The 144,179-nt window shown below is 41.0% G+C and overlaps 2 protein-coding genes across 6 annotated transcripts; both read left to right on the top strand.

Moving 5' to 3' along the window:
• Positions 1-25,276: 25,276 nt before the first annotated feature.
• DDX59 (DEAD-box helicase 59) lies at positions 25,277-47,312 on the top strand. 4 transcript variants are annotated; one of them, XM_048860006.2, is made up of 9 exons: positions 25,277-25,434; positions 31,098-31,939; positions 36,117-36,284; positions 39,877-39,966; positions 40,635-40,886; positions 41,551-41,703; positions 43,045-43,173; positions 44,754-44,961; positions 46,537-47,312. In XM_048860006.2, the coding sequence occupies exons 2-9, from the start codon at positions 31,109-31,111 to the stop codon at positions 46,773-46,775; spliced, it is 2,070 nt and encodes a 689-aa protein (XP_048715963.2). In that variant the 5' UTR covers positions 25,277-25,434; positions 31,098-31,108; the 3' UTR covers positions 46,776-47,312. The 4 variants fall into 4 exon arrangements, with proteins under 4 accessions (XP_048715963.2, XP_048715960.2, XP_048715961.2 ...); XM_048860003.2 differs by having other exon boundaries at positions 46,534-47,312; XM_048860004.2 differs by having other exon boundaries at positions 25,283-25,428; positions 46,534-47,312.
• Positions 47,313-52,171: 4,859 nt separating this feature from the next.
• Positions 52,172-123,791, top strand: KIF14 (kinesin family member 14). 2 transcript variants are annotated; one of them, XR_012669679.1, is made up of 31 exons: positions 52,172-52,241; positions 55,899-57,185; positions 57,892-58,146; positions 61,079-61,166; positions 67,448-67,546; positions 68,760-68,812; positions 69,266-69,296; positions 69,896-70,003; positions 71,155-71,271; positions 71,724-71,842; positions 73,576-73,748; positions 75,780-75,927; positions 76,035-76,098; positions 77,875-78,059; positions 79,965-80,067; positions 80,273-80,433; positions 82,454-82,601; positions 83,150-83,302; positions 84,137-84,263; positions 84,986-85,079; positions 86,106-86,244; positions 92,996-93,093; positions 100,346-100,440; positions 101,310-101,531; positions 101,667-101,851; positions 102,495-102,653; positions 103,690-103,812; positions 107,469-107,543; positions 108,995-109,133; positions 118,665-118,798; positions 120,400-120,489. XR_012669679.1 is itself a non-coding variant. In XM_048860000.2 (30 exons), the coding sequence occupies exons 2-30, from the start codon at positions 56,029-56,031 to the stop codon at positions 120,780-120,782; spliced, it is 5,001 nt and encodes a 1,666-aa protein (XP_048715957.1). In that variant the 5' UTR covers positions 52,172-52,241; positions 55,899-56,028; the 3' UTR covers positions 120,783-123,791. The 2 variants fall into 2 exon arrangements, 1 of the variants encoding a protein (XP_048715957.1); XM_048860000.2 differs by lacking the exon at positions 118,665-118,798 and having other exon boundaries at positions 120,400-123,791.
• Positions 123,792-144,179: the final 20,388 nt, after the last annotated feature.

Below are 144,179 nucleotides of genomic sequence, written 5' to 3'. Positions count from 1 at the left end.
AAGCTACATATAATTCTGGTATATAGACATTTGCATCCTATGATTTTTTAAAACTGGATTTATATCTTTGGAGGATGCCTCCAAATGCATGACTGCCCATGGCTACTGTCTTCTACTATCAGGGTGCCCATGATTACAAGATACTTAGTCTAACATTACAGTAACTGCATCGTTTAAGTGCTTGTTTTTAACATATGCACACAAAAATACAATCTAAGACCTAAACCTATAAATGAAATGTCTAAGAATAGCTTACTCAAGTTAGCCATTTTGATGTAAAAACCCTTAAAAAAAATAGTTGAGACAAAGGATTTGGGGCCATTGATTCCACACAGATGTGGCTCTACTAGGACTCTTTACCATAGCTTTCCCTCAATGGCATCCTCCATAGTTGCCTACTTAAAAGTGATAAGGCATGGGCCATCATGGAGTGTTGGGGTTTTTTGGTAGAGGGAACTATAGACATTTACATAGAGGAGAACAGAAATGTGTGATGGAATTTACCTTCTAAGGCCTCAACTTATATTTTGAAAAATAGCACCATACGATTTCCTAATGCGTGTAAGAAAAATCCTACTCACAGTGTAAGTTCTGACCTATGTGCCATTCTGTACTTAAAGCCATTCTGTACTTAAAATTGGCCGATATGCAAATCCATGAATGTCTGTGGGAGTGGTTTGTGAACATTGCTGGAGGAACTAGCAGTCAGGAGAGAGATGATTCCTCTGCATGTGGAGCTTATTGCAATGATCAGCTGCTCCAGATTTTGGAATGATAGTAAGGACCAGTGAGTAGTTGTTTTATTTTATAGTTTAGTAACTTGGGGGAAGGGAGTAGTTTGCTTTGTTTATTAGTTTAATGATTATTAAGCTCTACCAATATTTTTTATTGTTTGTTGCTAGCTAATTATAAACATTATTAAAAGTAACATGAGTCTAGAGGAATGAATACAGGGGTGAGAATTAACCCCCCCGCCCCCTCCCGAGGTCTAACTTTGCCACTGGGCAGTTGCCCAGTCAGGTTGCCTCAGTATTCCCTATGTAAAATAGGGGTAATAATAACTTACCTATCTGACAGTGGTGTTGTGAAGATGAATTAGTAAAGCTGGACAAATAATAAAAAAATCTGGAACATTTATTTGGCCCTTTTTGTGTTTGCTTTCTGCCAACATCACAGCAATTGAGTTTGCCTAGTATGAATTAGCATGAAAGGTACATTCTAAACTTGCAAGGTTGAATACTCACAGTAAACAAATATTAAATTCACTTTCCAGGAGTGAAAACCTGTCTATATGAATTATATTTATCAAATCCAGGAAGAGGAAAGATATCAGATAAGGCCAGGTTAAACTGAAATTTACACAACTAAGGCCAACTATTTCCCTTGCTGTAGGGGTGTGCTAGAGGGAAGTGAAAAGGATGTAAGAGCCTCTTCTTCTAGTGCAGTTGTGTAGTCTCTCTTAGCAAGCAACATTGTTTGTATATTCTTTATCCTATTTGTGGACTGTCTTGTATGGAGTGGGGACGATTGTCTTGTGTTCCAAAATAGAAATGGGACAAAATTGCATTCAGTTTATCTGAAACTGAGTACGGACCATGTTGTGCCACAAACTCACAGTTCGCCTATTCATGCGCCTAGAGAGCAGTTATGGTACAGGAAAATATCGCTGATAATAAAAACATAAAAGTTCTGACACAAAAATCCTCTGCACTGACCATGTGGTCAAGGTTTCTGTTCCCTGCTCCCTGGCATATTTAAGCATGCCAGAAATGAAATTAATTGGCGAATTGAGATCAGTGATATAATATGTATATTTACCTACCAGTTATTGGCCAACAGCAGATTTTATTAGCAATGTCTGTATTGTGCTGTGTCAGTGACTGAATGACTGTTGCAAGCATATCCAGCTCTGAGATCTTATTCTAAGCCCTGGTCTACACTAGGACTTTAGGTCGAATTTAGCAGCGTTAAATTGATTTAAACCTGCACCCGTCCACACAATGAAGCCCTTTATTTCGACTTAAAGGGCTCTTAAAATCGATTTCCTTACTCCACCCCTGACAAGTGGATTAGCGCTTAAATCGACGTTGCCGGCTCGAATTTGGGGTACTGTGGACACAATTCGATGGTATTGGCCTCCGGGAGCTATCCCAGAGTGCTCCATTCTGACCGCTCTGGACAGCGCTCTCAACTCAGATGCACTGGCCAGGTAGACAGGAAAAGAACCGCGAACTTTTGAATCTCATTTCCTGTTTGGCCAGCGTGGCAAGCTGCAGGTGACCATGCAGAGCTCATCAGCACAGGTGACCATGATGGAGTCCCAGAATCGCAAAAGAGCTCCAGCATGGACCGAACGGGAGGTACGGGATCTGATCGCTGTTTGGGGAGAGGAATCCGTGCTATCAGAACTCCGTTCCAGTTTTCGAAATGCCAAAACCTTTCTGAAAATCTCCCAGGGCATGAAGGACAGAGGCCATAACAGGGACCCGAAGCAGTGCCGCGTGAAACTGAAGGAGCTGAGGCAAGCCTACCAGAAAACCAGAGAGGCGAACAGCCGCTCTGGGTCAGAGCCCCAAACATGCCGCTTCTATGATGAGCTGCATGCCATTTTAGGGGGTTCAGCCACCACTACCCCAGCCGTGTTGTTTGACTCCTTCAATGGAGATGGAGGGAATACGGAAGTAGGTTTTGGGGACGAAGAAGATGATGATGAGGAGGAGGTTGTAGATAGCTCACAGCAAGCAAGTGGAGAAACCGGTTTTCCCGACAGCCAGGAACTGTTTCTCACCCTAGACCTGGAGCCAGTACCCCCCGAACCCACCCAAGGCTGCCTCCTGGACCCAGCAGGCGGAGAAGGGACCTCTGGTGAGTGTACCTTTTAAAATGCTATACATGGTTTAAAAGCAAGCATGTGAAAGGATTACTTTGCCCTGGCATTTGCGGTTCTCCTAGATGTAGTCCTAAAGCCTTTGCAAAAGGTTTCTGGGGAGGGCAGCCTTATTTCGTCCTTCATGGTAGGACACTTTACCACTCCAGGCCAGTAACACGTACTCGGGAATCACTGTAGAACAAAGCATTGCAGTGTATGTTTGCTGGCATTCAACCAAAATCCGTTCTTTATCTCTCTGTGTTATCCTCAGGAGAGTGAGATATAATTCATGGTCACCTGGTATAAGCATGAGTGCTTTTCTTCAGGGGACACTCAGAGGAGCCCATTCCTGCTGGGCTGTTTGCCTGTGGCTAAACAGAAATGTTCCCCGCTGTTAGCCACAGGGAGGGGAGAAGGTTGAGGGGGTAGTCACGCGGTGGGAGGAGGCATAATGCGACCTTGTAACGAAAGCACATGTGCTATGTATGTAATGTTAACAGCAAGGTTTACCCTGAAAGACTGTAGCGACTGTTTTATAAAATGTGTCTTTTTAAATACCGCTGTCCCTTTTTTTTTCTCCACCAGCTGCATGTGTTTCAATGATCACAGGATCTTCTCCTTCCCAGAGGCTAGTGAAGCTTAGAAAGAAAAAAAAACGCACTCGCGATGAAATGTTCTCCGAGCTCATGCTGTCCTCCCACACTGACAGAGCACAGATGAATGCGTGGAGGCAAATAATGTCAGAGTGCAGGAAAGCACAAAATGACCGGGAGGAGAGGTGGAGGGCTGAAGAGAGTAAGTGGCGGGCTGAAGACAGGGCTGAAGCTCAAAGGTGGCGGCAGCGTGATGAGAGGAGGCAGGATTCAATGCTGAGGCTGCTGCAGGACCAAACCAGTATGCTCCAGTGTATGGTTGAGCTGCAGCAAAGGCAGCTGGAGCACAGACTGCCACTGCTGCCCCTCTGTAACCAACCGCCCTCCTCCCCAAGTTCCATAGCCTCCACACCCAGACGCCCAAGAACGCCGTGGGGGGGCCTCCGGCCAACCAGCCACTCCACCACAGAGGATTGCCCAAAAAAAAGAAGGCTGTCATTCAATAAATTTTAAAGTTGTAAACTTTTAAAGTGCTGTGCTTAAAGTGCTGTGTGGCATTTTCCTTCTCTCCTCCACCACCCCTCCTGGGCTACCTTGGTAGTCATCCCCCTATTTGTGTGATGAATGAATAACGAATGCATGACTGTGAAGCAGCAATGACTTTATTGCCTCTGCAAGCAATGATTAAAGGGAGGAGGGGAGGGTGGTTAGCTTACAGGGAAGTAGAGTGAACCAAGGGGCGGGGGGTTTCATCAAGGAGAAACAAACAGAACTTTCACACCGTAGCCTGGCCAGTCATGAAACTGGTTTTCAAAGCTTCTCTGATGCGTACCGCGCCCTCCTGTGCTCTTCTAACCGCCCTGGTGTCTGGCTGCGCGTAACCAGCAGCCAGGCGATTTGCCTCAACCTCCCACCCCGCCATAAACGTCTCCCCCTTACTCTCACAGATATTGTGGAGCACACAGCAAGCAGTAATAACAGTGGGAATATTGGTTTCGCTGAGGTCTAAGCGAGTCAGTAAACTGCGCCAGCGCGCCTTTAAACGTCCAAATGCACATTCTACCACCATTCTGCACTTGCTCAGCCTGTAGTTGAACAGCTCCTGACTACTGTCCAGGCTGCCTGTGTACGGCTTCATGAGCCATGGCATTAAGGGGTAGGCTGGGTCCCCAAGGATACATATAGGCATTTCAACATCCCCAACAGTTATTTTCTGGTCTGGGAATAAAGTCCCTTCCTGCAGCTTTTGAAACAGACCAGAGTTCCTGAAGATGCGAGCATCATGCACCTTTCCCGGCCATCCCACGTTGATGTTGGTGAAACGTCCCTTGTGATCCACCAGAGCTTGCAGCACTATCGAAAAGTACCCCTTGCGGTTTATGTACTCGGCGGCTTGGTGCTCCGGTGCCAAGATAGGGATATGGGTTCCGTCTATAGCCCCACCACAGTTAGGGAATCCCATTGCAGCAAAGCCATCCACTATGACCTGCACATTTCCCAGGGTCACTACCCTTGATATCAGCAGATCTTTGATTGCGTGGGCTACTTGCATCACAGCAGCCCCCACAGTAGATTTGCCCACTCCAAATTGATTCCCAACTGACCGGTAGCTGTCTGGCGTTGCAAGCTTCCACAGGGCTATCGCCACTCGCTTCTCAACTGTGAGGGCTGCTCTCATCTTGGTATTCATGCGCTTCAGGGCAGGGGAAAGCAAGTCACAAAGTTCCATGAAAGTGCCCCTACGCATGCGAAAGTTTCGCAGCCACTGGGAATCATCCCAGACCTGCAACACTATGCGGTCCCACCAGTCTGTGCTTGTTTCCCGAGCCCAGAATCGGCGTTCCACAGCATGAACCTGCCCCATTAGCACCATGATGCATGCATTGGCAGGGCCCATGCTTTCAGAGAAATCTGTGTCCATGTCCTGATCACTCACGGGACCGCGCTGACGTCGCCTCCTCGCCCGGTATCGCGTTGCCATGTTCTGGTGCTGCATATACTGCTGGATAATGCGTGTGGTGGTTAATGTGCTCCTAATTGCCAAAGTGAGCTGAGCGGCCTCCATGCTTGCCTTGGTATGGCGTCCGCACAGAAAAAAGGCGCGGAACGATTGTCTGCCGTTGCTCTGATGGAGGGAGGGGCGACTGACGACACGGCTTACAGGGTTGGCTTCAGGGAGCTAAAATCAACAAAGGGGGTGGCTTTACATCAAGGAGTATTTCAGGCAGGACTGCACGGAGGGTTCCAATAAGAAATGGTGCACCTAAGTTATCGTTGTTATTGGAACAAGAAGGTTAGCCTGGCCTCTGATTGATACATGGCTAGATTTACCTCGCTGCACCTTCTCTGTGAGTGACTGCAGTGTGATCTAGACAGGGGAGGAGGCAAATGAGTACAAAACAAATCTGGTCTATTTCTTGTTCTGACCCACTCCATCTATCTTTTACATCTTTGGCTGGCAGCAGACGGTGCAGGACTGCATGCCATCCACATCTCATGGCTGCTCGGCAGAAGATGGTACAATACGACTGCTAGCCATCTTCATCTCTTGCCTGCCTGGCATAAGATGGTACAGTACGACTGCTAGCAGTCCGTATCGCCTGCCTGCTCACCATAAGACGGTTCAATAGGACTGACTGCAGGACTAAAGAGAATGACCTGGTCAAGTCACTCCAAATGTAGTCCCTGCGCCCATGTCTGCCCAGGCGCTCCCAGCCGACGTGGCCAGGAGCACCTCGGACACGACGAGGACGACTACCAATCGTATTGCACCGTCTGCTGCCAGAAGGCAATGGGTTGCTGCTACTGTGCAGCAAAGCCGTACCGCGTCTGCCAGCACGTGCCTGACGACACGTACCCAGAAGCACTCGCGACAATGTTTTAGCCCCATCAGAGTGCTCCATTGTGACTGCTCTGGACAGCACTCTCAGATGCCCGATTGTTTGCCATTGCTCTGACGCTGGGAGGGGCGCTTACAGGGTTGGCTTCAGGGAGCTAAAATCAACAAAGGGGGTGGCTTTACATCAAGGAGTATTTCAGGCAGGACTTCACGGAGGGTTCCAATAAGAAATGGTGCACCTAAGTTATTGTCCTTATTGGAACAAGAAGGTTAGCCTGGCCTCTGATTGATACATGGCTAGATTTACCTCGCTGCACCTTCTCTGTGAGTGACTGCAGTGTGATCTAGAAGAATGAGTCCCCTAGACAGGGGAGGGGGGGAAGCAAATGAGTACAAAACAAATCTGGTCTATTTCTTGTTTTGATCCACTCCATCTATCTTTTACATCTTTGGCTGGCAGCAGACGGTGCAGAAGGACTGCATGCCATCCACATCTCATGGCTGCTCGGCAGAAGATGGTACAGTACGACTGCTAGCAGTCCGTATCGCCTGCCCGCTCACCATAAGACGGTTCAATAGGACTGACTGCAGGACTAAAGAGAATGACCTGCTCAAGTCACTCCAAATTTAGTCCCTGCACCCATGTCTGCCCAGGCGCTCCTGATCGAGCTCTGGGTTGCTCACAGAGGCAACCAGGAGCACCTCAGACATGACGATGACGGCTACCAGTCGTACTGTACCGTCTGCTGCCAGAAGGCAATGGGTTGCTGCTACTGTGCAGCAAAGCCGTACCGCGTCTGCCAGCACGTGCCTGACAACACGTACCCAGAAGCACTCGCGACAATGTTTTAGCCCCATCAGAGTGCTCCATTGTGACTGCTCTGGACAGCACTCTCAGATGCCCGATTGTTTGCCATTGCTCTGACGCTGGGAGGGGCGCTTACAGGGTTGGCTTCAGGGAGCTAAAATCAACAAAGGGGGTGGCTTTACATCAAGGAGTATTTCAGGCAGGATTTCACGGAGGGTTCCAATAAGAAATGGTGCACCTAAGTTATTGTCCTTATTGGAACAAGAAGGTTAGCCTGGCCTCTGATTGATACATGGCTAGATTTACCTCGCTGCACCTTCTCTGTGAGTGACTGCAGTGTGATCTAGAAGAATGAGTCCCCTAGACAGGGGAGGGGGGGAAGCAAATGAGTACAAAACAAATCTGGTCTATTTCTTGTTTTGATCCACTCCATCTATCTTTTACATCTTTGGCTGGCAGCAGACGGTGCAGAAGGACTGCATGCCATCCACATCTCATGGCTGCTCGGCAGAAGATGGTACAGTACGACTGCTAGCAGTCCGTATCGCCTGCCCGCTCACCATAAGACGGTTCAATAGGACTGACTGCAGGACTAAAGAGAATGACCTGCTCAAGTCACTCCAAATTTAGTCCCTGCACCCATGTCTGCCCAGGCGCTCCTGATCGAGCTCTGGGTTGCTCACAGAGGCAACCAGGAGCACCTCAGACATGACGATGACGGCTACCAGTCGTACTGTACCGTCTGCTGCCACAAGGCAAGGGGTTGCTGCTACTGTGTAGCAATGCCGTACCGCGTCTGCCAGCACCCAGGAGACATAGGGTGACGGTTACCTGAGCGGGCTCCATGCTTGCCGTGGTATGGCGTCTGCACAGGTAACTCAGGAAAAAAGGCGCGAAATGATTGTCTGCCCTTGCTTTCACGGGGGGAGGGAGGGAGCGGGGGGCTGACGATATGTACCCAGAACCACCCGCGACAATGTTTTAGCCCCATCAGGCATTGGGATCTCAACCCAGAATTCCAATGGGCAGCGGAGACTGCGGGAACTGTGGGATAGCTACCCACAGTGCAACGCTCCGGAAGTCGACTCTAGCCTCGGTACTGTGGAAGCGCTCCGCCGAGTTAATGCACTTAATGCACTTAGAGCATTTTCTGTGGGGACACACACACTCGAATATATAAAACCGATTTCTAAAAAAACGACTTCTATAAATTCGACCTAATTTCGTAGTGTAGACATACCCTCTGTCCATGAATGAGTGTCCAGTGTCCTTAGAAAAACTTGATTTACAGGACAAGTTCTGGTGTACTGCAATCACAAAATTGAAACAGCTTCATTAAGAAGCAAGTGCAGGAATAATCCATCAGTTTATATCGATGTATACTGCTGAGTTTTATGATTTATATGTACAAAAGCATAAACCTAAAAAAAGTAATCAAATTGTCTCTCCAACTACTTGACTACTATTCTTATTAAATAATCAGTGGCATTTAACGTCATCTCATTTTGGCAGTCTTCGCCCTTTGGGTTCTTTTTTTTTTATTAGGCTTTAAGAATTTTACATCCATATTCTTGAAAGGATGAATTATTAAAATGATTGTGGAAGAGTCCTAAGAGTCTACAATATCATAATTACATTCTATATAGCTCTGGCCTGGGAATCAGAAAAATCTGGAATTTTCCATATTTGACAGATGAATTACATGTATTTTTTTAAATGACCACTTCATCATGTCCATTTGTGTACAAAAATGCAAATACAATAGCCAATGATTTAATTTATTTTAAATTATATGTAAGCAAATGAATTTATATCCTATGTATGTATCTGTATTTAAAACACAAAAAACAAGACATTTTTCAAATTTTCATTAGTTCCATAGTGTAACTGTGTAAATGCTGAAGGCACCAATGATAAGGGGCCCAACAAGCCCTTAAATGTTAGAAAATCTAGAGGAATCCAGTTAATTATCTGCTGCCATGTAACAATTACCCATTCATTATCACCCAAACCAATTTCTACCACCCAGTCAATCTTACATTTGCCCCAGTCCCACAATCCTTTGGCCCCGATCTTGCAATCTATGAAGTATGAGTGGTTTCAGAGTAGTAGTCATGTTAGTCTGTATCCGCAAAAAGAAAAGGAGTACTCGTGGCACCTAAGAGACTAACAAATGTATTTGAGCATAAGCTTTCGTGAGCTACAGCTCTGTCCTGTCCCATTTAGTGGCACCGAGACTACTTAGAGAGCAATTAATGAGTCTGCTCTACAGCCTTAGCTAACAGCCTGTTGGCTGTTAGCTCATGCGGTAGAGGCTCATGCACTAAGCTCCGGAGGTCTCCAGTTCTATCCTGATGATCGGGGTCTCTCAGCATTACATGAGCAGATGCTTGACTAGGCTGCATGTGGGCACGGAGTCAGCCTACACTCTCTCAAGTCAGGATTAGGCTCTTTTGTTTGGGTATTGAATTGAATCATGTGTTGGATGCATCTGAATATGTAAGCTGTTTGTGGGGGAACTGGGTGGCTGAATCCTTAATGATGCATTTGCAGATTTTTCTGGTGTTCCATGTGGTAAGGTTGTTATATGTATCTGACAGGGAGGGTAAAAAATATTTGGTTGGGTGTTAGCTATACTGCATGTCAACACCCTTTCAACCATAATTATATTTTATGGACTTTTCCTTGTGGGGGAAGATATTTGTGTACATCACTTGGGTGTTTTGAAACTTAATTAATGTTTCTAAAGTACCTTGATATTCTGTGATATGGAGGCATGATAGAAGTACACAGTATTACTGTTATCTCCACGGGTTACCCGTTTCTGCTGAATAAGTCTTTTGAGCTGAAACGAGGGCAGTTTATTAGCTGCCTGGTGAAATTATAACCAAGAGAATTAGTTTGACTAAGCTCCTGCACATTGCGACCTCTTTCCAATGAATGTGACATTGACCTCAACTGGGCAAAGATTGCTACTGCTTAGAGCAATTAGGATTTGCAGAGAGTATTGTAATATCTACAGTATCTTGCAGGGGAATTATGAGGCTAATTTAATGTTTGTAAAGATTTAGCACCTCAGAGGTTGAAATGCTAGGTGCGTGCTATTATAAAGAAGAATTAAAATTCAAAAATAAGGAATAATGACAAATCAAAGAGGTGTTCTGGGGGGAAAAAGATGTTACTGGGTCTATCATATTGCATGGAAATTATTTATGTGTTGATCAAATTTCTACAAACATTTTAAAAGCTTGCTATTCTTTCTGTGGAAGGGATTTTTCTATCATATATGGGGATCTGAATCAGATTAGTTAATCTAAAGGTACACCTATAAAGGTAGATAAGTATAATTAAAGATAAGATTACAGTACTGGTGTCATATGATTAAACATAATCTCAGTTATAGTGAATGTTCTTCATCTATTAATTTTGAAGAAAATTTCACACTTTTGAAAGGGGCAGCCAGCATGTGATGAAACAACTGCACATCACCTGTATTCTCCAAAATATTACAAGAAAAGTTACAAAACAGTGAAATATAAAAATAAATTCTTTGGGGTTGTGAAAACATTGCCTAGTTTTTCTGTTTCTGCAATGCGAAGAACTGATTAAATTAAACCCTTTTCGAAGTTCATTGGCTAAGAGTACCCCAAGCATGTGAGGTACATTCTAATTGGAAAGTTCTCACCATAGTTCAGGACAAATTGCACTTCCACGCAATCCAGCTATGAGATCCTATGTTAAGTTAATTATTTGTTAACAGTTTCCTATGACAACCTCTGAAACAGAGTGGAGGAAAGGTTATATAGTACACTGCAAAGTTGAAAGTCCTTCATTCATAACAAGGTGAAAAAGTCCTCTCCATCTCACTCATCTTATCCACCACTTCCTTACCACCCACTGCTGGGTGTCGGAGATGGCTCCCTGCCAGGTCCATGGTCCTCACTGCCACATCCCTCTTGACAGTCTCTACCCTAGCCTGGTTCTCAGACATGCCTTTTCTATCCTGCTTTTTCCAAAGGGGGCAATGTCTTTTTATATGGCCCACCTCATGGCATTGAAAGCAACCTCTTTGCCTCCCTTTGGCCATAGGCCTCCCATTGTCCTCCCTTTGCTCAGCTCTTTACCTGGGCTAGCCTTGACTCTACAACTCATGTGCGGGCACTCCGCTGCAGGTGCCCCGGTTGCTCACAGGCCCAACATGCCCATCTCCTCCCTGTTTCCTCACATGTGGGACTCTCCTGGGCTCTTTCTTCCTCCCATCCTCTGGGTAAGGCTTCTGTCCCCCTTCCTGGTAGGGGCTGTCTCCCTTCCAGGGTCATTGTCGCCCACAGGCATAACATGGCCCTGTCCCAGCACCAGCCTCCTGCCCTGATGCCTTGCTTCCCACTCACTCTGTGGCCTCTAGTGACCTGTTACCACAGGAGCCTGAATATATATAGCTGCTGCTCAGCTAGCTGGGCCATAGAGGGCTGCAAGTACTCCTGTGTCTCCCACTATCTGTTGGGTTTCGAGTACCTGCTGCAGCAGGGCCTGGAGTCACCCTTGCTGACTGTCAGCCCCTTTCTGCAAGGTCAGCGATTCTGGAATTCATCCTGGGAGGGTGTATGATCCCTCAGCAAAATATGCTTCCGCATATTGAGGTTCCATTGTCTCTCCACCTTCACAGTCTTTCAAATAGTCTATCATCCCCACAGTCCTCTAGCCTCCCCTTATAGTGGGGTGACCATATGCCAGCATTCTCCACCAAATTGTCACAGTGTGCATCACTCAATTGGCACCTCTAAGTCACTCTTGAGATTAGCTCAAGGTCAACATCCCCATCCAAATCTGCACAACATCACTTGATCTCCACCATCTGCCTGCAGCCCTGCTTGCCGCCTGAGGATCCACAGCATCCTCTTCATGGCTCCACCCTCCAGCCACATCACTCTCTGTCTTCCCCTGTTCCATTTGAGGTTTAGCTCTTCAGTAGTCCTTCCATTTCCCCAGTGGCAACTGCAGTCAGTTGTCCTTCCCCAGTGGCAAATGGGAGAAAACCCACACCCACCCACTACTCCAGGTCCCAGCCCAAGGACCTTCTGAACCACAGTCACATGCTTTCCTTTTTCTCTACTGTCACTGCATTTCCTGGACCACTTCTGCATGGCCAAAGCACCTTTCTTAGTCTCAGGAACCTGTCCAGAGCTCCTTCTCCCCTCCCTGGCTTCCTGCCTGCACTACTCTGTCTAAGGTGCTCCATGATTGCAGCCTACTTCAGACATAGTACTCCCTCCTCAAGCTCCAAACAGCTACTGACCATGCTCTGTCATGCAACTCTTCTTATATGGGCCTGCTGGTGCCTGATTGGCCACTTCTCACAGCCCCTCTCCTATTGACTGCTTTTCAGGTGGTCTCCCTAGGGCTCTGTTAACCCCTTACTGGCCAGTGTGAGGCAGATGCCCCATCACACCCTTCCAGATATTTTTTTTCCTCTGCAGAAAATACATTCTGCTGGAGAGGCACTGAAATTATACCTTTTGCCCGTCAGGGGTTACTGTGGCACCAGAAGAGAGGACAGCCAGCTCACAGGCCAGAGAGGGAGGGGGCAGAGGCCAGGTGAGGAGGCACAGGATATGGGGGGGATGGACAGAGCGGGGCACATGGGGCTGCTGGGGGGGTAACACAGACTGGGGTTCAGAAGGGCTAGTGGAAGGGACAGACTGGGATGGGGGCACAGGAACCAGTGGGGTGACAGCATTGATCCAGGGGCTGAATGGAAGGAGTTGCAGGTCCACATGGGGATGTCGAGGAGAATGTGTCTGAGTGGAGGTGCAGGGACACAGGGGGAGGGGAGAGCAGGGACACAGGTGGGGGAGTGCAGGGACACACGGTGAGGGGGCAGATGTGCCTGCCTGAATGGGAGAGGCTGGGGGTCAGCCAGGGTCTGCATGGGGGAGGCTTCCCAATTCTCTAACAGCCCCTCCCTGCAAAAAACAAAACAACACAAACAAACCTGTTCCATACTTCTCCCACCCACAACCAACAACCCTCCAGGTCCCCTCCCATGCTCCTTCCCAGCAATTACTTCCCTGTCCCCTGTTACCTCTGGCTCCCCGAGTCTTTGCACTACTTCTGAGGAATGTGGGAAATACATATCTGTATTGTAGTTTAAATATGGCTAATAAGGAATTTATTTGTCAAAAAACATTTCTTGAATCTTTTTTGTTGTCTCTATTGTTACAGACACACTTGCTGACAGGTATTTGAAATAAATTACCAAAATAATTGAAAATGATGGGATTATATTGTGTTATTTTGACAAATAAAATATGCAGAGTTTTGCAGAATTTTAAAATATTGTGCGCAGAATTTTTAATTCTTTAGCACAACGTTTTTTTTTTTTGGTGCATAATTCCCCCAGGAGTAATAATAAAGTGCAAGTAGAGAAAATTAAGAAGCAGTATTGATGATTAAAAGTGCAGTTTGTGTGTACTTAAACTTAATGAGTCTGATACTCTTTTCACTTCTGATGGTTTTGCCCTGGGATAACTCTGTTGATTTTAATAGAGTAACTCCTGATTTACATCGGTATGAGGGGAATTCAAACCCTAAATTTTCTTACTGTAACTTCTGAAAGAGATGTATTAATGACTCAAAAGAATTGAAGGGAACAAAAAGATGGAACCACTGTATACACATTTTGTTTATTATTATACTGGCAAAGTAAAACCTACAAAATTTTCAAGAATACCATAATATAGAGCAGGGCTGAGTTGATTGATCCTCTTTTGAGGCTTTGAGAATTTCTTAGCTCTAAGAACTAAAGGTCATTTTGAACACTTCTTTAATTCAATGGTTTATGCTGTTTCATAAGCAGGAACAGTAACTAGCAGGTGTTGTGAAATGTTCTGAGACTGCATATTTGATGGAGATAGAAAAGCTTTGCTAGATATAGATTACAGGGAAACACTGTTAAGAGATTTGTTACCAAGTTCACTGCTTCATTAAGTGGATGAAAATCCATAACAGTTGTGCTCTCTTATGCCAATAATAAATTTGGTCTTTACATTTTAAATTAGTATCTGATATAGTGGCAGTATTCTCAACACTAGATTTTGGATTTGTTGTACTTAAACAAAAATAACGTAGGCATTGAAACTCTCTTAAAGGGTAAAATCCTGATTGACTTTCCCCATTTTTCCTTTCTTTAGCTGCACCCATTGGTTTTGGTCTGAAGAAGGACCCCAGGTTTTGGCCAGAAGTTAAATTTGGGCCCTGTTCTTCTGTATATAGAGTGTGTATTTCATTATAAATACAGATGATGCCTCATAATTTACACATAGTGAAATGTATGCAAAGTGCTATCCTCCAAAATGTAATAAGTGCTTGTAAGTAAGTTTGCAGGATTATCTCATGTTCTGTGTAATTTGTGCAAATACCACAGACTTTCAGTTTTCCAGTGAACCGGATGACTTGTGTAAGCCAGTAATATGCAGTTTGTGTCTGTGATATTTTTTGAAGCTACTTGAGGTATAAATATTAGCTGCCTTAGGCATAAGTTATTTATGCAGCTGCACAGAGCTTTATGCTTCCAGGGACACTGCTCGATCTGCTCTCAAGAGACAGCACCATCCCTAACTTTCCAGCTGCAGTACCATCTGACCCTGGTGCCAGCAAGCCATAACAGAATCAATCTCTTAACTTCCCTCCCTCACTTGGACAATTGCACTTTAGCACTACATCGTGGCTTCCTGAGCTATGTAAGGGGAGTAGGTGTGACAAGAGGACATGGGGCATTGCAAACAGACAAGAATGGTTTGTTACCATTTGAAGATGGTTGGAACAGGAAGGAAATTGTGTGTTGTGAGTGTACAGAAGTGGAGTGGCCTGGTCTCAGGAAGCTGGACGGAGCTTCATAATTAAAGAATTGTAGACATGTAGGACTGAAGGGAACATGAGAGGCCATCTAGTCCAGCCCCTGCACTTAGACCATCCCTGACAGATGTTTGTCTAACCTGTTCTTCAAAACCTTCAGTGATGGAAATTCCACAACCTCACTTGGAAACCTGTTCCAGAGCTTAACAAGCCTTGTAGTAGAAAGGTTTTCCTAACATCTAACCTAAATCTCTATTGCTGCTGACTGAGCCAGATACTTTTTGTCCTACTTTCAGTAGACATGGAGATCAATCGATCACCTTCCACTTTATAACATCCCTTAATGTAATTGAAGACTGTTATCAGGTGCTCCCCTCAGTCGTCTTTTCTCAAAACTAAACATACACAGGATTTTTAAGCTTTCCTCATAGGTCAGGTTTTCTAAACCTTTTATCATTTTTGTTGCTCTCCTCTGGACTTTCTCCCGTTTGTCTGCATCTTTCTTAAAGTGTGACACCCAAAACTGGACATAGTAGCCCAGTTAAGGCTTTACCAGTGCTGAGTACAGCAGGCCCGTTACCTCCTGTGTGATATATATGACACTCCACCCCAAAATGATATTAGCCTTGTTTGCAACTGCATCACGTTGTTGCCTCATGTTCAATTTGTGATCCACTCTAACTCCCAAATCCTCTTCTGTAGTACTACCACCTAGCCAATTATTTCCCATTTTGTATTTTTTTGCCTTTATTTTTTTCCTTACTAACTATAGCACTTCGTGCTTGTCTTTATTGAATTTCATCTTGCTGATTTCAGACCTTTCCAATTTATCAATTTACCATTTTGAATACTAATCCTGCCCTTCAAAGTGTTTGCAACCCTTTCCATCTTGGTGTCATCTGCAAATTTTATAAGCATACTGTGCACTCCATTATCCAACGCATTAATGGAAATATTGAATAGTACCAGACCCAGGACAGACCTTGTGGGTCTCCACCAGATTCATCCTCCCAGTTTGACAGCAAACCAATGTTAATTACTTTTTTAATATGGTTTTTCAACCCGGGATTTGTGCACTCATCTTACAGTAATTTCACCTAGACCACATTTCTGTAGTTTGCTTGTGAGGATGTCATAAGGGACTGTGTCAAAAGACTTACTAAAATCAAGATATATCTGCTTCTTTCACTCTACTCCACTAGGCCAGTAACCCTGTCATAAAGGGAAATTAGGTGGTCTAGCATGATTTGTTCTTGACAGATTCATGTTGGATATTACTTATAACCCTATTATCTTCTAGGTGCTTACAAATTGATTGCTTAATAATGTGTTCCAGTATCTTTCCAGGTGTTGCAGTTAGGCTGGCTGATCTGTAATTCCCTGGGTTCTCTTAGTATCTGTGTGTAAAAAGAAAAGGAGTACTTGTGGCACCTTAGAGACTAACCAATTTATTTGAGCATGAGCTTTCGTGAGCTACAGCTCACGAAAGCTCATGCTCAAATAAATTGGTTAGTCTCTAAGGTGCCACAAGTACTCCTTTTCTTTTTGCGAATACAGACTAACACGGCTGTTCCTCTGAAACCTGTGTGTAAAAAGGGGACCAATGTTTGCTCTTCTGTCCTCTGGGATCTCACCCATCCTCCATGAATTCCCAAAGATAATTGACAGGTTTCAGAGTAGCAGCCGTGTTAGTCTGTATTCGCAAAAAGAAAAGGAGAACTTGTGGCACCTTAGAGACTAACACATTTATTTGAGCAGAAGCTTTTGTGAGCTACAGCTCACTTCATCGGATGCTAATGCTTCTGATAGTGCTGCAGCTAGTTCCTTAAGTATCCTAGGGTGAATTTCATCAGGCCTTGATGACTTGAATACATCTAACTTATCTTACTCTTTAACCTGTTCTTTCTTTGCTCTAATTTATCTTTTAAATTATGTTAATATTTGTTAATATTATGTTAAGCATCTGGTCACAATTAATCTTTTTAGTGAAGACTGAAGCAAAATAGGCCTTAAGCACTTTAGTCTTCTTGATTTTGTCTGTTATTAGCGATCCTTCCTGATTTAGTAATGATTCCACATATTCCTGTAACTTTCTCTCGCTTCAAATGTATTTACAGAACAACTTCTTACAGCCATTTATGTCCCATGCTAGGTGTAATTCATTTTGTGCCTTACCTTTTCTGATTTTTTCCCATACTTGTTTATCAGTTTGTCCATGTTTCCACTTTTTCTAGGATTCCTTTTTGATTTTCACTAAAGAGAGGCCACATTGGCCTCTTACCTTTCTTCCTACCTTTCCTTTATGTTGGGCTAGTTTGCTATTGTGCCTTTAATGTTGTCACTTTGAGAAACTGCCAGCTTTCCTGAGCAAATTTTTCCCTTAGATTTTCTTACCAGGGATCCTACCTCCAGTTCTTTGATTTGTTAAAGTGTTTTTTTTTTTTTTAATTGTTGTCTTTACTCTGCTGCTTCCTTTCTTCAGAATCATGAAATGTATCATTTCATGATCACTCTTATGCAAATTGCTTTCTACCTATGGATTCACCACCAATTCCTCCTTATTGGTCAGAATAAAGTTTAAAATGGCTGTGCCTGGTTACTTTCTCCACCTTGTGAAAGAACAAATGGTCCCCAACACATTTGAAGAATTATTTGAGATTTTTACTTCCTTACTTCCCATAGAGTTTTGCCAAATTTGGAGCTACCCAAGCACAAAACAATCCAATATAATCTCCTGCCCTTCTGTAGTAGAATTTTTAATAGAGTGAAATTTTACCATAGGATTTCACTGTTTTCATGTTGTTAGAACTTGTGCACTGGAAAGTGTCTGAGTTTATTCCAAACAGGATCAATTATAAAAAGTGGTAATACAATTAGGTAGGGGACAATTCCGCAAATTAATATAATTTCTACATGAATTCATTCAAATTTGACTGCTTCCTCTCTTTGTACACACATGTAATTTGAATATTGGATAACAAAAATAACAAGATATCAGAAAATGTAGTTACATATGTGATTAAAACAGATAAAAGCAAACAGACCATATCTAAAAAAAAATAGAATGCCAAACTATATTGGAAAATATCCAGCTGTCCATTTTTTGTGAGATGCTCCCACTGCCTTCTTCATACTCTCCCCTCGTCCAAATGTTTTAATTGAGATATGAAGGGTGGCGCTTTACTCAGAAGAGAAGCAGTTCTGTACTGCAGGGCTGTTAGCCCAGCAAGAAGGGAAAACCCAGCTAATTCAAAATGCCTACGTGGAACCCACTCCCTTCTCCCTTCAATAGAATTTTTAATGTGATGGAAATGCAGTTGAGGGGTCCCTGTTCTCCATCTGTTATTCAGGATATTTGGTGGAGGGGGGCCATTGGTTGTTCCCAAAAGATGAGCAGTTCTGCACTGTGTAGTTCTTGGCCTGGTGAACGCAGCTGTAGCCTCTCATACTCTTTCTCCCAACACCTCTGTTTCTGTACACGGAAAAGCAGAGGGAGCAGCAGCTACTAGGGTCTTATCATAGTGTGGAAAAGATAGCCTTCAGTGTGACTTGTTATAGATTTAATCCTTCAAAATGGAGATTAGCATTTTACGTGGATGATTCTTTGTGAGAATCTGGGGCCTGAGCCAAAGCTCATTGAAGACAATGGAAAGACCCCTGTTGACTTTGATAGGCTTTTGATCATGTCCCTATTCAGGGAAGTTTTAAGTAGCTGAAGAGACTAGTAGATCTTTGTGGGTTGGTTAAGATGTCTTCCACAACTCAACAAGGAAGACAACGTCATGCTTTGCATGATGTACCATTTTAACTTAAGTTATTGGTAGTTATAGTAAGATCTTAACATGTTGCTATTAGACAGAAAAAAACAGTTATAATTCAGTTATAATTCAGTATCCACTCTTTCTCAAAAAGTAGATTTGCCACATTCTTAGATTCTATATTCCTAGATATATTGTCTTTATAATTTGTGTACAAAATAATATCTGCAGTTATCTAATGTCAATGGAGTTAGTAGCCTTTAAAGAGAGAACCACAGGATAAAGCTGATGTTTGCTCTTTTTGGAGCTCACAAATTCTATATAATACAGAAAAATGTATTATTTTTTGTTGTTTGCAAAAAAGATATGGCCACTTTTTTTATATCTATGAATGCTTCTGTCAAGGGGTAGGTACAGGACGTCACAGGGTGTCAGACTGTGGGGGTTATCAAAATGGCTATTTGGTTTTAGCTGGGGACTGTACACGATGGCTAAAACCTCTCCAGCACATTATCAACGATCTACAACCTATCCTGGAAAACGATCCCGCACTCTCGCAGACCTTGGGAGGCAGGCCAGTCCTCGCTTACAGACAGCCCCTCAACCTGAAGCAAATACTCACCAGCAACTACACACCACACCACAGAAACACTAACCCAGAAACCAATCTCTGTAGCAAACCTCGTTGCCTACTCTGTCCCCATATCTACTCTAGCGACACCATCAGAGGACCCAACCACATCAGTCACACCATCAGAGGCTCATTCACCTGCACATCTACTAATGTTATATATGCCATTATGTGCCAGCAATGCCCCTCTGCCATGTATATTGACCAAACCGGACAGTCCCTACGTAAAAGAATAAATGGACACAAATCGGACATCAGGAATGGTAACATACAAAAGCCAGTAGGAGAACACTTCTTTTTTTCTGGACATTCTATAACAGATTTGAAAGTAGCTATACTTGAACAAAAAAACTTCAGAACAGACTTCAAAGAGAAACAGCAGAACTAAAATTCATTTGCAAATTTAACACCATTAATTTGGGCTTGAATAGGGACTGGGAGTGGCTGGCTCATTACAAGAGCAGCTTTGCCTCTCCTGGAATTGACATCTCCTCATCTATTATTGGGAGTGGACTACATCCACCCGAATCAAATTGGCCCTGTCAACACTGGTTCTCCACTTGTAAGGAAACTCCCTTCTCTTCATGTGCCAGTATATTTATGTCTGCATCTGTAATTTTCACTCTATGCATCTGAAGAAGTGGGGTTTTTACCCACAAAAGCTTATGCTCAAATAAATCTGTTACTCTTTAAGGTGCCACCGGGCTCCTTGTTGTTTTTTTAGCCTATTGTGGTCACTAGTGAAAACAAATAATAAAATAGTAGTAGGGCAAAAAAGTGTTTTTCCCTCCCTCCTAATGATTTCATGTTCATCCTAAGTGTAAATGTGATATATCCCCAGTTCTGTGTGAATTCTGCTATGCATCATGTTACCCTACAAATTCTAGTTAGAAATTATATAGTTCATAAATTCTGGTATAGACACAGAGGAAACAATTAGGTATATGGATTTATGGTTTCTCATCTTCCTTCTACAGGCAGTAAAAAAGTTTTCAGCTCAGGAAAGATTAACAATTATGACTTCATAATCAAATCTAACATTCTAATATTGAACAATTTAAAACAGGTTTTTAGATAATTAAGCATGCTGTGAGAGCTAGGGGTATTTTACAGTTCCTTTTCGGATTAGTAATATAATCCCCCAGATTGGTCTCTGAGTACTCAGTTTCTTTTAGTCTCTAACTGGATTGAATAATGATATCTCTAACAAAGCTTATTAAAATGTTTAGATTTGAAATATTTCTGTAACCTGCTTTTATCTCTTGATGTAGTATATCACTGTGAGGGAAAAGTATGAACTCATCTACTAATTCATTAAACACTGAAGAAAAGAAAGCTGCTAAATGGATAAAGATATAGTTGTAGGCAGGATTTCTGATGGGGGAATCTCAATGTGTGCTATTATGTTGCATTTATAACTAACAAATGATGATCAAAAATGTCAAATCTAATCAAAGGACACTCATTACAAATGCATTAGTGTTCTCATGGAACAGCGTACAATACAGAGTCAAAAATGGAAAGGCATGCAACCAAAAATGAATCATTGCATAATATAAGAAGAATAGAAATACCCACTGATTAAATTATTCTTTCCATAGAAAGACACATATTAGACAAAGAAATTTCCTGTACTTTGCAGCTCAGAACAGCAAGATAATGTTGTGTGACAACAAAAACATATAATTTCTTTATCCTGTAGACCAGCAGTCAACAAGTCGATCCTGTAGCCTCTGACAGTCAATTGCGATCTCCGGCCACTAAAAGTCTGATGGCACAGCGGGGCTAAGCAGGCTCCCTGCCTGTCCTGGCCCTGCGCTGCGCCCGGAAGCAGCCAGCATGCCCCAAGGCCCCTGGGGGTGGAGAGGCAGGGGTCCCTGCATGCTGCTCCTGCCTGCAAGCACCACCTCTGCAGCTCCCATTGCCTGGGAATGGGAAACTGTAACCAATGGGAGCTGCGGGGCTGCTGCCTGCAGAGAGGGGCAGCACGCAGAGCCATGTGCACCCCCCCAGGGGCCACAGGGACATGATGGCCGCTTCTGGGAGTGGTGTGGGGCAGGGACGGGCAGAGAGCCTCCCTTAGCCCCACTGCACTGCTGACCAGGAGCCACCTGAGGTGAGTGCCACCCAGCGGGAGCCCGCACCCTAGCCCTGAGCCCCCTCCCGGAGCCAGCACTCAGTACCTCCTACCCCAGCCCTGAGCCTCCTCCTAGAGCCTGCACCCTGAACCCCCTCGTGCCCCCCAAACCTCCTGTCCCAGCCCTGAGCTCCCTTCTGGAGCTAGCACCATGTACCCCCTCCTGCCCGCCAACATTCTGCCACAGCCCAGAGCCCCCTCCTGCAACCCCACCCCCTGCCCAGCCAGGAGCTCCCTCCCACACTCCAAACCCCTCAGCCCCAGTCCAGAGCTTGCACCCCCTCCTGCATCCTAATCCCCTGCCCCAGCCCGGTGAAACTGAGGGAGGGAGAGCGAGCGACAGAGGAGAGGTGCATGTGAGTGGGGTGGGGCCTCGGGAGTAGGGCGGGGTAGATCCTAGGTTGCGCTTAAATTCAAAAAGTGATAGTGTGCATAAAAAGGGTGGAGACCACTACTATAGACAGTATTATTCAAGCTTCTGAGTTTGAACCAAAAACTATCATTGACATCCAAAGACTCAACAACAAAGAATGCTGCTGCTGTTATATTGGATTTGTTCAAAGCTCAGTTTTCTGTAAAACAGAGTTATCAAACTCAGTCCTATGATATATTTGGCAATTTTCATGTTAGATGCTGTGATACATATTTTACTCTAGACTAGGAGCCATTATAATTGTTATCATGCCCTTCCTTTCCCTTTTCAAAGTCTATTACTGTTTTGACACCGGTACAGTGATCAAAGATCACCACTGTGTTTATGTCTCCCATTAGGATCTACAAGCATGATTCTCAGTCCTTATGAATTTCACAGATGCACAGCCTTTGTATTTCAGTGCCCCACACTCTGTCTGTGTTCTGGAAAGGTGCATTCCTCAGCATTACAGGACAACTGCAGAGATCCTAGAATTCTGAAAAGTGAAATATTTGAAAATTCTGTGAACTAGTAAACATTCTAAGTAAATCCTAGAAGAAACAAGAAACTTGAATTTGTTCATGAAGCATAATTTTGGACTCAATAATTTGAGTAAAAAAATATACTGGGCCATTACATTTTCAAGTCTGAAGTTCTGCCAAGATATTCAATTACAGAATATTTTTGTGGTCTTCCATACCATGATCATATGCACAGTTGGAGTGGATTGTCCTACTTCTACAGTGATAAGGTTCTTAGCTATGAACGTTATCTATTGTAGTACACATGATTTCTAGTCTAATTTTGTAGTCATTTTATTATGTTCATTATACAATATTTGGTATCTTTGAAAATACATTTAAACAAAAAAACACAGGTGTGTTGTGTCCAAATATAGGAAATCTGAGCCAAGGGTTTCTGCATCAGTTAAAAAACATAACACATACACATCATGGTTATCCCACATTGTTACATTTTCTATTCCAAGACTTAGTCATCATAAAGGCACAGTTGTTGTGCCTATATAACAGACAAATTCAACAATTCTTGTATTAATGAGTTCATCCTGAATACACTGTGGGCAACATATTCCCCCATTCTTCCCTCCAAATATAACAATCAACAGAATAGCCTTCTAAATATGCAGGTCACTGGTCATGTCAGCATGACCTCCCAGCTGACGAGAGTTGCTGGATCACCAGAAAATTAGTAGCAATAGGAAGTGGCCAGCATCTCCAATTACTTTGGTGAATTTCTGAGGTCAGCAGCAATAGGTACCAGGAACAGCTGTCCAATGAAGCTGATTATAGAGCCACCAAATGATATGCAAATCACAGCTATAGCTTGTTAGACTCTGTAGTTTAGTTTTGGTGCAGATTGGGACCAACAGATAAAATAATTTTAACTGGAGGAAGTTTCAGCTAACCTCTTGCCAAACACAAAACGTTTGCAATATTGAATGTAGCAACAATGGTAGAGTAGTAGCCTTGCCTGTTGCAGTAAAGATATATATCTGTATATGCAGATTTCTGTAGAAAATGGGGATGCAGGTGTAGCAGATCCTAATCTGTTTTTTCTTAACCAATGTCCGTTTCTGATTTGCTTTTTCTAATATTATAGCCTCTTGGATTAAAAAGAAACTCCCAAATTTGAGGGAGAATTTTTATGAATGGATACTAAGAAAATTTGTTAATCTCCAATTTTGCAGTGGTCTGTTAACATAGAAAGCTGAAATACTGTATAATCGGCTTAGGCAGTTCCTGACCCCTTTAACAGAATGTCACTGCACCAGGCTGTTGTAGCATGGCATCAAAACTTGACTACTGCATCTTCAAATGACTCTACTGAGCTCAGGACCACAAGGATCTTCCAAATCCAATTAATGAAAGAGGAAAAGCTCTTCCTGGGAGAATTTATATTCTAAAAGTCTAATATAATTAACTATGCATGGATTGGATTACTGCATTCAGGGAGGGCACTGCAGAAAAAGATGCAGAATTGCTGAAACTAGATGGCAAGAAATGGTAGCAGAGCTTTTGATAATAATTCATAAGAACAACCATACTGGGTCAGACCTGTAGTCCATCTAGCCCAGTATGCTGTCTTCCAGTAGTGGCTAATGCCAGATGCTTCAGAGGGAATGAACAGAATGGGCAATCATTGAGTGATCCATCCCATCATCCACCCCCAGCTTCTGGCAATCAGAGAAGAGGGATACACCACGGCATGGAGTTGTACCTCTGACCATTTGAGCAAATAGCCATTGATGGATCTATGCTCTTATCTATGAACCTATGAACTTACCTAATTGCGTTTTGAACCCCGTTATAGTTTTGGCCTTCATAGGTTGACTCTATTGTGTGAAGAAGTACTTCTGTTTGTTTTAAACCTGATGCTTATTAATTTCATTGGGTGCTCCTTGTTCTTGTGTTATGTGACAGGGTAAATAACACTTCCTTATTCACTTTTTCCACACAATTCACAATTTTATAGATCTCTATCATATCTTCTCTTTGTCATCTCTTTTCCAAGCTGAAAATTGATAGAAAATACCATATTGCATATATACCACGTGTCATCTAGGTACACCCCCATTGTATTTATTCAGTGACAAACTCACTTGGGAGCATACAGCTACCTGGTTATCCATACTCCATTTTTTTCTATTCCATTCTTTCCCCCTCAGCAAAGGCATGCGTTTCTCACTGAGGAGTGCATGCACATGCCATGTGTGAAATTTCAGTCCCATTTAAATTATTCCAGAGGAAAAAAGAAAAAAAAAAAAGCACCCACCCTTTTTTTTGAAACCCTGCAAAACAGTAATTAAGCATCAGCGAAATGTTGTAGAAAAGATGGAGGCCCAGGAGAAATTTCAGGCACAAGAAAGCTTTTCTATAGAAAGTTGTAAGGGCCTGTGAGGAAGGGCTGAGACTGCAGGAGCTGCCTCCTCCGCTGTAACTGCAGCTCTGCTGTACAAGCGCCACCTGTCCGTCCACTCTCCTTGCCCCTCCTGGGCCGTGTGCTGCAATGGAGCCCGCTGTCTCTGTTTAATCGCCTTGCTGGGGTATTTTTGGGACGGGGACCTCGGCGTTGGGCGTCGCCGTCTCCCGTTCCCTAAGCGCTCTGCTTTTTGACATTTGATTCTTGCATGTCCCTCCAGGGGCTTTTCAACAGAACCCCCCGTACATTGGCCCCTCTTGGCTTTGCTGCCTGCTCCGCCGCCACCCTCTGTCCTCAGGCCCTGTCAGGTTCTCCCTCCTCTCCCGCCGCCCCAGCCGCTATCGTCCCTCTCCATCCCCATTCTCTCCTTTCCCGCCCACGTCACCCTACTCCTCACCCCCTGCCCCCGCCCTCTGTGATTCGCTGCTCCGGCGCATGCACTCTGGTTGCCGTCCCCGCGCGCACCGCCGGGGTGGGGACTGAGAGGCCGCCTGGCTTGGTCGCTGGCCGCTCGATTTTCTCGCTGCTTGTGGTGTCGCCATTTTTTACGGGAAGGTCGGGCCGGTGTCGAGGCGCATGGCAGGGAGGTACCAGTAAGTTACGTTACCCAGCAACTCCTCGCCCCAGGGGCGCGCTGGCCCCAAAGCAGGGGCGCCGGCGGGGCTGTGGGTCCCGTCTGCAGCGAGGCAGGCGGCGGGGAGCTGCGCAGCGCCGGGGGACGGGCCGGTGAGTGTCTGCACCGGGCAGCCCAAGCCCTGCAGTAGGGGGTCCCCTGGGCGGGGGCTGCATCCACCTTGCCGTGGGGAGCGGTATGAACGAGACCCTGCGCCGGTGGGCTCTGGAGAGGCGGGATGGCTGAGCGCGCTCAGACCCCTCCTGTGTCCCCGGGGAGAACGTAGGGGCTGGGCTGAGGCCTTGTCCACCCTAGCCGGGGTTTGCCCCATGGCTACGCAGCAAGTGAGCGCTTCTGCCAGACTGGTTCCGCTCCCTGGCCAGAGTAGTGGTTCGGCAGGGGCCTTCTTTGCCATTGTCACGGCACCTGCACTAGGGCTTTTGCCGGTATAGAAATGTCTCAAAAAGACAACCGCACCCCATAAGCGATGTTAGACAGGCGAGTTACTAGTGTAGATCAAGCCCCAGTTTCTAGCTGCGCTGCCCCACCATCTCCTGTCCAGAACCGTGTCTCCACAGCAAACAACTTCTGTTGGCATAGCTAGGCCAGGGGTGTGATCTCTGGTTGACATAGGTATGCTGTCATAAGCCCCACGGTAGGTTTATTTTGGAGTGTGTGGGGTACGGGATGGTTGGCAAAAGCTCGGTTTTACCAATTTGTTGCCTGTGTGAGGAGCACTTTGTCATTATAGTTTAGGATCCTTCCAAATTCACTGTCCATTTTGGTGAAGATCACTGCCAGGGATTTTTCAAATTAGTCAATTTCATGTTTTCAGATATTTACACTTGAAATTTCAGTGTTGTAAGTTTTGGGGTCCTGACCTAAAAGGCCGTCAGGGTGGGATGGTTGCAAGGCTATATTGTGTGTGTGCGTGCGTGCAGGGGGTGGGGGGTGTCATGGGATTGCCACCCTTACTTCTTCCCTGCTGCTGACAGTGTGCTGCCTTCAGTATAGGGCAGCCAGAGAGGAAGGCTGCTGGCCAGGCGCCCAGCTCTAAAGCCAGTGCCTCCACCAGCAGCAGAGCAGAAGTGAGGGTCACAGGGTATGGGCTGTGTGTATGCGTTTTCCTGGAAGTTTGCTGCCCAAGAAGGGGGCTGACAGCTGGAGGTGCAACCTCTGTGCACTGGAAGGTGTGTGTGACAGCTGGTACCGCGGCCTCTCCACGGGGTGTGTGTGTGACAGCTGGAGCCGCGGGTGTGTGTGTGACAGCTGGAGCGGCAGCATCTCTGTGCGCGGTAGTAACAGCTGGAGCTGCCCAACCTTCTTCCAGCCCGGGGAGATCCCAGAGGTGGGTCTGACCCACTCTGGGAGCAGCACCTGAAGGGGAAGAGTAAGTCTCATGCCTCCACATCCCCAGCTGGGAACAGGGGCTTGTCTACACCAGCCCCCAGATCAGCGGGCAGTGATTGATCCAGCAGGGTTCAATTTATCGCGTCGATGCGATAAATCGATCGCTGAGCACTCTCCAGTCAACTCCGGTACTCCACCAGAACAAGAAGCACAAGCGGAGTCGACGAGAGAGTGTCAACTGTAGACTTACCACGGTGAAGACACCGCAGTAAGTAGATCGAAGAACATCGACTTCAGCTACGCTATTCGCATAGCTGAAGTTGCGTATCTTAGATTGACCCTGTGCGGTGGTGTAGACAAGCCCTGGAGTCCTGCACAGGTTAGGAGCGCCCAGCTGCATGCCAGATTTCACGGGGGAGATCAGATTTCACAGTTTATGATGTGTGTTTTCACTGCCATGAATTTGGTAGGGCCCTAATTATACGATACCTTTAGGGGCAAAGCACCCCTCGTGTAGACATGGCCCAAGTCTATGTCTTCATTTGCATTTTTAGTTGTGTTTTAACACAGCTTGATTAATAACACAATTGTAAATTCTAATGTAGACAGGACAGCCTGGTGTTAAACATCACTAGCAACAAATGTTTGTGATGTGGAACATACTTGCTGCAAGTACTCAAAAATAATGAGTAAGGCCCCAAAAATATATGAGATTAATAAAAAAGAATGCAAATTTTATTATTTTTCCTAGTCTTCTGGGTGGGCATGTTTAGGGTTTACGTTTTTAAGCTCCTCACTGTTGTGCACAGCTGGGAGATGCAGTTTGAGTGGGGAGTCCAGCCCTTAGAGGAGAATGTAGATATGAGAAAACTGAACTACAGCTCCCAGAGGCACCACAGCAGGAGATCCAAATCAAAATATTTGGATTTTTTTATATGTTTATTTTTTTGACAAAAAATTTAAAGTTTCTACAGAAAGCAGACACTTCATGAAAAATGTCATTGGGTTGAAAATCCAACTTTCAACTGAGAAACAATTTTGACTGAAAAATTTTGACCAGTGTTATATACCATTATAAACTACTGCAAATATCAGTGCACTCCTTGGATATTATCTTAATGCTGTTCTAAAGGAATCTTACAGTGGGAAAGAAGGGTTTGTTTAAATGTGAGTAAATATCTAGTAATCATGAGTTCTGATTCACTGAATGATTGACCTTTCTACTTAAACTATCGGTGCATACATTTCCCTATATGTAAAATTCAGATAATAGTGTTTTGCTTTATGTGGGTATTGTAAGGTTTACTTAATGTTTTGAAAGTGCTTTGAAATATGTGGACAAAAGGGTCTACATATATGTAAAATATTTTTACAATAAGAAAATATTATGTTATAAAAGGAGTGCGGAGAGAATAGAATCGTAGGACTGGAAGGGTTGAGAGGTCTTCTAGTCCAGTCCCCTACACCCAAGGCAAGACTAAGTATTACCTAGACCATCCCTGGCAGGTGTTTGTCTAATCTGCTCTTAGAAATCTCCAATGACAGAGATTCTACAACCTCCCTAGGCAATTTATGCCAGTGCTTAACTACCCAGACAGATAGGAAGTTTTTCCTAAAGTCCAGCCTAAATCATCCTTGCTGCAATTTAAGCCCATTGCTTCTTGTCCTATCCTCTGAGGTTAAGGAGAACAGTTTTTCTCCCTCCTCCTTGTAATGACCTTTTATGTCCTTGAAAAATCTTTTCATGTCCTCTCTGTTTTCTCTTCTCCAGACTAAACATATCTATATTTTTCAGTCTTTCCTCATAGGACATATTTTCTAGACCTTTAATCATTTTTGTTGCTCTTCTCTGGACTTCCTCCAATTTGTCCACATCTTTCCTGAAATGTGGTGCCCAGACTGGACACAATGTTCCAGCTGAGGCCTAATCAGCGCAGAGTAGAGTGGAAGAATTACTTCAGTGGTTCTCAAACTGTTGCACTGGTGACCCCTTTCATGTAGTAAGCCTCCGTGTGCGACCCCCCTTTTTAAATTAAAAACACTTCTTTACATATTTAACACCATTATAAATGCTGGAGGCAAAGTGGGGTTTGGGGTGGAGGCTGACAGCTTGCACCCCCCCCATGTAATAACCTCATGACCCGCTGAGGGGTCCCGACCCCCAGTTTGAGAACTCCTGAATTACTACTTGTCTTGCTCATAACACTCCTGCCTAATACATCCCTGAATGATGTTTGCTTTTTTTTTTTTTTTTTTGGCAACAGTATTACACTGTTGACTCATATTTAGCTTGTGATGCACTATGATTCCTAGATCCCTTTCCGCGGTACTCCTTCCTAGGCATTCATCTCACACTTTATATGTGTGCAACTGATTGTTCCTTCCTAAGTGGAGTACTTTGCTGAACGCCCGCTGCCGGTCTGGGGTCCCAGCCCTGCCCACATAGAGTGGGTACCTGCCTTCTCCCTGGTTCTAGCCATTCTCTTCCTCTCTCTACACTGAGATGAGGGCGAGAGTGCGCTGAGAACAGGGCTGGGGGTGAAGGAGTAGGCTGGGGGTTAGGGTGCAGGGTCTGGCCAGGAGCTAGAATGAGGGAGGGGGCTCAGGGTTGGGTGTGGTTTGGTGTGGAGCGCTTACCTGGGCAGCTCCCATTTGGTGCGAGGGGTGCAGGTGGGAATGTGTGTGTGGGGTGTGTGTGTGCAAGAGCTTCCATTTGGTGCTCAGGGTGGGGGTGGGGATGTGGGGGGTGCAAAAGTCAGGGCATGGGGTGTGGGGGGCTGGGTATGTGTGGGGGGTTCAGGAGTCAGGGCAGGGGGCTGGGTATGTGGGGGGGGTGCCGGAGTCAGGGCTGGGGTTGTGGGGGGGTTCAGGAGTCAGGGCAGAGGGCTGGGGTGTGTAAAGGGAGTGCATGGGTCAGGGCGGTGGGCTGGGGTCGTGGAGGTGCTCCCAGCCCCCTGCCCTGAGTGACTTACGGCAGGGGGCTGGAGGGGATATGCCGATTCCACCCCCTTCCCCAAAGTTCCTGGGGTTCTGGCTGCCAGCCCCTTGCCAGCCGGCGTCCCGGCCACAGGCCCCACTCAGCCCGCTGCCGGCCCAGGTGAATGGAACCCCAAGCCTGCAGTGGGCTGAGAAGGCCGGCGTTGTAAGATCAGCATTTTAATTTAATTTTAAATGAAGCTTCTTAAACATTTTGAAAACCTTGTTTACATACGACAACAGTTTAGTTATATTATATATAGACTTATAGAGAGAGACCTTCTAAAAAACGTTAAAATGTATTATTGGCACGTGAAACCTTAAATTAAAGTGAATAAATGAAGACTTGGCACACAACTTCTAAAAGGTTGCCGACCTGTTGTATAAACATTTTCAATATTGTTTAGAGAAAAGGAAGATACTGTCATTGTGTGTGGGTCCCAACAGTCTTGAGCTGTGCTGTATGAACCAAAACCTCTGTTAATTAACTCCTAGGTACTTCTGAATGTTGATTCAGTCTCTTGCCTTGAAAACGCATTTCACTGATTGTAATGTTTCATGGTAAAAATAAACCATGACGATTATTATTAATCATGTTTATTATAGTGGAGCCTAAGGGCCAACCGAGAGTGGGGTCCCACTGTACTATACAAAGTCTCCTCTGAAGAGCATACAATCTACATAGACAAGACAGACCCGAAATAGACAAAGGTGGGGGAAGAGGTATAATAAACGGCGTGAACAATGTGAATATATATATATATATACACACACACACACATACACATCTTTTGAGTGGATTTACTTAGAATGGGATAAGCTAAATGGAAAGAAAAGGGAAGTGGGAGACAGGACAGGGCTCAAGAGCGTAAGAGGCCCAGGTGTTGAGTGAAACTGAGGTGAACAGACTAGGAAGGAAGGTGACAGAGAGGGTTGGAGCAAACAGCCAATCAGCACAGGGCAGAGAAAGTCCAGTCAATACTGCAGAAAATTCACTGATTGTCTAAAAGTCTATGCTTTGGCTGCTACTTCTACTGGCTGGAATCTTGGGTTGGCTGCTCTCTGCACTTTTTCTCCAAGGTCACATGGTGGGGTAGGCACCCCTGGAGTTGGGGTCAGTGGTCTCCCCTCCACACTTCTGTGTGCTGTGGGAGGGGTGACTCTGGCTGGACCCTATTTTACCCCTTGCTTCCTTGCTGCAGTGCAATAGTCCCTGCTTTGGCTACCAGCTGGAGTCTCTGGCTGGCTCCTCTCTGCAGCTTTTCCCCAAGGCCACATTAAAATACCTTCTAATAATTGTAATTATTTTCTTCACAGAATATTGAAGCATGTTTGTTCCAAGGTCTCTTAAAGTGAAGAGGAATGCTGATGATGACCTAAGCTGTACAGCAAAAATAAAAAAGTTGTCTTCTGGAGAACCCTCATTAGTGGAGGCCACAGACTTCAGAGATGTCAAGCCAGCTATAAAAGACACTTCTGCTTCAGGATGTAATTTATATAAAGCAGTACAAGAATGTACAGAGCGACACACTTTTCCAGATTCAGACTTCCCCTTTGCTGATGAATCTTTGGGAAGTGACAACCAAAATGTTGATGAAGACAGCTCCTCTGTAGACGAACCCATTAAATCTTTCAGCAAATTCCAGCGCTGGGCAGAACCTGGAGAACCTATATGTGTTGTTTGTGGTCGTTATGGTGAATATATTTGTGATAAAACAGATGAAGATGTTTGTAGTTTAGAATGTAAAGCCAAACATCTTTTACAAGCTAAAGAAAAGGAAGAAGGATTAAACTCTGACAGTCTTGTGAAAGTAGAATCAAAACCAGAAACTCTTTTGCCTGTCACGCTTTATACTTATAAAGAACATTCCTTTATTTTAAGCCTGCAAGATGACCAGATCAAGAACCTTAAATTACAGTTAGGTATTGTTGTCCAGGGCGAAGGAGTTACAAGACCTATTATAGAGTTTGAACACTGTGGTTTTCCTGAAACTTTAAACTATAATTTAAAGAATTCAGGCTATGAAGTTCCAACCCCTGTCCAGATGCAGATGATTCCTGTTGGACTTTTGGGAAGGGATATCGTGGCCAGTGCAGACACGGGCTCAGGAAAAACTGCAGCCTTCCTGCTTCCAGTTATTATTAAAGCCTTAGAAGAGGTAATTAAAGTTTAGGGAGGTAATTAAAGTTTACGTATATATTCAGAAAGAGGTAAGAAGCTTAATGAGTCCAGAGTTCTTAATATAATTAAGAATGGCAGTGATTTTGTATTGAAGCTCATTAGTTTATTTTTTTTAAAGAGCTTTTCCCCTTAATACTATGAATATTTTCTAGTTGGGTGGGCAGGAAATATAGTCTCTTAATTGACATTAGTGTACTTGCAGTTTCATTTTGTTCACAAAAAGTAACCTATTGAAAGGACACTTTTGGTGTTTTTTCTCCCAGTAATTATGTGGTTTTCCCAGTAACTTAGGAGTTAGTTGCTAATGTTCCAGCATGCATCATTCTGTGACATCACAAATACTATGAGGGCTGTAAAGACATTCCTGGTATTCATGTGATTTCACAGATGAATTCAGGCTGTGATGTCTTCAGCCAACCAGCAAATATCCAGAGGAATTCAGAGGGTAAAATAATTTTTAAAGGGTAGGTAAAACTTATTTCTGTGCTGACTGCTCCCCACAACCTCATCAAAAGGGGCCCATCAGTGCATATTTTAATACTTCAATACCATTTGAAGTAAGGAAAAAGAGACTAACATGAATGCTTACATTTCATAGTGCAAGTTTTCAAGCAATGGGTGATCTTGCATACTATTCTGTACTTCAGTTTCAGGATACAGTTTGGTGACTTTTCAGTCCAGATTCTCATTTGAACATTGAAATTTTTTTTGGTGGGTTTAAATCAGTGTGTCTCTAATTTAGGAGGGTCTACCCCATCCCCCCTTTAATACACTATGGCTTATTTATATCCTGGTGACATCTGAAAAACTTCAGTTTGTCTCTATAACTTGTTAATTTTTAGGATAATAATTATTGGTTATTATGGGTGGGAGGGAAATAGCTTTACTTTTCCAAGTAATTAGTGGCAGTTTAGGATGATCCAAAATGCAGTAGAATCACTATAGTTCTTTGAGTAGTATCCTTATGGGCGCTCCACTTCAGCGGTGCATGTGCCTCTCAATCAAAGATTTTCAGTTAGTAATGTGCTTTCATGTGCGTTATGCCTCCTTGTGTTGGACACTAAGTCCATATAGGTGAGTATGAACAAACTGCCCTTCAGTTCCTTCTCAACCGCCTCAGCCTGAGAGGGAGCCTTAGTGTGTCTGTCTCGAGCATGCTTCGTCTTTTCTATTTTTCTATAGTTGATTGATTAATTAGTATAGTTATAGTTAGTTAAGAAGTGAGAGGATTATTTTTCTCCTCTCCCCCCCGACAGTCACAGGGAAGATTCTTCTTATTATCAAGGGTGATGGAGGGGCATGTAGGGTTGGTTCCAACTTCCATATGGGCTCCCTTAGTGGCCACACTGGGACCCCTAGGATGCTTCTTGGCAGCAATTTGCCAGAGCACCTATACTGCTCATAGGGAGGCTAGAGTTGCACAGCTCTCCTCCCCAATGAGCCCCCTCCCCACACACAAAGAGATGTTTGGAGACCAGGAAACCAGGGCGGATAAAGAGGCCACCCCTCAAACACTTATTTCATCCTCTTCTCTGGATGAAGTGGTTATACCTCCACCACCATCCATTGCCAGAGATTTTCAGCAATTTCAAGAAGTCATAAAGTGGGTAGCAAATTTCTCTTGAAGTCAAGGATTCACAGCACAAACTGTTGGATATCCTATCGTCCGCAACAACCTCCAGGGTGGTGTTACCCATTAACGAGATACTCCTACATCCATCTAAGACTGTATGGCAGACACCTTCCACTGTTCGGACCACATCTAAACAGGCAGATAACCCCTTAAGGATTCTGACCTTTTGTGCTCCCCTGCTCCACCTAACTCCCTGGTGGTGATGTGTGGGGAGTAAATGAGCATGATAGACAGGACTTCTCTAAGTCTACCCTGTAAGACAAAGACACTGGATCTCTGGAAAAAAGAGCAGTGGCGACTTACCCCTGACAAGAAGCAATTGTAGTTTTTCCATATCTTGATGACTGATTACTCAAGGGCAGCTCCTATGAAGCAGTGCTGTCTTCCACTCAGACAGCCCTTGTTCTGTCCCATGTTAACCCCTGCAGTTTCGCCTGAAACTGAATGTAAAAAAAATCTACTTTAACCCTGTACAGAAGATAGTTTATAGGGGTATATTTGGACTTGTTGGCAGCCAGGAAATACCTTCCCTTAGACAGATTTGTAACTTTGGCAGTTCTGGTACAAGCAGTTCAGTGTAGCCCTCTACAATAAGGAACAGTTCCTGGGGCACATGACAACTTGTACCTTTGACCAGTCATGCAGGGCTACACCTCCACTGCTTCTGGGGTTGGCTCAGAATGATCCATTCTCCAGTCAGACACATTGGACAGACAGGAGAGTAACTCCCTACACTGGTGGAAGGATCAACTCCGTGTCTTTTCAGGGATTCCTTTCTGTCGCTTAGCTCCATTAGTGACTTTAATAACAGATGGATCTCTGTTGAGATTGGGAGCGCACCTCAATATCCTCACAACTCAGGGAAGATGAACAACTCCAGAAACCAGTCTCCACATCAATCTGTTGGTGCTTTGGGCTGTCAGGAACGGTTACCTTTATTTCCTGCCCCTCATCGGGGGTACATCAATCAGGGTCATGACGGACAATGTATCTTGCATGTTCTGTTTCAATGAGCAAGAAGGAACAGGATCCTCCTTCTGTGTGCCAAGGCCATGAAACTATGGAACTGGTGGATAGATCATCAGATCCAAATTTCAGCAGTCTGTTTCCCAGGTATTCAGAACAACACATCTGATGATGTTGGTACTGCTCTCAAGACTACGAATGGGAGCTAAATGCACAAGTTCTCCACAGCATGTTCAAAAAATGGGGACTGCTGGGGATCTCTTTGCCAGAAGGGTGCCCTCTTCTCTGCTCAAGAAGAGGTCTGGGCCATCAATCCTGGGGGACACCTCTTTTCTGTCTTGTAAGAAAGGTCTGTTCTGTGCCTTCCCACAACACTGCTGATACTAAGGGTGATGAGCAAAATCAGACACGAGAGGGCCAAAGTTATCCATATAGTGCTGACATGGCTGAGACAAGCTTGGTACCCTTACCTGCTTCATCTGTGTCCAAACGCAGCTCAAGCTCCTGTCCACTCCTCATCTCCTCTCATTGAGTGTGGGCCATGTGCTTCATCCTAACCTAGCAGTTCTTGCCTCAGGGTGTGGTTTAGAGTTAGAATCCTCCTGCTCTATAGAAATACAACAGGTACAAGAGGTATAACAGATGTTACTGAATAGTGGAAAGAGGTCAACTTGTACTACTTACCTGCAGAAATGGAAGAGTTTCTTCCATGGTGGTGGTGTCACTCCTTCCTGCCAGAATTTCTGCCATCCTGCATTACCTGTTGGATCTGAAAAAATTGGGGTTATCAGTTAGTTTGATTAAGGTCCAAATACCAGCCTTTCATCCTTCGTTAAAAGTATTTTCCATTTTTGCTCCCTTGATATTGACTAGGTTTATTAAGGGTTTGGGGAATCTCTACCCTCAGATTAGAGACCCCACCCCAACCTGGAACCTCAGTTTGGTACTCGGTTACCTTATGAGACCTCTATCTGAACCTATGGCAACCAGCTCTCTGCTCCATTTATCTATGAAGACAGTCTTTTTTACTAGCCATCATGTCAGTTCAAAGGGTTGGGGAGATTGGAGTCTTGGCAGATTCTCACACCCCCCCCCCACCCCCGAGCTCTGGAACCCCCACACTTTGCAGGTCCTAGAGCCTGGGTTCCAGCCCAAACCCAGAAGTCTACACAGCAGTGACACAACCCTGCAGCCCAAACCCCTCAAGCCTGACTTGGCTGGCACAGGCCAGCCGCAGGTTATTCTTTGCTGTGTAGGCATACCTTAAAGGCTCTTTACACTGCTCTGGCGCGTAAAGGAGCTTTGAAGTTGGTATACATTACATTGCAGTCACTGCCGGAGCAGTGAAAGGGACCTAAATGTCAATTAGAATCCTTTATCTTTCAGTTGAATATTAGAGTTGGCTCCATGAATGATTTTAGTAGGCTGTTTACTAGCTAATGAATCAAAATGACTGCACTACATAACTATGTCTCTGTAGAAAGGTTTATGTTAGGTTTTCACCAAAGAATGAAAATTCGATGGTGGATAGAAGTATTTTTTTTTTTCTTTTTAGACTAAAACTCCGTCTGCACTTATTGTGACACCAACGAGAGAGTTAGCCATTCAAATAGAGAGACAAGCTAAAGAGCTGATGATTGGTCTGCCAAACATGAGAACAGTTCTTCTTGTAGGAGGTTTACCACTGCCACCCCAACTTCATCGTCTAAAACAAACTGTTAAGGTAAGAACCATTGTGTGAAAGAGTTCCTTGAAGAAAGATGTTTTTATGGCATGTGTAGGAAATAAAAACTGATGACTTAACCTTTGACTTGAATTTGCGTGTTTTACATCAGTGGTGCCCAACCTCATTACACAGGAGTGTCATATAAATCTAAGCCACAACCTTGTGTGGGTCAAACAGATTTTACATATTTTAATCAGATTTATAGTCCCCTGTACTGATATATATTTTAAGTTCAGCTTGTTTTGTATGTATTTAGATGGGTTGTTTCTACGTATAGCATTGTCTATTTAAAAACAAAGAAATCAGTGCATAAAATGTGTATCAGAATTACAGAAAATGGGGGAAAAAAACAGTGAAGAACACAAAACACTAATTAATCTGCTGTTGAAGCAGGCTGTGGGCGTTATGAAATGCTCTGGTGGGCTGTAGGTTGGGCACCCTTGCTCTACACAATGAGTCTAGACCCTTAGCAGTAAAGATTAGCTCCTGAATTTTTATAGTAACTAGAGCTGTCAATTAATCACAGTTAACTCACGCAATTATCTCAAAAGAATTAACTGCGATTAAAAAAAAATCACAATTAATCACAGTGTTAAACAATAGAATACCAATTGAAATTTATTAAATATTTTTGTATGTTTTTCTACATTTTCAAATATATTGATTTCTTTTACAACACAGAATACAAAGTGTACAGTGCTCATTTTATATTATTATTTTGATTACAAATTTTTGTACTGTAAAAGTGATAAAATAGTATTTTTCAATTCAGCTCATACAAGTACTGTAGTCCAATCTTTATTATGAAAGTGTAATTTACAAATTTAGATTTTTTTGTTACATAACTGCACTCAAAAACAAAACAATGTAAAACGTTTAGCGCCTATAAGTCCACTCAGTCCTACTTCTTGTTCAGCCAGTTGCTAAGACAAACAGGTTTGTTTACATTTACAGAAGATACTGCTGACTTATTTACAATGTCACCTGAAAGTGAGAACAGGCACTTTTGTAGCCGGCATTCCAAGGCATTTACTTGCCAGATATGCTAAACATTCATATGTCCCTTCATGCTTCCGCCACCATTCCAGAGGACATGCGTCCATGCTGATGATGCTTGTTAAAAAAATGCATTAATTAAATTTGTGACTGAACTCCTTGGGGGAGAATTGTATATCTCCTGTTCAGTTTTACCCACATTCTGCCATATATTTCATGTTATAGCAGTCTCGGATGGTGACCCAGCACATGTTCATTTTAAGAACACACTCACAGCAGATTTGACCAAATGCAAAGAAGGTATCAATGTGAGATTTCTAAGGATAGATACAGCACTCGACCCAAGGTTTAAGAATCTGAAGTGACTTCCAAAATCTGAGAGGGACGAGGTGTGGAGAATGCTTTCAGATGTCTTAAAAGAGCAACACTCCGATGCAAAAACTACAGAACCCAAACTACCAAAAAAAGAAAATCAACCTTCTGCTGGTGGCATCTAACTCAGATGATGAAAATGAACATGCATCGGTCCGCACTGCTTTGGATTGTTGAAGGGTTAAAATTCATTGCTGATGTAATAACCTGGTATATGGATTTATGTACAGGCCCAAAGTCCAGAGTTTGGTCAAGAGGTCAGAGGCCTAGCAAATAGTGATTAGCTAAGAGAAAGCAGAATAAACAAAGATAACTTGCTTTTGCTAGATATGCCTGGTCAGCAGAACGCCAGATGTTGGGGGCAATAATTGTGTCTTATTTAAAGTTACAAATAGAATCTGTTAGTCTCTAAGGTGCCACAAGTACTCCTTTTCTTTTTGTAAATAGAACAAAGAAGCCCTGTTTCTGTTGTGTTAGTTTCTTCTGTAGGGAGATGTTCTTCCCACACATCCAACCTTGAGTTTATGAAAGGTTCAAGCATGTCAGTATAAGATATGGCCTCCTCCCTTTCCCAGGGACCAATGCCTGTCTTAAAACACAAATGAACAACTTGAAAGACAATCTTTATTGCCATATACTTTCACTGTTTCTTTGCTTTTACACCTAGATATGTATCTGTTGGACAATCAAAGGAGCTACTTCATTCCTATGGACCCCAAAGCAGACTTCAACATATATATTTTATACTAATAATATTTATTAAAGTACTAATTAAATGTTAAATGTTAATTTGTTAACTTGAGACCATGGGCGGAGACATTATGTAACCGTGACCATTGGCTACTGTGCTATCATGTCTTGCAGCTAAACTTATCTGGGGGTGTGGGACTGCGTACCCTGTCACTTTCCCCTGCCCATGAAAATCCATATATTCCATTGTAATCAATTGATTGACAGTGTCTCTGAGCCTAATAAGTGACACTCCCGTCAGCACTGTACGTAATAAACTCCTGTTCTTGATCTCTACACAATGTGGATTTATGTCCTTCAGTCGTTATCAAGCAGAACCCATCATCAGCATGAATGCATGTCTTCTGGAATGGTGGTTGAGGCATGAAGGGACATATGAATCTTTAGCACATCTGGCATGTAAATATCTTGTGATTCCGGCTACAACAGTGCCATGCGAACACCTGTTCTGACTTTCAGGTGACATTGTAAACAAGATGTGGGCAGCGTTATCTCCTGCAAATTGTAACCAAACTTGTTTGCCTGAGTGATTGGCAGAAGTAGGACTGAGTGGACTTGTAGGTTCTATAGTTTTACATTGTTTTATTTTTTAATACAGTTATTTTTTGTACGTAATTCTACATTTGTAAGTTCAACTTTCATTATAAAGAGATTGTACTACAGTACTTATATTAAGTGAATTGAAATATACTATTTCTTTTTTACAGTGCAAATATTTGTAATCAAAAATAAATATAAAGTGAGCACTGTACACTTTGTATTCTGTGTTGTAATTGAAATGAATATATTTGAAAATGTAGAAAACATCCAAATATATTTAAATAAAAGGTATTCTATTATTGTTTAACAGTGTGAGTAATTACGATTAATTTTTTTAATTGCTTGACAGCCCTAATAGTAATATACATTTCTTTACAGATATGAAACATTTATATGTATCCTTCTGAATTTTACATATAAAGAATAAGATTTCAAAATGATTTCTCGTCTTTATAAGTTTGCTGCTTTCAAAGGGTATAATTTACCACTTAAGTAAGGAATTATAATTTACAACAGGAAACACTTTAGTTCCTTGACTTTAGGATTTAGATTTTTGTGGCACGGAACACACTGCAGGCATTCATAAATTCCAGGTATCATCTTCAGAGGGCTAATTATTCCATTTGTTTTCAGTTACACACAACTTTGGAGAATCATGTACAGGAATGTCAAGTCTCTTTGCATTTGAACTTGAATAATTACATAAATACAGATAATTAGTACAAATGTGCTGTAACTGTAACGTACCCTTGATAGTCACCCACCTTTTTCTGTCCCTACTAAAAACAAAAACAGAAAACTTGCATTTTTGTAGTCCAATGCTTGCAAGTGCTAATGTCAAACATATTATTTTTCAAGGACTGCATACAATTTTCATATAGCTTTAACTCATATTAGCTTGCTTTTCTAATGTTTTGCTTTCTTCTGATAGGTTATAATAGCAACACCCGGAAGACTATTAGATATTTTAAAACAAAGCTCTGTTCAGCTCCATGGTATTAAAATCGTAGTTGTGGATGAAGTAAGTTCATATAAAGTTAAATACTGTAATTAGAAACAAGTGTTATCAAAATACAGTGATAATGGCCACTGTTAGAGCTCTCATATTTCTGACTGTTAAATAAAAAGTGGCTGCCTAATATAGGTCCTGATCAAGCAAAGCACTTACGCAAGTCCTAAACTTTAAGTTTGTGTGTAGTCCCACTGACTTCCTTGGAATTTAGCATATGCTTTAAAGTTAAGCACGTCGTTGAATGCTTTGCTGGATTAGGTCCATAGTGTCTAATAAGTCGTTTAACTGGAGTCCCAGGCGAGGTGGTTGATTGTCAACTAAACACAATGTTTATTAAAATATAGTTTATACTTCTCAGGGTTAAAAAGTGAATTTAGTATTATGTAAAAGATGCTTGAGTGGCTGTAGCCAGGTCAGTTTACATCACTGATAGGAGCGCAAGCTCCGCCACAGCGCCCCACGAGTGTCAACAGAAGAAGTGTGTCTATCCCTCTTTTCTTCTGACTACTCAAATCAGAACTGATTTTAATGTGGTGACAATGTCGCTACACTAGTGTTGATTATGTCAATTAAAGAATAGTGCATGATTGTCAGAGCTTCCCTGTGTCTTTTTGTATACTATACTTAAAATTATTAGGAAAAACATCATACTGTCTTAAATTAATATTTTCATTTAGGCTGATACCATGTTAAAGATGGGCTTCCAGCAACAAGTGCTGGATATTTTGGAAAACACCTCCAGTGATCGTCAGACCATATTGGTTTCAGCCACAATACCAGTTGGCATTGAGCAGCTGGCAAATCAACTTCTGCAGAATCCTGTGAGAATAACCATTGGAGAAAAGAATCTGCCATGTTCCAATGTTCGCCAGATTATCTTGTGGGTAGAAGAACCATCTAAAAAGAAAAAACTATTTGAAATATTAAATGTTAGTATAGTGTTTTATTTAGCAAATTATTTCTATGCTTGTAGTGAATAAAGTTTAATTTAGTTTAATTTAGCTCTTGCCTATCTAGTGCAAATGTGTGTGAGGCAAACGAGCAGTAATGGACAGTACGTTATCTGCCCCACCACATTCAAGAATGTCTCCGTGGGGGTTCCCTGATAAAACAAAAAGACGTGAGGGCCTTAATCCTCACAATAATTCTAGGTTTATTTTATGAGCATTCTGAAGTAATCTTAGCTGCAGTTATGTAAGAGATTAATATGTGCATTTAAGTGAAACTCAGATCTATTTCACATTTTAAAAACTCACCATTTTTGTATTTAAAATACATCTTCAAAAAGATTATTTCTGAAGTTGTTTCAAGGCAAACTAGGGACCTGATTTTACAAACCCTTATGCATGTGTTTAATTTGACTCATAAGTAACATTACACATGTGTGCAAGTATTTTCAGGATTAGGGCTTAAATCTTGTCCTTTTTTTATTAGGCGTTGGAGGATTTTTTAAAAAAATAAATATGCTTGTTTCAATCTAATGTATAAAATCTACTGAAGAGAAAATGAGCAATTGAAAATAAATAGCTGTGGTTGACCAGAAATAAACTATGCTGATACAGTAGGTTTTACACAACTATTTTAATTTTACAGGATAAGAAACTCTTCAAACCTCCAGTATTGGTATTTGTGGACTGCAAGCTTGGAGCAGATCTTCTGAGTGATGCTGTTCATAAAATCACAGGATTACAATGCATATCGATGCATTCTGATAAATCACAAACTGAAAGAACAAATATATTGCAGGTTTGTACTTCCTAAAATAGAGATCTCTACGTCACTATGAAACATTCCATCTTATTTTTAAAAAGATAATTTAGTTTTAATGAGTTAGTAAAGTAGGCATCTTGTCGTTGTCTGTCACTTACATAAAAGCTGACTAATGCAATTCCAGAGACCACTGGATTTAATGTTTGTTTTTAAACTCCAGGCATAATTTTTATTCTTCAGAATATTGTTCTTTGGGGTGAAGTAAATGCATAGTGAAAGTACTTACATCTGTCTTGTATTACTGAGTTTTCACAATGAATGCTAGAGTTTATGGAAAACTGAAATGAGAGCACAGATTGTATTTCTACTAATACTTCAAGAAAGTGGCTATTTTAAATACTCTAGATTACTCTATTATTATTATTATTTATTTTAAATGGGAATTGACTTGAACATTAGTTAGTCTGTGACTGGTTTTGTGCCTTGCTGAATTGGTGTTTTGTATCATTTTAAGCAGGACTCATTGAATCACAAAATTTTATTTCTGTGTGTGCTACATAAATCAAGAGTACAGTAGGGCACTATTTTTCTTCTTTTTTCAGCAGCAGAATAGTCTGTTGTGCAAATTATGACACTGCCCTTTATTTGAACCAACAGTATCTTGCCCTTTTACAGCAGATCTCAAAAGGGGAATTGCAAGGAAATAAAGCATACATAGAAAGTAATTGCAAAAAGAAAAGGAGTACTTGTGGCACCTTAGAGACTAACCAATTTATTTGAGCATAAGCTTTCGTGAGCTACAGCTCACTTCATCAGATGCATACCGTGGAAACTGCAGCAGACTTTATATACACACAGAGAATATGAAACAATACCTCCTCCCACCCCACTGTCCTGCTGGTAATAGCTTATCTAAAGTGATCATCAGGTGGGCCATTTCCAGCACAAATCCAGGTTTTCTCACCCTCCACCCCCCCACACAAATTCACTCTCCTGCTGGTGCTAGCCCATCTATTACCAGCAGGAGAGTGAGTTTGTGTGTGTATGGGGGTGGGGGGGATGTGAGAAAACCTGGATTTGTGCAGGAAATGGCCCACCTGATGATCACTTTAGATAAGCTATTACCAGCAGGACAGTGGGGTGGGAGGAGGTATTGTTTTATGATCTCTGTGTGTATATAAAGTCTGCTGCAGTTTTCACGGTATGCATCTGATGAAGTGAGCTGTAGCTCACGAAAGCTCATGCTCAAATAAATTGGTTAGTCTCTAAGGTGCCACAAGTACTCCTTTTCTTTTTGCGAATACAGACTAACACGGCTGTTACTCTGAAACCTGTCATAGAAAGTAATTATAATTTATTTTGTTTCCCACCCTTCAGGGATTATTTCAGGAAAAATATGAAGTCGTAGTAAGCACTGGAGTCCTTGGGCGAGGGCTTGACCTTGTCAATGTCAAACTGGTTGTAAATTTTGATATGCCCTCAAGCATGGACGAATACGTACATCAGGTAAAGAGATATGTGTATCTTAAACATACATGAGATACTTGCTAAAACATTGTTGGAAAAATAAAACAAGACCATGCATGATCTGAATTGAAAGATGCACGCATAGGGATGGACGTACCTCCGGAAAAGTTCCCTTTAGGAGGGCAGGAAGAAGGGAATCCTGAAGAATCTCTCCTCCATCCTATGCAAGAAACACCAAACCTTCAGTCTGAATTAATGGAGGAACACTAAAAAATAATGCCTCTATTTGCCAGTGGTGTTTATATAGCTCTCCCTCTCCACCTCAATGTGAAGGAGTATCTCAGTTCCTATACCTTTTTAAAGCATATGTTTATACTAAACATTATTACTTCTTTCATTTTTTGTTGGAAAAAACTGAAATGTCAATGAAATAATGAATGGGAACTCTGCTTACCCATATAGCAATATTTGATGTTTTGCTTAGTTCCAACCTATTAGACCTCGCTACTTTTGTGAAACAACTAAGAGCTAGTAGAGCATTCAGAGTACTGACTTGCCCATGACAATACTATATATTAGGGCTGTGGATTAATTGCAGTTACCTCATGTGATTAACTCAAAAAAATTAATCGCGATTAAAAAATTGTGATTAATCACACTGTTAAACAATAGCATACCAACTTATTCAATATTTTTGATTTTTCTACATTTTCAAATTTATCTATTTCAATTACAACACAGAATACAAATTGTACAGTGCTCAATTTATATTATTTTTTATTACAAATATTTGCACTGCAAAAATGATAAATTGTGTTTTTCAATTCACCTCATACAAGGACTGTAGAGCAATCTCTTTGTCATGAAAGTGCAACTTACAAATGTAGGTTTTTTTATTACATAACTGCACTCAAAAACAAAACAATGTAAAACTTTAGAGCCTACAAGACCATGCTACATTGCCATGCAAATGTCGGTCTCACTTTCAGGTGACATTGTAAACAAGAAGCGGGCAGCATTATCTTCTGCAAATGTAAACAAACTTGTTTGAGCAATTGTCTGAACAAGAAGTAGGACTGATTGGACTTGTGGGCTCTAAAGTTTTACATAGTTTTATTTTTGAATGCAGGCTTTTTGTACATAATTCTACATTTGTAAGTTCAACTTTCATGGCAGAGATTGGACTAAACTACTTGTATTAGGTGAGTTGAAAAATACTATTTGTTTTGTTTTTTATAGTGCAAATATTTGTAATCAAAAATAAAGTGAGCACTCTAAACTTTGTATTCTGTGTTGTTATTGAAATCAATGTATTTGAAAATGTAGAAAATGTCCAAAAAAGTTAAATAAATGATATTCTATTTTTTAACAGCGCAATTAATGATGCAATTAATCGTGATTAATTTTTTTCATCACGCATTCATCACAATTAATTTTTTAATCGCTTGACAGTCCTACTATATATCCAGTTTCATGTAAGAACACCCAATGTACAGTATTGCTGCAACAAAAATACATTTTTAAACTATCACACAATGGAGTTTAAGCAGTCTTCTTTTATTCTGAAGGGAGATAGATTACTAATGCCAATTTAAAATAAACTTTGTTTTCATTTGCAGGTTGGAAGAGCAGGAAGGCTGGGTCACAGTGGAACTGCAATTACTTTTATCAATAACAACAGCAAGAAGCTTTTTTGGGATGTTGTAAAGAGAGTAAAACCAACAGGCACGATTCTTCCTCCACAGTTGCTAAACTCCCCTTATCTTCATGATCAAAAGAGAAAAGAACAACAGAAAGTTACACAATCACAGAACAGTCTTGTAACAGGTGATAATCTTATGGACATTATTAGAAAACATGACAAAAGTAATTCTCAGAAGTGATTAATGGTATTATATTTATAAATGTGTAAATATAATGAAAGCACTGTATTTCAGTAATAATTAAACATGAATTTATATCATTGGTATAAGATCGTTCGAAGTTATTTTTTAAAACGTGTAACCTTTTTTCTGGAGAAATCCTGAGTTTGATTTTCATCTCCATCCCCAAATAGTGCCTGATCTAAAAGGACATTCCAAATTTAAAAAGTGCACTTCAGTCTAAAAGTACAGTAACATCTAAAAGCATTTTTTCAGTTTGTTTACTTTGTGTAGGTGACATCTTCTTATATAGTTATTTTCTTATTATAGTTATTTTCACTGTTCTTTCCTTGTTGTTTCTGTGGGGTTTTTGCACAGCAGTGGAGGAGAGAGGAATATTTTTAAAACAGAAAAATTTGGTTGTAAAACTAATTGGCATGGACATGTTTACTATCTGCAAATATTTTTAACTCTTGTTAAATTAACAATGTTTAAGTTAAGAATGTCCCTTTAACCCTCAAATCAATATCTAATTATCCTCAATACTGGGCACCCCCACAATTTTCATTTCTGGGTCACAATGAATTATTAAAAATGATTGGTTTCTTCTTGCCATCACATGTCTGAAACCAGTAAAAAAAAAAATCCTGCTCCAGTACTCTACAACATAAAGAAGATTTTTTTCCCGGTTGTCATTTGGGCTAGCAAGGACTGTGGTTTCTTCAACTTCATATTAGAGAAGTGAGAAAAATTAGATCTAGTAATTAAAATATGAAATTGTGATCTCATTCTGTTAATGGGGGCATGATTGGGCTGTTAGGGTGGAATGTTATACTATAAAAAAAAATAGGGCTGTCAATGTACTGACATGATTAACTCAAAAAAATTAATCGCAGTTTTAATTGCACTGTTAAACAATAGAATACCAATTGAAATTTATTTAATATTTTGGATGTTTTTCTACATTTTCACATCTACTGTATTCCGTGTTGTAATTGAAATCAAAGTGTATATTATTTTTTATTACAAATATTTCCACTGTAAAAATGATAAAAGAAATAGTAGTTTTCACTTCACCTCATACAAGTACTATAGTGCACTCTTTGTTGTGAAAGTGCAATTTAAACAAATGTAGATTTTTTTGTTACATATCTGTACTCAAAAACAAAGCAACGTAAAACTTCAGAGCCTACAAGTCCACTCAGTCCTACTTGTTCAGCCAATTGCTAAGACAAATAAGTTTGTTTACATTTACAGGAGATAATGCTGCCCTCTTCTTATTAACAATGTCACCAGAAAGTGAGAACAGGCATTTGCATGGCACTTTTGTAGCAAGCATTGCAATGTATTTACATGCCAGACATGGTAAACATTCATATGCCTCTTCATGCTTCGAGCATTCCAGAGGACATGCTTCCATGCTGATGATACTAGTTAAAAAAAATGTTAATTCAGTTTGTGACTGAACTCCCTGGGGGAGAATTGTATGTCCCCTGCTCTGTTTTACCCACATTCTGCCATATGTTTCATGTTATAGCAGTCTTGGATGAAGACCCAGCACATGTTGTTCATTTTAAGAACACTTCCGCTACAGATCTGACAAAACGCAAAGAAGGTACCAATGTGAGATTTCTAAAGATAGCTACGGCACTGGACCCAAGGTTTAAGAATCTGAAGTGCCTTCCAAAATCTGAGAGGGATGGGGTGTGGAGCATGCTTTCAGAAGTCTTAAAAGAGCAACACTCAGATGCAGAAACTTCCGAACCTCAACCACCATAAAAGAAAACCTTCTGCTGGTGGCATCTGACTCAGAGGATGAAAATGAACATGCGTTGGTCCACGCTGCTTTGGATTGTTATTGAGCAGAACCAGTCATCAGCATGGACATATGTCCCCTGGAATGGTGGTTGAAGCATGAAGGGACATATGAATCTTTAGCGCATCTGGCACGTAAATATCTTGTGACGCCAGCTACAATAGTGCCCGGAGAATGCCTGTTCTCACTTTCAGGTGACATTGTAAACAAGAAGTGGGAGGCATTTTCTCCTGCAAATGTAAACCAACTTGTTTGTCTGAGTGATTGGCTGAACAAGAAGTAGGACTGAGTGGACTTGTAGGCTCTTAAGTTTTACACTGTTTTATTTTTGAATGCATTTTTTGTACATAATTCTACATTTGTAAGTTTAACGTTCATGATAAAGAGATTGCATTACAGTACTTGTATTAGTTTAATTGAAAAATAGTATATGTTTTGGTTTTTTACAGTGCAAATACTTGTAATCAAAAATAAATACAAAGTGTACACTGCTCACTTTATATTCTGTTTTGTAATTGAAATCAATATATTTGGAAATGTAGAAGACATCCAAAAATATTTAAATAAATGGTATTTTATTATTATTTAACAGTGCGATTAATCCCAATCAGTTTTTTTTTAAATGCTTGACAGCCCTAAAAAAACCCCAACAGAATCAGATAGATCATGCAGGGAAGCAGTTTTCAAATGCTCTTGACCTCAACAGGATTGAATCTGGTTCTCTAGGCTCTGATCCTGCAATCTCTTAAAGAAATGCTTACATTTAAGCACAGTAGTCTCATTGGGCCAGATCCTTAATTTGTTTAAATTTTTGTAGTTGCATTAAAGCAATGGAGTTTGACAATTTACATCAGCTGGGGATGTGGCCCAATCTTCAAGAGCACTACATATGAACTTAAATTTAGCGTGTGCATAACTGTTTGCCGGCGTGTGGTCCTATATGCTAAAACTATTGCAAGAGATTCTGTCAACAAAGCCTTTTAATTCCCTTCAATAAAAACCCATCAATTAATATTTTAAATTTATTTTGTGTATATTGCCCAAACCCTGCAGTGTCTTTTAAAAACCAAGTTCATTACAGAATAAAGTACCATCTTCCCATCATTAATGAAACTTCAGGAGAGAACAGTCCATTTTTATCCATCCTATTTTAAAAAAACACAACTCTTATCCTACTCAGGCATTTTTTCTGAGTGAGTCAGACTACAGAATGAATGCTGAATAAGTACAGGAAAATTGAAGTCTTATGTAAACTTGTATAGGCATGTGGATGGGTGTGGAATTATACAGTACATGAAAACAGAGGTTTATGGAAACATGCCTTTTTCCTCTGGAAAGACAACACATATTTGCTATGTAGGCAGATCTTTATTTAGTGTCTGCATTCGTACTAAAGTAACCCGCTGGTTGAAGATAGCTCAAAAGTAAGTTGTTTTGTGTTAGATATATATAATATATATATATCTTTTGGTTTATAAAAATGCATCCTTTGCAAGCGTCTGGACACATGTAAAAACACAATTAAAACTAATGTTGATAAAAGCAAAAAAACAAACATAAAACCTATTTCACACCAACCACAGCTCACTCCATGTCATCCCAGCAGCCCACGAATGGAATAAATAGAGCTTTGTACTATACCCTGAATCTCAAAAGATTGGCTTTTTCAGACCTATCCTGGAAACAAATTTAAATACAGCCTTCCCTCCAGGCCACTGCAATTCAAATCTAAGATCTGTTAGCAGAAAGTGCACCCACTTATCTCAACTGAGATGATAAAGAGGGAGAGAGTAATCTCAGAAATTATCAGCAGCTACATTATATAGTGCTTTATTGAGAACACAGCACCTTTAAATTGCAGCTGGAGACTAATTGGAAGCCATTGCAATCTCTGGTGATAAAGTGACACATGTTCCATGTCCATCCTAATGCATTATCTAAAACTTCCGGATGGTCTTCAAGGAAATCTCAGACAATAATCCAATATGGAATTCACAAAGACATCGGTTCCTTTTTATGTGGTATGCAAAAAAACAGAGGAACATGTCTTCCCCAATCCTGCATCCCCTGAAATACTGTAAAGAACCTTTTCTTAGTGGACCTCTAAAACTGGAGTTATGGAGTGGCATAATGGAGGTAAGGGGTTATTGTCCACATGTTTCACCAGCTGGCCACCTTGACCTGCTATAGATGTTGCTCCTAGGCACTGCTACTGTGCTATTTATTCCTACTTATATATCAGTAGTTCTCTAATTTATAGTATGAACCGCTTCTTAGCAGTTGTCTTGCAGACACCTACCCTCCCAGTCATAACATAACATCCCTGTGGCAACAAGAGTATCGTTAGGAAATTATGTAGTTTTAGCTCTCTTTAGTGCATTAAATATTTTGTCCTTTTTGAAGAAAGTTGTCATTCTCTGTTTGTGCTCATTTCATTTCCCCCCACTAATCTATTCCATTTGTCTCATTTCAAAACAAAAACAGCTGTTATATGATCACCAGTGGTCCATGGGCCACAGTTTAGGAACTTCAGAAGGGGTGCCCTCTTCAGGTTAACAGCCAGAATACCAATACATTATCAATACTGCTTTTGTCTTGTATGAGGTTGTTTATATGAGGACATGCAGGAAAATTAATCCAAATTAACTAAATGTGTGTATTTGAAGTGGATTAGTGAAACCACATTAACCCAGTCTGAACATCCTCATTCAGAATTAAAGTGACCTTAATTCAATTCCAGAGTCAATTAAACTACACCAAATTAAGGGCACTAATTCTGAATAACAGAGAATGTTTAATTAACCCATTTCAAATTAACATCTTTAGTTAATTCAAATTAAGTTTTCTGGATGTTCTCATGTAGACAAGATTTGTGTGAATGTGCATATGCACGTACTGGAAATGACACAGCACTGTCTGCACTTACCAGAATTTAATCCTTCCAAGTTTGAATGCTGTGTTTACATTTTAAATTATTTTTCATTTGATCAGTGCCAAATACTAATATTTATGCTAAAATATTGTATTTAATATTTCATCCTGATTTGTACCGTGTTCCAGATACTGCTTTGTTAACATAGTTTGATTAAGATTAGGAAAACAGTCATGTCTTGTTTTACTGTGCTGCTGCTTTTGAACTTTATCCTTCCTTTTGTCTCCCTCTGCTGGCATATTTTTACCTTGTCTTGTATTTTAGTTTGGCCGATGTACAATATTTCTGAATACCAGCTGTTTTGTTTTACCTGCCCTATAACAGAGCTGAATGCTTTAAGACCAACTGGAAAACTACTCAGAACATATAAGATTATGCAACTGAATATTCTGATAACCGAAACAGCTAACAGTATTTTTCTAGTAAAGAACGTGGGTGGGATATTGTATTTGCATATAGTATGTATAGAACACAGCTTTACTGTCCTGTTTTTAGGATTATTTTCTGTGGAAATTTTGTGGGAGAATAATTGGTAATTTTGCTTAATATGAAGCAATAACTAAATTAAAAAAAACCCCTGGATTATAATGTTTTCTTAATGTAGAGAAAGAGTAGGGTAGTGGAAGGGTTATTATTCTTAATTGAGATAGATTATATGATTTGTTTTGTCCCCCAATTGTCGGCCAGACACCAGATCAGACATAAACAATTAGACAAGCGCCGTACTGCATCTGGTGGCTTATCCTAAAGCCAAGTCTTAAACAAAGATCCTTGTGGTCTGAAAGAAGCAGCTCTATTTATCTGAGCCAAAAGAAATCTTTGGACAATTGATTCAGTTTGAGCTGAACTAGGTTTGCTTCAGATGGAAGTTGCCTCTTCATCTCTTGTGGGATGTAACTGATATATGACAATGACTTTATATTGTCAAAATGATTTCACTGGAGCCCTCTGAAGAAAATGTTATGGAGTTGATCACGCCTGGCAAAGGCATATTAGTTTGAATTGTATGGCACTTAGGAAAAGGGAATTTGCAAACAATAATAGGATTATTGATTAATAGGATTATTTCCCAGATATGGGAAAAAGCAAAAACAAACCACTGAGTTCATTTGGAAGGGAAGGATAGAATCTTTCAACAGAGAAGGTATCAGTTAAATTGGTACACTATATACTATACTAAATGTTAAGGGTATGACATTAACTCAGAAAGCCCTTCCTTTTGTGGATTAATATCTTGTCATCCATAATTTCAATGTGTGTGTGTGTGTATATATATATATATATATATACACTTTTAAAAAAAAAGTATGACTCAAATCTAACTACTTTTAATCTCATAGGTACTGCAAAATCTTAGTAATGTTTATATTTTTCTTAAAATCAGATGCAAGGTAGCAGAAGTAATCTTTGACCATTCAAAAAAGATTTATTGCCTAACCATTTGTACATGCTCTGAATACTCTTCACCACTAGTTTTAAGGTCTCTGCCATTTGCAGGTTTTTTTTTTTACACACACAGCTTTATGAATCACAGTGGGGTAACAGCACAGGCTTTCAGTAGCTAGTTATAAATGAAGTATCAACTATCTTAATCAGCAGCTCAACCTAGCAACTAGTAATAGATTGATTTATTATAGGATTTGTAGCACAGGGAGGTCCTGAGCACAGATCTGAAAGAGAAGGCTCTGGCGTTAGGGGGCCAGCTCAGAGAGGGTATTTGTGTATGGAGCAGCCTGGAAGCAGGTGCTAACGTTTGTGTGAGTAGCTGAAAATGGTGCAGAGCAGGGGAGATGGGATAAGAGCCAAGAATGGCAGGTTTCAGAGTAGCAGCCCTGTTAGTCTGTATTCGCAAAAAGAAAAGGAGTACTTGTGGCACCTAAGAGACTAACCAATGTATTTGAGCATAAGCTTTCGTGAGCTACAGCTCACTAGCTCACGAAAGCTCATGCTCAAATAAATTGGTTAGTCTCTAAGGTGCCACAAGTCCTCCTTTTCAAGACTGGCAGGGACACTGTCACGTGGGGAGCTTTCTCCCAGCTTCCAAACGGCTCGTTAAAAAGAAAAGTGAGAACAAATATTCAAAGGAAATTCTTAGCGGTTGCTTGAGGGTTCCCTGCCTCTCCTGCTCCTAAACCTTGCACGGTGCGAAGGAGGGTTTCACCTGCTTTCCCACGGAAGGCCAATTGCTTCAGCGCGCAAGGTCATTCTATCACAAAGCCCTTGGGAAGAGCAGGACATTCGGGCAGGGGGTTCCCTGGGGGCAGACTTTGGCGCGCTGCGGAGCCCCCCTCACTGGGGCCGGCAGCGATCTCCCCGCTCCCCAGAGCATGAGCGCCCAGGCCGCAGCAGGGAAGACCGTTCCCCAGACAACTGCTAGGGCCCGCCCCGGCCGTGCTGCGTATGACGCGCCCAGGGCTGTAGCCAATCGCGGGCGGCGCGGCGCATTCGAACAGGGCGCCGGAGGGCGGCGGCCGCTGGTGCGCTTGCCTGGGGGCAGGTAAGTGAGGTAGCTGGGCGGAGGCCGGGGGTGGGCTAGTCTCCCAGTGGAGGAGCCCTCCTCTCATTCCCCCCGCGCATGAGCCCCCGGAGATGGGGTTTGGTACCCCGGGAGCTGTCCGCTCTCCCTCCCTAAGCCGGGGCCCTTCCCTAGTGGTGCGGGGGCTACGAGTGGGCTAGTGGAATAGACTCTTCCCCCTGTTGATTAGGGGAAGTACGGTCATTCGTGCCTGCTTTGAATGCCTCGGGGCCTTACTAACGGCCCCCTGACGCACTCGGCCAGGTGCAGGGCAACTGCCTTGAGGCCCTAGTGGGGCCCTGTTTTGCCGAGCCCAGGGAGCCCGCGCTTAGTGCACAGACTACCCCGTTAGCCACCGGCAGCCGCAGCGTCTACAAGTGGCTGGAGTCAGCCCTGAGCTGCTGCCTTAGGGCCTGCCCTTCCAGGGAGCTCTGACCTCTAAAAGAGGGCCCCAAACGGACCCACCTCAGATCTCGCCGTGCCTCGCAATGCGGTTGGCTAATGGGTTACCTTCTCCGGAAAAACAGGAATGCATGAAAGTTGCTGTTCCGTGTGCGAGAGGCTGTTGACTCCATTGAGACAGCTGTGAAGGGAGAAAGGAATGGTTGCCTGGCCTTCCCAAACCAAGCACTCTCAGCCAACAGAGTATTGCATCTGTTGCCAGTATTGGGATCTTTATTTTGTTAAAATTACATTTGGGGAAATATGGTAGTCTTGACTTGTTATGGCCAAACGTATCTTTACAAAATGAGTACTAGTACTGGCGATAGTTCATAGGCTTGCACCACTGCATTTGTGCAGGGCTGGGGATGCAGTTGAATTTGGGGCATAAAAGTGAAAGTTTGTGACTATACAAAAATTGTAACCTTATCTGACAGGCTTTTTCTGAAGAGAATAGATTTGGTGAATATAGTAATAGCTCATTGATCTGTTTAAGCTTTAACCTAATTTTGAACACTTGAATTTTATATCTAAACAAATAGCTCAGTTACAAATGTATATTTTCTTTATTACTTATTTTGTCAAAAATTCATAAAATGAAAGCAGCAATAAACTGAGAGATTAATCTTGCTGCAGAAGTAATATTCCTTAAGTAGTTACAAATTATATTGGAACAAGAAAGATCATGTATCTTCAATCTTAAGCATTTTTAAAGCCAAATCAAAATGAAATAAGGATAATTTAGAGACCATAGTAGTAAATGATCCAAAAGCATATAACATAAATCATTGCTCAAAGGGGACACTCTCAAATCTCTTTGTTGTGCAAACTCCAAATACTATAGAAGTAGTTTCTCACATCAAGCTGATGGCTGGCTAATAGGTTTTGTTTTGGCATTTTACTCTCTTTGCAGCATTTGAGCTATGTAAACTTTGTCCTGTAATGAAAAGTGCAGAACTGGAGAGAGCAATTAACTATAGGAAGAAAATTAAGGTTTTTCTCACTATCAAATTCAAAAACAAAAACCATAGTTAAAAAGGGATGGATTTTAAACTTTTAGTCTTAACCAACCCTGCTATCATGTCAACCTTCCTCACTCTCTGTATACAGCCCATCCACCTCAAAGATATATTAGCAATATATTTAGATAGAATACAAAATACATGTTGATAAAATACTCTTTGGCCTGTGTTGCTATGTAAAATATCTGCAATTTTCAAAGGGACCTAAGGGAGTTAGGCATCCAGCTCATATTGACTTTTAATAGCAGTTGGACACCTAAGGTGGTTGTGCCTCTCTGAAATTCCAGGTGATACATCTGGATGATAGAAGGCACTATATAATCAGATCACACCTAAAATGTTGCATAATCAGGAGTGACACACATCTGAGTGTGTCTGATCTGTCAAATCTGTGTGGTAACTTACATCATGGACCCCAACACTATAGTGCTTGAGTGCCTCCTAAGTCTTTTAAAAAATAGAAAAAACAAAAATTGTCTCCCTTTGCCATCCTAGGAGACATAGCTTGATTAATTGAAGGCGTTTTTTTCCCCTTCTCTGTTGTGTATGTGTGTGGGACATAGGGAGGGGGAAATAAGCTATATAGATCTGCATTTGATTCTGAACATAGTATAGTTACTAGTCATTCTTATTTTTTCTGGTTGTGAATTGCCACAAGTACTCCTTTTCTTTCAGTCTAGGTACAGTTCCTGTAAAAGATCTGCTTCCTACATTCACAGGCTTCCTCCTTTTGATTGATAGTGCCAGTGGAATTTAGATGTGGGAAAACATCATGATAGCGGGAGAGGCAGTTTCTTAGGTTGCTAGAGGTCATTCCATGGAGGACTTTGACGATCAGGAGAAGAGCCCTTAAATTGGATTTTCTTCAACTGGGAACTGGTGTAAAGAGTAGAGCAATAGGGTGACATGCCCATGGTGACCAGTGTTACTAAGTTGGACTACTGCATTTTGTACCATCTGGACCTTGTTTAGGATCTGTGTTTAATTTTTAGGATACATCTACAGTACTCTAAGAGGTGTGATTGTAGCTCATGTAGTCGTACCCACAATAGCTTTAATCTAGCTAACACGGCTAAGAGCAGCTGTGAAGAAGTGGTGCTATTGGCTTCAGAATGGGCTGTCTAAACCTGCCCAGAACCCTGGGTACCTACTTGTGTTCCTAGCCTGTGCTGAAGCCTGCATCACTGCATCTTCCCTGCTATTTTTAGCAAACTAGCTAGATGAGTAGCTCTCAACCTTTCCAGATAACTGTACCACTTTCAGGCATCTGATTTGTTACACCTCACTTAAAACCTCCTTGCTTACAAAATCAGACATAAAAATGCTAAGTGTCACAGCACATGATTACTGAAAAATTGCTTACTTTCTCCTTTTTACCATATAATTATAAAAAAATCAATTGGACTATAAATATTTTACTTACATTTCAGTGTATAGTATATAGAGCAGTAGAAACAAGTCGTATGAAAGTTTAGTTTGTACTGACTTCGCTAGTGGTTTTTATGTCATCTGTTGTAAAACTAGGCAAATATCTAGATATGTTGATGTACACCCTGGAAGACCTCTGCGTACCCCCAAGTGTACACGTACCCCTGGTTGAGAACCACTCAGCTAAATTAAAGCTGATACAGGTATGCCTATGTGAGCTTCAAATTATACCTCCGATTGCAGTGTAGACATTCTCTTAGACGTGAATTGCAAAAATCACAATTTGTCACAAATGTGTGACTCACTCTAGCCAAACCTGCATCCAATAGGGCAGGAGTTCTCAAACTGGGGGTTGGGACCCCTCAGGAGGTCATAAGGTTATTATGAGGGGGTCGCGAGCTGTCAGCCTCCACCCCAAACCCTGCTTTGCCTTGAGCATTTATAATGGTGTTAAATATATAAAAAAGTGGTTTTAATTCATAAGGGGGGGTTGCACTCAGAGGCTTGCTATGTGAAAGGGGTCACCAGTATAAAAGTTTGCACCTCACCCTATTGCAATGATTCTCAATGTTGTGGCCAGTAGCATTTTAATCAAATGTGTGTTTTGTGTGTGAGGTAGCAGGGGGGATATCATTTACTTTAAACATTAGACTGAATATATATTACCCAACAAAGGACTTGAATACATTGTAGTAAAAATAACTTGCATTCTTCAGGATAAAAATAAATGTTTGCTTTACTTTTACAGATTCCATGTAAAAGCTGGATGGTGGCTCACTTGATTGTAGAGAAGATAAAATTAAAAATCAAGTTAATCTCTCAGGAAATGCTTGGGTGTATATTTTAAATCCTAAAATTAAAACGTGCTTGAAGCCAAAATGCCCATATACACAGTTCCTACTAGAAACCACACGGATGTGCTTGGTGTTTCTTCTTTCCAAAACAATCTTCCACAAAATACCTTTCCTAAAAGCAACAGGTTTGGACAGCAGCTTAAATCACAGGGACCAGAAAATGAAAAAGATAATTCTCTCTCTCTCTCTCTGACTAAGACCAAAGAAATAAATAGGACCTATGTGATTTCTGCCTGTAAAAATGCAGGTGATACTTCAGTTACATTTAAACCTGAAGGTAGGTTAACTCTCCAGAGAAGAACTGGAGCAAGCAAAATATCCACTTCTATTGATAAACAGTTGGAGAAGAACACAGCACAAGACGTTGAAAATACCCAAACAGATGGAAGACTTACCCTGCAGCGACGTATGCGGACTGGATCAATAGAGAAACATAAAACCAATAAGAACAGTGAACCTGGGATAGAAAATAGTGATTTTGTTGTTGCACAGACAAACAACAAAAATGTATTTCCACCAGGCATTAGTACTAACAACACCCATTACATTAAATCTAGTACTCAGTTAGTTGAAGGTCAGATGAATGGAAAGAGATGCTCTGATCTGAAAAATAAAGATTCCCTTGCTAGTCTTAATGGTTCAAGTGGAAATGAGAATAGTAAATGTTTGAAATATAGGACAACTATTGCTGATGCCAAAATTCAAAATGATGTTCCTAGATCAGCACATTTAATAGCAACAAAACTTGTTAACAGGACCCCAGGTGTAAAGCTGAATGAAAAAGATAATTTTAATGAACTGACTGGAAAGGAAAGGATAGGAAATTCAGTTGCTAAATATGGCAGTTTGGAAAGACAAAGAACACCTAGGAACGGTGGTATAACAGAAGGAATAAAGGCTACACCAATGCGTGGCACTCTTCAGGATGCCAAAAGTCCAGCTTCGTCTACTCTTAAGAACAGGACTCCTTGTCTTCAAGTTACACAGAAGAAGAACACCAATGCATCCAACTCTTTGTCCATAAGTAGAAGTGCCAGGGCAGAAGAGAGTCAAATATTTATGCAACCTGCTGCACTTAAAATAAAAACTGTAGCTCAGAACACTTGCACAGACGAAAATCATCTCAAAGTAGAAAACAGTAAAGTGACTGTGGCTGTGCGAGTTAGGCCCTTCAGTGACAGGTTAGTAATCAACTGTTTTCAGAGATTGATTTGGACAGTTTAAAATAGTTTCTACAGTATATGTTCAAAAGAATCGTTATTATCTTGGTAGAAGCAATGTAATATAATTTTTAATTTGTTAGTTATGTTTAACTGCTAAAGTTTCCTGAATCATTTCAGTTGATCTACTAGGCAAACAGTTACAGTGCATAGTTAGAAAGGATGTAGCAAGTATTTTATTTAACCATATTAAAAATCTTCAGCTTTATTTTAAAGTCAATCTTTCATTTTAGCGTAGGTCTATTTTATACACTGAGCTGAATTAAATGTGTGGTATCATAAACAACCTTTTTATACATATCAGGTAGGCAGTATGGTCCTTCTATTAAAGATGTTCATTCGCTTGACACATAATGTATGTGAAAAGATCTGATTTCTTTCTAAATAAAGAAAAAAAATTTAAAAAGCACATTAATGTGGTTCAGGCTAGGATGGGCAACCACTGGTAGAAAATGTTATAGGTCACTGCTCCATGTAAAAGACTTGTTTATTTTTTTTCTGCAAAATTAAACAGTTCTTTATTAGATGATAATGTTCTACATAAAGGTAAAACACCTTGGCTCTTTAGAAAATAATTGATCACAAAATAGATTGAGTTGACCACCATAACATACTTTGTTTTTAATGTTACATTTATCTGTAAAGTTTGTTTTTGTGTCTTATTCAGAGAGAGAAAAGAAAAAGCATCCCAAGTGGTCTCAATGAGTGGCCAGGAGACAGTCGTGCGACATCCAGAAACAAAACAAGTGTACGACTTCATTTATGACTTTTCATTCTGGTCTTTTGACCACTGTCATCCTAACTTTGCCAGCCAGAAGACGATATATAAGGCATTGGCAGTACCGCTCCTAGAAAGAGCCTTTGAGGGATACAACACCTGTCTTTTTGCTTATGGACAGACTGGTTCTGGAAAATCATATACGTAAGTTTCATTGCAAGTGTTATCATTTGGAAATGTTTCTGTTGGAGCCGAATTTATAAATCACCTGGGTTTGCTAAAAGAGGCCTAATTTAAATAGGCTTGTAAATGATTGAGTTGTTAAGCTTTTGAAAATCTGCTATTTAACACTTATAATAGAAATTAAGATAATCAGAGCTGGACAAATACTATTAATTGAATATGTTATTATGCTATTATTTCAAGGGCTATGTTACTTCCATTGTTTGATCTAATGAATTCAAATCTGGGGCACTGGCTTCAGCTAAAGCAGAATTAATATTGTTTGGCTGGGCAATATTGAGAAAACCATACTGAAAAAAATGTTATCTTAAAAGCAGTAACAAACGTTTGCCAGAAGCTGTGAATGAGCGACAGGGGATGGATCACTTGATGATTACCTGTTGTGTTCATTCCCTCTGGGGCACCTGGCACTGGCCACTATCGGAAGACAGGATACTGGGCTAGATGGACCTTTGGTCTGACCCAGTAGGGCCATTCGTATGTTCTTAAATGTATGTCTTCTAAGGATCTTCAATTTGAATTCCAGTGTTGTATGTGTAATAAAATCAAACATGTATCAATGTGCCTAGAGGATATTAATAGCACTTGGCAGGCAGCTTTATCAAACCCACAGAGGCTTTAGTCCAGAAATGCCTCAAACCCCAAAAGATTCTTCTTTACATAGTAAAGTAATGTGGGATTATCAGAAGAGGTCAGCACTGGCTTAACTTGGCTCCCAGTGAAGTTAATGGGAACTTTTAGGTTAAGGTTAAGGCTGAGTGCTTCTGAAAATCCCACCCTTTTTGTTTGTTGTAGTTTAACAATTTTTTGTGGAATGGACATCATAGCGAGCGTGCTGCTTACTAAAGAAGCCCTATAAGCAGAAATAGTTACGTCTATAGTTTCTCAGGAATGAAAGGAAGGAATGTTGTAAGGTGATCCTGATCATCTTTTTAAAAAACACACACTCCCTCACCCCCCAATATTTAATCTAAAGGAAGTCAATGGGAATTTTATTTTAAAGAGACCTTTTCAACTGGAAATCTAGTAAATTTTTTTTTAAAAAGTTTCACATATGTATCTCCCACTGACTTCCTCAGCCCATTTTTGTGGTTTTACAGTCAAATGTTAGGCTGTCTTCACTAGAAATGCTGCAACAGCGCCACAATAGTACTTCAGTGTAGACACTTGCTACAGCGACGGGAGAGGTTCTCCTGTCACTTCAGTTAATCGACCTCCCAGAGAGATGATAGCTTGGTGAACAGAAGAATTCTTCTGTTGACCTAGCGCTGTCTATAATGGGGGTTAGGTCAGCTTAACTTTTAGTGCAGTCTTAGTCTATGCAAAGTTTTGGCAACATAGTTATATTGGCTAGGGGCTGTTTTTTGTTTTTCAATACTTTTAGACCGGCAAAACCCCCGACGTAGATGCAACTCAGTGTAGATGCAAAAAAACTACAACTGTTGGCACATGCTGCAGCTACAGTAGAGGTTCTGCTGAGATAGCTGTGCCAGTATAGCTAGATCAGCCAAGCATTTGTAGTGTAGACAAGCCTCAAGTTTGCCTAACTTTTTCTTTTTTTGTAAAGTATTTTTACTGTCTTTAACACCCAAATCTTCTCCAAACACCCACGCATCAATCAAGAGAAATGGGCTACAAGGGAAGAGTAAAAATGACTACATGCGAAATACTGCCAAATGCACAAAGTAAACAAATGGGGGGGGTGGGATTATTTTTCCGCTAAACTTTTCCTGTTATAATTGTCTTGAGCTGTTGTTTGCAGAAGTTGTAACTGAAAATATTTAGACAGAAGTGTGTTGTTTTTTTTTAATTTTTGTCATTCTTTTGAAAACCCAATTTTGACTTGCAGTATTTAGTAAAGGTGGACTAAAACAGACACATTCAGTACTTTCTATAGTATAAAATTGTCATATTTCTAGCATCCTTCTTAAAAGCTTAAAAATGACTTGTTCTCTCCCAACTGTCATTTTTCTCTCTGGCAAACATTGATTTGTACCTCTCTGTACTAGGCTTCACAGTTCTCAGATGTTGGCACAACACTTGTGCGGGACTTCGATTAATTTATGATTCCTCTATTGCATAGCTCTTCAGTAGAAGTACACAAGATGCTGTACTTCCTACTTGAACAATAACTATTCTATGTGATTTTTTTTTTTAAACAAGTTTTTCAGTAGCTATGTAGGGGAGGAGAATGAAGAGGACAGTACTAATTTTCATGTTAAACAAGGTCACATTTTACAGCGTTTTAATGTTTGACATAAACTAGTACTGTGCTGGGATTGTAGTTTCAGAACAGATTTCTTTTTACTACTGCAGCTATGAATGTAAACATTTACTAGCTGAGTTAATGGCTGTTTTTTTCAAATTGAAACTGAAATTAAATTGAACTAAAGATGCAAAACTCAAATCAAGAAGGGTATGAACTGGAGATAATGAGGTGATTAGTATCGGAACAACTATGCCAGATTTATTTTTGAACAAACTTGTGATTTTCAAGTGAATTGGCCTCTATGCATTGATTTTTATAAATGTTGGTATACTTTGAAATGTGTTAAGTATGACTTTTTCATAAAATTAGTAGTAATGAGTTCAAGAAGTTGGACTGGTAGACAGGACTTTAAAGGGAGGCCCATAAACTTCAATTTGGAATCTGAGGATAAATTGGTTTGTATACACCAGGTCAGGTATCGATAACTTTTTTTCAGGAGAAAAAAAAAGTCTTTGATTTGTTTCTATAATTAAGTATTTGTATAATTTAGAAATGCATCTGGGATTTGAACTGTAATATGGTCTTAACTACAACATAATTAATATTTACATCAGGCAGATAAATGTAAACATCATCTTTTAAAAAACTACTTGTGTGTGTGTATACATTCTTTTGTAATTACAGGATGATGGGATTTGGTGAAGAACTAGGAATAATTCCAAGATTTTGTGAAGATCTTTTTACTCAAATAGCACAAATGGACACACAACAGGTATTGTGTCAGAAAGCTTATTTCTATTGTGGATGTATTGTATTAGAGTATATTGTTATCAAGGATTTTGATATTTATTCCTATCATTCTACTCTTTAGTGCTATTTTACTTCCTCCTAGTTTCTGTACTCTGCTGCTGCTTTAAATTTTGTTTTTGCTAAAACTGACAAGTAACGTTCTCTAGACAATTATAATTGTGCTATAGTCCCATATCAGGAATAATGCAAAAAGAAATTTATACATACTATTGGTACCGTACCAAAAGGCTAGGTATTTTTTTTATATATACTTTTTGTATGTAAAAGATAAAAAATTACAGAAAAAGGGGTAAATAAAAATCCTAGCAGATCTGGTGTTGATGTATAAAAATGAAACTCAGTAATAACTGTTAACGATATAGCCTAATGGTAACTATTTTTACTCTATTTAAAAACAAACATTCCTCCTCTCAACTTTTCTGATTCTGAAATTTTGAGAGATTTAGGAGATCCGCAGTGTAAATGGCAGAGGTTATTCTGGGTTTCCCTCTCCCTAGTCTTGGCAATGTCTTACTATTGGACAAGTCCACACTGTATAGCGGCCTTCTTGTTTACTCAGAGCATAGCTTATTTAATGTCAAGACCTCAGTTTTCTTGCTATGGTATGTGCCATTGAAAAGACAAATATGCAATCCTTTCCTAACTTAATGAATGTAAGCCCTTCTTCATTAATATTATTACTTTTGGGATAAACACAGGTGAGCATAATATGAAAAAAGGAAACCATGAAAAAGAACCAAAGTTTGAACAATTAGATGAACTGTCTCTGTTTATATTAAAGTTATTGTGAAGTCATCTTTTAATTCACATAAAGCTCCGTGATTACTTAAGAACAATCTTTTAGGCCTGATCTACGCACACTTTTTGTATCGGTGTATGTGACTCTTTTACAAAAATAGTTATACTGACTCAACCCCTAGAGTGGCTGTAGTTATCAGTGTAAAGGTTTCAGAGTGATAGCCATGTTAGTCTGTAACAGCAAAAAAAACTAGGAGTACTTCTGGCACCTTAGAGACTAACAAATTTATTTGGCTTGCCCTCTAAGGTGTCAGAAGTAGTCCTAGTTTTTTTTTTAATCAGTGTAAAGGTGTCTCATACTGGAGTATAGCTTATTCCCCTTCCCATATGGGAATAGCTGTACCATTATAAGCACCTTTATACTGATAAAATTGCATGCCCACTAATGGGGTTGTACCATTTTAGCTATTTGTATTATCATAGTGCCTAAGGGCCCTAGTTATCGACCATTGTGCTAGGGCCTGTGCAAATGCAAAACATAAAGACAGAGAGCTTGCAACCTAAATATAAGACATCCGATGGATAAAGACATACTAGCAGAGGAGTACAAGGAAACAGTGAGACAATACTCGCCGAATGATAGGCAGTGGTGTTGGTACACCAGCATCTTAACTCTTGTCAAGATTTTTGTAGGTATCAAGACAAAAGAACATTTAAAGGAGGTATTTCAAGGAGGATAATTAGATAGCTTTGTGGATGAGGGTGGGTTGGCTGTGAAGTGCCTTCAAAGTGAAAACAAGTAGCTTATGTCTGATGTGATGGAGGAGAAGGGAAGACAGTGAAAGGATGTAAAAAGAGAGGTGACAGCTTCAAAGTGCTGAACTAGGAAAGTGATCTTTGCAGCAGAATTCTAAATGGATATCAGTGCGGCAAGATTGCATTTGTCATATCCAGAGAAAAGGATGTTGTACTAATTGAGATGCAAGTTGACAGCCTGGATGAATGTTTTAGCTTTGTGGATGGATGAGAAGCTATACCTTAGATGTTATGCAGAAAGAATTGGCAAGATTGAGACACAGCCTGGTTGTGAAGACCTGAGAGAGGTCCAAGTCGAAGATGACGCCTGGAGCATGGGCCTGATCGATAGGACAGGCAGGCTGGTGGTGTCTACAGTGATTGCAAAAGAAAATCATGTGTGGTGGGAGATTAAGAGCTCTTTTAGCCATGTTGAACTTGATCTGACAGCTGGATATCCATGAGGAGATATCAGAGACAGGCTAAGATTTTAGTTTGGACAGAAGGAGACAGGCCTGTGGTTGAGAGACCTGAGGGTCATCAGCACAAAGATGCTGATAGAACTTGTATTTACAGATGAGATTATACAAAGATAAGATGTAGAGGGAGCAAAGGGGACCAAGGACAGAGCCCCGTGGGAACACGGAAGGGGGGATGAGGGGCATACTTTAAAGAACACACAGAAGGCGCAAATAGAGAGGTAGGAGAATAACAGGGAGAGTAAAGTTTCATAGAAGCCAAGGCAGGACAAGACTGCAAGAAGAGCCTGGTTGACTATTTCAAAGTCGGCTGACAGGTCAAGGAGAATGAGGATGGTGTACTGGTTCTGAGATTTGGCTAAGAAGAGGTAACTGGAGACTTTGGCGAGAGCAAGGTCAGCGGAGTTTTGAGGGCAGAAGCTGTATTGAAGGTGGTATAAGATGGAATTGGAGAAGAGGAACTCCAGGCAGTGATTGTAGACAGTGTGTTCAATGAATTTACAGATGAAAGGACTGGTAGTTGGAAAGACAAGTAGGATTAAAGGTGGTGGTTTTTTTTTTTTAAGATGGGAAAGACTAAAGCATGCTTGTATAACTTTTGTGTTTAGGCAAGCACTTACTTTTAGTTGATCTACTGAATCCACAGTTGGAAGAGCATTCCATAAAGTCTCTAGGCCCTCAAACATGGATTCATTATCCAAAGAAAAAGTGGCAAAAAGTAGAGTCCCAGAGCGCAGATAGAAACTTGGAGGACAAAGATAAAATGCAAGCTTTGTCCCAAAGTTTCTCTCAATACTCAGGTACATCATATATGTTTGGTACAGTAACTTGCATGGTCAAATGGAGACAGCCTTTCAGTTGTTTGAAGTTCAGCACCTCAAATGTGTTTTATCATACAGTTTATATGGGTGATATCCTTCAGTATAATAACCTTTTCGATTTCTCAGGACAACAAATGGCTGTTTGTTGTTTTGTTTTTGTTCCTCTATGATACCTTGTTTGCTTCTTTCAGGAAAGGATCAATTATAATTTAGCGGGAAGTTTTTTCAATATTCCATATTGGAGCCTGTCAAGGTTCCTCCCCCACTCTGAACTCTAGGGTACAGATGTGGGGACCTGCATGAAAAACCTCCTAAGCTTATCTTTACCAGCTTAGTTCAAAACTTCCCCAAGGTACAAAATATTACACCCGTTATCCTTGGAATGGCCGCTACCACCACCAAACTAATACTGGTTACTGGGGAAGAGCTGTTTGGACGCGTCTTTCCCCCCAAAATACTTCCCAAAACCTTGCACCCCACTTCCTGGACAAGGTTTGGTAAAAAGCCTCACCAATTTGCCTAGGTGACTACAGACCCAGACCCTTGGATCTTAAGAACAATGAACAATCCTCCCAACACTTGCACCCCCCCCTCTCCTGGGAAATGTTGGATAAAAAGCCTCACCAATTTGCATAGGTGACCACAGACCCAAACCCTTGGATCTGAGAACAATGAAAAAGCATTCAGTTTTTTACAAGAAGACTTTTAATAAAAAATAGCAGTAAATAGAAATAAAGAAATCCCCCCTGTAAAATCAGGATGGTAGATATCTTACAGGGTAATTAGATTCAAAAACATAGAGAACCCCTCTAGGCAAAACCTTAAGTTACAAAAAAGATACACAGACAGAAATAGTTATTCTATTCAGCACAATTCTTTTCTCAGCCATTTAAAGAAATCATAATCTAACACATACCTAGCTAGATTACTTACTAAAAGTTCTAAGCCTCCATTCCTGTTCTGTCCCTGGCCAAGACGACTACAGACAGACACAGACCCTTTGTTCCTCTCCCTCCTCCCAGCTTTTGAAAGTATCTTGTCTCCTCATTGGTCATTTTGGTCAGGTGCCAGCGAGGTTACCTTTAGCTTCTTAACCCTTTACAGGTGAGAGGAGCTTTCCCCTGGCCAGGAGGAATTTCAAAGGGGTTTACCCTTCCCTTTATATTTATGACAGAGCCTATGTTATAAACCTAGAAGGCAACATTGTTACATCTGTTGCATTAGTGCTACCTAGAGTAATGTATCGGGGTGGCCATGTTAGTCTGCATCCGCAAAAACAACAAGGAGTCCGATGGCACCTTAAAGACTAACAGATTTATTTGGGCATAAGCTTTTGTGGGTAAAAAACCCACTTCTTCAGACGCATGGATTGAAAATTACAGATGCAGGCATTATTATACATTTGTAAGGTAACTCCCTTCTCTTCATGTGTAATAATGCCTGCATCTGTAATTTTCACTCCATGCATCTGAAGAAGTGGGTTTTTTACCCATGAAAGCTTATGCCCAAATAAATCTTAGTCTTTAAGGTGCCACCAGATTCTTCGTTGTTTTTCTAGAGTAATGTAGGTCATGCCGGCTGAAGAAAGCAGTTGCATATGCTGGAGTTTGTGGAAGAGCAGGACAGTCCCATTATTCCAAGTTAGCATGTTGGAAATGATGCTAAAGCTGAATTGTTTGGTGAGCCAAAAACCATTTCAAGGAGAAAAATTATGGTGCTCATGTGGAGAGGAACATTTATCAGATGGAGAGATCAACAAGCAAGAAATGAGCCAAACTGAAGCATCTGCAATTAGTTGGAAACACGTACTACAGCTTCTATAATTTTGCTTTGGAATCTTTGTAAGGAAGTCTAGCAGAAGGGTCACCAGGGTTGTTGAGCAGGTTAAGATGCATTCAGACAATGGCTAATCTGTATGTGGTTGTGATGGCAACTTGGTATGTATACACCGTGTATACCTATGCTTTCTAGAGAGAAGGATGGTTTGGGGTTTTGTTGAGTGATTCTTATCACAAAAAGTTCCTCCAGAGATGTGCTTTTCTTGTTTTTATGGTTACTGGGATTCAGGCTTTGCTAAGATTGAATTCCTAATAATTTGGTAGAGAGCGCTGGTTTTTGGTATTGTACTTCTTTTTTACCTAGACCAGAGAGCCTGAGAGAGGACTGAGACAACTAGATCTTACCTTGCTACAAATACAAGATACTGTCCTTGGTAAGAATGGTATGGATGCTCCCTAGAAAGAATGTTTTGAATCTTTTTCTTCAATTTATAAATCTGATTTTTGAAAGTTTATTGAAGGAGATATTAAATGTAAAACAGAGGGACATCTGGCTTATTTCACATCTTATTTGATGTTATTGTCCACATATGTAAAGATAAATTAGAGATCAAGAACATGTAATTGCTTTCTTATAGGACAGAAAAGGCTGCATACAAGTGTTTGGTGACTAAGTTTTGCTGATTATAAAATAGTGAGGGTAATTTTGAGTGAAGTTTATACAGGAAGGTTTCTTTGTTTTAACTTGCTTAAATTTCTTTATCTATTGCCAAAGTATTCAGCACATCAGCATACATAAATATATTGGTATTCACAGCTACGAAGCTTATAAATCATTTTGCTTTACTGTGAGGCACAGAAGTTATAAAAGTTTTGTTAAGCATTGAGGAATCTAAGTAGTATACGGCTGAATTTAGCAATAAAGAGTATCAAATTATAGTTTCTAATGAATGCCAATAGAGTGGATATAAGTGACTGTCTATGCTTATGTGCTGTGAATAAGTGATTCTGTTGCCATAAATCATCTAAGTTCTATTTTTCTCTGTATTGTCATTGTTTTACTTCAGTCTTCTTTGCTCCTTAAACAATACATTTCAATTTTATAAATACTATAGGAGCCGGGGAAGGGGTGAGTACTGTCATGGAAAAATCCTCATTCAATAAATTAAGATAATTGTGGATACCAGTTATGACAATGCATGTCCCTTTTCTGAGGCAAGGTAAAAAATCACCTAAGTGTGCCAGCTCCACCAGTCAGAATCTTTATTTCTTGTATTGTATTTATCATACTGTGGAAGCTTAGTCCATAAAAGAATATGGGACTCCTGCAGGAGTGAATAAAACTTTTTTTTAATGTATTAGAAGCACAATGTTGACATGTCATTTTTTTTATTATTTTTTTTAAAATCTCAGAAATTTCACAGCTGTGGAAAGCAGTGGATAGAATTGTAATAAGTTTGTATACTTAAGATTTCTTGTCTAGGATCTTGCTGCTGTTGAAAGAGGACTTCAAAATGAAAGCTTGCACCGGTGGTGTAGAATACCTGCAGCTTCCATTAAATGTGTTGGCTAGAAATGACAAAAGAAGTCTGGCAGAATATCTGACTCATATTTATTTTTTTTTAAAATTAGATTTTGTACCATTTTGAAATGAGCTATTTTGAAGTCTACAATGAGAAAATTCATGATTTGCTCATCTTTAAAGCTGAAAATGGACAGAAGAAACAACCTGTAAGTTACTACTCATAATATAGACACTTAATATATCTGTCAATATACAAGATGTAGTGGCACCTGTCTTCTAACTGGAAGGATATGGTAAGCTTCCTGTCAGGCAAGCTTGGAAGTTGTTGTATAGGTAGATTATGTAGCAATATTGTTGTGTGATAAGCAAGAAGAAAAAAATGAGCACATCTCCTAATATTTTACCTTTGTTATAAATGCTCCTACTAAATAAGAGTTACAGAGAAGATGGTACACACATTGGACGGCTATGAAGCATCTTTAGCTATGTACTCAGTGTCTAGAATTTATACTGGTACGAATTTTAAAAATACATTGTTATGCCAGTTTCAATAAAATATTGTCAAATTATAAGGTAGTTTTTAGATTTAAGGTTGTTAAATATTAACTGAGTAATATTTTGCAGACTAAATTTTATTTTTCTCCACTACTGCATGACCAAAAAGTTTTCAGCGATAAAATGAAGAAACATACACTGATTTTGGGAGTCTTTGTTCACCCAAATGCTTTTACTAATCTGTCCACCTTTCTGCTACTGATATTGATGATGCCCCTGCATAGAAGAAGTTAAAAACAGAGCCAGGGTTATTTCTAATTAAAGTAACATTGTGAGAAAGCTGGAATCTGCAGATAGGGCTTTAATTTAATTTTGCCCATCAGTCTTCCTCCAAGTGGAGGAATTTACTTTTTTGAAGATTGCTCTCTGAATGCCTTCTTTGTAGGGAGGGTTGCCATCCCTCTAGGATTAATACCTGGAGACTCTAGGACAAAGATTAATCATTAATTAAAGATTGTCATGTGATGAAACTTCCAGGAGTACGTCCAATCAGAATTGGCAACCCTACTTCATACCAAATTAGTTGAAGCTGATAGCATCTGAAAGAAACAGACAGTTAATCCCTTCCCCAAAATTGTGATTTGATACATTGATTTTTCTATCTATCATTTCCCTAACTCCAATTCTAGGATTTTGGGGGGTTTTCTCTTTTTTTGGTCCTCTTCTACATTTACATTTTGGGGTTTCTCATGTATACCTTCCCCTGCCCCCCTGCTTTGGAGTAGCAGAGCCATGCCATGTAGAAAAATCATTTTTCACTTATATTTTCATTAGTTTTTTTTTACTTTTAAGAGATGGTTGCATAATGGTTATGACAAATTCATATATTTGAATCGCTTTTTCTTTTACAATTATTCTCAACAGCTCCGTGTTAGAGAACATCCAGTATTGGGGCCATATGTGGAAGACTTGACAGCGTAAGCCTTAACTATTGTAATTCTAGTAAATACATTGGCCTCATATGGCAATATGCTAGTTATTGTTCTTATGCCCTTGTGCAGTACCATTGACTTAATAAAGGCTCTGCAGATGTAAAGGTCAACCCTAGCAGGATTGGGCAGGACCCTTTATTTTGCAAAGACTTGCACACATGCTTAACTCTATGAACTGTAAATAATCTCATGGAGGCCATGGAAACTGCTCAGTGAGTAAAGTTAAGCACATGTAAATCTTTGCCGAATCAAGGCCTAAGATCCTGCCCAATCTCGCTGGGGTAGACACTTAGGGTTGTATGGTGCCTCGATGAAGTTCAGCTTTAGTGTATGTATTTGTCTATAACTCAGTAAATTTTTTCAAAAATTAAACCATTAATGACTTTTGTAGAAACAAAATGAACTGGTTTGAACTAGAACTATTTATTTGTTTTATAGGAACATGGTCAGTTCTTATTCTGATATCCAGGTAAGATGATTATGATGAAGTTTTTAAGTAATAAAAATCAGTCTTCTAATAGCTGTAAGTAAAAATCTTTCTCTTGCCTCATGATTGCTCCTTTCTTCACTCCTGAATGCTTGTTTTCAGTGATGATAAACATGAGCTTACAAAGCCTAGTCTGTTAGCCTATGACATCTTATCTGATCTTGCAGCTGATTACGTGTGGGCAGACCCTTGTGCCCAGGTGAAATTACTTGCAGGATCGGGGCCTAAACTTCTCATTTTAATTTCTCATTTAAGTTTAGACAAAAGTAGTAGTGGTTCCATTTTTCCTTGTGGTAACACCAAGGTCTCAAAAAGTTTGCCCCATTTTGACCCCTGTGTTCAGAGGAGGAAAAAAGTATCAATAATGCTCAAAACATTGATTAATGTTAGCATCCTACATAATTTACATCCCCAAAGTATTTTGTGGGCTACCAAAATTTTCCTTTTAGTGGCCCACGCTACTGCTAATACCAGCATGTAGATACAGTATATTTGTTCATTTTTGCAGAGCTCTTTAAACTTTTGTTAGCTGTTCACAGAATCCTTTCGCTTAATATCCTGTCTCTTATCTCTATTATCAGAGTTGGCTCGAGCTAGGAAATAAACAGAGAGCAACTGCTGCCACAGGCATGAATGACAAGAGCTCTAGATCTCATTCTGTCTTCTCCCTCGTGATGACACAAACAAAGGTATAGAGTACCTTTTTTTTTCTTTTTAATCATTGCAATAATGTAGTGGTAGAAAATTCAATTATTGTGTGCTGCCTAGAAAAGAATGAAGTAGAGGAGGGTTGTGTTAAATATACTGGGCTGAATAAAGAAGTAGTAGTCCTGCTTTCTAAGTAGCCAGATCTGGTTTATTTTATATACTCACAGTACTATTTTTTTTAAAATGCACATTGTAAACATGTCTGAGTCATACTGTAAACTTTTCAGGACACTGCTTTTCTAATGTTTCTGCACTATATATACTTATTGCACTATAGAAATATGTTCATGGTTCAGTTATAGCAAGGGGAGAAAATTCTATAATACACAGTTTTGAATGTTTATGTCCCAGTGATGTCTCCAACATACCTGACCTGGGTCAGAGATAGGATAATGCAAAGTGTTCCAGGGACTGTTAAACAAGAAGCTACTGAAACACACCTGTGCACTCAGGTCAGTGGCACCTATCCCTAGCAGACATGAGTCTGCTCTTCCACCCTTTCAGTTTGTATATAGGAGACAGAGACCCTCCACAAAGAGGCGAGGGTGGAGAAGAAGGCGAAGTAGAGCTCTTCCCAAGTCTATGGGCCTCCAATTTTTTCCTCCCACAGATTTTTTTTTTCCCTGGTTTTCCTCAGTTGCTGCCATCACCATGCTTTGCTCTGTCTTCCCCATCAGGGCATGTAGGTCAGTGTCCTTTTCATTCACCAGTGGTTTAGTCTTGCACCAGTGGAAGTCAAAGACAACTTCTAGTGATTTCGATGGGTGCTGGATTGAAGCCCAAGTGAGTAGTAGTCCTGATACGCTCCCGAGCTGAGGTACCAAAATGTACTTCTAGGCTGCCTTTCACTTTTTACGAATTTTCCTTGTGCAGGTGTGCTACTGGAAATCCTCAGGTGTTTGTCTCTGATACTATTTACTATCCTCGCCTTACTCCTTTTCTTGTTGCAAGTTATACTATATCTTAAATGACACTCTCATTAAAAAAATAAAATGAGAAAATATTTAACATATTGTTTAAAAGTGAATAGCGTGATAGATTTGACTCTTCACGGGGTTTTTATTTTGGTGATGAGTCATAGAAAAACATTTAATTTTGCAGACTAAGTACAGTAATCTCTTTTTTTCTCTAGACGGAATTTGTGGAAGGAGAAGAGCATGATCATAGGATTACCAGTCGTATAAATCTAATAGATCTAGCAGGCAGTGAACGCTGCTCTCCAACTCAGATCAGTGAAGAGAGGCTGAAGGTAAACTGCATTTACAGTTTTGTGACATATGGTTTGTCCCAAAGAGTACAGTGTTGTGAGGCCATGAAATGAAAATGCTTTAGGTCTACACTTGTAAGAGAAGACCTATTGGTCTCAATGTTGAATGAATCTTGATGTAACGGTGTCTTTTGCATTGCTGCTCTGGTCTTTTCACAAGACTGGAAAAAAATGTCTGTAGTGTCTGCTGAATATTCTGTACTATTCATAGTTAAATTTAACTTCTTGCTTTAGTTGCTTAGCAGTTTCACTGTTTAAAATGTATATGTATGTAAATTATTATCAATCTGAGTCTCAATCACAGGTTCAGTTCAGTTCACGGGGGAATGCTGCTAGCCTGCTAGCAATTTGCCCATTAAAAAAAAAATCTAAGTTGTAATATTTTATGTTCAGAATGAGGCTGTGCATTTATTTTTATTTCTGCTTTTATATAGGAGGGCGTGAGTATTAATAAATCACTGCTGACTCTGGGGAAAGTTATTTCTGCGCTTTCTGAGCAATCGCAGAACAGAAAGAGAGCTTTCATTCCTTATCGGGAATCTGTCCTTACGTGGTATGTATATTTCATGAAGAGCTACTATAAAGTAATCTTGGTTCTGTGGAAAACAAAAAAATGAGACTTTTATCAGACTGTAGATTCATGCATCCGTAGACTCTCACTTCTATAAATTGTATGAAATAACTATTGGATGAAGTAATGTAAACTTGAAAAATATTTTTATTTTCATGTTCTGCTAATTGTGAGTGCGATTGAGGACTGGTATATTCTTCCTCGGTGGTTCTGTACTGTATATGAAGAAATGTGTTTCTGATGCCTTTTCTTCTCTTAACAGTGCCCTCATCTCTCTGCTGTTCCCTTTTTCTTCTGACTCTGAAGAGACTGCTTTCACATTTTTAGCATCTGTTGAATACTAAAATTCCACAAGAGAGGAAACAATCTCCTATTCCCTGCCTATATTCTGTTATTTGCTGGCCTTGCCTTTTTGGCTCCATGATGGTTCTTTCTCTCCTAAAGACAGATTTTTCAGCAGGTTGCTGGCCTGATCGAACTAGTGACGGGTGGACATGTCACATTAGGCACAGAGTGCATGAGAGGAGGCATGGGTGGGACTCTGTGGTCTTGATCCCATCTCTGCCTCCCAGCAGCCAGAATCCGTCCTCTCTCCTTGACACAGCTCTCTCTCAGCCCTCATCACTGGCACTGAACTATTCCACAGTGTCATGCACCTGGGAATCGGCTAATTTTTTTAAGATTAAGGACAAACCCTAAAACTATGAATTGCTGGTCAGCTGAGTAGTTCTTATAATACCATTCATCTGTCTCCTATAGATCAGCTGGTAGGGGCAAGTGGCCTGGGGGCTTATGCATGCCTGACACCTGAGTTTATTTTAGTCAGAATAGGGCTTTCTGTAAATAAAGGACTTTAGTTTCCATTTCTTCATTCTGGCAACTGTCATAAATACTAAATGTGGAGTGGGAAAAATGTAAAAAGGCACAGGGAGAGAAGCTTTTTTTAATTCAGGAATGGAAAAGAACTTGGGCAAAGTAAAAACTATTTCTCCTTCCGCATTCCCCTCTCATTGTCCACTCTGTAGCTAGGTGTACTGTCTTGCAAATTACTCTAAGAACTAGAATTTGTTGGCAAATTTAGATGAGAAGGCAACAAGGATTGTGTAATTTGGTATGAGATCATCATGAGATAGAAAGTTAATGCTATTAGAACTTGCTGGGGAATGTCATCTGAATTATAGACTATTTAAATCCATTTTAATGCAGTTTTGTCACTAAAAAATGAAAGCATCATGTTGATTGCACCAAAAATTGATTTATGACCTATTCCCATAACTCTTAAAACATATTCATCTAAAATCTTCCATAGTGTTGGTACACCAGTGAAAATATAAACAAAGGCAGGCATGTTTTTTCTGCTATATTTAGGCATTTGCGATCGATGCTTTCCAAAAAAAGGAGGGCATAAATGGAAAGCAAAGAAATGCTTGTATGTAAGAGTGTCTATGGTTTGTAAGAGTCTTAAAGTATAATAGGGTGAAGTTATTTAGGTGTATAAGTAGTTGATTGAATTTTCTCTAAGTATAAGAAAAACTTGTTGTGTATCTATAAGCAGGAACAGGCTCATGTTCTGGATTTGGATATCTGGTTGAAAATCATCTTGAAATAAATAGTAAATCACACAGGATTTTTTTGTATTTAATCCCTTATGAACTCTGAGAAGTTAATTTGGTTTTTATGGTGGAAATAATTGTTTCATTTTCTTGTCAATGAAGGTTATTAAAGGAAAGTCTTGGTGGAAATTCAAAAACGACCATGATTGCCACAGTAAGCCCTGCTGCCAGCAATGTAGAGGAAACCCTTAGCACTCTTAGATATGCTAAACAAGCTCGTTTGATAATCAACACTGCCAAAGTAAATGAAGATGTGAATGCTAAATTAATTAGAGGTAAGGTGGGATTTTTTTATTTGCAAGCATTTTTAACTTAATTGTTTATGATAGATGTTGATATTAATGCCCTCTTGTAATGATTGACAGCATATTTGAGGTTTATTCATTTTAACATTAAGAGTTTTCTAAATAACTGGCTTTAAACAATTTACAGGCCTACTCATACTTTTAAACTGGAGATACTCTTTTCTTTGATACAGTTTCAAAAACTTACATATCAGTGTTTTTTATAGGTTGTTTTGTTTTTGAGCTTGAACCTATACCCTGTTTACAGTAATTAGGTACCGTATATATATTTGAATGTACACAATCGTATAGATATCACAGCATCCAGTTAAATGTGTTCATTTCAGTTGTGCATTCAAGCAAACCTAAGTTTTCCTTCCGTTTATTTTTGTTTATGAAACAAGGAAATTAACCTTAGTTTTTTTACATGTAATTCAACATTATGGTTGTGATTTTAAATAAGAGTCAGGAAATTCAGTACGATTCCTACAGCGATACACACTATAGTACATGAGTGAAAGGTGGTCAAATTAAAGATGGATTTCCTAAGGTCAGTACACTTAAAAATCTTAGCTATAATGTTGCTTTTACATAGTCAGATTGTGATATACTCACACATGATAAAGAGCACCGTACTGCACTAGTAGTCATTGAAATCAATGGTACTACTAAATTGCTATGCTGTGTGAACAAGGAGATAAAATTCTGGACCTTAATTCTCCACACAAAATAGTTTTATTGTTCCAGCTGAGTGGGGTCAGTAGCAACCTGCTTAGACACATACTATTGTACTCTTTTATTTAGGACATTGTTGTATTTTGTAGACTGTAAGTGTTCATTCAACCTGAAGTTTCCCTTTTGAAGAGAAATAGCTTCTCTGGCATTTAGTCGTATAGTGCTAACTGAAAATGAAAGAGGAAAGTCTTTTCTTGCAGAAAAGTGGAGTCAGAGAGATTTACTATTATGATCTTCAGTCAGTCTGAATTATGAAATAATTTAGAGCTGCATATATAATCATTGTATTACCTGTGGGGAACATTAGTATTGCAGCCAATAGGCAAGTGCAGATTAACTTGCAGTCGTACTAGACATGAGTACTAGGAGTAGTGTTGTAGTAACTGGGGTGTAAAAACTGGCATTACCCTCATATTGCTACTCTGTCTCCTTCTTGTTAGGTTTACTGAGGGGATTGGGTTTCTACCACCTCCAGTGGTGTGTGGTATTCATGCTGATGTGGTTTTATGTAGAGATATAATGTGATTGATTCACAAAGTAGCATTTGTTTTACTTATTAAATTAGAGTACTTGTTTATTTTGTTTATATTTAAAAATAAAAACAAAAGTAGGTGATAATTCAGCAGGTGTTGCACAGAGGAAATAATATAAATGAAAAAGTGCTTAGATGGAATGGCAAACAAAAGAACCATCATGTAATATGAGAGAGCAAACCAGTTGTTGTGTTTTAAATTAGCAGCTTCCTGAAAAACATTGTATGCAGATTGAAAGATTGAAAATCTGGCAGTACTTAACTGGAATCTGTCTGTGCTGTGTAATCAAATGAAATCAGATGTATAGTGCAATAAGCTATTGTCAGCACTCTAGTTGATCAGTTAATTTAGCTAATGCTTCCTTGGTGTGACCTGTGTGTTTCAGAGAATAGCATGATATAAAAGTGACCTGTAGACTTTAACCAAAAACAATCGGTTTGCCATATATAAAAGCACAATTCACTGTGCAGTTCAGCAGATTATTTAATGTCTCACATTTCAAGAGTAGTGAAATAAAATTATTTTCTCTATTCTTAAAAGTAACAAATGCAGACTTTTGTAGCTAGATGGGTGTGTTAAAACTTAGATGGAATGCTTTCTATTTAACATAAATTCAACTGGATATTGCCAAAGTTAGGAGAAAATCCTCAGACTTTACTGTTCAAAAAGAATGTTTTTATTTATTAAATACCTGCTTAATGTAGGATCCTATGTTTAGTGTAAAAGCTGAGTTATGTTTTTTTTTCAAATGTAGAACTGAAAGCAGAAATTGAGAAACTGAAAGCAGCTCGCAAGAGTGCTCTAAATACAGATCCTGAGAAATATAGACAGTATCTGCAAGAAATAACATCCCTAAGGGTAAAACTCCACCAACAGGAGAGGGATATGGCAGAGATGCAAAGGTGGGATAGTCATTAATGTCTTCCGAATAGTAAGTAGTAGTCTTATAAATACTGGAATAAAGTATCCTTAAAGTAATTATTTTGATTTTTTCCCCTAATATGCTAAGGGCCTGGAAAGAAAAATTTGAACAAGCAGAACAAAGGAAATTTGAAGAAACAAAGGAGTTACAGGTGCCCTTTATTCATAAGAATTAAAGTAGTATAGAAAATGCTTAACACCAATAAACCCCTTAATGCACAGAATTGGGGTTGTCCTAAGAATCCTCTTTCCTAGTCTACGTTCCTCTTTTGCAAGAAGCAGTTAATATTGTTCATTCTCTTCAGGTCAGTGCTTTCAAATAAATTACTTATGGCAGAGGTTCTCAAACTTTTTAGCAACCCATGGACCCCCATTTTGGTTTAAAAGTTTTTGTGGACCTCCAAATCCCCCACTCCACATCTTCCCCGAAGATCCCACCTCTTCCCACCCCCACCCCTCCTCTTCCCTGCCTCTGTCTGCCCCCTCCCCAAAGTGCACCCCATTCCCTCTTTCCCATTGCCTCCTGCATGCTGGAGAACAGCTGTTCTGTGGCAACCACAGGGCTGGCCTTAGGGAAAATGGCACCCTGGCAAACTTGCATTTTGGTGCTCCTGGCCCCATGGGCATGGTGCACCCCCCTGCACCATTGACCCTGGCGCCCATAGCCTGCCCACCCTCCCTTCATCCCAACCCCTACACTGTGCCCCTAACCCCTGCACTGTGCCCTCTTTACCCCAACCCCTGCACTCCCCTCCTGTGCCACTAATCCCTGCACCCACTTCACTTCTACCCCTGCACCTGCTTTCTGCTCACCAAGGTCTGCACTGTGCCCCAACCTCTGCATTCCCATCCTGCACCCACATGGGAAAACTGACGTGGATGCAATGACTGAGCAGCTGGCATTGCTGCTCGCTCCCCCACTGGACTGATGCTCATCTGAGCCTCGCACTCCCAGGGGGCTTTGAGGGGCAAGCAAGGAGTGACATCAGGGCTCCCTGCATGCAGGCCACTTTCCCCACCTGGGCTGTGTAAGGAGAGGGCAGGAGAGCAGCAGCTCCTTGTGCTCACCTCTCAGCACAGCCCAGGTGGTGAAACTGACCTAGATGCAGGGAGCCCTGGTGTGTGTGTTTGGGGGGGACTGTGTGAGGGAGACTGGTGTGTGTGTGTGTGCGCGCGCGCACCTGAGTGAGTGTTGAACACACTCTTTTTAATAAAGCACTCAGGTTCAGGGGCCTGAAGGCTTGTTCAGACACAAGCAGCTGCCAGCAGCTTCTGACCCAGAGAAGCAGCAACACACACAGATTTCCCCCTGTCCCATCACCCCAGCTCAATGGAGACCGGGTACATGGGTGGGAGACACCCAACATCAGCCTCCTTCTCGTCTTCCTTCTTTCCCCCCCCCCACCTCGGGCTCCAGGGGGGCTAGAAGCAGCGATGGCTGCATACGGCAGTGGATCGGGGGCAGGATGGGCACCCCTGCTTCAGAGAAGAGACCTGGCTTGGCTTTTCATCAAACTGCCCCCCTGCAGCTCAGGTCCTCCCTCTCCCCGCTCCCCCCCAAATGCTGCTGCTTGGCCTGCCTGCTGCCTCTGCCAGCCCAACTGGCTCTTGGCAGACCAGGTAGGAATCAGGCAAACATTATGCATGGTGCTCCCTTTGGCGAGCCACCCTGGGCTGTCCCCTGTACCATCCACCTGCCGCTGCGCAGGAGGCACTGGGAAGGATGGGGAGGAGTTGAGGGAGGGAGGGAGAGGAGTTGATCAGCATGGCCTATGGACCTCCCTGGAGTATCCTTGCGGAACCACAGCGGTCCACGGACCCCAGGTTGAGAAACACTGACCTATTGTACAGTAGGCAGACTTTAATGATGTATTTTTGATAAATGCATACAAATAAATCTCTGTTTTCTTTCTGAATCCATCACCTAGAAAGCAGGAATTACATTCAAGATGGACAATCGTTTGCCAAACCTTGTCAATCTCAATGAAGATCCCCAGCTCTCTGAGATGCTTCTGTATATGATAAAAGAAGGACAAACTACAGTTGGAAAGTACAAACCAAATTCTCGTCATGATATCCAGCTCTCTGGGGTGCTAATTGCTGATGATCACTGGTATGTGATACCCTAAAATGAAAGATCCTTCGTGTGGCTATGTGAGAATGGGCTACCACCTTTCTCTCTCTCTCTCTCTCTCTCCCCCCTCCCGTCCACCGAGCCTGCATTTTTCCAGTTTAATTATCAGACTGTCATGTGGGACTGTGTCAAAAGCCTTGCTGAAGTCCAGGTGTATTAAGTTCACCGAATTCCCCCTATCCACCAAACCAGTTACCTGTCAAAGAAGGAAATCGAGCTGGTTTATCATGATTTGTTCTTAGTACATTCATGCTGGCTGCTAGTGATTACCCTGTCATCTTCCAGGTATTCGAAAATTGGATGTTTTATACATTGCTCTAGTAGCTTTCCAGGTATCGAAGTCAGCTGACTGGTCTATAGTTCCCCAGCTCCTCCTTTTTCCTCTTTTTAAAGATGGGTACTACATTAGCCCTTCTCCAATCTTCTGGGACCTCTCCTGTCAATTATGAGTTTGCAAATATTATTGCCAGTGGCTCTGAGATTTCTTTGGCTAATTCCTTCAGCATCCTGGGGTGAATAGCATCGGGCCCCGTTGACTTGAATGAATTCAAATTTGTCAGAAGTGTTCTTTACTTATCCCGATCTGTCTCCCTTCCCCTTTATTGTCTATGGTAGCTTCGCTAGTTGTCCGGTCACATTATATTTTGTGAGAAGACTGAAGTAAAGTAGGCGTTGAGTAGCTCTGCCTTCCTGTCATCTTCTGTTACCAGCTCGCCTTCTCCATTGAGCAGCAGACCCACACCAACTCTGATCTTTCTTTTTTGTCTGACATATTTGAAGAACCCCTTCTTGTTCTCTCTAGTATTCCTTGCCTGCTGTAACTCGTTCTTTGCCTTGGCGTTCCTGATTTTGTCCCTACACACTCTCGCTATTCCCATGTATACTTTCTTTGTGACATTACTTGTATGTATCCCTTTAGCTTTTTAGATAGCTAAAAAGCTCCTTGTGCAACCACATTGACCTCTTGTGACTGTTCTTATCTTACCTCTATTCATCAATCCAATCACAACAGCCCTTCTTATGGTCTGATGTACTAACTTAAAGCTCAAAACTAAACATAAAGCCTTCCCTTCAGCCAGGTGCAGCCCAAATGCTCCTGATCTGGTCAGAGTCCTTACTGCCTTAGCAGGCTACACCCTGCCCTTCTTAGCTGCAGCAATTCCCCCTTGCCTGAGGGTCTTCCCTGCAGGAGCCTCTCTCAATCTCTGCCATTTTACTGCAGCCACCTTCTGCTTTTTATAGATTAATAGATTCCAAGGCCAAAAGAGACCATTGTGATAATCTAGTCTGACTTCCTGTGTGACACAGGCCACAGAACTTACCTTTAAAAAACATCCAATCTTGATTTAATTATTGTCAGTGATGAAGAATCCACCATGACCCTTGGTAAATTGTTCCAATGGTTAATTACTCTCACCGTTAATTTACACCTTATTTCCAGCCTGAATTTGTCTAACTCAACTTCCAACCATTGGATCATGTTATATCTTTCTCTGCTAGACTGAAGAGCCTATTTATTAAATGTGTTCCCCCTGTGGATACTGATACTGTAATCAAGTCACCCCCTCACCTTCTTCTCTTTGTTCAGCTAAATAGATTGAGTCTATCACTATAAGGCAGGTTTTCTAATCCTTTAATCATTCTTGTGGCTCTTTCCTGAACCCTCTTCAATTTATCAATGTCCTTCTTGAAGAGGAAATTGCCTGATTCCTCTCAGGTGGGGTTCATTCTGTAGTCAGGATAGGCTTGGGCGGGGGAGGAAAGAGATTCAAAGTCACATTATCTAAGTCATGAATTTCATGGATAGCCGGAGTTAAGTTACATAACTTGGTTTTTTGTTCATGATTAGCTATTGCTGTCACATCTGATGTTTCTCACTTTCAGTGTTATCAAAAATGTTGATGGTAGAGTGAGTATTACGCCACTCAGAGAAGCAAAGACATATGTTAATGGGAAACACATTTCAGAGCCAACAGTTATGCATCATGTAAGTTATCCATCACTGATACAAAAATAAATATATTTATGCATGGCTTTGAAAACACCTGGCATGAACGGTAAATTATCTGTTGACTGCAGATTTTGAGAAGGCTCTTGAATCGTTCATCCTGACAGAACACTGGATATTTTGATGTATTATATATATATATTTGATTGTAAGATTAGAGACTGATAGTGTCTGTATTTTGCAGGGTGATCGTGTGATTCTTGGTGGAGACCATTATTTCAGGTTTAATCATCCAGTAGAGGTTCAGAAAGTAAAAAAGCCATCTTGTGGGACTACCCTTTCATGTGATGGGCCAAAAGATTTCGAATTTGCAAAAAATGAACTGTTGGTTGCACAGAGGTCACAGTAAGTATTGTGGCACCTTCCAAGTTAAAAATAAACTGCTCATCTGCTAATGCAGCATGCTGTCTTCTAGAAATGTATAAGCATATAAACTGCATAAGAATAAGTGAAAGTGTGTTAAAAAAAAAGTCACTCTTTACTTCTCATAAAATCCAAAATTTTAATAAAGTTGAATACACACACAATGGTATTGGAATGTTTTTATAACCATGAAACATTTATTTTTGTAATCTCTGTGCACTCTTTTGATTAACTGTTTGGAATTCACATAATTCTTATTATGACATATTTCCATCATAAGCCTGAATTCTGCTAAAATTGTGTTCTCACATGGAATCTTCTTGCTTGCCAAAAGATTAAATTGAAAGTTTATTCCACTACAAAAATCCAACACAATATTGCAAAATTCTTCATATTTTATTTGTCAGAATAACACAATATTATCACACCAGTTTAAATTATTTTGGTAACTTATTTCAAAATACCTGTCAATGAGTATTTCTGTAACAATACGGACAACAAAAAAGATTCGGGAAACGTTTTTTGACAAATAGATTCCTTACTAGGCATATTAATACAGAACTCTGAGTAATAATTGATTTAAACCATATTTCCCACACCCCTCGAAAGCAGTGCAAAGGCTTGGGGGAGTCAGGGGTAATGCAGAAGCTGAAGGAGAGGAAAGTAGTTGCTGGGAAGGAGCTTGGGTATGAACTTGAACAGTTGTTGGGAATGGGTGGGAAAAGTATAGAACAAGTGTTTTTGTGGGGGGAGTGGAAGGTGGTGTTAGGGAGCGTCCCCCATGCAGACCCTGCCTGACTCCTAGCCTCTCTCATTCAATCAGGCACATTTGTCCCCATGTGGTCCTGCACGCCCTCCCCCTCTGCCCATGTGGCCCTGCACCTCCACTCCCATTCAGCCCCTGCCCTAGTCTGTCATCACCCACTAGCCCTTATGAGCCCCTGTCTGACTCCCCTCAGCAGCCCCACACTGTCTGTCTCCCCATATCTCCTGTCTCCTGACATGGCCCGACAAACGCTGTGAAGAAGGCAGACTTTCTCTTCCCTATCCTAACTGGGGCTGGCAGGAGCAGCTGCTGTGTTCTAGCACCACAGCACCCTCTGGTGTGCAAAAGGCAGCACTGCATCAACTTTTCAGTAGAAGCTATTTTCTGCAAACATTAAATAAATAAATTTTTAATTAAAAATATATGCGGCACATGAAATATGCATGCACAGTGGTGCAGAATTCCCCCAGGAGTAATAGTTTTCTGTGCCTGGGCTCTATGTCATGGGAAGCACACATGAGGAACAGTGGTGACTCTTCCAGGATCTGCAGCTAGACAGGAAGGATGCAGCTATTCTAAAGCTCCCTATGCCTAACCCCCAATATAGTTTTGGCTGCAGGCTTTCTCTTCCCACTATGATTAGATCAGTGTAGGAGCACAGAGTACTTTACCTTTAATAGAGCAGCAGCAACAACACAGAGGATGGTGAACAACATTTGTATCCAGCTGTAAGTGGTAGTATGAGGTGCTAAGGGACTAGTGTGTGTGATGTGGCACCCTGTTGGCCCATAGAAAGCATGCTATCAGCCCACTAGGGCCACCCATGGCACTTGGAAATCTGCAGTCCTCACTGACTTAAAGTTTGGCTCTTCTAATCCACATGACTGTAGATTTGTGAGTTTCTACAGCAGATACTATTTGTGAAAGATTCTCAAAACAGTTCTTGAAATCAAATGTAATAAAATAGACATAAAATGTAGCAGCTGTGGCTAAAAAGTCTCTCTCTCTCTCTCGATTTTTTTCCATTGGGGGATGTGAGAACCAATAATCAATAAACTACAAAACACTTAGCACACCCACCACAATTAAAATGAGAGGTTTTTAGACCTAAATTTCACTTTTGACAGAAGCAATAAAGTAATTAATATAGCATTTGTTAGTCTTTTTAACTCATATACAACATACTAAAAAAGGTTAAAAGCTAACATTTTAATTTAAGTTACTCACTACTTCCAGACTTGAATCAGAAATTGAAGAGGCACGACTGAAAGCCAAGGAAGAAATGATGCAAGGTATACAGGTTGCAAAAGAGATGGCTCAACAAGAACTTATTTCTCAAAAAAAAGTATACGAAAGCAAGATAAAATCACTGGAAGCAGAACTGGTAAATTGCTTTGTATAATTAAACCAAAACGTGGATTGTGTAATCTTTCATGCTGTCTCGTGTGCCTGAACAGCTGAATCCCTGGCTCTATCTCTCCTCTCCTTTGAAACACTTATAAAAGTCCACCTATTGTATGAAGTATTCCAGCTATAATGCATTTTTTGCACGGCGTTTTCATTCTTTCTTGCATTTGCTGTTCTGCTAGCTTGCATGTTCTTTGGGGCAAGGACTGTTACAAGCAGGATAAAATTTTCACAGTGTGCTGGCTTGATATAATTAACAGAGAATAATATATGGTGGCAAAGTGATAAATTTATGATACTTTACTTCTCTGCAAATGTACTACAGGGTATAATAGTTGATGTTCATTGACTGGGATATAACCTCCCATTGCTGCGAAAGTGAATTTATCTCTGTAATCTATAGTGGTAATAAATCTCTTATGGAGTGAAAGAAGAACCGACTCTAATATCTATCTTCACCGAATGGGTTGGATGAGCTGAAGCATGTGATGTTTTTCCCATACATTCTGTCCTTTGTTTTTTTAGAGAGAAGAATCTCATAAGAAACAAATTCAGGAAATGAATAACCAGCAGACTACTAACAAAATAAAAGAACTGGAAAAAGCAAAGCAACATCTTGAGTTGGAAGTACATTTCAGCAAGAAGCGTCTGGAAATGGAGACATTCGCCACCAGACAGGTAATTTTAAAACGTGTTTTGTCTGATCAAACATCTATTTAAACACACCATTATAGTATTATTTAACTTCATTGGCTCTCTTAAAAATAGTCCTCTCCAAAATGATTTTAAGATAGACACGTCTCATTTACTGTCCTCCTATTAAATCAGCTGCTATTTGGGGAATCAGAAATAACAAGCTATAATTTTATGTAATGGGGGCTGGGTTGCTGATATTCCAAACTTAGGGGAATGTTGAGCTCACCAAAAATGATGGACTCAGGCATAAGTGCAAGCAATGTCTAGAATGTTAAGTATTTGGGGAAATATCTGAGGGAGCCAGAATACTTTCAAAATTTGTTTCATCAGATAAAAACATGAAAGGAGACTTGACAGCACCCCTGAAAATGAGGAATTATTCCTAAAGAGTATTAATAGATGTAATACCTTACATTTTGACCTAGATTAGGTTTCTACATTTGCTGACTGCAGTAGACACCAAAACTTCATTATTTTCCATGACTGCTAGTGCACATTTTTTTCATCTTTAAACTTCTACGATAGAGATTTTTTCTTTTTAAAATAATTGATAGAAAATTCTGTTCCCTTTTTCTTGAATTCAGCAGTCCCATCTAAATAATAAATGCTCCAACATATACATGTGAGAATTTAAGCAAGCAATAAAAATTGGTAGAATTTGTGTCTTCTTAACTGATGTAGTAGAGGGATCAGATCAAAAAGAAGTTTATTGTAAAGCTTTTACCCTCAAAAGATAAAATAACCTCTCGCCCTGTTTTATCCTTTTGCTTTTTGTAAAAACATTGTCATGGATGTATCTATATGTCTTTTCTTTAGGCTTTAGAAGATCATACTATTCGTCATGCAAAGATTCTTGAAGCTCTGGAGGCTGAGAAGCAGAAAATTGCTAAAGAAATAGAAATTCTCCAACAGAATCGTGGAAATGGGAATAAAACAATAACTAGTATGTGGGGAGGAGGGAGGTTGTGTACAGTATAACTTTCAATTCATTATTTCATCTGCCATCAGGCAATGGAGAGCCTTTCTCCCCTTCTCTTCCCGCTTGCTGGGATGTTTACTTTCTGACAGACACACCTCTTTAGTCTCTGTTTTCACCATTCTTCTTGTGAGAAAATTGCTGCATTTCTAGCTGAGATGGGATCCTAGTAGCTTAATCTCTTACCCCAACATGTTATCTTGGTGGAATTGAAGTTATAAGATCTTCATCTTTACTGTTTGGATGCAATCCTTGCCCTTCTTGAGACATGCACATCAGGCAGCACTAGAGTGATACTTTGTTCACATTTAGTTGATCTGGGTGAACAAACAAACATGTAGATTAGCATGCTTCCTCAGCAGACGCAAAGGTTCTCCCATTATCAGATGGTCTAGGCTTTGTGGGAAAGAGCAGGAAACACAGTTGTGGAGACTGGAGGACCAGAGCAGGAAGGTAAAATGTATTTGTTTCTGAAACCATTCAAATGTGATACCTGCCATGATTTAAATGGCATTCCAGTTTTGAAATATCCTTTGAAAGTGTTATCTGTCTTTTAGTGTTTTCAGTAAATTGGAAGTCCGTGTGACTGCCTTGTCCACCAAACTCCTTTAAAGGTCTCCTTTTTTGGTCTGGGATCATTTCAGTATGTTTGATCCAGTCAATCATGATCTTATGTGTTTTTTATTTAGTTAAGCCTAACTGGAATTCTATGAAACTCTCTCTGATGATCCAGGAGGCCAATACCATTAGTAGCAAATTAGGAAAGCACACAGTCTTCTGCAGGTGAGTTTCCTAATTCACACACAAGGCACGTGTAAAAAATAACTGAACTTGATGTTAGATGTGGAATGAGCTTTTTCTTAGAAAACTTTTGCTTATTACTCTTAACTCAAAACTGTTGGTTTGCAAGCTATTTTGAGTAAACTCACTTATAATAAATACGCAACAGAGAAACTTCTATTTAAGGCTTCTCAAGAGCCAGGATCTTGTATACTATTTTGGAATTTCTCCCTTGAATCTGACTGTATTACAAGAAAATTTTACCGAACCAACCTGATTACTCCTGTATTAGTAGGAGTGTTGTAAGCAAGACACGAGAAGTAATTCTTCTGCTCTACTCTGCACTGATTAGGCCTCAACTGGAGTATTGTGTCCAGTTCTGGGCGCCAGATTTCAGGAAGGATGTGGACAAATTGGAGAGAGTCCAGAGAAGAGTGACAAAAATGATTAAAGGTCTAGAAAACATGACCTTTGAGGGAAGATGGGAAAATTGGGTTTGTTTAGTCTGGAAAAGAGGACTGAGAGGGGACATAAAAGTTTTCAAGTATGTAAAAGGTTATTACAAGGAGGAGGAAGAAAAAATTTGTTTCTTAACCTCCTGAGGATAGGACAAAAAGCAGTGGGCTTAATTTGCAGTAAGGGAGGTTTAGGTTGGACATTAGGAAAAACTTCCTAACTGTTAGGGTGGTTAAGCACTGGAATAAATTGCCTAGGGAGGTTGTGGAATCTCCATCATCAGAGATTTTTAAGAGCAGGTTAGACAAACACCTGTCAGGAATGGTCTAGATAATATTTAGTCCTGCCATCTAGTGCAGAGGACTGGACTAGATGACCTCTAGAGGTCCCTTCCAGTTCTATGGTTCTATTATTTTAATTATCCCCTTGATATTATTTGTTACTTAAGCAAGCCAAATTTCTCAAAACTAATCTTTGTCTACTATTGGCAAACTATTAGCCTCATAGTGTTCCACTAGTCCACTCTTTTGTTAATTTTGGTGATCATAGCTTTTGTATTTTTTTTTAAATTAGACATGATATATCAGAACAAGGAAATGGCACTGGACCTTCTGTTAAAGTGCTGGTTCGTAACCTCAAGCTGGAAATTGCAACTTTCTGGAGCCTGGAGAAGTTTGAATATAAGCTAGCAGCAATGAAAGAACTCTATGAGGTCTGTAAGAATTGAAGAAAAACTTCACTAATTGTAAACATTTAATTTACGCTATATCGATGAAATCAAACAGGAGTTAGAGTCCAGAATTTGACAGATTTTTAATGAACTAAACATCTGTGCTTTTTATGTAGGTGGGGAAATCCTAGTTTTTACTCAGTTTTATGCATTTTACATTTACTCCATCCTTCCTCAGGTAAAGCTCTCATTTACTTAGCAAAAACTGAGTGATGCCTTCTGGACTTGGACCATGTTTGTAACTGGGTGTGTGTGTGCATGTGCGCGTGCTCACACATTTGGAGAAAATATCGATTTTAAAAGTTTTATGGATTTTTTTTTTCAAATTTTCACTAGTTTTTGGATCTTGCTAGTCAAACACATAATTTGACATTCAGCTAGATCCTTGTTTTCAAGTGCAATCTTAGATGTTGAAGGGTTGGAGAAGGGTTTAAAGACCTTTTTTCAATGTAAAGCATCTGTCTCCTAATAAACTGTTCTTTAAACTATATTAGTGAAATGCAGCAAAAATTTCCATCACTCTAATTACATCTCCTTTAGACAAACTATAGAATTTATACCTTGTTCCCTTTGTACATGCAGTGTTTTGTATTAGGGTAGATGGTGTTAACATTAATGCTTTGTACATAACAAGAGCATGTGCAAAGGAAGGGGTGGGGGGCAGGAAAAAAGAAGAAAGGTATCTGTATTTGACTCCACAGTTGTACATTATTTAAAAAAAAACTTTTAAAATTTGAAATTTCATGAATGCAGACAACACCTTCATAATTATATTGCCCTTTTTATTTAGTCTTGTATGTATGCAACTTCTTTTCCCATGGCGTATCAAAGTTAAAATGGTAGGCCTTGGTCTGTGCAGGAGGAAAATGTGTCAGAGGAAATAAACCCATCTTTGTACAATTCTTTATAAACATATAAGCACAGTGTAAATTGCCCATGTTCTAGGACAATATGTCCTAAAGAGCACCATGGATTTATACATTGTGTGAAGTTTTAGAACTGGTAGCTTACGAAGCCTAGTAAAAAGTTCACCCAATCTGCTGGGCCTCTTCAGATTCCTTCCATTTTTAGGAGGGCACAAAGAGTGGTCTTTCTGCTGCATTCCAGTTCTCATTTCAGGAGCTTTGCAGAGTGTAGTATCTTTTCTTCAGTGTGTGCAATATGTGAGGGTGTAATCTAATTGCATACTAAAACAAACATAGTAGATGGTATTCAGAGGTGAGAGCTGGCTGCAGTGCAGGAAGGGTCCAAAGCTATCAAGTGGGACCATAAAACAGTTTGTCTTAATTAGTTTATATGTACTTCAGTGTGTATATTCAGATGGTGTGGATATATGCACACTTGTTCTTTTTTCCTTTCAGCATTTATTTTGTGCACAGCCTCATGCATTGTTGAAAAATTAGTAGAAAACAATGTGCTATGTCAAGGTTATAATCAAACATTTTGATTTTTGCTGTTTCTAAACTAAATTCCTTCAAACATTTCAAAAACACTAATTCTGATGGAGCATTCAGGCTGTGTCTACACTACAAAGTTTTGCTGACACAACTTATGTCAGCATACAGCCACTACGGTTAGTATATCTCTTGTGCATGTGCATACTTGGCTCCTTGTGTCGGTGCTGCGTGTATTCACCGGGAGTGCTTGTGTCAATGTGCAGTGCACCATAGGGAGGTATCCCAAAGTGCAACACACTCAGTGTGCTCTCTTTTGGGTAGTTTTGGCAATGCAAGGTGGGGCAGAAATGGATAGCATAGAAGTGACTAAGAGCAAGGGGTCAACTTCCCATAATGCAGTGTACTCCATTCCATAATATCTGTATCCTATCATTTTTATTGCCTATTTTCAATTTCCATGAATGTGCGTGAGACTTGTCACTGTCTGTCATCTCTGACAGAACATGGTGTCTGAACAGCTCTGCACTGTTGTCCTGGGTGTTGCAAGCACAGGACGCATGATTCTCCGGTATTTGCAGAGCTGCAAAGAAGAACCGTGGGGATGATTTCCTGGCAGTCACTTTGCTGTGAGACATAGCAAGAACCAATTCAAGGTTGTTGGTGGCATTCACAGAACTGCTGCAAATGGTGGAGTGCCACTACTGGGACCAAGAAATGAGCACTCAGTGGTGGGATTGCATCATAATGCAGATTTGGGATGATGAGCAGTGGCTGCAGAACTTTTGGATGTCCAAGGCCACATTCCTGGATCTGTGTGCTGAGCTCGCTGAAGCCGTCTGATGCAGGGGCACCAAACTGAGAGCTGCACTGACAGTGGAGAAACAAGTGGTGAACACACTGTGGAAATTTACAATGCTGGATTGCTACCAGTCAGTAGGAAAATCCACTGTGGGGGGCCATTGTCATGCAAAAGTGCAGGGCCATTAATCATGCTGTGCAGGACTGTGACTCTCTGCTATGTGCAGGGTATAGTGGATGTCTTTTCAGTTATGGGGTTCCCAAACTGCGGTGGAGCAATAGACAGCATGCATGTTCCTGTTTTGGCCCTAGTTCACCTTATTACAGAGTACATCAACAGAAAGGGAGGCTACTTCTTTGAGTGGTTGCTCATGTGCATTCCATATTAGGTGTGTGTGCTCGCCACATGCACTGGTGCCAGAAGTTTTTCTCTTAGCGGTATCTGCAGGGGACTGGCTCTGTTGCCCTCTGGAGTGGTGCCCACACGGCGCAGTATAAGGGGTGCCACCAGCTCCCTCCACCCTCAGTTCCTTCTTGCAGTCAGTGGTGGTGCTGGAACTTCTGCTTCGGCTAGCATTGTTTCGTTCTTAGTTCTTGCAAACTTTGAAAACCTGTAATGTTGTGTATTTAGTTAGTAGTTCTTAGTTATCCTTAGTAGTATTTCCCAACTCTTTGATAGTCCTGAATGGGACTTGGCCAGGGGACGGGGATTGCCCCAGTCCCCAGGCTTTAAGCCCTGTGAACGCTGTAAATGGCCTGTGCCCATCAGTGATCCACATACCAGCTGCTTAAGGTGCTTAGGTGAAGGGCACAAAAGTGACAAGTGCCGTATCTGCAAGTCCTTCAGACCTAGGACGAAGAAGGTGCGCGATATCTGTCTGAAAGTGCTCCTGATGGAGTCAGGACTCACTCTGGCACCAGAGCAGTGGTGAGGACTGCGGCCTCTGTGCGCAGTGCTCTGCTGGTGCCATCCAGGAGCCAGCACCGGTCCCCCTCCACTGCTCCAGTGAAGAAACCGAAAAAGATTTTGAGCGGAAGATCTCCTACGTCCCATAAGGGAAAGGAGAGGGCTGGGGGAGAGCCACAACCTGTGCCAGGTAGCTCAAAGCCCCCGTTGGGAACTCGGGTCCCAGCTCAGGTAGAGCGGTGCAGCCTACCCCAGATAGCCATGCAGGCTGCAGCTAGCTTCAGGTGCTGTTCACGCCCAAAGGCCTTCAAGCAGCTCAGGAGGTCCTGATCCTCAGTGTCACGCTCACCAGCTCCAGCGGTATCCCAGTCTCGGGGAAAACCCGCGTTGGGATCCATACACGTGTCCCTGCCTCAGCGGCACCATTCCCCATAGAGAGGGACATCTCACCATTGCTCACCTGCCCGAAGCAGTCACACCTCAGGACTAGAGAGGCAGGCTCAGCTGAGCCCTCTTCGGTCCCTGCATGGGGGCACTAATCAAGGGACTCAAGACGTACCTCGCCCGTGGATTGATGCAGACTCTCTGGGGCACACACCACCCAGCAGGAACTCTAGGACCAACCCCAATGGTCTCCAAGTGCCCGGTAATGATCCCGGGGCCGATCAGACACCAGAGACTGAATTGCAGGGCCATCATGACCCGTCTCCAAGAAGGATATTGCCCTACTGAGGATGGTCCTCCTGGCAACCGGCCCATAGTAGCTCACGGTCCTGTTCGGTGTCCCGGTACCAGTCGAGTAGCATGAGGCATGGATTTCTGGGTATCCGACGCAGATCCTCTGAACACCATCAGTCCCCAAGACCCAGACCAAGACAATGTCGCTTGGACAGGTTGGCTTCGGGATGCAGCAACAGGCACCGGTCGGACAAGAGCCACCACTCAGCCCAATCCTGGTCGCCTGGTACCGACTGCTCCACTGGTAGCTCTGGCTCAGAGCGAGGTTCCCTGACCGCGGGACAAGCCCCCGTAGTGGCAGTGCTGACTATATTATCAGCACCAAAACCTGCCCCAGTGGTCGGCAGTATATTATCAGCACCAAAACCAAGCGCAGTGGCCAGCACCCTGGGGGTTCATTCAACCTTCCCAGGATGCCCAATTGGTGTTGAGAGCCTCGGAGAGGCTAGCAGCCTCAGTATCCCACCCCCCTCCGATGCTCGAGGCTTCAGGGGGTTCAGACCCTGCGTGTCCAGGAGAGCAAGCTGCTGGACCACCAATGGGCATGGAGATTCCTGCAGCACTGGCATCCTTGCCAGATGAGGCTATCATGGGGGCCCCCCTCACCCAGTTCCTCAGGATGACACCAAAGTGCACCAGGAACTTTTGAAGAGGGTCGCTTCTAACCTTGGGCTTCAGGCAGAGGAATTGGAAGAGCCCTCGGACTCTCTGTTTTGACGTCCTCTGTTCCTCTGCTCCCACCAGGGTGGCCCTATCCCTTCATGAAGGGGTCTCCAAAATCAGTAATGCCCTGTGGCAGACCCCCTCTTCCCTGGCCTCTATCTCTAAAAGGGCCAAACCTAAGTACTTCATGCCAAGACAAGGGCACGAATACCTATACTCCCACCCAGCCCCCAATTCCCTTGTGATCGAGGTGGTTAACCACAAGGAGAGGCAGGGACAACCCGGGGCCACCCCCAAAAATAAAGACTTGAGGAGGCTGGATCTTTTCGGACATAAAGTTTTAGTCTTCCAGCCTTCAGGTGAGAGTAGCCAACCACCAAGCCCTCCTTGACTGATATGACTTCAGTATTTGGCAAGCAATGGCCAAGTTCTAAGGGTCGCTCCCCATGGCTTCTAAGAAGGAGTTCCGAGTGATCCTCTATGAGGGCACGACTGTGGCTGAGGCGGCCCTCCAGGCAACATCAGATGCTGCTGCCTGCACCAGGGCTTCTGCTATCTCCATGCGGCGAGTCTCTTGGCTGCTCCTCTCTGGGTTGTCCACTGAGGCCCAGCAGTCATTGCAAGACCTGCCCTTTGACGGGGGGGGGGGGGGGGTCCTATTTGCAGAGCAAACAGACAGCAAGTTGCATGGCCTCAAGGACTTCCGTACCACCCTGAAAATCCTGTGTCTCTACATGTCAGCCCCGGCACATAAGCAGTTCAAACGGCAGTAGCCACAAGTACTCCTGTTCTTTTTGTTCATAGATGTGGACACTTCTACAGCTGATTCAGAGCTGTGCCTGCAGAGTCCTTTTCCCCGCAGCCCCAGGAGATCCAATAGCTCCTGTCTACTCCAGGCAGGAGTGCATCTGGAGTGTGTAGCTGACATAGTCAGCTGGGAAGTTGCATACAGCAAGGGAGAGCAGATAGAGTTGTGCTCACCCAGCTGGACAACTAGGAAAAGCCATTTCAAAATACATGAGGGGTTTTAAACGTGGAGGGACTTCTGATATGCATGACCCCTGGAGTTAACAATTGTGACCAGAGCAGTCAGCGTTAGGCATTGTGGGGCAGCTGCTGGCGGACTTTTCGGGTCGACATGGGTAACTCATGTCTTCACTTGAGCTGTGTCACTTTCTACACGTTGACCATAGCGCAATGCTGCTCAGGGAGCTGGTGTTTCTATGTCAGTGTAATGGGGCACACACATCAGTGGCAGAGAAATTTAAGTGTACAACCAGGTTGACACAGCGACCTAACTTTTTGTAGTGTAGAACAGGCCTAACTCAAGCTTGGAATTTGAAAAGACAGTTTGAGCCCCTGGAGCCCCAAAAATACCATTTGAAAAAAATTTTCTCAATGGAAAAAATACTGGCTTTTCATGTTTGGAAAATGTTATTCTGTAATATTTATCAAAAAAGAAAATTGCCCCTCAAATGGTGAAACATGAAACCCTTTCATCTGAAAGAGTAATTTCTTCAGACAAATGTGGGTATCTGAAATCAGAAATTTAAAAAGAAAGCTCCAGAATTCTTCTTTCAGTATTATCTGGTTCAAATTTTGTAAACGGAGGTGTGGGGAGGGAGTTGGGGGAAATTCTGTTTCTATGTATGTATATCAAATTAAAAAAGTGCATTTAGGTATATTTACTGTTAGGAACTGCTTTGGTCTTAGCACCTAACCTCTAGTTTTGCCATTACATATGGAAAAATATGGCTAAAATGGTTATGTAATTCTAAATGTTGTTATAATGCAAGAAACTTTAGTGAAATCTAAATGCATTGAGTCTTTATTGTTCTGCTTTAGGGAGTGAGCTGTAAAGTAGTTTTGTCCTTGGCTTCCCCAAATCCAGGAGGCTGGACATTGTCTTCTCTAAACTTTTATCTCGTTTGTAAAGGCTAGTGTGGACACTCAATAAAAGTTTGTAGCCTGCAACAAGTCTGTGGAGATGTTTCTGCATTAGCAGTTACAAATATATTAAGTACTTCAAGTTAATTACGATCAGTTAACTTGAGACACAGAGGTCTAATGTAGACATAACCTTAACAAGCAAGCCAACAAACATTTATTTCAAAGGCAAATGCTAATGTTAAAGACCAGCCTACTTTCTTTACAAATAAATTGTAAGCTTTTATTACACCATTCCTCTTTTTAACATAGCTAAAAGAACTGGATTTTCTTCTCCTTTCAGAGTAATGGTAGTAACAAAGCTGATGTATTTTATGATCCTGCTGATGAGTGGGAACCTGACCTTACAACTACATCCATTTCTTCCTTTTCCAGAAGGAGGTAAATAATTTATTATTCTAATTTTTTATATTAAAAATTACATTTTCAGAAACTTGTTGATTGGTATAATTAAATGTCTCAATAAAATTACATTTATTTTATTTGCCTTATTACAGTGCTGACACGTTAAAAATTATTTGCCATTCAACTTGCGTATTGGCTAGGAGGGTGGAATTGTACTGATATAATACCTTAGAAAGCTCTGAGGCTCTTTTGTACACATTATGCCAATAGTGATAAAATAAATATAATTTAATGTATTTTTGGAATGGCTGAAGTATGCTCTTCATGCATATTAATGACTTTCCTGTTGTGAATGTGATGCACTTAGCAGTGATTTTTTTGTATCTTTTCTTAAGTGACCTTTTTAAAAAAAAATATATATATATATTCCCCATCTTGTTACTTTATGATGTACCTAGGAGGCCTGAAAGGTGTGGGTTTTTCTAATACCTTTTTTTCCTTATGTTTTCCCTTGGAGATATCAAGAATGTTGAATTTTTTGCAGTACTTTTGCTGGAGGTCTATTTTAAGGCTTGTCTGCAGTAAAGTTTGTACCTAATTGGTTGTCAATTAACTTAAGATAGTTTGGAGAGTGTCTCGACTTACCTTTATAAACTAGCAATCAATTTAATTCCTGAGATTTAAAAAAAAAAAAAAATCCTCTAGACAAATGGTCAGAGGAACCAGTCACATGGACCTAACAGTGGTTTGCCAGTATATCTATTAAATGTCCAAAAAAAACCCTGTACATTAATGCAGAGTTAAGGTTGCCTGGTGATAGCTGACACCCTTCCAGAGCATCGAGTTGAGCAAAGCTCAAACTAGTGAAAACCAGGAAATACAGAGTTACAGTAAATGCCAGTGCAGTCTTAAGTCAGCCCCAATAAGCCCATAACAGATATTCTCACTTGCCTTTGCTATGCATTGCACAGGAGCTCCCTACACTTTCATGCTTTTCTTATTCCACAGAGAGAACTCCACATATACTAAATTTTACAACTCCTTCAAACCCTTTCACAACTTCTTCACCGTAGGCACACTAGATCGTCAAACATTATCCTTTCACTTACCCTTCCTTAAAATCGCAGACCATGTTCTTTGCTCACCTAACTGCTGACAATCCCCATGGCAAGCCCCCAGGCCCTGCTAGTGACACAGTCTACACAGCGCAGTGATGAAATGAGGCATACTGGGTCTGGCAAGGGACAAAGGCAACTTTTTTTTTTTTTCCCTTCCTTGCACCTCTTTCATGTGATTACACACCCAGGCTCACACCACCCCCAGAGGGCCACAGTCTCCCAGGTTACCTTGTATCACAATCACAGCTCTTCCAAGCTACTACAGCTTCCTCCACCATTCAGTACAGTTATACCTAATACAGTGAATAAAGCTGGAGTTACATGCAGATAATTCCCCGTGGCTATTGCCAGCTCTGAGGGGCAGAGTTAAGGTTGTGTGGACATGAATTTGTACCTGAACTTCAAAAAAAAAAAAAAATCCCCCCCCCCCCCCCACCTCAGGCCACATTCATACATCATGGGGAGAACTAAAAAAAAAGGGTAACTTTAAAGGCAGATTTAGTGTATATAGGTACAGTATAGTTTTTATGGCTTTTTCAGTGTGCATTGTAAAGCTATAATATCCAACATTGTGGACTATCATCAAGTAAGCAGTAAATTTAACTAAAGAGAGTAGTTATCTAAAGAGAATAGTTATCTTTCATTCATAGCAATTACTTTATAATCCTAAATTAGGGCTGTCGATTAATCGCAGCTAACACACATGATTAACTCAAAAAAATCACTATTAAAAAAATTAATCGCACTGTTAAATTGAAATTTATTAAATATTTTGGATGTTTTTCTTTTTCAAATATATCGATTTCATTTACAACACAGAATACAAAGTGTACACTGCTCACTTTTATTATTTTTATTACAAATATTTGCACTGTAAAAATGACAGTATTTTTCAGTTCACCTCATACAAATACTGTAGTGCAATCTCTTTATCATGAAAGTGCAATTTACAAAAGTAGGGGGTTTTTGTTACCTAACTGCTCTCAAACATAACAATGTAAAACTTTAGATCCTACAAGTCTGTTCAGTCCTGCTTCTTGTTCAGCCAGTCACTAAGAGAAACAAATTTGTTTACGTTTAAGGGAGATAATGCTGCCCACTTCTTAATTACAATGTCACCTGAAAGTGAGAACAGGCATTCGCATGGCACTGTTGTAGCTGGCGTCGCAAGATATTTACATTCCACATGCACTAAAGATTCATGTGCCTCTTCATGCTTCGGCCATCGTTCCAGAGGACATGCTTCCATGCTGATGACGCTCATTTAAAAAAAAAATGCGTTAATTAAATTAGTGACTGAACTCCTTGGGGGAGAATTGTAGGTCTCCTGCTCTGTTTTACCCGTATTCTGCCATATATTTCATGTTCTAGCAGTCTCGAATGATGACCCAGCAAATTTTGTTTGTTTTAAGACCACTTTCACTGCAAATTCGACAAAATGCAAAGAAGATACCAATGTGAAATTTCTAAAGATAGTTACAGCATTTGACCCAAGATTTAAGAATCTGAAATGTCTTCCAAAATCTGAGGGATGAGGCGTGGAACATGCTTTCAGAAGTCTTAAAAGAGCAACACTCTTATGCGGAAACTACAGAACCCAAACCATCATAAAAGAAAATCAACCTTCTGCTGGGGGCATCTGACTCAGATGATGAAAATGAACATGCGTCGGTCCGCGCTGCTTTGGATTGTTATCGAGCAGAACCTGTCATCAGCATGGACATATGTGGTTGAAGCATGAAGGGATGGTGGTTGAAGCATGAAGGGACATATGAATCTTAAGCGCATCAGGCATGTAAATATCTTGCAACGCTGGCTACAACAGTGCCATGCGAATGCCTGTTCCCACTTTCAGGTAACATTGTAATTAAGAAGCGGGCAGCATTATCTCCTGTAAATGTAAACAAACTTGTTTCTCTTAGCGGTTGGCTGAACAAGAAGTAGGACTGAGTGGACTTGTAGGCACTAAAGTTTTACATAGTTTTATTTTTGAATGCAGATTTTTATTGTACTTAATTCTACATTTGTAAGTTCTCTTTTCATGATAAAGAGATTGCACTACAGTACTTGGAGTAGGTGAATTGAAAAATACTGTTTCTTTTGTTTTTTAAAGTGCAAATATTTGTAATAAAAAATGAACACTACACTTTGTATTGTGTTGTAATTGAAATCAATCTATTTGAAAATGTAGAAAACATCAAAAATATTAAATAAATCATATTATATTATTGTTTAACAGTGCGATTAATCACAATTAATTTTTTTAATTGCTTGACAGCCCTATTCGAAATCTTGAAGCTGGAGGGGGGGGGGGGGGTTAGGGAAAAAATACCAAAAATGTATTAAGATCTAAAACAGATTTTTTTTTCAAATGTTTGTAGGTATCAGCAATACAAAATAGTGTCTGGTTCGGAAGGTTTTATTTACACTTCTATAATTTAAAAGCATCATATTTAAAAAAGTAAATTGCAGCTGAGCCAAGACCTTGTACATGAAGTTTTAGCCTTGTAACAGTGTTTACGGCTGAATTGCAAACTCCTGCAAATAGTAGCTTATAATGGAAATGCTGACAGATCCTTAATTATGGCTTTGCTACGGGGCACAGATATGATACTGTTATTCTGCAGTAAAGCAGTTTGGTTCAGCTGATTGTAAATCTTTATATGCGTTGTTGACAGCCCAAAGTAAATTCTACCCTGGGGTTAAATAAAAGTTCTTTAAAAGGAATCTGACAGGCAGTTTCTTTATTTCTAGTCTAAATATTAGTTTAACAATAGAATAATGTTGGAATGGCAACAGCTTTCCTCGTCTGTTGCTTGCTGGGCAGTAATTGGAATGCTATTTCTGTGCACTGTCAGAGTCTCAGTTGTGTATTTAATCTGCCTAATTTAAACAATGTCCTGTATAAAAGTGAATTGAAAGAAAAAGCTTTTGAACTGTCAACACCTGAGTTCACGGTTCTTTGTTTCTTCTGTAACACTTGGTGACATCATTAATGGTGAAGGAAATTGAATTTAATATGCTTTGTAGGAGTTTGTGATGTTGATTATAGCAGGGCAAAAAGAAAATACTGAACCTCATGGCATGGAGTAGGGTGAACAGACAGCAAATGTGAAAAATCGGGATGGGGTGAGGGGCAATAGGAGCCTGTATAACAGAGGTGGGCAAACTACAGCCCGTGGGCCACATCCGGTCCGTGGGACCCTCCGGCCCGGCCCCTGAGCTCTTGGCCCAGGAGGCTAGTCCCTGGCCCCTCCCTTGCTGTTCCCCCTCCCCCACAGTCTCAGCATGCCACTGGTGCAACGCTCTGGGTGGCCGGGCAGCGCAGTTGCAGAGCTGCGGCCTGACCCCATGCTCTGGTGGCGCAGTATGGGGCGGGTGGGGGTTGGATAGAGGGCAGGGGAGTTGGGGGTGGTGGTCAGGGGGCGGGAGTGTGGCTAGGGGGCAGGGTGATCAGAGCGGGGAACAGGGGGGGTTGGATGGGGCAAGGGTCCCAGGGGGCAAGTCAGGAATGAGACCAGGGGCTTGGATGGGGCTGCAGGGAGCGGGTTGGGTGGATGGGGCAGGAGTCCACGGGGAGCCGTCAGGGGACGGAGTTGGATGGGGCAGGAGTCCCCGGGGAGCTGTCGGGGGCGAGAAGCTGGAGGGTTGGATAGGAGGCAGGGCCAGGCCACGCCTGTCTCTTTGGGGAGACACAGCCTCCCCTAACCGGCCCTCCATACAATTTTGGAAACCCAATGTGGCCCTCAAGCCAAAAGGTTTGCCTGCCCCTGCTATATAAGAAAAAGACCCAAAAATTGGGACAGTCCCTATAAAATCAGGACATCTGGTCACCCTAGCGTGGAGAGCGAGTAAGAGTTCATTTTAAAATGTGTGGATTTGGGTAATTAGCAGTTTCTGTTTTTGAAAAAGCATTGTGTGTCCTTGGATGCCACCCCTGACACGTGGTGTTAGATTGTTCAACCAGCAAATAGACACCGAGAAAAGCAAAGCTATTGTCACTTATTCCCTTAAAAAGGGTGGGTGGCTGACTGTATGAAGTTATTTTCTTCTGACAGGGTCCAAAAATCAGCCTTTTCTCTAAAGGGGCAGGCCCAGGTTTCATGTTCATAAACCCTATGAACCAGGGAGGAAGCAGTCCTTTGTTTTCTCCAGGTTTTAGAAAGGAAGGATAGTCCAGGGATTAGGGCACTAGCCTAGTACTGGGGAGACCTGGGTTGAAGTCTCTGCTCTGCCACAGTCTTCGTGTGTGACCTTGGGCAGGTCACAGTCTCTGCCTCAGTTCCCCATCTGTAATATATGGCTAATAGTACTACCATACCTCACAGAAGTGTTGAGAAGAGAAATACATTAAAGACTGTTAGATGCTTAGATAGTAAAGTAATGGGGGCCTTACAAGTTATTGAAATAGATAAATTGAGCATCACTTCGTCTAGTTTCTGTTCAAGAATTTCCATCTCAGTCAGCGGCTCCTCCAGAGGAAGAGCTTTGAGTCTGACAACTATTCATCAGGTATGGCTACTGGGCTTTGTTCTGTTGCAAATCCCCTTAGCTTGAGATTTTCAGGTACTGTCTATATCTCAAGTTTACTTAATTGAATTTGCCCCAATCTAAGGTCAGCTAAACTGACCACCTTCAAGATATGCAGGTGTTTCCTCATAAACTCTGATAACACTATGGTGGTAGTATATTTGATCTGTCTGGATAGCACCGGGAACCTCACATAGCTAAGGGAGGGCATACTACTGTTTTAAGTGAATGTAAGGAAATCTGCTATCAATAAGTCTGACGCATCTGCTTAGCAGAATGTCTACGTAGGTGGGAGTTTTTACCTAGTCAGGAGGGACTCGGACCACATGAGCATGGTGCTTAAAGTTGCCCTCCCTTAGGGAGCTGTCTGGTAGAGGGATAAGTAGAAGAACATGGCATCCCGTTTGTGTCCATGCCCCTATGGTCCTATATCTTTTCAGGGTATGCCCACTGTAGGAAATAGAAGGTGGAAGGTTTTTTGCGGCGTGTTAGCTAGGAGGTAGCCTGTGGTTTATATTGCCTAGCAAACGGTTGTGAAAATTACAACTCCCTTGTTGGCACTAGGATTTTACCTCATGGTAGATACCATGTGTTAGTTAATATATGGTTTTGGGGGGGTGATTTTTTTACTGAGGAAAAGATCTCAGTGGTTAGTCTAGCCTCTTCCCTGGATGCCTGCTGAGGTACCACTGTTCTGAACCTAAGGTCTGTGCTGTGCAGGCACAGAAAGAGAATTTATATTCCCATTTTCTGTGGCTGAGTCAAGACAGCCCACCCTCTCAGAGGATTCTAGGATTGAGGGTGAGACTTGTAGATAGGGTGGTGTGTAGGCTAATGCACGTGGTCTCAACCTTTTTCTTTCTGAGGCCCGCCCCCCCCAATGTGATTAAAAACTCAGTGGCCCACCTGTGCCACGACAACTTGTTTTCTGCATATAAAAGCCAGGGCCAGCATTAAGGAGTAGCAAGCAGGCCAATTGTCCGGGGGTCCACACCACAGATAGCCCTGTGAAGCTAAGTTGCTCAGGCTTCTGCTTCGGCCCCGGGTGGTGGGGCTCAGACCCCAGGCTTCATCCCTGCATGGCAGGGCTTAGGCTTTCTGCCCTGGCCCCCTGCGAGTCTAACACTGGTCCTGCTTGACGGACCCCCTGAAACCTGGTTGAGAACCACTGGGAGAATGCATTGTTCATTCATGTTGGAAGGAACTGAACTTGGAGGAAGCAGATACCTGAGGAGGGTAAATTCTGTTATATTAATTGGTCATCGTTCCTGCTTATATAATCAAATTGAAGAGGGTCCAGTGTTATAAGAGTGAGTCACACAGGAGTTCTAGTTGAAGAGTAGGGGCAGATCGTCAGCTCATGTAAATTGTCATAATTCCATTGACTCAAATGGAAGTATGACACTTTACATTAACTGAGGATCTCCCCTGATCTTTATTTCAGGGCTCATATGTAAGGGGACAGTGATGACTGGTACACCTATGGTCTGTGCTGTTTTGATCCAGTCACTGAAAAATAAGTGGGATTCTCACTAATCTTTCTGAGGGCAAATGTCTTCAATTTTCCACTGACCTTCTGGAATAAATATAAATAAAGACCTGTCTCTCTTGTGTTTCCCCTCCATGCCCTCATATTCTAGGAGCAGAAGTCTCATGAAGAACAGGAGAATTTCTGGATGTTTGTCTGACATAAAATTGCAGCCAATCCAGGATCTACATATGTCACACTTATCAGGTGGTTTTTCTTTTGTATGGCAATTACCTTTTTTATTTCATACTGAGAAGCTGGAAACTTACAGCTTATTATTATTAATAGTAATTTATGCCTGTGTAATAATTTGAGAATTTATTGTAAAGAAAATGAGAAGCATGACATTTTACAAGTAAAATATTCATATTGGTTGTTGGTGTTCCTGTGCCCGCTTGTAGACTTTACAACATTTCTTTGCCTAAATCGGCGTCATCCTTCTTGAGGGTAAAACCCTCTTGAACAAGGCTCCTGCCTATCATGCTGAGGGTTTTGGCTTGAAACTTGCTACACTTAGCCATTGAAGGTTAACTAGGATTATGCTGTCACCCGGCGCCTAGTGTTGGCTGTACCAGAGACTATTAATTCCAATACAGTCACTGAGTAATTCTTTGCTTGAGATGTTGCTAGTTACTCAACTTCTCTGATATTGTCTCTGGTTTGTTGGTTACAAATTTCATAAATTAAAATTTTAAAACATGTTTTTCAGATATAAGAAGTTACTTGAGTCTCCCAAATATTTATACTTCTATTTATTGCTCATTTTAGATCAGCTGTGTTTTTATTTTATCATAGCTACTGATAAGTGCAATTGGAAAGAATAGTTTTGTGATAGCGTATATTACTATCTATGTCACTTTAAAATATGCTTATTTTCTTTTTGTGCTTTTTTATTTAACTAATAAAAACTTTTATGTGTATTAACTTTTCTCAACAGAAGTATGTCTAATTTATTTTTCCTAATTCTTTTCATCCTTCAAGTTAGATCATAGAAACAGAAGGAACCAAAATTAAACTAACAGACCCATTACTTTTGTAAGGAACTTTTAATTCATGTTGCTCTTCTATTAATACAGGTTCAGTCAATAAATCCGGCAACATATGTTCAAGTTCTTCTGAATCATTTCTACCTGGAATTTGCAAAGAATTAATTGGTTCAGCTTTGGATTTACTAGGACAGAATCATGAAGAAAAGAGTATAGCAGATAGTCTCCTAACTAATTTGTTTACTATTTATACTGGAGTAACTGCCATTTCAAATGCCTATGAACAACAAGATGAAGAAAGTCAAGAGAATTGTAAGCTTAATTGTTACTAACATAAACAAAATATTCTACACTGTTTATTCTGTCATGTCTTACACATAATAAGTATAAATGTTCCTGCTTTCATTTGCAGACCTGAGATTCTGATTAATATTCCTTTTTTTGTAGTTTTCTCTCTTGATCGTGCTACTCAGTCCTGCAGCATAAGAATTACCTCTGCCTTTGAACAACTTGTGGTTCTAACAAAACATTGGCTTAATAGTTTCCAAAAGTGCACTGATTCCCTAAAAATTGATGAAGAATTGAGACAGGGTGTAAAAAACTTGGGAGGTTATTTACAATTACTATTGCAGGTAAATTATATCCCCTATATTTTCATATAAATAATTGAAAGAAAAAATAATCTAGAGCTGTGTAATGTATATACTCTTATTATATTATTGGCCGTAGACTTTGTAACAACACTCTGGCACACAATGCATATGATCACAAGCTGACTTGGTAAGATATATGATAAAGATGCCTACAGCAATTTTAATTAATCATCTTCTCCGTGAATACTTTGCTGGATGAATAAGTATATAGCACTTTCCGCAACTATGCTCCGTAGTTATTCTTTTCTTTTAAATGGTTCTGTCTCTTTAGATATTTTTTAATTTGATAGACTTGTTGTTTTCTGTTCAGTGCCATTTTATATAAACTTATTGATTATGAGTTTTTTAAACCCATTTATTATTTCTTCTATTCTAGTCTAAGATGTATTTGCAGTCATGGTTTTTAATCCTGCAGTGTAATTGTAATAATTTTTCTGTATGTGGTTGCGAGGTTGGCTCCCTTTTTATTTGAGACAGTGACTGAGCCACTTATTAGTAATATAAGGATATGATATTGGTAATGCTTCAGGATAGTTTAAACACTGTTTTATGTGTGCAGTTGAAAACATTTACACTTTCATTGCAGAAGTTTTCTAACTAAATTATTATTTTCATTTCTCAGGGTTGTTGTTCAGATATATCCTCAATGGTAACAGAAGCACACAACAAAATAATCCAAATAGTGAAACAAGCAGGAAAACATGTAGGACATTTGACAGCACTTACAGGATCTGACCTACACCTTTCTGAAGACACCAAAGAAGATGCAACTATTTCACAGGTAAAAACAATTTAGTTGAATACAACACCTTTAAAGATTAATATCAGAATTTTTTATGGACTGTGACTATTCCACTGGATCAAAATAAAGGTATCTTCTCAATACTATAAAAGTATATTCTTCACAGTAGTAGTGTGAAGGAAAGATTTAAAATAATTAAAATGTCTACACTCAGATTTTCATAGTTGCACATTTAATACACTAACACAGTGTATCTTTGTCACATCAATGTAATATCTGTAACATAAAATTTGGTCCTACATAGCACCTTGGGAATGTAACAGAGTGTTTCTCAAGTCATTGACTTAAACCCTGAAACCCTGTTTATAACCCTAAGTCATATAAGTATACTGATATAGTTAAAGTGGAACAACCTCCCTAGCGTGGCTGAAATTATACTGATATAAGGCATCTTTATGTTTGTATAACTTATTGCCATATGGGATGAGGAATAAACTGTCCCAGTATAAGGTACCTTTATACTGATATAATTATCCACACTAGGGTTGTATCACTAGAGCTATTGTGGTAAAAATCTTACCTCTAATCAAATAGATGTACCAATACAAAATGTGTGCATAGACCAGGCCTCAAGGCAGTGATATAGCAGGTTTTATGTGTTTACACTGAGTCCTGAATATTAAAAATTGTTTTACCATGAGAAAGATAAAACATGTCAATAGAGCTAAGTTTAAAAAAAAAAAAATGTTGAATCCTGTGCTGACAGCCTGTATGCAGAGTTTGAAATTAAAATAATTTGTTTTGTGTGTGTTTTTTGCCACTAATATTCTCACTGTAAAAGTCTGTAACAAAAAAGAATTCTCAGAAATCTGAATTAGAGCTGAAGATACAGATTTCTCAAAGGGAAAGCTTTATCAGAGCCCTATTGACTACATTAGGTCTAATTTGGGCGTAAGGGTTGGTCTGTCTGTGTTGGTCAATTTGCCTAATATAACAAAATGTTACAAATTCCTTGATGCAAATGTCAGTTTTTTAAACCATTATTTGAACATTAAAAATATTGAATATTTTTTAGGAAGATTTTATACTTGCCATTTATGATGGAGTAGGTTCAGGACTGAAGAGTCTCTTGGATTCTGTACAGAAAAAAACAAGAGAGATGCAGAAAGAACTTTTGAAACAGTATCAACAAAATGAGGTGAGAGAGAGAGTTTGTGGCTTGAGGGTCAGTTTTTAGTGATAGCTGCTAATACTTTTATGCTGTAACACATATGGGTTGGAAACTTATACCTTGCTTTGTGAAATCCTGGAGTTCATACAATAATAATATATGATATGGTAGTATAGACTGTATATGCATCTGTATTTGTTATAGATAAAACCTCTGCAAGGTGTATCTTTGTTACTATAATTGGACCCTTTTAAAGATACAATATCAACTTAACAAAATCTTGTCTGAAAATGTTTTGCCTACTATTATGAAAAAATTTTCAATTACTGTTAACTTGACATAATGGAGGGGAGAAAATATTGATTTAATCCTTCAATTAGTTCTCCAAAGTTGGTCCCTTTTGCTCAAATGGATTCCACTGAAGTATTCGGTGTATTTTCAGTTTACTTTGTGCATTTGACAGTGCTAATTGTATGGAGTCTCACTGTATCCCCTGAGTATCCACTCAGCTTCCCTTGTTGTTTGTGGGGATCTTTCACACACCAAGAGGGAGAGAGAAACTTAGTGGAAAAAGGGAAAATATCATAAGACTTCAAAAATTGGCAGGGACACTCAAGGGCTGGTATGATACATGAAACTATTTTTAACTTATTTTTTGAAACTGACTACCTTTCATTGTACTAATAGCAAGCACATCTACTATTACTGCACTTGCTGTTAGTGTTACAAAATCCTGTCTCTATGCATCTTTAGAGGGTTAAGATAACTGTATTTCCTACTTTCTGCTGTTATAATTTTAGCTCCATTCAGCATTTTTAAGCTTGTACATAAACGTGAGTAAGTTTAGTATAGTCCAAGACTACTCACATGTTTTAAAGTTAGGCATGCACTTAAGCACTATGCTGAATTGGGGCCTGTAAAAGGATAGTGGCTTATTCCAAGTAAGCATCTAACAGCATGAATGCCAGAATGTTGTTGTTCATTTTCATGGTAGCAACTGGAATCAGGAATAACCTTCAAAAGTTTTCTGGGTTGCTAAGCAGCATTGGTACTTCCATTTTAGCAGCTGCTTTATTAAGTTATAGAATAAATACAGCAAATATATTTGACATTTCAATGAGTTGACCCTGCCACCTCCCCAGACACACTGAAATGTAAAAAGAAGTGACACCAGTGTTCTGTTTAACTTTACATAAGACCTCTGAGTTTGTTTAATCTTTATAATATAAAAGAGAATTTTCATATTCACTTAGAGCAATTGGGGTAGTAGTGTTTTTTCTGGTGGCAGCTGTGATATTTTAATTATACATTAGGCAATAAAAGTTTTGCATGAAAGCATATGTAACAGTATTCACACTTTTTTCAGAGCAATGTTAAAAAGTTGGGGTTTGTATCTATTTTTTTTTTTAATGAAGGCTTTTTGATTAAGATTTGTAGCAGAAAATCATAGGCTGACGATTTTAATTTAAGATAGACACAGTTGTCTGGGAAATGGTAGAAACAGTGTTTTGTCACTTCAGTTAAAATAGTTCAAGCCCTTCTTGCATGCAGAGATTATTTTTAAAGCAAATTGGAAGAGAGCCCACCTAACAAATTTCTCTAAAATAAGGTGCATGGTCTTGGTATTCCCCTATTATATATATTCGTTAGGTAAGTCTAAGGAGATACATGGTAGGGAGAGTTGCATAAAAAGGAAGACAGAAACAAAGACTAGACTCTGCAGCTAAATTTTTTCCCTAAAATATGTACCCAGAAAAGAGTCTGAAAATTCAGGAATGCAAGTTACAGTAGCCCTGGGAAAGATGCCACTTACACAGTGGGTAATTCATGTTGACAGTGAGTCTGGTAGCATTACAGGTAATGTTTTAAAAGGATGAAAAGTTATTTTAAAAAGTATTAGGCTGCACATAGTGTACATATCTCTTTTCAGCCTCAGGGTATACCTGCATTCTTCTTCTACCTCTTTTCTTCTGAGAATAAAAACTTGTATCTTGGACAGATAGTGTGCAAGGCAAATCCTACTCTTCATTTGTGTTTGAAGCTCTCTTGTCTTTTGTTTACTTTGTATGGGTCTTTCCAGAGTACGACAGAGCTTGTATAATCTATTTGCTAGTGGAAAGTAAGAGAACTTCTTTGGCAAATTCGGGACATCTAGAGCATACAATTCTGCAAAACTTAAGTTTCCGTTTTAATCAAAATGTACGATTCCTTATGCTTGTGCAGTAAACCTTCCAAATGTGACGCAGAGCAGTGCTCAATGGCTCTTTGAGCCACCAGAGAAAGCTCTTAGCTCTTGTTAGTTCCACTGCTGCTATTCTTAACTCTCTGGACAGCAGTGAAACTGGACCAGTGTCTTTTCAGTTTCATCGTTGTTGCTTGAGAAACGTGAGAAGAATGGTAAAAATAGCCGTTGGAGCTATTCCCAGTGCAGGAGAAATAAAAAATGAAGACTAAGGTTGAGAAGTGAAGAAACCCACCCTTGCTCACCTAGGACCAACTCCCAACATCTCATCCACAACACTCTCCCTTCTTTCTTCCTTTCTTTCCCCCTTATTCTTTCCTCTTTTTCACTATGTTCCTGTAACCAATCCCTTTGTGTTCGTGTGCCCTACATTCTTTATCCTGCCCTTCTCCTCAAAATTTCACTCATCTGTAATCCTCTCCCAGCTTTGCATCCTCTTTCTGAGTGCACACTCAAGCCAAAAGAGGGAATGAAGTGGGGGCCAAGCCTCTGTTATGCCATAGGGAGTCAGTGGCCATGGGAACAGGCTCCAGGGCTGCAATGAGTGCTATACAGCAGACCACCCCCGGAGCTATGGATGCATTTTGAAAACCTCTGTGATAGCCTTTGTGGAAGGAGCACTATTATATTGATAAGGAATTGGATAGTTAAATTGTTTAGCCCATGGCATAACTGGGGCTTGAAAACAAACCTTTTGCCCAAAATATGCAAATACTTACAATAATTGAATCTATTTTTACACTAATTGGTGCTATCGTGCCTGTGTTTTCCCTCACAACCAGCCCTGCTCCCAGAGATAAGGATTCACTCTGCCTGCCTCTTCCTCTCCACGACCCAATGTTACACTGGACCTCCCACAACTGGCACTGTTCCCAGGGAACTCAAATTCTCCCTATTCCCAGCAAATTAAATTTGTATTTTTAGTTTTTTGCCAAGGGTGGGGATTGAACAGCCAACCTGGTAAATGCTATTGTGTTTGCTTGTAGCAGAGACCTATGGAACCATAAGGGTCTTAGCTTCACTGGAGGGCAGTGCATATAGCAGGAAGCATCAGAGAGAAGCCAAATGGCATTGCCATAATCCTACTACTGAGAGTTATGATGGTGGTGGTACAATTAAAGTGGTCACTTCCTTTAGAAAAAGTTGAAAGAATAGTGTCTTCTTACTTGCACCTAGAATAAAGTCTACTGTAGATTTATTCAAATTTTTGCATATGCAGTATGAACACTATAAAGTGATAACTTTTTTATGAAATGGTTGAGAATTATGATAGAAAATTCACCTTCCAACTATTGCTTGTGCTGTAATTCTCTTCTGAACACTTTCCTCCTTAATCACATGTGCTCATTGTCCTGTCTCTGGGATATAGGTTTACACATTTTTCTTTCTCAGTGCTTTGAATAATGCATGCAAAATAATAATTAAAATTCCCTTTTTGTAGATTCAAAATCAAATAAAGAATAATGCAGTGGCTTTTGCCAGATGCCTTGAAAATACAATATCTGACTACAAAAAGGTAAGGGAACCCATTCACAAAATTACATCGTTTAAATGTTAACTTCAAAGGGTTTCTTGTTTAAAAGTTTAGCAAGGAAGAGGGATAAAAATTAGTACCTGTATGCATTGTGGCCAAGTTAATCTTGCTCTAAGAACTTTACATTTTGCATTTCTTTACTTAATTATCTTAACTATCTTATGATTGTATAAATATAATTTTTGTGTTTATTAGAACAGAATTTGGTTCATTCTTCTGCTTTACAATTTTTTAAAATAACCCTCCATGCTACTTGAATTCTTTGTGTGTGTCATCAAAATGGTGAGGAACAAGATATAATGTATTCTGACTTTTTAAAAGCCATGACAAAGTCCCTAACAAGAAGCTAGTAAGGAAATGAGGCGGTTGTGTGATCAGAAATATAGTATTATCATGGCTTAGAAGCTGGTTCAATGACAAAGGAAAACTAGGAATAAATTGTCACTTTTCAAAATGGCCAAATTAAGTGAGGTGACCTAAGGTTCTGGGGGTGCCTGTTAATAATCTGATAAAATGGATGATGTAGAGATGGCAGAATTTGTTGTTGGCAGAATTTTTGAGGCCATTTCTGGCTAGAAATGAGTGAGCATCTCCAGAGGGACTTAGTTTTAGATGTTTGATTATTGTGTTGTGGATTGAAATTCAGTATTGACAAATGAAAGATAATATACATTAGATGGAATAATTTGAATTGCTCATAGAATTTTTTTTTTTTGGTTCTAAATTGACTGTAATAACTCAAGGAAAAGACCTGCAAAGACTTTCGAAGGGCAGATAGGCGCCTAACTACTATATGAGCCTTTGAAAATCACCCCCTGACCCCATGTCACTCTGGACAGCCCAGTGAATACATCTGCTTGTTTTTCTGGTCGTCTCATCTCTGAAATTATACAGCAGAAATACAAGTGGTTCAGAGACCAACAAAACACTGTCAATTATAAATTAAAGATTATATTCATTTTATTTTCTATTTGATCTATCTGAAATCATTGATTTACATACAATTTAACTTATCAAACACATTTTTATTTATTTCAAAATGTCGTGTTAGATACTAGTAGAACATTCACTGTGTACGCAATAGCTTACAGCCTTGACTATTAGCACCGGGATTTACTTTGAATCAGGAATGGAATATTGACCAATTTATTGGTGTTATCTATCCCTTGAATGTCAAAAATGTTCTAGGATCTTACAGCTCCAGCTGGTGATTTTAAGACTTGCAGAAATTGCAAATCTTGCCAAAATTGTATTTTGAAACATAACATCTTCAACAACCCAACATCCCCATAATACATTGCAATAGTGAAGTGCAAAACTATGAACGCTGGTGTGACATTTGAACCCATGACCACATTTGCTATCAGAATGCTAACCACTAAGCATTACAGATGTCTCATAGCTTTCAAATAAATTGCTCTTTATTAATACAGAGAGAAATGGGAACTCAATTAACAAAAGAAGAATCTGCCCACCAGGAACTAAAGAAGGCAACTAATCTTGCTTCTGAATACTTGGAATTAGATCAGTGCATAGATAAAGTCTGTCAGATTATTACTACTTCATTACAAGGTATGTAGCTCAGCTTCTGTGTGTGTTGTACCAGAAAATTGTACACTAAAGGAGACCGGTGAAGTTAGAGGTTTGTGCTTTTTTTTTTTTGCTTCTTTATTTGATGTATGTTGGAGGTTAGAAAGACTGATGCTTATTTTTAATCTGCCTGGTTTTTTTAGGTGGTTCTTCGAGTAGATGTAGACATGTATTCCACTTAGGTGTGTGCATGCCCAACGCAACAGAGCTAGAGAAATTTGCCTAGCAGCACCCATAGAAGGTTGGCATTTGCGCCTTGTGGCCATAGCCACTCCACTGGCGACATGAGGCAGTGCCGCCCCAACCGTCTCACAGTTCCTTCTTCCTGCCTGTGCCTGGAGTCACAATTCTGCGTGATCTTAACTTCACAACATATCAACTGGTTTTGTTTTTCCCCTTGTATATAGTTAGTAGTGCCATTAGTGTCAGAGTAGCGTTCGTTGTAGTAGTTTGTTTCCCTCGGTGTTGTCCTCGCTGGGGTTTAAACATTATCCTTTGTGTGGGGGGTAATCCCCACATGTGGTTCTTCCTCTGCCTTGGTGCTGCATGACCTGCAGATCGTTTAAGGCAGGGGTGGGCAAACTTTTTGGCCCGAGGGCCACATCGGGGTTGTGAAACGGTATGGAGGGCTGGGTAGGGAAGGCTATGCCTCCGCAAACAGCCTGGCCCCTGCCCCCTATCCATTCCGTCTCATTTCCTGCCCCCTGACTGCCCCCCCTCAGAACCCCCGACCCATCCAACCCTCCCTGTCCCTTGACTGCCCTGACCCCTATCCACACCCCCTCCCTCTGACAGGCTCCCCTAGGACCCCCAACCAATCCAACCCTTCCCCTCCCCCACTCCTGGTCCCCTGAGTGCCCCCTCCCAGGACCCCTGTGCCTAACTGGCCCCCACCCCCCCCACTCCTGGTCCCCTGAGTGCCCCCTCCCAGGACCTCCTGCCCCTTATCCAGCCACCCCTGCTCCCTTACCATGCCACTCAGAGTGGCAGGACAGGCTTCTTGGAAAGACTGGGAGGTGGGCAGGCGCAAGCCGCGCTGTCCACACAGCCAGGAGAGGGGCCAGGCAGGACAGTCCCGCGGGCTGGATGTGGCCTGCGGGCTGTAGTTTGCCCAACTCTGGTTTAAGAAATGGACTCAAGTGGCTTGCGACCTTCGCCTGAAGCAGCATCTGCTCGAACAGGCCATGTGGCCTGCTTCAGTATCGAGGTCTTCATTGGGTCGGAGATCACGTTCAGGTTCCAAGAGTGCTGCAGCTTCACATTCCAGAGCAGGCTTTTCTTCAGAGACACAGATGAGCCATTCCCTGTCGACTGCGCTGAGGAAAAGTTTGCATAAGATCAATCAAGACCACTCCAGGTCTCCAGGTGAATCTTCTGCTCCCCCAGGAAAATGTGGACTGGCATGGAGTTGGTGCTGGTGCACCTAATGAAGCAGATACTTCTAATCCTTCCCCAGTACCAAACAGGAAGGTTAGAAGCCATGTACTGTTGACTCCAGTTCTGGCCTCCGGACATCCATTGAGTACAGTACCAAAGAGGCAGATGCAAGTACTGACTGTTTCTATGTCGGCAGCATACCAGGCAGTTACAGACTTCCTCCACCTTTTGGTTGCGATCTCTCCTTTGGTCCAGGACTGTCATCTATAGCTCTGTTGACTGAATGAGCCGCTGAACCCTCGGGTCTGTCTGCATTGCACCCCAATGTTCACCCCTCACAGGTTATATAAGCAGGGCTGGTACCGGCTTCAGTATGGGGGACGTCAGTATCAGGAATCTCCTTGGCACTGCTGCATTCAGCACTGCAAATGCTTCTGTGGTGCCTTTCACCACCCTCAACATCAGTACTGTCAGACACTCCAGTACTGCTTCTTGCTTCCAGCACTGGCATGCTTTGTATTGATGGTACCACTTCCATCGGCACTGCCACTTCCTGCCTCGTTCTGGGCAATGAACAAATCGGACCAGATACTTGCACTCTCTGGTCTCACTCTGCCTTGATCTCAAGCCTCCTCTGCATCTGAATTGGGATCATTATCCTCCTGTTCTCCATCACCTGACCAGCACTGGGAGTCGTTGATGGACCACTATGGGTACCAAGATTGGCGCACGTCCTGTGGTTGGGATGGAGGCATCTGGCCCAGCGTCTACTGGCCACCAGTGCCTTATCCATGTCTGTGGCCTCCATGGAATCCGTGGGATACCCCTCAGTTGCAGAGGTCCTGCTATTTGTCTTGCTTAAAGGTGAGCTCACTGGTCAGGTCTATGGTGGTGACTGTTGACCTGCCACAGGCCCAGGCACTGGCGGTCCTTCTCCCTGTTGACCTCCAGAGTTGTCCCATCCAGGGCCTCATCTTCATCTCTGCACAGTTCTGTGCTGGCCAGCTCATCCTTCCCTTCGTACACTGCAGTCCTTGGGGGTGGCCATGCCAGTATTGTGGGACAGATTCCACAGGAGAATGTAGTCAGGCTTGGAGTTCAGCCAGTCCACATGCCCTCCCCTCAGTACTCTCCAAGTACCCATTTGGTCTCCTTGGTGCAGAGCTCTGTTCCTGTTGTTGCTCCTCCCTCCTCATCTTCCCCCCTTTGCGGGACAGGCTGGCCTGCTTTCACAATGCTTGGGGCTCGATCACCACTGACAGCTGAGTCCTAAGTGCTCTCAGATCAGGTTATGCCATCCAGTTCCTCTCCACACTTCCACCCCATCCATCCTCCCCATTCCTCTTCAGGGTCCCCCTCACAAAACAGTGCTCCTTGAGCAGGTCTGCTCTCTACTGGCTTTGGGAGTGGTGGAAGAGGTTCAGCTGGAACACCAGCGTCACGGCTTCTACTCCCGGTACTTTCTGGTACCCAAATTCAAGGGAGGGGTAAGACCTTGACCTTCATGGCCTCAACAAATATATCAGGTCTATGTCACTCTTATCGACTATTCTCCCTGCATAGTCTCAGAACGACTGGTGGTGTGCTCCGAACCTTCAGGATGCCTACTTCCATGTGGCAATTTTGCCAACCACAGAAAGTTTCTTCAGTTTATCGTGGCGGAAGGCTACTGTCACTACACAGTGCTTTCATTTGACCTCTCTTCTGTACACCAGGTTTTTACAAAGTGCATGGTCATTGTTACAGCATATCGCAGGAAGAAGGGAATTCACATCTTCCCATATGCGGATGACTGGTTACTTAGGTGCAGATCCAGAGAGGAAGTTCTTGCTCACATCAGCACCACACACTGTTTGCTCGACTGTCTGGGTCTCATAATAAACACCTGGAAATCAACCTTTGTTCCCACTCAGAAAACAAAGTTCATTGGGGCTCTGTTAGATTCTGTGATGTTGAAAGCATTTCTGCTGACCAACCGTTTTCAGACAGTTCGCTGTCTTTGCCTCATTCTGCCGTCTCAGCCTTCCATGACAGTTCAGATGTATCTGAGGCTTTGGGCCATATTTCCACTTGTACACAGGTGGTCCAGTTTGCAAGGCTGTGCCTTCACTCCCCTTCAAATGTGACTAAGAGTGATTTACTATCCCAGTCTTCACCCTCTAGACAGACAGGTCAGTCTTCCTTTACAGTGCTAGACTCCTTGCAGTGGTGGATGTGTCCAGAGAACATTTGCCAAGGTGTTCCCTTTGTCCGGTCTTTGCCAACCAGATTGTTTTTTGCTGATGACTTGTGGGTGGTGCACCTGGGGGCCCCTAAAAGTGAAAAGGCTGTGGTCGGAGTAGGAGGCCTCACTCCATATCTACTTGCTGGAGCTTCAGGCCATTTACAATTCATGTCATGCTTTGTGAGACTGTATTAGAGACTTGGTGTGCATATTTACATCATGATGCTATTGTCTTTATTATGTGCAGCAAGCAAAGGGGAGCATGCTGCAGGTTGCTCTGATTAGAGGCAATCAGGCTGTGACTGTTCTGCGTCGAGGAGAACGTTGCTTTGATAGTTTTCACTTGCTGGGGGTTCAGAATGATCTTGCAGACCATCTCAGCAGGCATTTTTCCCTGAAGACACATGTCCTGGGTCATCTTCACAGCTTGGGACATTCCAATAATTGACCTGTTCGCTACAAGGAACAACAAGAAACATCATCTGTTCTGCTCTCTAGAGGGCATCAGTCCAAGCTCCCTGCCAGCGCTTTCCACCTCATCTGGCAATTGGCTCTCCTGTATGCTTTTCTCCTGGTCATCCTTCAGGCTTGCTCAAGATCAGGCCAGGCTCATTCTCAAAGCCCCAGCATGGCAAGACCAGTGTTTGGTTCTTCTTCGAGTGTTTACTCATGTCGATCCCAATGAGGTGTGTGCGTGCCACATGCACAGAAGCCAAAGGTTTTTCCCCTAGTGGTACCCGTCGGGTCTTTTCAGGCACCCCCTGGAGTGTCACCTCCACGGTGCCATATATAGGGTCCTGCCAACCAGCCACCACTTCGGTTCTTCTTACCTCCTGTGACAGTTAGCCGGAACACTCATTTTCTCTTGCTTCAGCAAGCCCTCTCCCTAGTAGTCCTCAATTGTTCTTTGTAAATAGTTAAATTAATTAGTAGTTTTAGTTAGTTTAGTCACAGTATAGTTAGAATTCCAGTAAGGAATTGTTCTGGGGGTTACCTCCTCCCCTTTTTTCTCTACCCTCTCCCACCACCGGTCCCTGGGGTTTAAACCCTGCTTAGCTTGTAACAAGCATATGCCCAGGAGTAACCCTCACACTTCCTGCTTGAAGTGTCTGGGGGAATTTCATCAGAAGGACAGTTGCAAGATCTGTAGGGGATTCCACCCCAGGTCTCAAAAAGAAAGACCAGTGGTGAAAAGTCCTTCTGATGGAAGCTGCCCTCCATCCTCACTCGAAGCAGAGTTTGGCCGAACCTCAACATTGATGTGCAGTGCCCCGGCATCAACATGGGAGACTTCGGTGCCGAGAAAAGACTCTCATAGAGACACTCAACACCAGCAGGGCACTCTGAACAAAGGCTCCATACATGGTAGCACGTGGCACCACTTCCAGTCCCCAGTGCTCTGCAAGAAGACGAAGCCAAATAGGGGACATTCACCCACACTAAGACCCAGGACGGAAAGACTCAAGCGCAATGAGACCCGTGTTGGGCCACGCAAATGCGGCACCACCTAGCCCAGCATTGTTGACTGGTGTCCCAACAAGGGGTCAGTCGAGTTCAGCTCTGCAGGACTCCCCTCCTGGGAGAGTCGCAGAGAGGCTTTGGAGCTGCCCTCCATGCCATAGACCTTTTGAGGCAGCAAGAGAGCTCATTGCCTTCACGGCAACACTTCCACGCCCAGGCAAGATCAGGCACCAAGCTCAAAAGCAACGGCTCCCCAAGACCCTCGGTGCCATCCAGAGGCAAATCACGTTGGTCACAATCATCTCAGCACTGATCCCCGTTACCTTCAGGCAGCAGACTGGCAGTGGAATCGCACTGGTTCCCAATGTCCTGGCACTGCTCCCCTGCACCGGTGGCACTGCTTCCCCATGGTCCTCTCAGAGCGAGTCCTCACAATTGGAGGTGGAGTCCTTTTGTGTCCAGGCAGAGCCGGCACAAATTGGAGCGCAGACGCTCGAGGTCAGACAGGGAGAGGCAGCAATTTTCCCCCATGCCATAGCCTGCGCAGTGGCAGGCTCCAGCCCAATGGTCGTTTTGGACCCCCTGGCCATTCTATTAAAGCCAGGGGTCCTATTCCAGGAGTTCGGTGTTGGTGGCTTTGGAAACCCTCATCTTCTCCACCTCCCTTGGTGCAGGACTAGCCACCCCATGCTGCACTGGAAGACCCAGTACCGTGCGATCCTCTCGGCATTATAGAAAGAGCTGGTCCCGGTTAGAGCCTCATCATCGCCAGACAAAGCAGTGGCCGGAACCTCCACAGCTCCTGTACTCAAGGAAGGTAGGGTCCACCAACAACTCCTGAAGAGAGTGGCCCAGAACCTGAGGCTTCAGCTTGAGGAGGGGTCTGAGTCCTCGGACCCCATGATAGACATCCTGGCCCCCTGGGAACCCTCCTGAGTAGCCCTGCCACTCATAGAGACCACACAGGATACCACCAAAACGTTGTGGCAGACCCCCACCTCCATGCCCCCAATAGCGAAAAGGACAGAGAGGAAGTACTTTGCCCCCTCTAAAGAGTTTGAACATTTTTATTCACACCCACCACTGGACTCCTTAGTGGTGGCAGCAGTGAACAAATGTGAACGTCAAAGGCACCAAGGATCCTCACCTACAGCCTGAGACATGAAAAAACTGGATCTCTTCGGGAGGAAAGTCTGTTCTACTGGGAGGCTCCAGCTTCAGATTTCGAGCCAACAGGCGATCCTCAGCAGGTGTAGCTTCAATTCCTATGGGGCTATGTCAAAGTTCATGGAGCTTCTGCCCGAGGACTCGATGGCAGCGTTTTCTGCCTTAGTGGTAGAGGGTAGGCTTGTGGCACGGGCTTCACTACAGGCAGTCCTGGATGTTGCCAATTCAGCCACTTGGACCATGGCTTCAGCAGTGGCCATGAGAAGGAGCTCCTGGCTGCAAGCATCAGGGCTCCCATATGAGGTCCAACAGACCATCTCTGAGCAAATGGACTTGTGGCTTTGTAGCCTTAAGGACTCAAGAGCCACTCTCAGTTCCCTTGACCTTCACACCCTGGCAAGGACCATTTTAAGCCCCCGCCTTGATTCTACTAACCTCAGAATAGGCAGGACTATTCTAAAATGTATAATAGAAACCACAGGAGGAGGCCTCCTCCTTCATCTCAGGGCTCTGGGCAGGTGAAACAGCCCTCTGGACAAAAATAAACCTTTTGAACTGGTGCACCCGAGGGCAATGCACCAGTTCAAACACCATATCCAATGATCCAATCCTTTTTGTGCTGACTGTCCAACTTCTACCATGTGTGGGCCCAGATCACGTCAAATCGCTGGGTGCTCCACATGGTAGAACTGTGATATTCTCTCCAGTTCAGCTCCCTCCCATCCTCTTTCTCCGGACCCTCTTCAGGGACCTCTCTCATGATCATCTTCAAATTCAGGAGGTGCAGTTGCTCCTAAGAGCAGGAGTGGTGGAGGAGGTTCCTCGGGAGCTAAGGGGCAAGGGATTCTACTCCTGTTATTTCCTAATCCCGAAAGCCAAAGGTGGTCTCAGACCTCTCCTAGACCTGCCAAACCTCAACAAGTTTATGAAGAAGCTGAAGTTCCACATGGTTTCTTTGGCCTCCATTATCCCTTCTCTGGATCTGGGGACTGGTATGCAGCCCTTGACTTGAAGGACGCATACTTTCATATATCCATAACCTTGTCTCCCAGAAGGTTTCTCAGGTTTGTGGTGAACCACAATCACTATCTGTTCACGGTACTCCCTGTCAGCAGCATCTTGGGTGTTGACCCAGTGCATGGCAGTTGTGGCCACTTTCTTGCAGAAGCACCAGGTGCAGGTACCTCAACGACTGGCTGATCAAGGGCCACTCCAGAACACAAGTGGAGGCGCATGTAAACCTGATAAGATCAACTTTCAATGAGCTTGGCCTACTAATGAATGTGCAGAACTCAACACTATCCTCCACACAGATGACAGAGTTCATAGGGGCAGTGTTGGACTCCAGACAGGCTAGAGCATTCCCAATGGAATCACGGTTTCAGAGCCTATGCAACATCTTACAAGATCTCAGACAATTTCTTACCACTACAGTAAGGAATTGCCTGAAGCTCCTCGGTCACATGGCCACCTGTACTTACGTAACGTAGCATGCCAGACGGAGGCTCCAACCCCTTCAGGTGTGGCTAGCCATCGGTGTATTGACCAAACCAGGACAGTCTAGCAATGTAGTCACCTTTCCTGGACGGTTCTCAAGTCTTTCCTATGGTGGCTCAACCTGCAAGTTCTGTGTGCGGGGATTCTCTTCTCCGGACCTCAACCATCACTTTCCCTGGTCGTGGATGTGTCAATGATGGGGTGGGGAGCGCATCTGGGGGACCTCAGGGCCTCTGGTCCTAAGCAGAGCTCTCACTTCACCGCAATATCAGAGAGCTGAGGGCAGTCCGTCTGGCATGCCAGACCTTCCAAGCAGGCATCTTCAGCGGCATTCCTGGCCCAGGTTCTGACCCAGGAAATCTGCAAGGCTGCAACATGGTCCTCAATCCACACTCTTACTTCTCACTACGCCATTACCTAGCAGACTAGGGACGATGCAGACTTCAGCAGAGCGGTGCTTCAACCAGTGAACCCATGAGCTCCGCTGCTGCCTCCAAGTTCCTGATTGGGAGTCAACATGACCAAGCACTTAAAGAAGAAAAACAGTTACCTATCTTTCGTAATCGACATTCCAAGACCCACCCACCTACCCTTCTGTCAGAGCAAGAAGGAACTGAAGAGGCAGCAGGTCGGCAGGACCCTATATATGGCGCCATGGAGGTGCAACTCTAGGGAGCACCTGAACCAACCCCACAGGTACCACAAGGGGGAAAACCTTCTGGCTATTGTACATGTGGAAAACTCTCACATAATTGGAATGGACATAAGCAACACATCTTGAAGAACAACAGTTACGAAAGGTAGGTAACCATTTTTTCTCTGGCCTTCTTGCACTGTTTAGTCAGCCTCCCATTCTGCTTCTTCTCCATCCCAACTTACTCACTCAAAACCAAGTCTGTGCCTTGCATCCTGCACTCAAGTCCCTACATCACGTGGCATGGATGAATGAGGAGGAAGAGCAGTGTTCAGTGGCTGTTCAAAAAGTTGTCCTCAACAGTAGAAAACCCTCCACCAGGATGGCCTGTTGCTGAAAATCACTTCCATTTCACTGTGGTCACTAGCCTGAGGAGGCCAGCATTGCTTGGATTCTATCCAGGACATTTTGGAGTACCTGCTGCACCTTCAGCTGGGGCTTGTGTTTAGTTCATTGAAAGCGCATCTGGTAGCAATTTTTGGCATTTTATTCCCTCCCCATTCAGAGAAGATCAGTCTTCTCCAGTGCCATGGTATCAAAATTCTTAAAAGGGCTCCTTCATCTACATCCCTCCAGCCCGGGAGCCAATTCCTCTGTGGGACCTTAACTCAATCCTTGCAGCCTTAATATAATCTCCATTTGACCCTCTGGCATGTTGTCCCTTTTTGCCATTGTGTTTAGAAAATTTCATTCCTGGTAGCAATAACATCCACACAGAGAATGAGAGTTGCAGTCTCTGAGGGCAGAGCCTCCTTATACACAATTCTCCAAAGACAAAGTGACTTTACAGCCACACCCAAAATTTTTGTCTAAAGTGGTTTCTCAATTTCATTTGAACAAGGTGGTCTATTTACCAGTATTCTTTCCTAAGCGGCATTCATCTATAGATAAGCAGCATCTACACACCTTAGGTGTCAGGCAATGTCTAGCCTTCGATGTGGACAGGACTAAACTGTTTTGTGCTTTGCCTCATTTGTTTGCATCATATGCAGATTACATGAAGGGTCAAACAGAATCTTCACAGAGGACGTCCAAATGGGTAATATCTTGTGTCAGGACTGCATATGAAACAGCTTACTTTATGCCCCAACAGCAGGTGCAAGCAACGTCTGTAGCATTCGTCAGTGACATTTCCATATTGGACATAGGGCTGCTATGTGGTTGTCGATACATTCATGAACCATTATGCCACAACCATTATGCCTTCCAGGGTGGATGCAGGCTTTGGTAAGTCCTTTTTTCCCTGCAGTCCTTGTTTAGGTAGACTTTGAGCCCTGCTTCCAGGGCAGTGGGAGGTGTACTGCTTGTGAGTCACCTAAGTAGAATGCATGTCTGCATCTACTAGAAGAAACAGTTACTTACCATAACTGTGGTTCTTTGAGATGTGATGCAGACTTGTATTCCTCAATCCACCTTCCATCCCCTCTGCATCAGAATCTTGTTTCTGGGCATTCGGTGCAAAGGAACTGAGGAGGGTCGGGGCAGTGCTGCTTCGTGTAGCTAGGGGAAGGGCTACGGCCATGAGGTAGAAGCGCTTCCCCTTTAAGGGTGCTGCTAGGCAAACTCCAGCTGTGGTGAGCTCGGTGTGCACATACTTAAGTGGAATAAATGTCTGAATCACCTCTCAAAGAACCATACTTACAGTAAGTAACCGTTTCCTGTGCCTATCAGTATCTTCCTTGTTTCTCGTGTCTTCTGGAAGTGATTTGGGGTCTTCCTCAGCCCTTACCTGGAGGAACACAGTGTTCAATCTTTAATGAAATCTTCTCTTCCCACTCTTTGTTAGGCATTCAAGTTAAATAGGTTTTAACAATAACAATATTTTAAACTGTCTGATTAATATCTCACCCTTCCCCCCCAACACCTCCGAACAAAATTTTTTCTTTTAATAACAAGGGTGTCATAAATGTACTAGTTCTCCAGTCACCGATATAATTTTTTTAGGAAAAGGGTAAACTAGAGTTGAATTTGTAAGGTGATGACAAGTAGGAGAAAAACTTTTTGTTGAAAAAACAGTTCCAGGCATAAAGAAGCAGGTCACCTTTAACAGAATTTAAAGTATTTGTTCCATCACTTCAACATTAATAAGAAAGAGAATTTACAAGTTTTAAGTCATTTACAACCGCTGACATAGTTAATTACTGTGTTTTCACATTCCTGGTTTCACGTGACCTGATAATCCTAAGGTAACTTTCCTTTGCATCCAGCCTTCCTTATGTTTAATTTTCTGTCATATAAGTTACAGGGTAAGGGACCAGGCACAAATAAGCAAATTAAAACCATTGTTCCCATGATACTCTAGGTTGATCTGGTGGACTATATCAGCATTTCTTTGGTGGCTCTTGAAGAATTTAAAGATTCATATGAAAAAAAAATAAGTTTTGTTACTACACATGGTTGAGGAAAGAACTTTACAAATAGTGAACCAATAGGATGCTATCCTACTGAGTCTAGAGACAGACTAAAACAATATCTTTATTCCATTCATATCAATTCATTGTTGATTCTGAAGCCTAATTAAAAAAAACGAAATGTCAAATTTTAACCATTTCACTGCTGATCATGTTACAGAAAACTCCCACTAGCTTCTTTTGGATTATAGGTATACCTGCTGATTGCGTCAGCCTGAGACTATAGGCAAAGTCTTGAGCCTTTTTTTTCCCCAACTGACTCCTCATGTTAACGTCATAGTCTCACAATAGATTTACTAACATACTTTCAAAATACGGTATTGTTTCTAACAGAAATGAAAGAAAAGATGTGCATGGAAGTCACATGCTGCTTAGCAAAGTAGTAGCATTGGTTCTTTTTGCTTTTGTGCTCCACAGGATCATACAGAAATACAACTCAACTCAGAAGCTATACAGAAAAGATTTGCATCTTAGTTGGGCATTTTAATAATTACTGCACTTTATTTAGCTTGCCTTCTGCTTCAGCAAACAGTCCTCACAGAACAACCAAGTCTTTTATGGTCACTTCTGAATTGGATTCTCTCGCCAAGTCACTCATTATAAGTTTTGAACTTGAACAAGGACATAATTCATTGGCATCTCAGACCATTTGTATGCAAAATAGCAAGACTGAAGAAAAACAGCTTGAAACTGGTGAATCTACTTGGAAACAGAAAGGGGTTCCAAAATGTGAATATAAACCTCAGCCTTCAGCTACAAGTTCAGGGAAACTTTCATCCAGTGGGATACAGTGGGTATAAAATTAAGGCATTAAATATAGTAGACTCCTGCATGTAGGAAAAAGTAAACATTATGAGCTATCTTTTTTTAATGAAAGAGAGACAAGGAGGGCATCTGTTTTGTTTTTTTTTTGGGGGGGGGGGTTGAGAAGGAAAAATAATATATCTCGGAAGGTTGAAATGTGTTGGTAATTTTATCAAGAGCATGGACAGTGTTGTGTGAAAGTAGAGGACTTGAGGTACAAGAAGATATGGTACATTGAATTGCACAGGAACAAATGTAAATCCAGAAGACTTTACATTAGACTTACACTTAAGAAAAGTACAAACGTGTGAGTATTTTTATTCAAACCTATATCTAACTGTAGTAAATTATAGAGCAACGTACAAGAAGTAACCAGAAAGTGGGTTAAAATCTAGTCCAAGAATAATATGTAAATAAAACAAAATTATTGAGAAAAGCTAGGAAATTCAGTGTTAAAAATGGGCACTTTATCCTCCATTCATAATGTAGCCTCACTTTAATGCATGATGATTTATTAAGGGTGCAGTGTCATCCTTACCACTATATTTCCTGGCTTTTTTATTTTTGGTTTGCCAGCTTTAGTATTTTTGAGAGAGGTTTTTGGTATCTGTTTTCTTAGGAAAGATGTGAAAGGCTACAAAAATTATTGGGTAAACACACATTTAAGGGGATAATAGGTTTATAATCCCTCGGGGTAACGGCGGGGGTTACAGAGCTCAGATAACATTAATGCAGATTGACTGTAATGATTCATGTTTCAAAGTATATCACAAAAAACAATTTTCCTTGGTTTTAAATCATTTTTAGTGCTATGCATAGAAGTTTAGAGGCATAACACTTTTAAAATATACAAATAAGTCACCATGTGAGGCAGCTGAGAATTATGTTGACATGCAGCCTACGCTTAATATGTTCATACTGAAATCTTAAGGCCAGGTTGAGCCTAGCTCTTTGCAGGTGCACAAAGGAGAGGGAAGGATACAAGGCATCTTTCCCAGAACCTCATCATGCTCCTGCATAGGTACAGGGCAGAATCACAGACTTCAGGAAAAGCAAGGATTCTGGGTGAAATCCTGATTCCATTGACTTCAGTGGGGCGAGGGTCTTTCCCTCTCAGTCCAATGCTGGCAATGGGCTTACCAAAGTGGTTGAGGACATGGCTATCTTCTCCTCTACACCAGTCACTAGACTAGCCCACTGCATCCCAACTGATATTGGCTGCTTCTGGGAGCTTTGGCTAGCTACAGTCTGGCCCTAGTTGTACTAATGTTGAAAGATTTATAAGAATATCTTGGTGACTTGTTCTCAGATCACTTATTATAGTGTTTACTTCCTTGTTCCTTTGTGAAATATACTCAGTTGTGATTCTCTGCAAGGATAAAAGCAGATACCTTTGAGACTATTTCATTTTTTATAATAGCTAGAGTAATAGAAGCAAACGTGGACTAAATCTAGGCTACAATGTGTCAAACTGATAAGCAGCTTTTCTCCTTTCCACACCCCTTTTGAGTTGGCTGTAGTTTAAAAAAGCTATAGTACTTCTAGGTAGAGCTAATGATTGCTGTGAAAATCAAGGATAATGGTGCATTTGAGAAGTGTTTGTTCTTGAACACTTGGAACTGAGAGATCATAACACAACATGTTCTAATCAGAGCAACTGATTTGCTCAGTGGTGTTGTCCATCCTAGTAATGAGTGACATTTACTGCCTGTTGTCAAACCTTTCAACCAAGTATTCAGGGATAGCGTGCCTCTTGATAGATTCCCCCCACACTCCCTTTTGGAATGTAAAACTTCCTCTCAAAGATAATTACCTCTCTTGATTAAATTCAGTCACCAGATCCATGCCATTTTTGTTCTTTGTTCCTTTCTCAGCATTTCACCTGGTCTTGTTAGTCAATGCTTTATTTGGTTATAGTGTGATGGAGCAGAAATGGTGTTATCCAACTTTGGACAGAGCAGGTGAAATCCTGGCCCCATTAAAGTCAATGGCAAAATTCCAATTGACTTAAGTGAGGCTAGAATTTCACACAGCAAGTAGTAAAGTCTGAGTACACCAGAAATTATCCTCATTTAAGTGATATAAGTGAACAAAAAGACAATAACAATATAAAAAACTTATCCCCTGTGACTTTAGTAATTGGATGTTAAGAATTATTATAGGATGAGGTTTTTGTATTTGGGAAGCTGTAGTTATATAATAAGCAAGCAAATATACTATATGCCAGTAAAAGGATAAAATGCACTCCTTTTGCAGTCATTTCTTGAAGTCCTCTTGAATGAAGTAAAAGATCTGCAAAATGTGATTTTATACTACAGCAACTGGAACACTAAGTGACCTGAAAAATTGGCTGTAAGTTAAGTGACTAGAAAATCAATCACCTGTTTTGTCAACTAGAAATTTTTGTTTTCCACTTTAAATTTTGTCCAAATATTTTGTGAACAGTAATTCAGTGATTTTGGCAACCACTGTATAAACTGTATTTCTCTGGTCTTTGCTATTGGGGAAATAAAAGCTTTGATTCAGTTTGTAGTGCACATACAGTACTCTCCTTAAAATTCATATAATTTAATATCTTTTCCAGAAATGTTTTGCAGTGCAGTTATGTTTTGTCAATGTGTTTTTCAGAAACATTGACAGAACATTTTTATTGCTAGGAGCATTTGTCATTGTATCACATAAAATGTGATATTGACTCAGTTAATCACTTTCCATTTTCATTGAGAAGAAATGTAAAAGTTTATTCATAGTTTGACATAATCTGCTATTAGGAACCTTTGTGTGGCTTTAAAAAATCAAAAAGTGGAATCAAACATATGTTTACACCTTGTGAAAAAGTGCTATTTTGTATTTGACTGAACTTTTAAAAATGTAATTTGCTGTTCAGAATCATGTACTGTGTATATAACTGTAAACTATTGTAAACAGTAGAATCAGATTGTTGAACCGAGATCAAAATTGCTATAATTTAAGACACTAATAAACATCCTATTAGTTTCCATTTTTATAGTTGCTTTGAGACCTATCTATGGTACACCTGCTGAGAACATAATAGTGTGTTGCAAAATGATAAAATATTCCACAGAAAGCTAAACAAATCAAATGTCTGGGGTGTTTTTTTAGGGGGACTATTTCACACTCAAACAAGGTTCTTTAGTTTTGTCTCTGTTAACACACAGTATCGTTACACAGATGCGGGTTGGGGAGACAGAGTTCGAAGTAATACTGTAAGTTAGTGTATGATGAAATCAGATCTCAGTTCAATGTAATAATACACAAGCTTTTTACTTTTTGAGCCAAGATTGGTGGCGCTATTGTAGTCTCAAGTTCACATGGCAAAACCTTCCTGGAAGGTTTTCCATGGCACGTCTGGGAAGCTAATTAAATCCTTGTTTGTTTGACAGCTCGATAATAGATTCCTTTCTCTGGGAAAAGTTTCTTATCTTGTCAGAAATTCTATAGCTAGGACAGGGCATTTTGAGCACCCACAATTCCCACTAAAGTCAAGGGGAGCTACAAGTGCTTAGCATCTCTGAAAATCAGGCCCAGTATGTCTGTACTGGAGTTATCCTTTTGCAAACCTAATATGTAGCGTTTCTAAAATGCAGTCACCAATGGTATGAGAGGACAGCAATCATGTAGACAACTGACACAGCAAATTTTGCTATGGTGGGGAAAGTGAAACTTTGGCCAATATGCTGATGCCAGGCAAAAAAAACAACACAGTACGTTAGTGCTGTGTTCAGTTTAGCCCATTATCTTAACTAAATCTCTTGTTACAGTTATACATCACCAAACTGCTTTACTTTTAGGTTATATATTGCAATTATACTGTATGTCATCAGGGTGAACTAGTGTTCTCAGGACATATTGCATTTATACATCATCAAGGTAGCTGTGACTCTAGTAATGTATTGGTGTAATATATCATCAGGGAGAGGGGTTTAGGGTCAATCTATGGATGTTAAGGAGTTTGGATCCTGGCAGGCAGATTATGGGATGGACTGATGTAGCTATGAATGGTGTCTTATTAAACAGCGGTAAACCTGGAGGGTGGGTAAGGTTTAGGTCAAGAGAGATGTCTATATGGGTATAGCCTGCCTGATATATCGCAGGAATGAAGTAGAGACCGCTATTTTCTCCTTTGTTTCTGTGATGCAGAAGGTAACATAATGCACCAGGCCTTTGTAAGATCAGCTACATGTAAAGCAAAATAGGCATATTTCAGAGTGACAGCCGTGTTAGTCTGTATTCGCGAAAAGAAAAGGAGTACTTGTGGCACCTTAGAGACTAACCAATTTATTTGAGCATAAGCTTTCATGAGCTACAGCTTATGCTCAAATAGGCATAGTTAGTCTTGTTTTTGTGATTGTGTTGTCCTCTGAGATCCCTGTCTGGGTTGGGCCTTGAATCTACCTGACCAATTTTCTGTTTCTCTCTCAGCTCTGGGTGAGGGGGCAGAGGGACAGGGTAGTATATGAGAGAGAGTAATGAACAGCTGTATCATCAGCTGGGAATATTGTTTGCAGTCTAGTGATGCAGCTGTTTACATCAGCATCCTTATTGTCTTAACGTTCCCTGCTGGATGCATGTAGATCACAAAACCACCTTATAGTTCAGTGCAGTTGCTGTTCTCTAGGTAGGCTCAATACTATGGGTGATGCAGATGAAGACAAAAAGGGACTAGCAGAGCTGTGTGAGCAATCCTGCACCATGCTAATACCCTGGTTCTAATGTATACTGGTAGGTTCTCATCTTAAATACCACCAAATCCACATAGGCATGGGGTGAGGTTGACCGCTCTGCAGTAGGCCCCTACAAGGCCCTGTGCATCACTTTTAAGGGTGTGAGGCATAAGTGGTGCATAGGGCCTTGTGTATGCTGTTTGCTCAAGGATGAATTTCACCTTAAATTTTTTTTAAATTATACATGTCTATAGTACCTGGCCTAGCTGCAGATTATAAAACTATTGTTAATCAAGACTCACTCTTCCTTCTCCACCCAACACTATATGACTATGAAGGGCTTAGTAGACTCACCCACATCACACTGGACGTGGTATAATCAGGGAACTTAAGTACCTCCATATGTCCATGCATTAATAAAAGCATTAATAGTTTGAGTCCCTTGTGGCAGAAAAAGGACAGTATTTGGCTGTACTGAATACAAAGATTATTCATTCCTGGTCCTGTAGTTCTCCCTTGCTTTTGTATTTCCAAACCTAAAGTCTGTGCTGCAACATATTGGCACATACAGGGCCTTCCTAAATCATGGCCCACAGTCAGGGAAGGCACTGCTATGTTCCTTGGATGCAGGCGAAAGAACCATTAATATAAACAAAGGGGAGTTTTGTTTGTTTTTTTGAATTTTGCACAGAAATGAGAAGTGGAGTATTATTTTTGCAACATTGTTTAGATTGGAATTTCTCTCACCTTGAGACTGTAACTGCTCTTTTTACAGGGGTAGCTGTTAGTCTATATCAGCAAAAAGAACGAGGAGTACTTGTTGCACCTTAGAGACTAACATTTATTTGGGCATAAGCTTTCATGGGCTAAAACCCACTTCATCAGATGCATGCAGTGGAAAATACAGTAGGAAGATAGATCTATATATACAGAGAACATGAAAAAATGGAGGTTGCCATACCAACTCTAACAAGACTAATCAATTAAGGTGGGCTATTATCAGCAGGAGGAAAAAAAAACTTTTGTAGTGATAATCAGGATGACCCATTTCAAACAGTTGACAAGAAGGTATGAGTAACAGTAGGGGGAAAAAAGAAAAGGAGTACTTGTGGCACCTTAGAGACTAACCAATGTATTTGAGCATAAGCTTTCGTGAGCTACAGCTCACTTCATCGGATGCATCCGATGAAGTGAGCTGTAGCTCACGAAAGCTTATGCTCAAATACATTGGTTAGTCTCTAAGGTGCCACAAGTACTCCTTTTCTTTTTGCGAATGCAGACTAACACGGCTGTTACTCTGAAACCTGTTAGTAGGGGGAAAATTAGCATGGGGAAATAGTTTTTAGTTTGTGTAATGACCCATCCACTCCCAGTCTTTATTCAAGCCTAATTTAATGGTGTCCAGTTTGCAAATTAATTCCAGTTCTGCAGTTTCTCATTGGAGTCTGTTTCTGACGTTTTTTTATTGAAGAATTGCCCCTTTTAGGACTGTAATTGAGTGTCCAGGGAGGTTGAAGTGTTCTCCAACTGGTTTTTGAATGTTATAATTCTTGATGTCTGATTTGTGTCCATTTATTCTTTTGAGTAGACTGTCCAGTTTGGTCAATGTACATGGCAGAGGGGCATTGCTGGCACATGATGCCATATATCAGATTGGTAGATGTGCAGGTGAATGAGCCCCTGTTGGTGTGGCTGATGTGATTGGGTCCTATAATGGTGTCCCTTGAACAGATATGTGGACAGAGTTGGCAACAGGCTTTGTTGCAAGGATAGGTTCCTGGGTTAGTGTTTTAGTTGTGTGGCTGCTGGTGAGTATTTGCTTCAAGTTGGGGGGCTGCCTGTAAGCGAGGACTGGCCTGTCTCCCAAGATCTGTGAGAGTGAGGGATCGTCCTTTAGGATAGGCTGTAGATCCTTGATGATGCGCTGGAGAGGTTTTAGCTGGGGGATGAAGGTGATGGCTAGTGGCATTCTGTTACTTTCTTTGTTGGGCCTGTCCTGTAGTAGATGATTTCTGGGTACTCTTCTGTCTCTGTCAGTCTGTTTCTTCACTTCAGCAGGTGGGTATTGTAGTTTTAAGAACGAGATCTTGTTTGTAGGTAAGCAGAGCGGTTAGTAGGTTTCTGGTATAGGGTGGTGTTTATGTGACCATCGCTTATTAGCACTGTAGTGTCCAGGAAGTGGATCTCTTGTGTGGACTGAGGTTGATGGTGGGATGGCAATTGTTGAAATCCTGGTGGAATTCCTCAAAGGCTTCTTTTTCATGGGTCCAGATAATGAAGATGTCATCAATGTAGCACAAGTAGAGTAGGGGCATTAGAGGATGAGAGCTGAGAAAGCGTTGTTCTAAGTTAGCCATAAAAATTTTGGCATACTGTGGGGCCATGAGGGTACCCATAGCAGTGTTGCTGACTTGAAGGTATACATTGTCCCCAAATGTGAAATAGTTGTGGGTGAGAACAAAGTCACAAAGTTCAGCCACCCTGTTTGTCATGACATTATCGGGGATACTGTTCCTGATGGCTTGTAGTCCATCTTTGTGTGGAATGTTGGTGTAGAGGGCTTGTACATCCATAGTGGCCAGGAGGGTGTTTTCTGGTAGATCACCAATGGATTGTAGTTTCCTCAGGAAGTCAGTGGTGTCTCGAAGGTAGCTGGGAGTGCTGGTAGCGTAGGGCCTGAGGAGGGAGTCTACATAGCCAGACAGTCCTGCTGTCAGGGTGCCAATGTCTGAGATAATGGGGCATCCAGGATTATCAAGTTAATGGATCTTGGGTAGCAGATAGAATTCCACTGGTCAGGGTTCTAGGGGTGTGTCTGTGCAGATTTGTTCCTGTGCTTTTTCAGGGAGTTTCTTGAGCAGATGTAGTTTCTTTTGGTAACCCTCAGTGGGGATCAGAGAGTAATGGCCTGTAGAATGTGGTGGTAGAGAGCTGCCTAGCAGCCTCTCGTTCATATTCCGAACTATTCATGATGGTGACAGCACCTTCTTTATCAGCCTTTTTGATTATGATGTCAGAGTTGTTCCTGAGGCTGTGGATGGCGTTGTGTTCTGCACGGCTGAGGTTGTGGGGCAAGTGATGCTGCTTTTCCACAATTTCAAAAAACACAAATAACATTCAAAAACCAGTCGGAGAACACTTGAACTTCCCTGGACACAATTACAGACTTAAAAGTCGCAATTCTTCAACAAAAAACTTCAAAAACAGACTCCAACGAGAAACTGCAGATCTGGAATTAATTTGCAAACTGGACACCATTAAATTAGGCTTGAATAAAGACTGGGAGTGGATGGGTCATTACACAAACTAAAAACTATTTCCCCATGCTAATTTTTCCCCTGCTGTTACTCATACCTTCTTGTCAACTGTTTGAAATGGGCCATCCTGATTATCACTACAAGTTTTTTTTTCTCCTGCTGATAATAGCCCACCTTAATTAATTAGTCTTGTTAGAGTTGGTATGGCAACCCCCATTTTTTCATTCTCTCTCTCTCTGTATCTATATCTATTTTCCTCCTGTATTTTCCACTGCATGTATCTGATGAAGTGGGTTTTTGCCCATGAAATCTTATGCCCAAATAAATCTGTTAGTCTCTAAGGTGCCACAGGTACTCCTCATTCTTTCTGCTCTTTTTATAATTCTGCTAATGGTAGTACTAATAGTTTCCCTTTAACTTCAAGAAAACCTTATTAAAATTACAGACCCTGACATCATCTTAGCTGGTAATAACATGACCTGAGCTGAACTACAGCAAAAAGACATCAAGGGACAAATTAATCTCTGGTGTAACTCCAAAGAAATCAGGGGAGTTAAACCAATCATGATTCTGGCCTACTGTGCCTGAAAAGGCCACTTAAAATTTTTTGACATGTGGACTGTATTTCTGAAGTCAAGTGTTGTGATCTCTCAGGTGTCGATTCATTTTAGCTGGAAGAGAACTCTGAGCATCAACACCAGATTGGTTTCAGGTGACTCCATATGTATCTTAAAATATTTTGCTTTTTCTCTGTAAAAGTACAGCATGCAAACACATTTATAAAAAGACCGGTTATAATCACACCTTTTATAGAACACTCAGCAAGGTTTTCAAATTAGGGCAAACCATTAATGCACTCACTGATCCCTAAGAATATTGAAGATGAGGTGAATCAGCAAGTTGCAGCTTTACTTTCCTTTGGTTCAGTAATGGCACCCACAGGTAAAAGAGGAGATTACAGCTACTTCATCTCGCCAAATACAACACTAAGCTTTTGTGGACTGGGCTCTGCCTCTTTTTCATTTCATAATATACTGTAAATAGGACTGTTCTATTACTTTTAAAGGCTGTCTTTTTCTTTTTTTCTTTCTAAATCAGTAATTCATTGTACCAGCAGCTTCCAGTAAGGACTGTAAGATCATGATGCTAGAAACGGTTGTGTGGGTTTTTTTTAAACAATAGATTGTTCCTGCCACAATGTGTTTGGCACAAAAGGTTCATATTGTGTGTAGTCTCTCATTTGTTATTTTCAGCCTTGTCCTCAGAATCAATTCAGTTTTGTTGTTACTGTCAGCCATTTTTAGAAAATGTTATTTTGCGCTCTGTTATATATATTCTCATGAGAGCATTGGAAGCTAGAATGGGAAATGGCATAAAATCCAGTCCATGTTCACATCGATTTGACTTGCAATGAAAAGAGAAGAGAGCCAAAAAGGCATCCATTCTCCTGAGAGGCTGGCATTTAATGAGCAGAGAGCACCATAAGAAGTGAATCTATTCCTGTGACCAGATAAAGATTGAAATATTACATATATCTTTTTGAATGTGATGCCTTTATTCTGAATTACCTGTAATGATTAGATAAGCCCAGGTGAAACCCCAATCAGACTGGTGTTCAGGTAGAGGGGAAGATGTGAAATGGGGAATATCTGAAAAAAGAAATGTTGCTTTTAGAGGGCATTATAAATTTTGTGGCATTTACCTGTAATAAGAAAAGTGTTATATGTTGTATTGCAGTATAGTGTGTCCCTTCCAGATATCTCAAGCATGTCACAAATATTACCTAATGAATCTTTACATGGCTTCTATGAGGTATGTATGGTAAATGGTAGGCAACCACTGAGAGTAAATTGAGTTTAATTCTAATATATGGGGGTGACCAAACTTACTGACCCTCTGAGCTGCATACAACAATTTTCAGAAGTTTTGAGAGCCGGCGTGTGCCTGCCAGGGCTCAGGGCTTCAGCCCCACTCCTGCTGAAGCCCCAGGCCCCAGCATCATGTGCACCCCGCAGAAGCCCCAAGACCCTCCTCCTGCTGGGCAGAAGCCCCTATCCCACCACCCTGCTGCAAGTCAGGGATCCGAGCTCCCCCCACCCAGTCTGGGAGGTGGAGAATCATGGGATTGTGGGGGGCTCCACGAGCTGCACTTTAATGGTAAAAGAGCCCCATGTGCCTCACAAGTCAGTTTGGCTACCCCTGTAATATATAATGTATAAATACCATTTTAAGAAGAACCTAAGTGAATTAGACTCATAAGACCCATTTTAAAAATGACACAGGTATTTAGGATCCTAAGGGCTTGTCTACGCAAGAAAATTGTGCTGCTTCCAACTATACCGGTACTGTTAAAGTGGTACAAAGTGCCCCTAGTGTGGACATTGTTATAGTAGTATCAAGCTGCTTTATATTGATATGATTATCCCTGTACGAGAAGGGGGAATAAGTTATATCAGTATAAAGCACCCTTATACCATTATTATTGTGTCCACACCAGGGTTTAGAGTGGAATAACTATATTGTTAAATAAATTACTCCTATCGGACCCAGTTATATCAGCATAAACCAGGGCTGTGTAGACCAGGCCTAAATTTGACAAACTAAATCAATTTAAGCCAGGTTTAAACTGAATTGGAGTGTTCACACACAAAGTTGCTGGAGTTTCATGAATTCAGTTTAACATCACACCTTTATTTAAATTGGTGCAACTTTGTGTGTAGACCAGGCCATAGTTATAAAGTAGAATTTCTTTTGCTTCCTTAAAGCTCAAGAAATATTCTTTTGCCTGCTCCTTTGGACCTCCCCAAAAGAAATGCAATAACAAATATATCTAACTTCTTTGACATTCATGTTCTTGTATCTTCAAATCAGCTAGTCCATTATTGTTAAGTACCAGGCCCATGGGACAGATTTGCTTGCTGTAAGATATTTACCCACTATCTGGGATGGGTTCTACAGAATGAAACGTCCATTAAAAATACATTTTTCCCACTAAGGTCTGTTCAGTTTTTAACTTATCCCCACCCTCTATCTTCTTGTCTACCTGCCTAGGCTATAAAACTCCTTGGGCAGGAACAGTTCCTTTTATTTGTCCGTATGCTGCCTAGCACAATGGGAGTTGGATCCTTGTTTAGGGTTCCTAACTGCTACTATAACAGCCCTGAAGACAGCGAAGATGTGAGAGTAGCAATCGTGCAACCCCCTACAACAGCTTTGACACCTTTTGGGGTTGGGACCACCACAGTTACAACACCATGAACTTTCAGATGTAAACATTTGAAAAGGTTAAATTGACCAATTTTAAAGTAGTCTGGCTGAGAAATTGATAAAAATGGACCGTGAATTTGGTAAGGCCCTATATGGACAATAAATGATCCGAAGATGAAATGTGAGGCTGTGAGACTACAACCACATAGAGCTTTGACTCCAGCCACGGGTGGTGAGGACAGAGGGGGTTGGGGTAGTACTGCCTCATATAGCTAGGGAAGGGGCCACAGCCACAAGGCAAGAGCACTGCCCCTCTACAGATACTGCTAGGCAAAAGTGTCTGGCTCACGGGCTCTGGGTGTGCACACACCCAAGTGGAATATACCTCTGCATCACTTCTCAAAAAACCACAGTTACAGTAAGTAACCTTTTCTTCATAGTGCTTCAGCCCCTTTACCGTAATGAGACTGGTCAGAGTGAAATCCAGAATGGACTATAGGGAGCCTTTGGCTCTTTTCCCATACAGGATTAAAGAAAGCTCTGCTGGGTAGGCTGGGGTTTTTTGGGAGGGTAGAGAAAGGGTGGCTGATGATGTGGCTATTCATATTATGGTTATGGATGTGGAAAAGCTTGATCAAATAGCAAACGCTCTAGTAAGTCAGTATGATGGACTGAAATCTTGGCCATCTGTACTCTCAATTTCAGTAGTGTGTAGTTCTCATATTAGCCACTAGATGGAGGTGTTTCACAAGTCTATGCTAATTACAAGGCCTGTTAAGAAGTGTCTGTATTAACCTCCCTCATGGAAGGGAATCTAACCACAACTAAAAGTTAACATTTGTAACATACCTGAAAGCAGCTTCTGTAAAAACCTGTATTTTTATTTTTTATTAGGATGGTTCTTTTCTGTGTATAGTTTTCAAGTAATTACATGGACTAGCAGGGTATACATGGAACAGTCAACTATTAGATGGAAAAATATACTGTATAGAATTTATACTCTGACTACAACAATACGAAAAAAATCCTAGTGCTCTTGCTTTCTATTTTGTTTCTAACATAATTACTTGACTGTGTATGTCTATAATAATTATGAGAAAAGACTGTTCACCAGTATCACATCTTGTATCAGATTTCAAAATGTTAAGCACTCAATTCAGTAAAGTATTTAAGCACATGCTTAGCTTTAAGCTCTTGCTTAAGTCATCCTTGTTCAATAAAGTGCTTAAGTATGTCCTTCAGTAGTTTGCTGTACTGGGGGGTCTAGGTTTTACCCGCTCACACAGTAAATCAGTGACAGCTGGAAACAGAACCCAAGAATTCTGGTGACAAATCCATGTTCTAACCACTAGATAACATCCCCCCTGCTAAGAAATAACATAGAGGAGTTTGTGAGCGGTCTTGGACAGGTCACTACTGTAAACAAGAACTTGTTTTAAATGTTTTTTTTTCCTGGTGAAATAAAAGTTTATAAATGATTGAGTAACACAGAAATATTATGAGCAGAGACAATGGTGTATAAGTCTCACAAGAAAGATTATTACATAGATCTGTATCTTTAGTAACCTTTCCTTTATTCTTTACTTAAACGTAAATTAAGACATCCATTAATTTAACTTTGCATCATAATTAAATAGTCTATCCTTTGGAGCTACAAACGTTTGAGATAAACTGTATGGATCTCTTCCCAGCCTCAGCTATTCTCCTCAGGAGATTGAGACTATAAATGGGAAGCAGTCTGCGTAGTTGAAGAGAGCGAGATTCCTCGATTAGTGAGCAATCTGCATTTGTCCACATTCTGCCCCTTGAATAAAAGTGGGCCAGAAGTAATCCAACCTGTCAATTACTGTGCTTGCAAAAATTTAGACCAGGGGTTCAGAACCTGAGTTGTTAATTGTATCGTGGTAGTATGGGATTGCTCAAGTATTTTTTGTCTGCATTTAACATCAGTCCTATGAGATGAAAGGGTTAACCAAAGACAGAAATGAAATGAGATTGACATAAAAAGGTGAATGGCGTTGTGGAATTTCTCTTCTTGAAGGGTCTATTTGCCACTTAATTTGCAGAGTGTTTTGCAGACAGATCAGTAACATGCACAAGTAGATACATGTGTGCACGTCTGGCCCACGAGAACTTTGTCCTGTATTTGTTACTAAATCAAGAGCAGGCACGCTTTTTGGCGCTGATGGTGTACGGAGAGAATTTCCCACAATTTTTACAGATTATGAATATACTCTGGTCATTCTTCTACACAGATGGAATGACCTAACCATACATTAAGTGGTGAGGGCTGTTGTCCGGCTTGTAGGAAAAGAACCCCCCTTCAGGGCTAGATGGCCAGAGACTACCTTGCTGAAGTGACTTCAGACCAGGTGAGCGTGGGGATGCTGACCCATCTTCCTCCCGGAAGAGAGCAGAGACTGTTTAGGTCCACACTGGCGCTGGAAAAAGCCATCTTTTACCTGGACCAGGCAGAGCAGCACCCACCTCCCGCTCATGGGTGTAGTTAAATACCAGATTTTGTCATGATCTGCTGGTTGTTACCCTAGTTGGTCCTTTCTCAAGGGGCTGGGAAGGACTTTTCCCATCACTGACAGACTGGCCAAGATGAAGTGGGGTTTTCTGCATTCCCCACAATGAGTTGGAGGCTTAGTTGGGGTGGACATGAAATGGGGTTTAGGCTGTGATTGTCAAACTCTATGTAAATGTGGGGCAGATGTTCAATGCAGGTACACTGTAGGGAAGGGATACGTGATCAGATAAAATGGATTGGTAAAGGATTTAAAGAAGGTATTCTTTAAGGTAATGGAAATGTGGGGGAAGGTGTTGGGGTTACTATGACTGGTTTGGCAGTAAAAGCCCCCTTAACCGTCATTCAACGGTGGGGGTGAGGTCCCAGCAGTGGGTGGGCTGGGGATGAGGATGGGTAAAGGGCAGCAGCCTCCCCGTTCTTGCTATATGTACATGATTATGAAATTACCTGTGCTGTATGCTTTTTTCTGCTGGGTACTCCCAGACATTTAGGAATAAGGTTGCGGCCTAATTAAACCACATCTAGTGTCTCTGGTCTTCCTTCCAGAATAGCCAGACAATGCTCCAACTTTGTGTCCCTCAGTCAGCATCAGATTGTCTCCCTTTCTCCACAACAGGGTGGGAGGTTGCTACAGTGGAAATCAGACAAATAAAAAAAAGTGTAGCATTTTTCATCTGTAGATCTCAAAGTGCTATACAAAGATGTGTAAATATCTCCATTTTGTAAATGGAGACACTGAGACAGAGACATTAACTGACTTGCGCACAGTTACACACTGAATCAATGGAAGAACTGGGAATAGAATCCAGGGCTAATGACATCTTTATGAACAGCCCCTGTTACAGGCACAGGTTCTTTAGTTCACTTTTACTCTTCAACATCTTCTGATCTTCACTAGGACAATTCTTATGTTGTAGCCTCATAAGGCTGGTCTATATGTGGTTTTTGTACCAATTTAACAATATCCTTTTAGAAACTGATACAAGTTAAACTATTGCAATCCACCTAGTTTAGACATGATTATATTGGTACAAAGGTGCTTAAATCAGTATAGCTTATTTCCAGAATCTGTGTATAGAACAGCCCTTAGCTACTATGGTGATGGGTGAAGTAAGAAATTATTTATTATATGTATTACCATATTGCCTATGAATCCTTCACATAGATTAGCCCTGCAGTTTAGTTCGAGAGTGGTCTAGTAGTAAGACTAGCACTGGTCCTGGAATTCTGCTATTACAGTACCAGGAACTCCAACACACTATTGTGAACTTCCTCTTTTTGATGGACCTTTTTTCACTGTATCTGAGACTAGACTTTATTCCATACTATTAGCTTTCAGCAATGGTCCAGGAAAGATGAGACTTCAGTGAGATATATAATACATAAAACACATTTATGACACATTGCAGTGGCAATGCTGTGGTGGTAGGTTTTGATGTCCAAAGAATAAAGATAGTTCTATGTTACGTGATATAGGCAACCAATGCTGGGTCCTCAAGGAGCATCTACGCGTCCACAGGAGCCATCTACATCCAGAAGTCTACACATCAATGATCCACTTTTCTCAAATGCGCGCACACATATGCAAAACATCTCTTTAGAGTGCTTTTCTTCTTCCTTCTCATTTCTCTGCAGTCAGATAACTCAGGCTTTCAGAGAGAAAAATCCTCTGGCCTTTTAATATTCATAAAGAAATCCTTAAACATTTTATATTCTCATTAAAGTAAAATGTATTAGCAGACAATAATGAAAGTTCACAGCATTGGATAAATATTAAATAATATTAAAATAGTTGCTTGGGGGACAGGATCTTGTAGATACACTAAATAACAAAGAAAGTTGGTTAGGACATCAGGGAATAATGTGATTTTTTTGCTGAAAGGCTTCTCTCGTGTTTAGGCTTCTGGATATGAAACCTATGTAATACCAGTATGCTGGCAGTTGGTACTGTCACACAATAATGACCCTAAATATGGATAACAGAAATTCCCTGTTGTGGGAGGTCTGCGTATTCTTATATCTGTTGTGGGGAAGGACTCAGTTGCAAGGAATATTCAATGGGAACTTAACAATTCTGTTGATGATGCTTGAGTCAAATAAGAATCCATTGCTTTCCCATAGCTGCATTGGCTCTGCAGTCACAGCAGGAATAAGAAGTAGTAAAACTTATTTTTGCCGCTAAAAATGCAAGATAGACTGAATACGCACAGGGAGCTGACGTGTTGAGTAAAAGTGCCATTTTTACAGTCACTTTTCTGTTCATAACAGCACTTGAACAGGTCTGCGTTTCCGTAAATCAAAATGTATCAACATTTCCCTTGGGAGCATAGTGCTGTTCTTTTTATAGCCAAAAATGAGGTCAATAAAAGCCATATTCATACTGCATAGTAGTTTATGACTGAGTTATTAGACCCTTGTTAGATTCATCCAATCCTGGAATGCAATGGATCCCCAGTGGCATTATGTTTCTTTGTAAATAAAAAATAAAAAGCATATATTCCTCTGTGTGTGTGTGTACACAAGTGTGCACATTTGTACATCTGATCTCCTTTCTATTACTTCCATATTTCCAAATGTCACAATGTTCAGAGCATATTGTTGTACCCTATATTCCCAAGAAGCAAATATCTAGGTTCACATTATCTGTTGTTTTTAGTCTGTGATTCATCTGCTGGAAGCAATATTCTTTGAGGTTTTTCATATTTTTTTTTATATCATAAATGTATAAGAATTCCTATTTTAGCCAAAAAGCAAGATCAGCTCTTATATTTGGGTCAGGAGGGGGTGTCCTTTAGTGTGCTAAGGAATGTCACATGCCACTGCGAGAGCTCTGTTAACACAATTCCTTCAGACTGAGGATATTTTTATTAATTATTTAAATTGAATTAGTGCCCACCATGTGCTATGTATTTTCCAAATACAGAGGAAGATATCATCTCTGCCACAGAGTGCCCAAATTTAAAAAAGATGGGAAAGTGGTGTGAGAGCAGAGTTGAAACTCCTTGGCTTTTCTTCCCAGATCTGCTTCTGATATGATTTTATTCCTAGAAATACCAGCCTCAGGAATGATGATAACCTGAATCGCATCAGCTACCAGTTTGGAGATGGGTTAAGGAGGCAAAATCTCCCAAACAGTTTGCAGTTTGGTTCTGGAATGTTACTTGCCTATCTGCTCACCATAGCCATTCATTTCATTTTTAACATCTTTTTCAGATTTGTCAGACACCATATTATTATCATTTGTTATTTTTATTATGGTAGCACCCAGAGGCCTCAACTGAGATCAGGACCCTATTATACTAGTTCACGTGTGCCCCCGTAGTAGAAGACAGTCCCTGGTCCAAAGAATTTATAATCTAAATAGACTAAGGAGGAGGAAATAGTAGTATTGTTATCCCCATTTTACGGATGAGGAACTGAGGCACAGATTAACTAAGAATTGTTTCCAGGTTTCCTGTTCCAAGTGCAGTGCTTTAATTTCAAGATAATCTTTCCTCTTTGCTATGATGATGTTTCCTAGGTAGTCAGATGGAGGTGCAGAAACTACTTCTCATTCAAATTTTATAGCTAAAGAGGTTGCCTAATTTATTGTACTCCTGGTTAGCCCAGCTCTTCACCTCCCCCTATAACACTTACTTTCTAAACCCTTGTCAGCAGTTACTCTGAGATATTCACAAGCATAATTCTCTTCAAAGATACTGGTTAAATGCCAAAATTGAGATCAGATACTTGAGTGCATCTTGAGAGCAGTAATAATACTTAGAGTGCCAGGAGCGTGCTGTACATGACATGGAAGAAGACACAAAGGGATAAATGCATTAGACAGAACAATACTTAAAGTTGAACCTATGGCTTATTACAGCAGAGACCCAATTCTATTTTCAGTTTGAATATAGGGGTGCAACTCCAATTCTGGGCTCTGTCTTAAGCAGCTGGGACTGAATAGATGACTGCAGCTCTCACCTTGGCTAGGAGAGGAAACTAGTGAGTTAGAGGTGATCACTTGTTGTTCTGGGTCCCTCTTGCCATCATACATGCTCTCTCTAATTGTTCCTCTCTCCATGCTTTAAGTGCTTCACAGCAGGGAGAGGAAGATGTAACCTCAGTTCCTGTCCCCAAAACTGGCCTTCTAACCAGACCACAGAGGTACAGCAAGTCATGACAGAAGTGGATTTTAACAGGGTAAACTTGAGACAGATGGAGATGGCCTGCAAAGATGCCAGATGGGAGAAGCAGAGCTGCCATCCATATCCCGGAGACAGACACTAAAGGGAGGAAGAAAGCATATTGTCTAGGTCCCCCCACGACACATGGATGAGCAAACAGGCCATAGAGCCAAGAGCATGACAAAAGGTAAGGCGGTGCCAATGTTTTTTGTGGTGATGGTTGTGCTACCTGACGAGTCTTCAACAGGACCCACAGAAGTGCCTGCAAATATTACACTGTGTATTTGAGTAGATCCCAAACTCTGAAATTTGGGGGTTCTCCTTGCTACCATGTAATGTGTATCTTCACAATGCAGAGGTATGTACTGTGCGCTTCTGATATATTTCTTGCCACTATTATTGTGATAAATCAACATTACATATTGAGATGACATCGCGTATTGCATGTTGGATCTAATGGAGTTTTGGCCTGGTAGGAGAGATGGATTAGCCTGAAAACTGGGTCAGTTCTGAGGTCCTGATAATTTGAGACATTTGTATTAATAAAAACCTAAAATTCACTAGGATGCATAAACAACTCTCCAGTGCCTGGCTCTTATGTGGCGTATTGTTCCTGTGTAAATGGTACAAATGTTGCTGACCATGATCTGTGCTATTTTACAGTAATTATTTCACCATCTTCAATTTGCTGGTGTATCAGAACATGCTGTATACAGTGCTAGTGTTGATGCTATGTAAATAATAGGAATTATCAGCTAAAGCATGTGTTGAAGTTCTATAAATTGCAGGAATATTGGAAAGTACCCATGCAGTTCTGTGGAAACCAGGGCAATCCTCCAAATACTGCCACAAGACTCTGCGCCATTACAACATATGTACTCGTTTACTCATATAAGGAATGATAGCTGAATAAAGGAGGACATGGTAAGTTACAGACTTATTATAGATGGGGGAGATTTTTAAAAGTAGCAAAGGTATTTAGGACCACAAGTCACATCAAAAGTTAACGGGACTTGTGCTTCAAAATCCCTTTTGTGCTTTTGGAAAATCTCCCTCTGTTTTAAACATGACACTTCAGAGATATTCATAAAGTGCATTTAATCCTTCCACATGTGATCTCAAGCATCCAGGCTTCTGCCTAAGTGCTTTCCTTGATACTCGACATCAAGTTTGTCAACACAAGGCTGAAATCTGTTCCGTGCAGCACAGCGGCAGAGGGCACAGGGGCTCTGAGTTTATAACAGTCTCTCTTCCTTACTCTGAGTTCTGAGCCCATTCTAACTCTTATTACAGTTCACGGAAGTCTTTACCTTATTGTCCTGGAACTACATGAAGAACTTATGTGCACATTGCATCAGTGTATGGCCCAATGGTTGCAAGATAGAAATATGTTTACAATAATTTTCTTTTGGGTCTCTGATTTATAACATTAGAACATCATTAAGGTCCTGATGCTGCAATTGGCCTGGCATGGGCAGACCCAGGGTCAGCATAGGAAGGGCCTAAATCACATTAATGATGGGGAAATTAAGGAGCAAGCCAACAAAAGATGGGGCTGCCTGCATGAATGGTACTTAAAGTGAACAAGTGTGCTGTAATTGGGTACTGAGTAAACATCAGGCAGTTAGTTCAAAACCTGCTTACGTATCAGTGTTGAGCCTAGTATGTGTATGGTCACTGAGGATGGCTGTCCTTTTATTTCCTTGGTGCAGAACGTAATTCCCATTCATATCAGCGTTAACATTAATGGGAAGTACACGCACATGTTAAGGAGAAAACAGACCCACCATTATCTAACACATTCAGTTATGATTTGGTTGATACCGTTGGTAGGTAATTCTGTATATTTTGTGGCATAATTTTCATAGCATGATTCTAGTGTGTTAATGTTTTACATAGTTCTAGGAGAGTGATTTTTTTCAATGACGCTGTCAGAGCTTAACTATTGCATTGGCTACACTAAAGGTTAGATTGCATTTCAATAGCAATAAACAGATGAGAAGTTTGGTTGTCTAAAATGAGTATCTGTAGATTGGCTTACAACAGAAGGCAGAGGTAAAATATGATCCTTTCATTTAGAATGATACAAAACATTTTAGTAAGTGAAATTTTAACGGAAAATAAGATATCCAAAAAGAAAAGCCTGTGGCTGTTTTAACTGTTACCTCTATTATTTTTATATTCCCAACTAATTTTAATTTTAATAAAGTGTAAACACTGTCCCTCTGACATTTTCCTCAGATGAACAATTTTTCAAGAGGATTATAGGGCTGAGTAGTCCGTTTTTGAGAGGTGGAGTATGGTTTAGTTGGTGGGCCTGCTGTGATTGGAATTGATTAATGGGTGTTGTGATAAGCATGGAAACAGATCAGTGGCAGCTTATCCTGCTTTCAGCTGTCACAGCTGTGCCTCTTCACTCTTCTTCTAGCCCTATAACACTCCCTGGCAGCCTTTAAAGTACCTTCTTCCCTGTGGAATTTCTGCAAATCATTTACTCAGATGCCAAGATACCACAGAAGCAGCTGGTTCTGAGAAAAATTTGTTCAGGCTTACATATTTGTTGTGGATAAGAATATTACTTAGGAGAATCTCTTCCTATACAAATAGAAAACATGAAGTGTCATACCCTTCAGAGCAGGTCAAACTATATTTCTAGTGGGCTGATGCACTCCTAGTCCAACAATTTTCAACCTTGCCACACTGTGAGTTTACTAGCAAGTTGACTAAATAATGTCACTGTTCCTGCTTGACAGGCACTGTAAAAAATCACTGAAAGTTAATTTTATTGTTAATGGCTTGATAGAAATAACATTACAACCTTATTAAATCCTTCTAGTTGCCATTTCTGAAGCAATGTTCAGTAAGTTTTATAACTTCTTCACAACTTGACATTTTGAATGTAGTGGGACAATATTTGCTTGATTTATTTGTTGTGAACTTTGGCCAGTAAAACCATCATATAAGTTCCGGTAGATGGCTAAGTTTATTGTGGCGTATGAAAAGGCAGAATTAGGTGAGTGAGAGCTACAAATCAGGGTAAGGACCTGAGTCTGCAATATGCAGATGCTTATCTTTACTCATGTGAGTAGTCCCATTGACTTCACTGGGACTACTTAGGTGACTAAAGCATGCATAAGTGTTTGCAGGAATGGGGCCTAAGAGTCTCAGTGAGCCTTTCTTATTGGCCTTACCCCCAAAAAGGATTGAGGAGCATGAATAAAATATGTAACTGAATAAGCATCAAATATGAGAGTAATTGTAGCATTGTTCTGTATTCGTTACACTTCAGCCTTGTTAGTATTTACATAGTAAATAATAAATAGTTTGCAGGTGAAATACTTGGGAGTGATGCAATAATTTGATTTAATATTTTAAATTGCTGAGCTCTTGTGATCCTTCCCTTGCGGATTCAAATTTACCAAGAAATGCACACTTTTTAAACAGGAATGCTTTTGCAGAAATCTGGGTAGGTTAAAATTTGATTTAAAAGCAAATGATGCAAAATAAAAAGGCATTAATTTTTGAATGAATGGATTTTGATATTCAGTCTGTAACTAATTTATCTACTCAGTTTGGGATAGTCATGTATATGAGTACATATAAGGGACTTCTTGCAAATCTATTTATTTAAGAGATATTTGGTAATTTTCCATTGCATGTGCGTGTTCTGGTTGTACTTGGATTGGTTGTTTATAAATGACCAACACACATTTAGTGGAAAACTATTTCTCCAACAAACAAATACATTTTGTTAACTTTTTCATTTTAAAAAAATTACTGAGAGGAGCATATTTAAGGATCTTTTGTTTTAAATTCATACTATTTATTTATTCTGCAATTTTACCGTGTGTTAGCTATATCTTGTAATGCCTCGTGTCATACAAAAGCAAACAAAGTCATGTTACATTAATGACTTGTCTGAGATCATATGACTGACTGGCTATAATTCCATGCCCCTTTGCTATAAAAAACATGACCCTGAATCTTAAACAGCTTTTGAATAAAAGCACCTAAAATTATGATATGGTAACAAAGTTCATGGTATTTATAAATTTGCTATTTCAGTTATTTTCATTTACTGGTTTGAACTTCAATTGTCATTTGATTTTTACCTGATATTTTTAATACATGTTTAAAGTCGCACACAATTATTTTTTCCGGAGTTTACACATGATTAAAATAGCAGACAGAATTATTTTTCCTAGCTTAAATATAAACAACAGCAAAAACTTATTTTACTGTAAAAGGAATTAAATATTTGTAAAGAATTGCTTAATTTGTTAGGTACTCAATTTCAGGTCCATTTAGGAACACCTTGTTTGCACGACAACCTAGTGTTGCTAAAGAATGTGTTAAATGAAGATTTTAGTCAAAATGTGACACAAGTGATAGAGTGAATTTGATCAAATGTTATTCACATGAAATGTGAATGTGTGGTTTTCTACATTTTGATCCCTTGATGGTGGACAGGTTCTTTATGGCTTCAGCATGCACTTTTGTCCTTCCTGTGATTTCTTATTTCAGGCTTGATAGAGAAAGCCTCCACTGTTGTATCATTTCCTTCAGTGCTAACAACTTTTATTCTCTTCAACAAGTGTTTACAGAAAAGTGTTGATGCTTATTAATCTGTTTCTTGTCTTACAAATGTGCTTATGCATGATTTGTGGTAAAATTGGCATTTCTGACAGCTCTCAATGTAATCTGCACAGCACTACAAGATTGTTACATTGAGCAGATGTGGCTTGGAGTTGTTATTCTTTGTAATTACCATCATTAAGTGAAAGCATGTGTCAATCAACTTTGTACTTTAAACATACCAATCATTTGCAAGAATCTTGCATCTGTATTTCAAATATAAATATAAAATATTCTGTTGGTTTTAATTTTAATGTGATATTGTATTAAACGTACAAATACTCGAAAGAATGCTACAGTAACAAATCAACAGGTTCAATAAAAGGCCTCATTTTGGGGTCATTTGATCATTATTATTATTTATTTATTTATTATATACACATGTCCTGCCTTTGCTGCAATAGAAGTGGGTATTTGCATCTAATTTTAACTGCTGTTGTTTACTCTCTGCTACATATCCTCAAATTTACTGTGTTTCTCCAACTATAGAATTTGACTGCTCATTTTTTTTCAGGGTCCTCTCAATGAGTCTCTCACCCAATATCTTCTAGAATTTTTTTTCAAAGTCTGATGGGGGCGGGGGGAGGGAGAAGTAGTAGTATCCGTAGATTAAGATACTGTATTTTGGGCACTAATGCCTAATTCATTACCATTGCTCAGTGCCCTCTCTCAGCTTTTTAGGTGCGATCTTTCTCCCACTGAACTCACTAGGAAAGCCTTGTTTGTAAGCCGGATCAAGGCATGAAACTACAATTTGAGTGGCTGAAAGCAAACATATCTCTTATGATGACACAACAAATGACATTAAAGGTTTGACTTAAAACTCCTTTGCTTTTGTGAGTTTGATTTTCTCTTGTCCTTTGCCCTTACCACATTCTACCTACTTATATGTATGGCAAGGGCCTGAGGT

The sequence above is a fragment of the Caretta caretta genome, chromosome 8 (assembly GCF_965140235.1).
Source record: "Caretta caretta isolate rCarCar2 chromosome 8, rCarCar1.hap1, whole genome shotgun sequence".
NCBI classification, from domain to species: Eukaryota; Metazoa; Chordata; order Testudines; family Cheloniidae; genus Caretta; species Caretta caretta.
Note: the sequence above shows the minus strand (reverse complement) of the source record. Positions and strands in the feature narration are given on the sequence as shown.

What these genes read in the sequence shown, in the direction of transcription:
- KIF14 (XM_048860000.2), top strand. Translation starts at nt 56,029, where the DNA reads ATGCCCATATACACAGTTCCTACTAGAAACCACACGGATGTGCTTGGT. An exon ending in TCGTGATGACACAAACAAAG is followed by an intron (nt 70,004 to 71,154) that starts GTATAGAGTACC and finishes TTTTTTCTCTAG; the next exon opens with ACGGAATTTGTGGAAGGAGA. An exon ending in TCTTCCTTTTCCAGAAGGAG is followed by an intron (nt 93,094 to 100,345) that starts GTAAATAATTTA and finishes CTCATATTCTAG; the next exon opens with GAGCAGAAGTCTCATGAAGA.
- DDX59 (XM_048860003.2), top strand. Translation starts at nt 31,109, where the DNA reads ATGTTTGTTCCAAGGTCTCTTAAAGTGAAGAGGAATGCTGATGATGAC. An exon ending in AAATCGTAGTTGTGGATGAA is followed by an intron (nt 39,967 to 40,634) that starts GTAAGTTCATAT and finishes ATTTTCATTTAG; the next exon opens with GCTGATACCATGTTAAAGAT. An exon ending in AAAGAACAAATATATTGCAG is followed by an intron (nt 41,704 to 43,044) that starts GTTTGTACTTCC and finishes CCCACCCTTCAG; the next exon opens with GGATTATTTCAGGAAAAATA.